Source organism: Gymnoscopelus microlampas (assembly GCF_963454915.1).
Source record: "Gymnoscopelus microlampas genome assembly, chromosome: 2".
NCBI lineage: Eukaryota > Metazoa > Chordata > Actinopteri > Myctophiformes > Myctophidae > Gymnoscopelus > Gymnoscopelus microlampas.
This window is the reverse complement of record NC_139939.1, coordinates 26,806,508-26,914,283: the sequence shown is the minus strand read 5'-3', so window position 1 is coordinate 26,914,283 and position 107,776 is coordinate 26,806,508. Positions and strand designations below refer to the sequence as shown.

Here is a 107,776-nt window from a genome sequence, read left to right as displayed (position 1 = left end):
ATTTGTCATATCTATCTCAAATTGCACATGGCAATTGACTATTAGCACATGAAGATCATAAGTAAGCCAGTTTTTCTCCCCAAATTTAAACTGTTTATTAGCATTTATCTTATGTGTAATCACTGGAGGTTCGGAGTTTGGCTATGGGGTCTGTTGTTAATGTTGTCACGGTTAAAGGAGAATTTTGGACTAAGTTTTTCTTACCTTTTCTATGACGTTATGATATCTTAGGATGAATGGTACAGTAGAACATTTTCATAACTCCATCCTGGGTTCACCACAGCTTAAAACGTGCACGGATAGGCCTTTTTTCTTTTTTTTTTTAAATATGTGATCCGCGCACGTTTTAAGCTGTGGTGAACCCAGGATGGAGTTATGAACATTTTCTACTGTACCATTCATCCTAAGATATCATAACATCATAGAAAAGGTAAGAAAAACTTAGTCCAAAATTCTCCTTTAAGCTCTGTTGTCATGGTTACAGCCCCACAGGCTATGGGATCTCTAGCCGCTGGCTACACTTGGCTTGCACACACACAGAGAACGGTAGAACAGGCACACGCTACAAACGTATAAAGGACTTTCAGCTTAGCTCAAACAGCGTCAATATCAACTTCTCATGGTTGTGGGTGCCAACTATTCCACGTTGGATTTCACACGCCAACAGGATGAAATCACCAGCTTTCCAAAACTTAAACTATATGCATACCGAGTCCGAGCGTATAACCAAAAACTCTGCATATAAATTAGATTGGCTGCGCCCATTACCAGGTATGGACTAGTTTTATATATTTGTCTCCGCCAGGCCAAAAGGCATGGCGAGAGTATGTTTTGCACCCTGTCCGTCCGTCCGTGTGTCCGTCCGTTTGTCCATCTGTCTGTGAGCAGCTAATCTCCAGCACTGTTGGCCCTGTTGCTGCGAAACTGAACACACACACTCCCTGGATGCCAATTCAGAACTTCTGCCCCAATTTTTTTTACATGGGCCTGTTATAGCGCCACCTGGAGGCCGATTTGTGCAAACCCATTTTTTAATATTACTCCTACAGATTACTCCTACAGATTTTATTTTATTCAAACATCACGCAAATTAGTACACCGTATCTCTATAGTCATGTGATCAACACGGATCTGTCTGATTTTCCATATTCCATCCTGATTGGCTAAGGTTGGCTTCCAAAGTTTGCAGGATTGGTCGTTTTGAACAAAATGCCGCAAATCATGAACGCAGCGTCCGATTGCAGTGAAACTTTGCACACACATTCGCACTACATTGAGGAAGACATGCCACGGTTGCCACCCTTTCCACATTGCCCTATTATAGCGCCACCAGCAGGTCTAATTTAACAAAAAAAGAAAATGGAACAAAATGCCTCAAATCATGAATGCAGTGTCCGACTGCCATCAAAGCCCTAAGAAGAATGGGCACCCTTTTCACATTGGCCTATTATAGCGCCACCAGGAGGCCACGACAACCTACCTGACCTGGCGGAGACCTGTGCTCCGAGGAGCACTTTTTCTAGTTTGATAATGTGTGCGTAATGGTATCTTTTTTAACATACCCTTGCAAAACATATTGCGAAACTTTTTAATCCATGTTCAGCCACAGGCAGGAGTTAAAAGGTATTAAGAACATTGGTACAGTCAGTAGGCTGCATCACCTGCATGCCATGACCGAGTATTGATGTGACTGATAACATTTGAAAAATACTGAATACTGTGGATTTATTGCTATCAAACAAAATGGAATAATGGAATGGAGTTATGGGTGCAGAGAACTGGATCGTATCCTTTTTTTTTCTTCTTTTTTTTTGTAATTGATTTTTTAACAAAAAAGAAAATATACACACACATACAGCTCAGGTCCTTAGATACATTATTTGCATTTTCACATGTTTTGGTCCATGGGGGTATGAACAGCATTCAGCGGATCTATAGATGTACATAGAATTGCAGATCATTTGTTTCGTACAACATTCACCAAGGTAATCGTCAGAGTTTTAGAGCAGTAGACAAATATTAAACTTAAACATGACAGTGACAATGACAATGACAATCAGTTGTCTTCATACCACCTTAAGCTTTATGCTCAACAAGTTCAGTGGTTTCTGCCAGATTCTAGAGAACAGGTGCGCTCTCTCATTAATACAGTATCTCAATTTCTCTAGAGTGGCAGCATCGGATATCAAAGATTTCCACAGCCAAATAGATGGAGATTAATCTCCAACCCACTTTGTCATTATTGCTTTCCTAGCTAACATTAGAAATAATTGAACTATTCCTTTATGCGCCTTCAAAGAATCTGGGATACTTCCTAATAAGCATGGGGATTGGGGGCCAACTGTTGTCCAATAACCCTGCTAATTTCTTTGCACATTGCCTTCCAGAATATTGAATTTGTATGCACTCCCATAGACCATAGAATCTAGTTCTATGGTCACATTATGTACAATATTATATTGCATCTCCCTGTATCTGTTACATATTGAGATTCTGGAAGGCAACAGCAGGATTCTTTCCCATATTTTATTGTCTATTCTTCATCTTTAGTGGAATATACTTATACTGAGTTTTCAACGATTCAAATGTTCCCATTATCGAAAAGATCATACACCGTTTTTATACCTACTCTCTGTTTTGAGACTGGGCCCTACACCCTCAGCTGATAGGTCTGGGTTATCCACCAAGGTTGAAAGCATATTTAAAGGGATAGTTTCTTTGAATATTTTTCCTTAATTTATTCCAAGTTTATTCTCAACTATATGCGGTAAACTGGATCGTTTCCTATAATCCTAGCAGCCTCAAAAACATACAAGTCACTGTAACCTTCTACCAGAAAGAATCTATTTACAGTACTATGTCTATGCTGATAATTTACACTAAAAGTATTTACAGGGTATACCAAAAACTCTCTCAACAAATACACAAAGACAACAAAGTGTGTCTTAAAAATGTTATTTATTGTATTGCTAATATTAAGCCAATGTTTCACAGGACATAACTCATTTCCCAGGTGGAGGTGGTGATGGCGGTGGTGGTGGGGGCCCTAGCCCCACAACCACCAATAGTACCAATATATCCATTTCTACAGAAGAAAGACAAAAACATAATTTAATACAACAATAAATGTATATAACTTTTGTATGTGATACAGCCATCCTTTGCATGCATATACTGCAGTCCATAGACTGACCTCACTTGAGCGCTCCTCAATGACATGATGATGGTGTGGAGCAGCCTTCAAAATCAAAGCAAACAGATTGTTACATAAATACAGCACCATTATGCTGTGAAATCCAAAAATGCCCTTTTTGTAATATCTGGTACATTGCATTGGCAAGTCTTACCAAGCAGCTGGAGAGAAGTGTCAGGAAGGCAGCAAGGGCAATAAAAATCACTCCAAATGATCCCATCCTGGTGATATAAATGAAGGAATCTCAATAAAACATGAAAATACAACACTAAAAGCAATTATTATACTCTGACTGGTATTTAAGGGTGATCATACCCTCTTGAATGGTATCGTGTTACTCAGTTTCCAAGTCTTGAATGAGCCGCTTGCTATTAAACGCTTATAGTCATCAATGCAAGACCAGCTTTCAATACGTCATATATACAGTGTCTTTCATCCAATCAAAGTTTGAATTCATGCGGTTTATATCTTTTGCAATGTAGGGTGTTATATAGTGAGTTGTCTGGTTGAAACTGCAACCTTGTAACACAAATATGCTTGAGAAGCTTATTGAACCTCATGGAGTTACAGAGAGCAATTAAACATTACTGTGCACAGACTATTATGGCTGTTATGGGTACAGAGCCACATAATTGTGCCCAGTCATTACAAAACAATGCATGCCACGTGTTATCTATGTCAATTTGTTTTTGTATGTGCACAGTGCATGTACTCTATCAGTATGTATGTAGGAAGTATAAACAAACATTACTTCATACCAGGAATTAAATGAAAATAACATAATAAAAGATGATCTATACAAAACACGTTGTTCATCTTAGGGAAAATATGGAATAAAGACATGTATCAGGAGTGAGTGAGTGTGAGTGTGAGTGTGAGTGTGAGTGTGAGTGTGTGTGTGTGTGTGTGTGTGTGTGTGTGTGTGTGTGTGTGTGTGTGTGTGTGTGTGTGTGTGTGTGTGTGTCTGTGTGTGTCTAGTCACATTCTAACTCGCTCCAGCAATTGGCTAGTCCTTCTGGTTCCTTTTCGGAACTGGGAAAGACTGCTTTCAGCTTTGGTGCACCTGAGTCTTGGAACCTCTTGCAACAAGAGCTTAAACTGAATACCCTAGCATATTGAACATTTTAGGAATTTATATAATAACCGTGCATTACCTGTATGCAACTGTTTTAACTGTTTTTTCTTGTCTTAGCTTATTGTCTGTCTGTCCTTATCAATATCTTTTTCCATATTTCCCTAAGATGAACATTGCGTTTTGAAAAGATCATCTTTTATTCTATCATAATGTCCAGCACCTCTGGGAGCTGGACATTATTAGACAGACAGACATACAGACAGAGAGAGAGATTTGCAGTCCATCTTTCACCACAGCAGATTATGTAATTACATAGACTAAGAACAGGGTTCTCTTCACACTGTTGTCTTCTTATGAGTTCTACTTCACGTCCTTCCTTCATCACCTCATGCTATTTGACATATGGGTCAAGGACCTTTTTTACACGTCCAAAGTTAAATTAATACTCCTGTATACAAAACACCAACAATAATTCTGACTACAACAATGTACTGTAGTTAAATGTGTGTGAATTACTTAATCACTGTAGACTGTAGAACAATGTAGAATTTCATTGATGATTGATGATAAAGATCACAAAAGAAAAGGTAAGAATGGAGGTCCTACTACTATGTATTAGAAACCATTTAACATTTTCAAAATGGGTGGGCACATTAAGATAAGTAACACTACCTTTTTGTTCTGGTCTATCCATCAGTAGTCAAGTCATTACTCTAGAAGTGTTGAGCATTAACAGTTTCACAAAACAATTTTACTGTCTTGATGCTAGATGTGATAATTGCAGTGTACACAGCAATAGGTTTAGATATGAGTAAAAAGAGGTGCAGTTTATCCACAAGTTTCCTAGGGCGTTGTGGGTATCACTTCCTGTCGATTTGATCAGGTATCAACGATCAAATTGACAGGAAGTGATGCCCTAAGAAACTTGTGGATAGCAACACAAAAGGCTACTCCTTTTAACAAGGTTCTTTTCATAACAGACCAACTCCCAGAAGTATTAAATGGCACTATGAAATGGCAGTTAACAATCTTAAATCTTAAATAAAATCCCAATATACCCTAGCAACCACCTAGTAGTCACTGTTTTACCCTAGCTACCACCTGTTTTACCCTAGAAACTAACTCTATTTATTAGAATACACACATTTATTTATGATTTTACATTTAATTTAACGCTGAGGATTTTACTATCCTTCGAGATCACATTAAAACTATTCACTCGTATCTCTCAATATAATTAGACTGAGACACCAACATTATTCTGACATGTTCTTTATTGTATTCACAATGTTAAACCACGGAGTATGTCGTTACAATCCATTACTTCATTGTGCTCCCCTCTATCGCCCTGGAGGAGGAACTACTGGTGGTACTACTGGAGCAACTGGAGGAAACAACAGGAGCATGCGTAGGATTGATTGCTGAAAGAGATAAAATAATATTGTGACAGTGAACTCCAGCAAAGATGTGATTCATAACAATATAATGTTATAAAATCATCCGCAAATACTGACCTCTTCGCTTGAACTTCGCTTCACAATGACATGACCAGTGTCACGATCAGCCTTTAAAAGTAGCAGAAAGATTGTTTTACAAATTAGCACAGTAGATATTTTACAGTTCCTGTACAGTTTATGTTTGTACTATATGGACAGTAATGATGTCTGGCAAGTCTTACCTCACAGCTGGACAGAAGTATGAAGAAGCATATAAGAGCAATGATCTTCACTCCAAATAACTGCATCTAAAAAATAAAATAATGAACAAAATATGAAAATGAACAAAGAAAACACAATAACACTAAACTAACAAAAACAAAGAATATAGTATGAGAAAAATAAATCTATTTATGCCCATACCTTCTTGACCATGGCAGTACTCTCCTTTCAAAGTCCTTGATTTCAGTCTGGTATAGTAATCAATACAAGTCCAATATTCGGTCCAGCATATTTATATTGACTTTCAGCCAATCACATTTCATATTGTGAATGGGGGTTATATTTTTTGCAATTGTATGTGTTACTGTATATAGCTTGTTGTCTGAGTGCAACATGTAGCTGTGGCTTAGCAAAACAAGCTTCAGAGCAGCTTATTAATCCATGTTCAGCCACAGAGAGGAGTTAAAAAGTATTAAGAGCATTGGTGTATGGTTGCATGCCATGACCAGCCGTGTGTCTTAATGTGACCGATAACATTTAAAAATAGTTTTGGAGGTGTTTCTCAAAATGATACTGGAATTATGTGGGTGCAAAGACCTGCATCATAATACCCTTTAGCACCAACAACAGTACAGTATAATACAGTTCTGTGATTGTTTATCATCACTAAGTCTAGACTTTGAAGTAGTTGTGAACATAATTAATATTGTACATTCTATGATAGTGTGTGGATAATGGTTTCTAAGGAGTTGAATAATATTGCCCATATAATTTTACTAAGTAAAACCAAATCGTTCACAACTATCAGCATATCATGATAAGAAACACAGTATGCCAACTTTGCATCAGTGCCTCAAAAATCAACAGACAACAAAATGCATTTCACGTGTTCTTTATTGTAGTTAGATATATCACTCCTTTAAGTAAAGTATCACACTTTACAATGTTGTGTTTCCTCTATCGCCCTGGAGGAGGTGCGGGTGGGGCCCACGCCCGGAGGTATGGGAGGGAGTAAAGCATGCGTAGGTAAGATGAGCCATAGCCATAGTAGCGCTACAAGAAAAAAGGCCATATCTTTGTAATAGCAGACCACAAAAAAAGATGCAGCTTTCAAAATATTTAAACCAATAAAATATTTAAGCCAACAACTAGACTGCACAGATCCATTACAAAATATTCACCTCGTAGCTCCCACCGGAACGCTTCTCAATGATATGATGACCATGGTCAAGATCAGCCTTTAAAAGCAAAGTAAAAGTAAAAAGAGAGAGAGAGAGAATAAACTTTCTGAGTACCCCTAGAGAAGTACCCCCAAGCACCCTGGGGCTACTAGTACCCCATTTGTGAAACACTGTGTTAGAAAATACTAACCTCATGGCTCGAACGCTTCTCAATGACATGATCATGGCTACGATCAGCCTTTAAAAGCAAGCAGAAAGAGTTTTCAATTACTCATTAAATAGATATTTACAGTTCCAAATGTACTTGTTGTGGTGCCTGGTACCATAAGTCTTACCACACAGCTGGACAGTAGTATGAAGAAGCCAACAAGTGCAATAATCTTCACCCCAAATAACTGCATCTAAAAAAAAGGGAATGACACAGTATTTATTAGTGTAATAATAATAATAATAATAATGTTGTAATCTATTTTTCTGTCTAATATGAAATGATACAGGATATAAACTACCCTTCCAATACTGTTCACACTTGGTCTGACTCTTTTATGCTTACTGTATATTAAACTATTTTTTATGATTTGATACCTTTTTTCTTATCTCACTGTACTGTATGTAACTTTTACAGAGCAAAGCACCAAGTCAAATTCCTTGTAATTGACCAAACTTTGCCAATAAACAGATTCCAACCCTGATTCTAAAAATGCAGTAATTATGCAAAATACAAAGGTATATGATAAAGGATAAAATAAATAATGCTCCTATATTAATTTACCTTGAAAGTGGTATTCCAATCCGTTTTCCAAATCAGTGTATTCAGAGTTGTGGTGTACTCAACAATGCAATTTAAATTTGTGCAGCAATCTGCACAGTATTTATAGTGTCTTTCAGCCAATCACATTTATTATTATTATTATCACATTATTATTGTATATATTTTGCAATTTTGTGTGTTATTGTATCTTCTATGTTTTAGTCTAACGTGTATCCTTGCGAAACAGACAGATAAGTGTCAGAGCAGATGTTTAATCCATGTTCAGCCACAGGCAGGAGTTAAAAAGTATTAAGAGCATTGGTGAACGGTTGCATTCTATGACCAGTCATGTGTCTTGTGACTGATGTGACTGATAACATATTAAAATACTGGTGGATTTATTGCTATCAACCAAAATTTGAATTATGGGTGCGGAGAACTGGATCATAACCTAGCAGCCTCAAATCCTTTAGGGCAGCGGTGGCCTAAAGGTTAGAGGAGGGCATTTGTGACCGAAATAAAGGTGCCCGGATAGGCAGGAAAAATGTGAGTGGGGAAGTGAACGGCCATCACTTAACCCTCCCCCAACACCGCTGAAGTGCCCTTGAGCAAGGCACTGAACCTCCAAATTCTCCATGGAGCTGCTCAGTGGCCAACAGTATGTGGTACTGGTCAGTTCCAAGGTTTTAATGTGTGTGTGTCTGTGTGAATCACATAATTTACCCTTTTATGATAACAAGAGGACATATTCCAGAGCATCTCTAAATAAAATGCAAAAGACAACAAAGTGCATCTTAAATGTTCTTTATTGTACTTGCTGATGTTATGACATTACTTGTGGAGAAGGGGGTGTAGGTGGAGATGGACGCACAGATGCAGAGGGTGGAGGTCCAGGTGGACATGGAGCTCTTTAACCAACGACTGGTGGTGGAGGAGGTGGTGGTGCGGGTCCAGAGGGTCGAGGTCTAAAGGGTCCACGACGTGGAGGTGGAGGTCCATAGGGTCCGGGTGGAGGTGGTGGAGGTCCATAGGGTCCGGGTGGAGGTCCATAGGGTCCGAATGGAGGGGGAGGTGGATATGGATATGGCCCAGGTGGAGGTGAAGACAATACACGGAACAAATCATTGACCTTTTCCTCGATTCTCCAGAGCATCATTTCCATGGCGTCACCGGTTCCATTCTACAGAAGAAAAACACAAACAACATGTAATACAACATTAAATGTGTATAATGTTGCATGTGATACAACCATCCTTTGCATGCATACAGTCCATACACTGACCTCTTGACTCTCCATGCCAGGATCGGGAGGAGGAAGAGGCACATAAGCCTTCAAAAGCAAAGCAAAGATATTGTTACATAAATGCAGTACCATTGTGTTGTGAATTCCAAAATGTCCTTATTGTAATGTCTGATACATTGCATTGGCCACATCTTACCAAGCAGCTGGAGAGAAGTACCAGGAAGACACCAAGGGCAATAGTCTTCACTCCAAATGCCCCCATCTACGAAAAGTGATTTTCATGAAATTAATTTCAATAACATATGAAAGTACTCAAGTTTTGTCATTTTCTTATTATATTTATATATATATATATATATATATATTGCCCCCTTTTTCTCCCCAATTTAGTTGTGAATTAATTCCTCCCCACACATTTCTGTGTTGCCACTGCTGTTGTACCCTTCCGGCTCACCTGCCAGTGAGAAGCCACCACCGGGAGCATCTCTGTACTTATTATACTGTACTGTTTCCCCAAAATTGGGTTTGGGACCCATTTGTGGGTCGCGGACCAATTTTTATGGGTCGTGAGTAAATATTATTTACTCGCAATAATATTTGCGAGTAAATAATATTTACTCGCAACCCATACAAATTGGTCTGTATAAAAATATTAAGTACAAGCTCACAACGTGTCGCATTGCGACGCGTTGTAAGCTTGTAGTTTGGCTATTTTCACTAGTTTGGGTCCCGGGGAGAGTTTGGGAAGCAGCTGCTCTAATGAATAACTCTCTTATCATACCTTCTTGAATCGTATGGTGTAGTTCAGTTCCCAAGTTCTTGAATCAGTCCTTGCTGTGATACAGTCGTCAGTGCAAGACATATTTTCATGATGTTATATATAGTGTTATTCAGCCAATCACAGTTATCATTAAGGAGGTTTGTATCTTTTGCAATGGTGGGTGTTATACTGTACTGTAGGCTATATTGAGTTGTCTTGGTGGAACTGTGACCTTGCAAAATATAATACAGGTTTGAGAAGCTTATTAAATCTCATGGAGTTACAGAGAGCAATTAAAATTTAAACTGACTGTTATGGTTGCATGCCTTGTGACTAATCAGATTTAGAAATTGTGTGGATATGTTGCCATAAAATCTACAATAAAAAAATATGGGTGTGCAGAGCTGCATAATAGTACCCAGCCATTTCAAAACAATGAAAGCCACTTGTGACTAAGCTTACAAACTACACCAATACTGTGTACTGTACAGTATGTACAGTACACAAGTATGTTTTGTATGTGTGTGCTCACACGCTCGTGTGTGTGTGAGAGTTAGCCTATATTTAAAATGATCCGACATTATCTGGAGTGGAGACGATATTGATTAAAATAAAAATATGTTTCCAAATGTATGGAGTGTCTTTGTCAACATATTTCTTGTTTTCTTAATAGTTGACGTGTTTCACATTTAATTTGCCACTTTAATGGCAAATTAAATGTTACGCTATGTAAAGCAATGACTACGCCACCCACACATATAGGAGTGAGGGATCCTTTAAACACATTAACCATATATAGATATATAGGACTGAACAAGGTAAAGTTCCCCAGGAAGGTACGGGTTCAGAATTAACAGAACCAGAGGCTGATGTATCAAATGTGTCAAGTTTATTCAACAGTTGGTATAAAAATAGTCAGGTTAAAATACAGAAAGGAAGAAAGAAAGCGGTTAGTATTAGAGTTCTGCAAAAGGGACTAAACTCAAGAGGCAAAGGGGCAATAAGGGTAAGGGCTTCGGGGCCTACTTGGGCCTCTAAACTAAATATACAGAAATTAAACAAATCAAATCCAAATAACGCAAAACCAAAATAAAATAAAGTAAATAAGTAACCAAAAGAAAATCAGCAAATAAGCAAATCAAAACAAACTACAAATAAGCAAAACCAAAATAAAATAAAGTAAATAAGTAACCAAAAGCAAATAAGCAAATCAAAACAAACTACAAATAAGCAAAACCAAAATCAAAATCATGCAATGCTACTTAATGGCCCAGTATAGCTCTGTCCTCAGTCAACCCTATTGCACTCAGTCTAAATAATATGTGTATATATATATGGCACGGTGGGAAAAACAGTGATGTTAGTTCAGCTCCTACAAAAATCAAATAATAAAGCATTAGACCAACCCTCCAACAATTCATCCCAATTCATCTATTCATTAGGCTCCTATAGCAAGATGACAAAATACAGCAAAATAACGAACATACCCAAATAGTCACTATGTGCTCATGGCTCCAATTGATAAAGGCCTGCACAGCCACAGGGTACTGCTGCTCAAAGGACCTGGAGGCTTCTGGAAGTACAGATATATTATTAGTATAATTAACAACAGGCCTAATATTGTCAGCCTATCTAAACTCTTATATATATACACTATTGTTACAATGAGTTACAAAAACCTTGTCATTTGTTTCAGAATTAGTCAGTACCCCTCATGCCTCCAGGTCTCTCTCACAAACACTCAAACCAGGCTTCTGGCTAGACAGGAGGCCACAAACCTGGCCACCCCTCTTTATGCACTTTCCTTAAAGGGCCAGTGCTACACTTGTTTTAAAAAAAACTCCAAATATAAAGTTGTACAAAAACAAACAAACCAAATTGTGAGCAGGTTATTAACATATTCAATCAGCACTGCTACAGTATGTTAAGTATAATGTTACTATAGCTGCAATTATCAAGAGAAAGCAGATACATACAGTAGGCCTACACTTGATATAACCATATATGTATAAAATCACTCACTATTTGCCCTCACTCTTTGCCCTCACACCCACACGCACACGCACACGCACACATACAGTATAGTATTGGTGCCGTTTGCAAGCTCTGGACAGACAGTCACAAGTGGATTGCATTGTTTTGAAATGGCTGGGCGCTATTATGCAGTTCTGCACTTAGTATACACCCATAGTATTTAATTGTAGATTTTATGGCAACATATCCACACAATTTCAAAATCCTATCAGTCACAAGGCATGCAACCATAACAGTCAGTTTACTCAGTAATTTGTAATTGCTCTTTGTAAGTCCATGAGATTTAATAAGCTGCTCAAACCTGTATTTGTTTTGCACGGTCACAGTTTTGCACAGTCACAGTTCCACACCCAGACAACTCAATACCACTATATATACCATCATGAAAATGTTTCTTGCATTGACGACTGTATCACAGCAAGGACTCATTCAAGGATTGGGAACTGAACAACATCACAATTCAAGAAGGTATGATGACCCTTAAGTACTAGTCAAGAGAGAAACATTGCTTTCATTCATTAGAGGGTGCTTAATAGAAGGTGCTACAGGGGTAAAAGTACCTGCTCACCTGCGCAGAGTATAGGGGTTTAAATCTACCACGAAGCATCCAGTTTGGCTGAGGGTCCATATAAATGCAATTGTTCGTGTTCGAGAAAAGTCGGGCGGGGAGGGTAATCTCTGTTGCTGCACATACTCCTACGGGCTGGGGCAGCACCTCTCTACAGGAAATGTTGAATAGGAGTTATAGGATGGAGGTGCAAAAAATATTGGCTACTCTTAAAAAACATAAACGAAATTAATAATAAACATAATAAAGAAACTTGAGTACTTTCATGTTTTATTGAGATGAATGAATACATTTATATCGCTGTTTGTAGATGGGGGCATTTGGAATGAAGACTGTTGCCCTTGGAGTCTTCCTGGCACTTCTCTCCAGCTGCTTGGTAAGTCCAATGCAATGTATCAGACATTACAATAAGGACATTTTGGAATTCATAACACAATGGTACTGCATTTATGTAACATTATCTTTGCTTTGCTTTTGAAGGCTATGTCTACTCCTCCTCCTACTCCTGATCCTGGCATGGAGAGTGAAGAGGTCAGTGTATGGACTGTATGCATGCAAAGGATGGTTAAATCACTGTCACATGCAACATACATTATATACATCTAATGTTGTATCATATGTTGTTTTTGTTTTTCTTCTGTAGAATGGAACCGGTGACGCAATGGAAATACTCTGGAGAATCGAAGAAAAGGTCAATGATATATTCCGTGTATTGTCTTCACCTCCACCTGGGCCTTTTCCATATCCACCTCCCCCTTCACCCGGACCCTATGGACCTCCACCACCTCCACCCGGACCCTATGGACCTCCTCCACCTCCACCCGGACCCTATGGACCTCCACCACCTCCACCCGGACCCTATGGACCTCCACCTCCACGTCGTGGACCCTTCAGACCTCGACCCAATAGACCTGGACCTCCAGCTACACCCTCTGCACCAATAGCTCCTCCACGACCAGTCGTTGGTTAAAGAGCTCCATGTCCTTAATCTATGTCCTTAATCTTAACATCAGCGAGTACAATAAAGAACATGTAAGATGCACTTTGTTGTCTTTTGCATTTTGTTTAGAGATTGTTTGGAATTATGTCCTCTGGCTGATATCATAAAAGTGTAAATGATGTGATTCACACAGACACACACATTAAAACCTTGTAACTGATGCAGTACAACCACATACAGTACTGTTGGCCACTGGGGGAGGGGTAAGTGATGGCCGTTCACTTCCCCACTCAGATTTTTCCTGCCTATCCGGGCACCTTTCTTTCGGTCACAAATACCCTCCTCTAACCTTTAGGCCACCGCTGCCCTAAAGGATTTGAGGCTGTTATGATCCAGTTCGCTGCACCCAAGCTCACCAGTTTTTTTTATATGTTATCAGTCACAAGACACATGACTGGTCATAGCATGGAACCGTTCACCAATGCTCTTAATACTTTTTAACTCCTGCCTGTGGCTGAACATGGATTAAAAAGATACTTTGACACTTATCTCTCTGTTTTGCAAGGATACACGTTAGACTAAAACATAGAAGATAGAATAACAGAATATAGCAACATATATACAATAATAATTGTGATTGGCTGAAAGACACTATAAATACTGTGCAAAATGCTGCACAAATTAAAATTGCATTGTTGAGTACACCACAACTCTGAATACACTGATTTGGAAAGCGGATTGGAATACCACTTTCAAGGTAAATTGCCATAAAAACATTATCTTTTATCCTATACCATATACATTTGTATTTGCATTTTTAGAATCAGTTTATTGACAAAGTTTGGTCACATACAAGGGATTTGACTTGGTGCTTTGCTCTTAGACACAGAGTTACATACAACACAGCGAGATAAGAGAAAATGTATCAAATCATATAAAAAAGAAACATCATATTATATTATTAATATTTAATTATTTAAAAATATATATATAAACAGTGTTGTGAACAGTATTGGAAGGGTAGTGCTGTATCATGTTATAGTGTTAATTAATAATAATAATAATAATAATTATTATTATTATTATTACCCTTATTATTACACTTATTATTATAATTTTATCAATAAATACTGTGTCATTCTCTTTTTTTAGATGCAGTTATTTGGAATGAAGATTCTTGCACTTGTTGGCTTCTTCATACTACTATCCAGCTGTGTGGTAAGACTTGGTAGACCTCACAACAAGGACATGTAAATATATTTTTAATGAGTTATTGAAAACTCTTTCTGCTTGCTTTTAAAGGCTGATCGTGGTCATGATCATGTCATTGAGAAGCGTTCAAGCCAAGAGGTCAGTATATCCTAATACAGTGTTTCACAAACTGCTACTGTAGACTATAGAACTATAGTAGCCCTGGGTACTTGGGGGTACTTCTAGGGGTACTCAGAAAGTGTATTCTCTCTCTCTCTCTCTCTCTCTCTCTCTCTCTCTCTCTCTCTCTCTCTCTCTCTCACTCTCTCCTGATAGTGGTTATGAACAATTTATTGCACATTGATAAAACCTGTTAAAGAGGTACCAGACATCACAACAAGGACATGTAAAATGTAAATATCAATTTAATGAATTATAAAAAAAAATATGCATGATTTTCAAGGCTGATCGTGACCATGGTCATCATGTCATTGAGAAGCGTTCCGGTGGGAGCTACGAGGTGAATATTTTGTAATGGATCTGTGCAGCCTGGTTGTTGGCTTAAATATTTTATTGGTTTAAATATTGTGAAATCTGCATCTTTTTTTGTGGTCTGCTATTACAAAGATATGGCCTTTTTTCTTGTAGCGCTACTATGGCTATGGCTCATCTTACCTACGCATGCTTTACTCCCTCCCATACCTCCGGGCGTGGGCCCCACCCGCACCTCCTCCAGGGCGATAGAGGAAACCCAACATTGTAAAGTGTGATACTTTACTTAAAGGAGTGATATATGTAACTACAATAAAGAACACGTGAAATGCATTTTGTTGTCTGTTGATTTTTGAGGCACTGATGCAAAGATGATTTGATATGCTGATAGAATGATTTGGTTTTGCTTAGTAAAATTATAATTGGCAATATTATTCAGCTCCTTTATCATTCAAACTATTATCCTCACACCATTATAGAATGTACAACATTAATTATGTTCACAACAATTTCAAAGTCTAGACTTTGTGATGATAAACAATCACAGAACTGTATCATACTGTACTGTACTTACTGTACTTTACTGTAAGTCTTTTCACCCACATGATTCCAGTATCATTTTGAACAACATATCCAAGCTATTTTTTAATGTTATTGTCACATTAAGACACACGGGACGGCTGGTCATGGCATGCAACCATACACCAATGCTCTTAATACTTTTTAACTCCTCTCTGTGGCTGAACATGGATTAATAAGCTGCTCTGAAGCTTGTTTTGCTAAGCCACAGCTACATGTTGCACTCAGTCAACAAGCTATATACAGTAACACACACAATTGCAAAAGATATAACCCCCATTAACAATATGAATTGTGATTGGCTGAAAGTCAATATAAATACTGGACCGAATATTGGTCTTGTATTGATTACTATACCAGACTGAAATCAAGGACTTTGAAAGGAGAGTACTGCCATGGTCAAGAAGGTATGGGCATACATAGATCTATTTTCTTAGTTTTTGTTATATTTAGTGTTATTGCGTTTTCTTTGTTCATTTATTTTTTTCTTTTCATTATTGTATTTTTAGATGCAGTTATTTGGAGTGAAGATTATTGCTCTTGTTGGCTTCCTCATACTTCTGTCCAGCTGTGAGGTAAGACATAATTACTGTGTATATACTAGTACAAACATGAACTGTACAGGAACTGTAAACTATCCACTGTACACATTTTTAAAACAATCTTTCTGCTACTTTTAAAGGCTGAGCGTGACACTGGTCATGTCATTGTGAAGCGAAGTTCAAGCGAAGAGGTCAGTATTTGCAATTGATTTTATAACATTATATTGTCATGAACCACATCTTTGCCTGTCATAATACTATCTCATCTCTTTCAGCAATCAATCCTACGCATGCTCTTGTTCCTTCGGCCTCCAGTAGTACCACCCGTAGTTCCTGCAGGGCGATAGAGGGGAGCACAATGAAGTCCTGGATTGTAAAGACATACTTCATGGTTTAACATTTGTGAATGCAATAAAGAACATGTCAGAATCATTTTGGTGTATGTCTAATTATATTGAGAGATACGAGTGAATAGTTTTATGTGAACAGTTTTAATGTGATCCTCAGTGTTAAATTAACAGTTTTGTGAGTTGGTTTCTAGGGTGAAACAGGTGGCAACTAGGGTAAAACAATGGTTACTATGGTATAATATGAGGTTGCTATTGTATATTGGGATTTGATTTGACTGTACATCTCAGCACAAGATTGTTAACTGCCATTTCATACTGCCATTTCGTACTTCTGAGAGTTGATCTGTTTTGAAAAGAAGCTTGTTATGAAGCAGTTGCCCATTGTGTTGGCAATCCTATAAATTGCCCCTCTATTTACTCATGACCTATTGCTATGTACACTGTATTTATCACATCTAGCATCTAGACAGCAAAATCATTTTATGAAGCTGCACTTCTAGAGTAATGACTAGACTACTGATGGATAGACCAGTAAAACAAGGTAGTGTTACTTATCTTAAAGTTCCCACCTATTTTGAAATGTTAAAATGGTTTCCATCCAAATGTGACTAAATGGGTACTATCAATAATAATACATTTGGATAAACCAAAGTGTTACTAAGCCACTCTATTTGAGGGGAGAGACCCTGAGCCAACATGCATTTACTCTGTTACTGACTGTAACCAAAAATCCCCACACAAGTTCAGAATCAGAATCAAACTTTATTGTCACATCACATTACAAGTAATATGGGTGAAAAGCTTAATTGTGCAGGCCCATTAATGCAGGTAAAATATATAAAGAGAATAGAAGTACAGTATAGTGCATGTAAGAAAAAGTGACTAATGTGAATAATAATTTACGAGACATAAGTGCATCTATAAAGGAGAGTCCTATTAAAACATAAAACATAGATCAGATCAGTCTGTGCATTAAAACACAGTTGAGTTCAGTGCACATTGGCCACAGGCTTATAGCTACTATTCAGCAGTCTATTTGTTGCTGGATAAAAACTATTCAAGAGTCTGGTGGTGCTGTTCCCGATGCGCCTGTGTCGTTTGCCTGGCCTTGGGTCCCACAGTGGCTTGATCAGACCATGGCTGGGGTGGTAAATGTCCCTGATAATACTTCCGGCCTTGGCCACACATCGTCTCTCGTATATGCCCTGGAGAATGGGAAGCTCACCACCCACGATGCGTTTGCGCCACTCTCTGTAGTGCCTTGCGTTCAGCTGTGGTACAGTTTCCAAACCAGGCGGTGGTGCCACTCGTCAGGATACTCTCGAAAGTGTTGCTGTAGAACGCTCTGAGGATGCGGGGGCTCACTCTGAACTCCTTCAGACGCCGGAGGCAGTAGAGCCTTTGTTGGGCCTTTTTCAAGACCTGTGTGGTATGCGTGGCCCACTTGAGGTTCCTCGAAATGTGTATTCCGAGGAACTTGAAGTCATCGACCTGTTCCACTGCAACACCATTGATGTGAACAGGTGGATGCTCTCTCTCCGACCTCCTAAAGTCCACGATGAGCTCCTTAGTCTTATCGATGTTAAGAGCAAGGTTGTTTTCCTCCACTGTATCAGTGTTCCAACCTCTGCTCTGTAGGCCGTCTCGTCGTCATTATCAATCAGGCCCATCCCAGTCGTGTCATCCGCGTAATTGATGATGACGTTGGAGCTGTGTGTGGCTGCACAGTCGTAGGTGTACAGGGAGTAGAGGAGAGGGCTCAGTACACAGCCCTGGGGGCTAGGTATTGTATTTGACAGTAGAGAGACGGACAGGCTTTTGTATGAACAATCACTGACAGATTTATTTAAACAGCACTATTAAAAAGCAAACAAATGACATTGTGTGTCTGTACCAGCATTAATTGACCGGGGGGGGGGGGCAATAATGACACTTCAGGAAAAATGACACTGCAAACTGTTATTCTTTTTTTTTTTAAATCCAATAATAAAGTTGTACAAAAACAAACAAACCAAATTATGTGAGCATGTTATTAACATATTCAATCAGCACTGTTACAGTAGGTTAAGTCTCATGTTAGTACACTTGATATAACCATTATGTATAAAATCATTCTTTGCCCTCACACGCACGCACGCACACACACACGCACACACACACGCACGCACGCGCGCACACACCATACATATTGTAAATGTACACATACAATATAGTATTGGTGCCATCCAGTGGTGTGTTCTACACTATATACGAGTGTGACCTGCAGAAAATGTTTGTAGCCAAGCGTAGCCCTCTACTAACCATTTCATCCATTGAAAATGCGCTAGCGTATCTCCACGACCACTCGCATGTCGTGCAGGGAATGATTATCGTATCCCTCCGAAAAAACCTAGAACACACCACTGGTGCCGTCACAAGTGGATTGCATTGTTTTGAAATGGCTGGGCGCCATTATGCAGTTCCGCACTAAAACATATCCACAATTTCAAAATCTTATCAGTCACAAGGCGTGCAACCAACAGTAAGTTTACTCAGTAATTTTTAATTGCTCTTTGTAACTCCATGAGATTTAATAAGCTGCTCAAACCTGTATTTGTTTTGCAGTTCTACCCACACCCAGACAACTCAATATACAAGTAGAACACCCAAGATTGCTAAATACATAACCTCTTTAATGATAACTGTGATTGGCTAAATAACACTATATATACCATCATGAAAATGTGTCTTGCATTGACGATTGTATCACAGCAAGGACTCATTCAAGGACTTGGGAACTGAACAACATCACAGGATTCAAGAAGGTATGATCACCCTTAAGTACCAGTCAAGAGACATTGCTTTCATTCATTAGAGGGTGCTCAATAGAAGGCTGCAGCATGGCTAAAAGTACCTGCTCACCTGCGCTGAGTATAGGGGTTTAAATCTACCACGAAGCATCCAGTTTCGCTGAACGTCCATATAAATGCAATTGGCCGTGTTCGGGGAGGAAAGTCGGGAGGGGGGTAATCTTTGCTGCACATACTCCTACGGGCTGGGGCAGCACCTCTACAGGGAATGTTGAATAGGAGTTATAGGACGGAGGTGCAAAATGTATTGGCTACTCTTAAATATATGAATACAAATAATAATAATAAATATAATAAAGAAACTTGAGTAATTTCATGTTTTATTGAGATGAATGAGTGAATTTATATCGCTGTTTGTAGATGGGGGCATTTGGAATGAAGACTGTTGCCCTTGGAGTCTTCCTGGCACTTCTCTCCGGCTGCTTGGTAAGTCCAATGCAATGTATCAGACATTACAATAAGGACATTTTGGAATTCATAACACAATGGTACTGCATTTATGTAACAATATCTTTGCTTTGCTTTTGAAGGCTATGTCTCCTCCTCCTCCTCCTACTCCTGATCCTGGCATGGAGAGTGAAGAGGTCAGTGTATGGACTGTATACATGCAAAGGATGGTTGTATCACATGCACAAGTTAAATACATTTATAGTTGTACATTATGTTGTTTTTCTTTTTCTTCTGTAGGTTGACTACGGTGACGCCATGGAAATGCTCTGGAGAATCGTAGAAAAGGTCTATGATTTATTCCGTGTATTGGCTCCACCTAAAACTGGTGGTCCTTTTCCATATCCACCTCCTCCTCCACCCGGACCCTATGGACCTCCACCACCTCCACCGGGACCCTATGGACCCTATGGACCTCCACCACCTCCACCCGGACCCTATGGACCTCCACCTCCACGTCGTGGACCCTTCAGACCTCGACCCTCTGGACCCGCACCACCACCTCCTCCACCACCAGTCGTTGGTTAAAGAGCTCCATGTCCACCTGGACCTCCACCTTCTCCCTCTGCATCTGTGCGTCCATCTCCACCTACAACCCCTTCTTCATGAGTAATGAAACATTACTTAATATAACATCAGCAAGTACAATAAAGAACAAGATGCACTTTGTTGTCTTTTGCATTTTGTTTAGGGATTGTTTGGAACCATGTCCTCTTGTTGATATCATAAATGATGTGATTCACACAGACACACACATTAAAACCTGAGAACTGATGCAGTACAACCACATAAAGTACTGTTGGCCACTGGGGGAGGGGTAAGTGATGGCCGTTCACTTCCCCACTCAGATTTTTACTGCCTGTCCGGGCACCTTTCGGCCCTCCTCTAACCTTTAGGCCACCACTGCCTGAAAGGATTTGAGGCTGCTAGCTATGATCCAGTTCTCCGCACCCATAATTTCATTAATTTTGGTTGATAGCAATAAATCCACCGGTATTGTAATATGTTCAGTCACATCAGTCACAAGACACATGACTGGTCATAGCATGCAACCCAATGCTCTTAATACTTTTTAACTCCTGCCTGTGGCTGAACATGGATTAAAAAGCTACTTTGACACTTATCTGTCTGTTTTGCAAGGATACATGTTAGACTAAAACATAGAAGATACAATAACACAAAAAATAGCAACATATTTACAATAATAATTGTGATTGGCTGAAAGACACTATAAGTACTGTACAGAATGCGCTGCACAAATCAAAATTGCATTGTTGAGTACACCACACCTCTGAATACACTGATTTGGAAAACGGATTGGAATACCACTTTCAAGGTAAAATAATATAGAAACATTATTTTTTTATCCTATATCATATTCATTTGTATTTTGCATAGTTACTGCATTTTTAGAATCAGAGTTGGAATCTGTTTATTGGCAAATTTTGATCACATACAAGGAATTTTACTTGGTGCTTTGCTCTTAGACACAGAATTACATACAGTACAGCGAGATAAGAGAAAAGGTAACAAATCATATTAAACAAACATTTTTAATATAAGCATAAAAGAGTTAGACCAAGTGTGAACAGAATTGGAAGGATAGTGTATATCCTGTATCAATTCATATTGTAGACAGAAATATGGATCACATTATTATGATTATTATTATCATTATTATTATATTAATAAATACTGCATCGTTCTCTTTTTTTTTAGATGCAGTTATTTGGAGAATATTCTTGCACTTGTTGGCTTCTTCATACTACTATCCAGCTGTGTGGTAAGACTTATGGTACCAGAACAAGGACATTTGGAACTGTAAATATCTATTTAATGAGTTATTGAAAACTTTTTCTGCTTCTTTTAAAGGCTGATCGTGGCCATGATCATGTCATTGAGAAGCGTTCGAGCCATGAGGTCAGTATTTTCTAATACGCTGTTTAACAAATGGGGTAATAGTAGCCCTAGGGTGCTTGGGGGTACTTCTATACTCAGAAAGTGCATACTCTCTCTCTCTCTCTCTCTCTCTCTCTCTCTCTCTGTCTCTCTCTCTCGTGAAATTGGGCACACACACACTCCCCGGATGCGAGAGCAAAATCTGTTTTAAAGAGGTACCAGACATCACAACAAGGTTGTGATGTAAACTGTAAATATAAATTTTCTGAATTATTAAAAAACTGTTCTGCATGCTTTTAAAGGCTGATCGTGACCATGGTCATCATGTCATTGAGAAGCGTTCCGGTGGGAGCTACGAGGTGAATATTTTGTAATGGATCTGTGCAGTCTAGTTGTTGGCTTAAATATCTTATTGTTTTAAATAGTTTGAAAGCTGCATCTTCTTTGTGTGTCTTGCATTGACGATTGTATCACAGCAAGGACTCATTCAAGGACTTGGGAACTGAACAACATCACAGGATTCAAGAAGGTATGATCACCCTTAAGTACCAGTCAAGAGACATTGCTTTCATTCATTAGAGGGTGCTCAATAGAAGGCTGCAGCATGGCTAAAAGTACCTGCTCACCTGCGCTGAGTATAGGGGTTTAAATCTACCACGAAGCATCCAGTTTCGCTGAACGTCCATATAAATGCAATTGGCCGTGTTCGGGGAGGAAAGTCGGGAGGGGGGTAATCTTTGCTGCACATACTCCTACGGGCTGGGGCAGCACCTCTACAGGGAATGTTGAATAGGAGTTATAGGACGGAGGTGCAAAATGTATTGGCTACTCTTAAATATATGAATACAAATAATAATAATAAATATAATAAAGAAACTTGAGTAATTTCATGTTTTATTGAGATGAATGAGTGAATTTATATCGCTGTTTGTAGATGGGGGCATTTGGAATGAAGACTGTTGCCCTTGGAGTCTTCCTGGCACTTCTCTCCGGCTGCTTGGTAAGTCCAATGCAATGTATCAGACATTACAATAAGGACATTTTGGAATTCATAACACAATGGTACTGCATTTATGTAACAATATCTTTGCTTTGCTTTTGAAGGCTATGTCTCCTCCTCCTCCTCCTACTCCTGATCCTGGCATGGAGAGTGAAGAGGTCAGTGTATGGACTGTATACATGCAAAGGATGGTTGTATCACATGCACAAGTTAAATACATTTATAGTTGTACATTATGTTGTTTTTCTTTTTCTTCTGTAGGTTGACTACGGTGACGCCATGGAAATGCTCTGGAGAATCGTAGAAAAGGTCTATGATTTATTCCGTGTATTGGCTCCACCTAAAACTGGTGGTCCTTTTCCATATCCACCTCCTCCTCCACCCGGACCCTATGGACCTCCACCACCTCCACCGGGACCCTATGGACCCTATGGACCTCCACCACCTCCACCCGGACCCTATGGACCTCCACCTCCACGTCGTGGACCCTTCAGACCTCGACCCTCTGGACCCGCACCACCACCTCCTCCACCACCAGTCGTTGGTTAAAGAGCTCCATGTCCACCTGGACCTCCACCTTCTCCCTCTGCATCTGTGCGTCCATCTCCACCTACAACCCCTTCTTCATGAGTAATGAAACATTACTTAATATAACATCAGCAAGTACAATAAAGAACAAGATGCACTTTGTTGTCTTTTGCATTTTGTTTAGGGATTGTTTGGAACCATGTCCTCTTGTTGATATCATAAATGATGTGATTCACACAGACACACACATTAAAACCTGAGAACTGATGCAGTACAACCACATAAAGTACTGTTGGCCACTGGGGGAGGGGTAAGTGATGGCCGTTCACTTCCCCACTCAGATTTTTACTGCCTGTCCGGGCACCTTTCGGCCCTCCTCTAACCTTTAGGCCACCACTGCCTGAAAGGATTTGAGGCTGCTAGCTATGATCCAGTTCTCCGCACCCATAATTTCATTAATTTTGGTTGATAGCAATAAATCCACCGGTATTGTAATATGTTCAGTCACATCAGTCACAAGACACATGACTGGTCATAGCATGCAACCCAATGCTCTTAATACTTTTTAACTCCTGCCTGTGGCTGAACATGGATTAAAAAGCTACTTTGACACTTATCTGTCTGTTTTGCAAGGATACATGTTAGACTAAAACATAGAAGATACAATAACACAAAAAATAGCAACATATTTACAATAATAATTGTGATTGGCTGAAAGACACTATAAGTACTGTACAGAATGCGCTGCACAAATCAAAATTGCATTGTTGAGTACACCACACCTCTGAATACACTGATTTGGAAAACGGATTGGAATACCACTTTCAAGGTAAAATAATATAGAAACATTATTTTTTTATCCTATATCATATTCATTTGTATTTTGCATAGTTACTGCATTTTTAGAATCAGAGTTGGAATCTGTTTATTGGCAAATTTTGATCACATACAAGGAATTTTACTTGGTGCTTTGCTCTTAGACACAGAATTACATACAGTACAGCGAGATAAGAGAAAAGGTAACAAATCATATTAAACAAACATTTTTAATATAAGCATAAAAGAGTTAGACCAAGTGTGAACAGAATTGGAAGGATAGTGTATATCCTGTATCAATTCATATTGTAGACAGAAATATGGATCACATTATTATGATTATTATTATCATTATTATTATATTAATAAATACTGCATCGTTCTCTTTTTTTTTAGATGCAGTTATTTGGAGAATATTCTTGCACTTGTTGGCTTCTTCATACTACTATCCAGCTGTGTGGTAAGACTTATGGTACCAGAACAAGGACATTTGGAACTGTAAATATCTATTTAATGAGTTATTGAAAACTTTTTCTGCTTCTTTTAAAGGCTGATCGTGGCCATGATCATGTCATTGAGAAGCGTTCGAGCCATGAGGTCAGTATTTTCTAATACGCTGTTTAACAAATGGGGTAATAGTAGCCCTAGGGTGCTTGGGGGTACTTCTATACTCAGAAAGTGCATACTCTCTCTCTCTCTCTCTCTCTCTCTCTCTCTCTCTCTCTCTGTCTCTCTCTCTCGTGAAATTGGGCACACACACACTCCCCGGATGCGAGAGCAAAATCTGTTTTAAAGAGGTACCAGACATCACAACAAGGTTGTGATGTAAACTGTAAATATAAATTTTCTGAATTATTAAAAAACTGTTCTGCATGCTTTTAAAGGCTGATCGTGACCATGGTCATCATGTCATTGAGAAGCGTTCCGGTGGGAGCTACGAGGTGAATATTTTGTAATGGATCTGTGCAGTCTAGTTGTTGGCTTAAATATCTTATTGTTTTAAATAGTTTGAAAGCTGCATCTTCTTTTGTGATCTGCTATTACAAAAACATGGCCTTTTTTCTTGTAGCGCTACTATGGCTATGGCTCATCTTACCTACGCATGCTTTACTCCCTCCCATACCTCCGGGCGTGGGCCCCACCCGCACCTCCTCCAGGGCGATAGAGGAAACACAACATTGTAAAGTGTGATACTTTACTTAAAGGAGTGATATATGTAACTACAATAAAGAACACGTGAAATACATTTTGTTGTCTGTTGATTTTTGAGGCACTGATGCAAAGTTGGCTTGATATGCTGATAGTTGTGAACGATTTGGTTTTACTATTACTATTATAATGGGCAATATTATTCAGCTCCTTAGAAACTATTATCCACACACTATAATGTACAACATTAATTATGTTCACAACTATTTCCAGGTCTAGACTTGGTGATGATAAACAATCACAGAACTGTATTATACAGTACTGTACTGTGCTGTTTGTTTTTGGTGATGCAGGTCTTTGCACCCACAAAATTCCAGTGTCATTTTGAACAACATATCCAATTTATTTTTAAATGTTATTGTCACATTAAGACACACGGCTGGTCATGGCATGCAACCATACACCAATGCTCTTAATACTTTTTAACTCCTCTCTGTGGCTGAACATGGATTAATAAGCTACTCTGAAGCTTGTTTTGCTAAGCCACAGCTACATGTTGCACTTAGACAACAAGCTATATACAGTAACACATACAATTGCAAAATATATAAACCCCATTAATAATAAGAATTGTGATTGGCTGAAAGTCAATATAAATACTGGACCGAATATTGGACTTGTATTGATTACTATACCAGACTGAAATCAAGGACTTTGAAAGGAGAGTACTGCGATGGTCAAGAAGGTATGGGCATACATAGATCTATTTTTCTCATACTATATGCTTAGTTTTTGTCATGTTTAGTGTTATTGCGTTTTCTTTGTTCATTATTATATATTGTATTTTTAGATGCAGTTATTTGGAGTGAAGATTATTGCTCTTGTTGGCTTCCTCATACTTCTGTCCAGCTGTGAGGTAAGACTTACCAGACATTATTGTACATAGTACAAACATGAACTGTACAGGAACTGTAAACTATCCATGTACTCATTTTTAAAACAATCTTTCTACTTTTAAAGGCTGATCGGGACACTGGTCATGTCATTGTGAAGCGAAGTTCAAGCGAAGAGGTCAGTATTTGCAGATGATTTTATAACATATGGTTATGAATCACATCTTTGCTGGAGTTTGCTGTCATAATATTATCTTATCTCTTTCAGCAATCAATCCTACGCATGCTCTTGTTCCTTCGGCCTCCAGTAGTACCACCAGTAGTTCCTCCTCCAGGGCGATAGAGGGGAGCACAATGAAGTAATGGATTGTAAAGACATACTTCATGGTTTAATATTTGTGAATGCAATAAAGAATATGTCAGAATCATTTTGGTGTCTGTCTAATTATGTTGAGAGATAGGAGTGAATAGTTGTAATGTGAAAAGATTTAATGTGATCCTCAGTGTTAAATTAAGTTTTGTGAGTTGGTTTCTAGGGTGAAACAGTTGGCAGCTAGGGTAAAACAGTGGTTACTATGGTATAATATGAGGTTGCTAGGGTATATTGGGATTTGATTTGACTGTACATCTCAGCACAAGATTGTTGACTGCCATTTTATTCTTCTAAGAGTTGGTCTGTTTTGAAAAGAAGCTTGTTATGAAGCAAGCAGTAGCCCATTGTGTTAGAAATCCTATAAACTGCCCCCTATTTACTCATAACCTATACTAGAATTATCCCATAGCATTCAGACAGAAAAAATCATTTGATGAAGCTGTTAATGCACTTCTAGAGTAATGACTATACTGATGGATAGACCAGTAAAACAAGGTAGTGTTACTTATCTTAATGTTCCCACCTTTTTTTTTTAAATGTTAACATTGTTTCTAACCAAATGTGACTAAATGGATACTATTAATAATAATAATTTTGAATAAACCAAAGTGTGACTACGTCACTCTTTAAGGGGCGAGACCCTGAACCAACATGCATTTACTCTGTTACTGAGAGTAACAGTTGTAACCAAAAATCCCCACACAAGTTAAAGGTAGGATAAGTGATTTTCTTTGGTTAAAATAAGTGTTAAATAGCTCTATATTCTGATAGTACTCATTGCTATAGAGTGTTTGTTCAGTAAAATTAGTCTCCTTGTCTCTCCAGCTCTTTATAAAACAGAAAATGCATTTTCGTTTCAGTTTCAGTTTAATTTCCAATTTTATCCAATCAAAGTTATGTCTGGGGACCACCAGGGTCCTTAAGGGGGTTCCAGGGGGTCCCCACTAAAATGTGTTAATAGCATCACTATCAGTTTAACCACTTTAACCTTATTTTATGCTTAAGCTATACAAAAATGGCTGATCTAAAAGCTGATAACGTGTTGCAATGCGACGCGTTGTAAGCTTGTGGATCTGCTTTTTAAAAAGTTTTTCTTATAAATCCTGTAATAAATAATCATTATTAAAAATTCTATTCACTAATAACTTTCATCAGATCAGATCCGATCTACAAGAACAATTCAATTTTTGCAATTTGTTTTCGTGATAAAATAAGGATTGAAATTAAACCTGATCCTGGAACCTGTACCGGAACACACACACACACACAGTTTACTTGTTTGAAAGAATAAAATAGGACTAAAGTTGTTCCAAATCTGTGCCCCCTTCTCCAATTTGTTCTGTAGCATCTGCACCTTCTGCAAACAGACATGGCGTACAGCAAAGGAAGCATAAACGAGGATGCAGTTGATGCTGCTCTCCTCCAGAGGTTGTCAGATAGCCGTGGCATGAGGAGATAGACAGACCAGACCATAGTGCCTTTGCTAACTACCTGCCCATGTTTATTCAGCAGCTTCTTCAACATGATACCCAGAGATTAGGCAGTTTATGCAGTTATACACATACACATACACACACACACACGCGCGAGCGCATGCACGCACGCACGCTCACACACACTGTTTGCTGTATGTCATCTACTCTGTATTGTATTCCTTCTCGCTAATCTCACCTTCCTGTCTCTGTTCACTGTAAGTATAGTTAGTACTGCACAACAATACTTGACACGTGTGTGTCAGAGAGAGGGAGAGAGACTTTACCCATTCTTTACAATTTGAGTATACAAAATGGAGTAAATTAATTCCCAGTAGTTATAATACAAAACATTACAATCAAGCCATGTTCTTGTTCACTTGCTGTTTATTGGCACACAGTGAATACAAATGTACAAAAAGAATTGAGGTGTATTTTCCTCGTTGGAAGTTTCCCATCTCATTTCCCAAGTGGGGGGACGATGGGAGGTACGATAGGAGGTCGTATCAGCAACATTTGCATCATCATATTCATATCCTGCTTGGGACAAAGAATATAGTGATAGTATAGTCCATAAAGACAGTTATAATTATCTGTGTGGTGAGTGAGATTATCAGAGCTGTATACTGACCTCGTCACTGCTGCTGGATCGTTTAACACGCTCATGCACCTCCCCTGCCTTTGGAAATCAATAAAGTCATGTTATACACTGAACCAATGTAGCTGAACTTGTGCTGCTCTGGGCCCAGGTTCAGCCTTTTCCAATACTATAATTACAGGACATACCATGACACATAATCTGGTGACCTACCGGGAAGGAGGAACACAGTGCTATGAAGCACAGGACCAGGATGAGCCGTTTCATAGCTGAAAGAAGAAAAAGCACAAAAACAAAATTGTGTATAAGTTTTAGTAGAAGCAGTTTAGATGAATTATTGCTACTTATGAAATTGAACAGTGTCTCCTGTGAAGAAAAGTATACCTTGAGTTTAAAAATAACAATCACGCAAGTAATTACAGTCACGATGACCATCTGATTGTGAATCTTGTACTGGTCCATCATATGTGCATGTGAGCTTTATAAAGAATATTCCAATCATGCAATCAGGTGTCAATGCTATTGTCATTTTAATTGTATCCCTAATTGTGGTAATGTGATGAAATAATATAATAGATAGGTGGTCCTGTCCACAATAAATGGCCAACACCCAGGTCTAATCTCATGGTGTTGCTAAACAGCTGATGGCTGTTGAAACTCCACATGATTCATTGGAAGTTCAATGGTGCCTATTGTATTTTTATTCTCACACATACTGTAGTAGTCTTCATATCACTTAAATGTTTAGAATAGACATTAACCTGATATTCAGAAATGGGTTAAGATTACAGGAGGAACTAAAAGTGAATCTATTATCTTGCCATATTATCTATACATTCATTTCTATCTAGATTATATTGATAATATGAGTTATCACTTTTGTTGTTATCATGGTAAACCATAAAGCTTGGCTATGACTAATGTAAAATAAATGTGCATTTATACATTTTGACTGTTTCAACAGGCACAAACCTGTCGTTCAGTATAGGAACATACAGCTCTGTACTGTATGTGAAACTGAAGGGCATGTCACTCTAACCCCAATACACAGCAGAGGGACCCAAATCTTACAAAGTTTACAAATTATTCCTTCAACAATTTACAAAACAAAATTCATCATTTAGCATTGGACAACAAAATCAAGTGTTGTGTCAATACTATGTTAATTGGCTGAAAGTCTGAGTTGAATGTTATTTTGATTACATTTTGTTCTTGTTAATAAAGTATTAGTAGTCTCTGCCAGGCCGAAAGGCATGGCGAGAGAGTATGTTTTGCACCCTGTCTGTCTGACCGTCCGTGTGTCCGCCCGTCTGTGAACAGCTAATCTCCGAGTGTCACGGTTTGAGTCAGGGCAGATTGTAGGACCCAAGTGCAGGAGAGACAAGAGGCAGAACTGGTCGGTTTAACGGGTTTATTAACTCAAAAGGTATTAATACAGGCAAGGGACTGAACTCACAATGTAACAGCACGCAACATAATACAATGAACAACAAACACAGGCAGCAAACACAGGCATTAAATAGACAGGGAAATAATAAGCCACAGGTGAACTCAACAGACAATCAACACTGGGATAGGCTGAGGGACTAAGAGGACACAGGAGGAGAACATGACTAATCAACAGGGAGGTGAGACAAGACAGGTAACAATAACTAAGCAGAACAGGAAACAAGACTACAAAATAAGGTACAGAACAAACGCAGGGCAACAACAACAGAGTAACAGAATAACAAGACTAGGTACAGAACAGAACAAAGGCCTAATAAGTCCAAGACCTTATAAGGGCAGGAAGGTCTAAATAATAAAGTCAGAGTCCGCGGCCCGAGGAGCGGACCGTGACAGGCCTAAAGAACAGGCCTAAAGTGTCCACGACCATATAAGGGCAATGAGTCCACGGCCCGCGGAGCGGACCATGACACCGAGACTCCGGCACCGTTGGCTTTATTGCAGCAAAACTGCACACACACGGATGCCAATTCAGAACCTCTGCCCCAAATTTTTCACATGAGCCTGTTATAGCGCTACCAGGAGGCCGCTTTTTGCAAAACACATTTTCTGACAGTACTCTTACAAATTTTGGCCAAATGTCATGCAAAATGGTACACACTCTATAGTAATTAAACAAAGCAGGTCTTTCAGATTTTTCAGATTCCATTCTGATTGGCTAAGAATGGCTTCCAAAGTTTGCAGGAGTGCTCCGTTTTGAACAAAATGCCTCAAATCATGAACACAGTGTGCAATTTCTGTGAAATGTTGCACGTACATTCCCACTAGGCCGAGGAAGAAATGCCACTTGAAAATGTTCAAATCAGCCTCATGGTGGCGCTATAACAGGCCGATTCGTATTTTTGCACCGATCTGTGTAAAACTAAACTGTATGTGCACTCCCTAGAGGCCAAGGAAAAACCTTTGCCCTGCATTTTTCACATCTGCCTTTTATAGCGCCACCAGGAGGCCGACTTATGTAAAACACATTTTTGGATATTACTACTTCAGATTTTATCAAAATTTCACGCAAATCGGTACACATGATCTCTATAGTCATAGATTGGTGAAGCAATAGGAAGCGGCGTTGGAATCCAGCGCCTGGGTTTGGATCCGCCCTTCAAGACCATCGATCGGGCTCGTTCTCTCAGTCTAGGTGTCAAAGCTATTATTTTAATTGTATTCTAAAGGTGGTAATATGATGAAATAACATAATGTATAGGTGGTCCTGTCCACAATCAAAGAAATAGGTCTAATCTCATGGTGCTGTAAAACAGTGGATGGATGTCGACACTCCAGGTGATTCATGGGCAGTACAATGGTGACTGATGGTGATTTTTATATTTTTTATCATTGTCGTATCACTTGCAGATGTTCAAAAAACACAGTAACTTATCAGAATTGTGTTAGGATTACAGTAGGAACACGGTGCGCCATTGTGTCATCTACAACATACAGTAAATAAGGCTATAGTCCTTCCCACAGATGGCCCATGTTCAAATCCACCTGCATGTCATCTCCTTTGTACAAAGTATAGTTAGCACTGCACAACAATACCTGTGTGTGTCAAAGAGAGAGACTTTACCCATTCTTTACACTTTATGGGTAAACAAAATGGAGTAAAATAAATTATGCCAATCCCAGTAGTTAGTTATAATACAAAACATTACACTGACTCAAGCCATTTTCTTGTTCACCTGCTGTTTATTGGTTTAATTTCAAACAGTGAATACAAAGTATATATACAATAAAACATTGAGGTGTATTTTCCTCATTGGAAGTTTCCCATCTCATTTCCCAAGTGGGGGGACGATGGGAGGTACGATAGGAGGTCGTATCAGCAACATTTGCATCATCATCATCATATCCTGCTTGGGACAAAGAATATAGTGATAGTATAGTCCATAAAGACAGTTATGATTATTATCTGTGTGGTGAGTGAGATTATCAGAGCTGTATACTGACCTCGTCACTGCTGCTGGATCGTTTAACACGCTCATGCACCTCCCCTGCCTTTGGAAATCAATAAAGTCATGTTATAAACTGTACCAATGTAGCTGAACTTGTGCTGCTCTGGGCCCAGGTTCAGCCTTTTCCAATCCTATAATTACAGGACATACCATGACACATAATCTGGTGACCTACCGGGAAGGAGGAACACAGTGTTATGAAGCACAGGACCAGGATGAGCCGTTTCATAGCTGAAAGAAGAAAAAGCATTAATTTGTCATAACAAAAAAATAAGTTTTAGTAGAAACAGTTTAGATGAATTATTGCTACTTTTGAAATTGAACAGTGCATCTCCTGTGAAGAAAAGTATACCTTGACTTTAAGAACAACAATCACGCAAGTAATAACAGTCACGAGGACCATCTGATTGTGAATCTTGTACTGGTCCATCATATGTGCATGTGAGCTTTATAAAGAATATTCCAATCATGCAATCAGGTGTCAATGCTATTGTCATTTTAATTGTATCCCTAATTGTGGTAATATGATGAAATAATATAATAGATAGGTGGTCCTGTCCACAATAAATGGCCAACACCCAGGTCTAATCTCATGGTGTTGCGAAACAGTGGATGGCTGTTGAAACTCCACATGATTCATTGGAAGGTCAATGGTACGGTACCAACGGTGTATTTTTATTTTCACACTTAGTACTCTTCATATCACTTAAATGTTTAGAATACACATTAACCTGATAATCAGAATTGGGTTAAGATTACAGGAGGAACTAAAAGTTACCCTAGATAATCAATTATCTTGCCATATTGTCTATACATTCATTTCTATCTTAATTTATAACGAGTTATGGATCACTTTTGTTTGATATTATCATGGTAGACCATAAAGCTTGGCTATGTATAATGTAAAATAAATGTACATTTATTAATTTTGACTATATTTTCAGGATATTCATTTAACTTAATTTAAATGCAATTGTACAAATTGTCTTCACTTCAGATGTTGACTATCTAAATAATAATCCAAAACAGTACATTCACTGCTTGTTGATTTAATTTTACACCCTGAAAATAAATTATATGAAGAATACAAAATGCCATTGTATTACCCCAAATTGGAAGTTCTCATTCCCTAAATGGAGAAGGAGGTATTTTTTATAAGAGGTCATATCATGATCATTTGGCATATTTTGCGGAGCACATATGGGTATAGAACTACTGTATGTGCACATAGGGTAAGTACAGTTGTAGTTATTATCTGTGTGGTGTGTGAGGTAATCAGAACTGTAATAACTTCTTCCATGCTGTCTGGGTGTTTATCTTGTTCCTTATCCTCTGCTACCTTTGGAAATCAATGATTTCATGTTATTAAGTTTATAAATGAAATTATTGTTTTCCAAATCAAAAATAGGCATAGAGTACGTGGAGGCCAGTCTATGATGTCAGTACTATGATATATCAGGCACACAAAAGATCTGACAAGAATACAAATAAATCAGGCCAAAAGGAAATGCTACCGTAGCCGTCACCTTGTGTGATAGTCCTTAAAATGAATGGATTCAATCTCCGCAGCGACACCATCATATTGGTTTGCATGCCACAGCAGCTTTCTCATGCTGCAAACTCGACTAGAGTTTATTTAACTCCGTTGAACTTAAGTGTACAAATTTAACCAAATGGACCCGTTCCATTTGTTCATTCTAGTTGAATCAACACTGAGGATTTTACAGTGTAGGCTGCAATAAAACTGCAACGTCAGAATATTGAGGAGAAAGGATGCAATTACCAATTGTGTGGGGTTTAACAGAAATGTAATATAACAAGTAGCCTAGTGTAACTAACTAGTTACTCTTGACAAGGAGTAATACGTAAACATAGACAGACAAACACACCCACAACTGTAATGTTATATTCCATCATACAATCAGAGGTCAAAGCTATTGTCAATTTGATTGTATCCTAATGGTGGAATATGATGAAATAACATAATTGATAGGTGGCCCTGTCCACAATCAAAGACCAACACCCAGGTCTGATGTCATGGTCTTGGGAACAGTGGACGGATGCTGAAACTCCACATGATTCATAGCAGCAATGGTGGCTTTTATTTTCCATTGGAACTTCAGCTAGCATATTAACTCACACGTCTTCGTCTTCATTTCACTTACAGTAGATATTTAAAATAGCCTACACTAGGTGGTGTTTTTTCTTGTTAAATAGTTCTATGTTTCAACAGCAATCATTGCTATAGTGTTGGTTCAGTAACAGGGTCTCTCCAGGGCTTTAATAAACAGAAAATACATTTTCAGGTGGGGATAGCAATTTTATCCAATCAGGAGATAGATCTCATACTGCATAAAGTATAAGGAAGTTCAATTGGAAATGTTGAAATGAAAATATGGACAGGCAAAATTGGAACTAGACCATTATAAAAACTGGAGTTTATAAATGATCTTTGGGGTTCCTTCTCCAGATAGGATCAAATTTATCTTGATCTGATTCCCTGACCTTATTTTTTGTTCTGCTTATTAAAGAGCTGGAGAGATGAACCCTTTACTGATCACTCTGCATTAATGATTACTATCAAAGTATAGAGCTTTAATTGTAAAGAAATCTTAAAGGGCTATAGTTTACCCCAAAAAAATAAGTTTTCCTATTGATTAATCACCCCTTGGAGACTTTTTTGTCGCATTCCTAAGCCAATAATTTGATGACCGGCGGACCGGTAGGCAGCTGTTCCGGTAGGAGACACAAAGAGTCTCTTTGTGTCTCCTACCGGAACCGCTGACGGTCATCAAATGATTGGCTTAGGAATGTGACAAAAACAAAAAAATATCCATGAATGCAAGTCTCCATGGGGTGACTAATCGATAGAAAAAGTCATTTTGGGGGTAAACAATCCCTTTAATCCCACTGGCATGTCCTGCCACTCCCTTGTCTGGTTTGACAATATGTATCAACCATACTGCATTTCTCTCCTCAAATAAATAATTAAATAAACGAGATGGAAAACAGTAAATTATCTTGATAAGTTTGAAAGCACTGATTATCAAGTATACCCATCCTTATTGCACTGACATTTTATTGTTATATTTTTTCTATTTTGTTTGAACTTATTCTTATTTGCTATTCTCTTATCTTTTTAAAAACTCATTTAATTGTATTCAAATGTCCATTAAAATGTGTTTCTTTTGCACCGTCTTGATACCCTTAATGTGTTGTTGCCTTGTTATTGCAATAGGCTACACAAATAAACGTGTCATACCTGGCCTTATTAGGTGGAGATGAACGATTTCATAATATTAAGTATTTACATTTTCTGCAAGACTGCATTTTAATGAGATGACAAAATAGGCAAAAACGTAATGACACACTTAATAGCCATATAAATTGAGTTAAAAAAAATCCTAAAGAAATCCATAAAATCCAATAAAGTACAAAGCTCAATGTTCTTGTTCATTTGCTGTTTATTGATTTAATTTCACACACTGAAGACAAACAAAGTACAAAAAAAACATGTAATTGTATTTTCCCACGTTGGAAGTTTCCCATCTCATTTCCCAGGAGGAGGTGGAGGAGGTACAGGAGGAGGTACAGGAGGAGGTGGAGGAGGTACAGGAGGAGGTACAGGAGGAGGTACAGGCGGAGGTACAGGAGGTACAACAGGAGGTACAACAGGAGGTACAACAGGAGGTACAAACGGCGGTATGAAAGGAGGACGTATAGGAGGCCGCAGCAGCATCATCATCATCATATTTTGCTGAGAACATAGGATATGGGACACATAGGACATGAGTACAGTCATACAATCATTATCTGCGTGGTGTGTGAGAATATGAGACCTGAGTACTGACCTCGTCACTGCTAGAGCGTTTGAATCGTTCATGCTCCTCCCCTGCCTTTGGAAATCAACAATATCATGTTATAAACTGTATCAATGCAGCCAACGTCGTGTAGCTGACATCAACTAAATGTGCTGCTCTGAGCCCATATTCAACCTTTTCCAAACCTATAATTAGAGAACATACTACGACACAAAACGTGGTGACTTACCGGGAAGGAGGAACACAGTGCTATGAAGCACAATACGAGGACAAGCCGCTTCATAGCTGAAACAGGAAAAGCATTTATTTGTCATAACAAAACAAAACCTCTGTATATGTTTTAGTTGCAAAGTTTTAGATTGTTTTTTTTTCTCCTGTGAAGAAAGGTATATAGGCCTACCTTGAGTACAAGAACAGCGATCACACAAGTATACCAGTCACGGTGAACATCTGATGGTGACTATTGTACTGGTCCATCATATGTGCATGTGAGCTTTATAAAGAATATTCCAATCATGCAATCAGATGTCAAAGCTATTGTCATTTTAATTATGTATTCTAATGGTGGTAATATGGTGAAATCAAATAATTGGTGGTCCTGTCCACAATCAAAGACCAAGACCCAGGTCTAATCTCATGGTGTTGGGAAACAGTGTTTGGGTGTTGAAATTCCAAAATGATTCATGGGCAGTGCAATGGTGACCCTTGGAACATCAGCGAGCAAATTAACCCACATCTTCATATATTTTCAGCATCTACTGTATATGGCCTGTCCATCCATATCCAATATATATATATATATATATCATATATTTTGTTGATCTCAAATAAATATGTATTGACTCATATTTCTTCCTCATAACAGATTTATTTAAAAAATGTCATTCATTACAAATCATTTTCACTTCATATGTTGACTGTAGATATCAGTCATATGTGTAGACAAGGACCCATAGGAAACAAGAGAGAAGGTTAACAAGGAACGATCTTTCAAATAATAATACAACTTAGTCATTTGTCAACTAAGTCAAAAGAGGACTGAGGTAAAAGACCATACAGCAAGCACACTGGCCAAACATTATTTAACCACTTAAGTCCTATGTTATATACTTCATGGCACATTGGTGTTGCACAGTGAAAATAACTCATGTACAAGCTCACAACGGGTGAACTTTTAGATCTGTTATTTTTGCTACTTTGGATCATTGTTCAACATGTTTAAAGCTGGGGCCGGAGTTGGGGCTGGAGCTGGAGTTGGGGCTGCTGGAGCTGGAGTTGGGGCTGCTGGAGTTGGGAACAGAGTTGGGTACAGCTGGCGAAGAAGTGCCAGCTGTTGTGCTGGGGTCAACCGAGGTAGGAGACTGAAAAGTCCGGCCATCTACAAAAGCAAGAACATTTTAAAATCACAAATTGTACGTAGATGAATGAATGACACTAATTACAACCATGTCACGTAATGATGTTAACAAATGGAATTGTGATGTTGGAAGATCTTTTTCCACAAACCTCACTGGAGTTTGAGTCCGATCTTGCAACTCGCTGGTGCTCATCTTCGACCTACAGAAAACACATGTAACAAACGTGCACCTTCAGTGTTGGTTTGGTGATACTGTATGTATGTGGAAGAAGAGTATAGACTTTTTATCATTTAATACTCACAGGAAAAGCCAAAGCAAGGCTCAGGAGGCAGCCAAACAAGATTATTATCTTCATCATGATTTCAGCTGTAAAGTGAAAAGAACAAATTCTAATGTTGTCGTAGTAAATGGTATTTCTATTGTATTTCATGCAATTCATGCATATAATGTAGTTTTCATAGTACTTTAAAATATTAAAATATAAAAAACATACCCGATTAACATAATTACCATGATTCTTAATTATAAAAACATTAATCAATACTCATACTGAAAAAGTTGTTACCTTGTAGTCTTGTCTAATTTCAGCTGTTTGTCAAGACTCAAGACAGCACCGATGTTGTTGAAATCAAGTCATGAGCACTTCTTTATATAGTGTTTTTGCCTCTGTCGTCATCTCATTAAAATGCAGTCTTGCAGAAAATGTAAATACTTAATATTATGAAATCGTTCATCTCCACCTAATAAGGCAAGGTAAGACACGTTTATTTGTGTAGCGCATTGCAATAACAAGGCAATTCAAAGTGCTTTACATAAAACACTAAGGGCATCAAGACGGTGCAAAAGAAACACATTCTAAGAAACACATTCTAAGAAACACATTCTAACAAATAAAAAAAAGAAAACACACAATTATAGTGCAATAAGGATGGATGTAGGCTACTTGATAATCAGCGCTTTCAAACTTATCAAGATAGTTTATTGTTTTCCATCCCGTTTAATTTATTTGAGGAAAGAAATGCAGTATTGTTGATACATTTGTCTTAAATTCACTGCAGCAAGTGTTGTGCACAGAAACAGTCCATGTACTCCTCAGCCGTCCATATTGCCAAATCAGACAAGGGAGTGGCAAGACATGCCTTTAAATGGGATTAAGATGAACAAATTGAACAATTTATTGGCTTAAGCAGGTTACACACAACACCTACATGTCTCCTTGTTTTAGCAAATTGTTTACTTCCTGTTGCCTCATGTTATTTTCATAAGTTGCATGAACGTTTCATTCAAATTCCTAAAAAGTAATTGGTGGAAGTTTTAATGTTTGCATTGTTCTCTAATGCATCGTGGTCAAGACAATCTTCGTATTAGAAAACTCTTACAGCAGGGTTCAAGGTAATTGAAAAAGAAAATAAATGAGTGTGTGTGTGTGTGTGTGTGTGTGTGTGTGTGTGTGTGTGTGTGTGTGCGTGCGTGCGTGCGTGCGTGCGTGCGTGCGTGCGCGCGTGCGTGTAATAATGCCATATAATGCCAACGCCAAAAACGTGAATCAGGGTGGAGTTTTGAGGTGTCTTCAAGGATGTTGCAATGCACAATGTCTGATATAAGTACCAATACCCGGGCACTTAGACAACACAAAGGTACAATCTCTGTACAGGTAAGTCTGAGATGGAAATGAAAGGTTCAGGGTATTTCATGTCGGTTTTAGGCTATGAACCAGCAAAAAAACATATTTACAATTAAAGTCCAAATTATATTTGTACAGGATCCCAAGGAGCAATGGAGCTCCTTTGTATAGTGGCCTTACTCCTGTCATCAGTATCGGCTCGTGTGAGTATTAAGAACAACATGATTGTAGTAGGATCTGAGAATGAAAATGTGTTGGTTCAACACCTTAAACTCACTTACTTGTTTTGTTTTACAGCCAGACCAGCGATGGCCAGGGCAGGGCAGACCATTTCCTCCTAATGGTGGACAAGGCCAGGGACGACCATTTCCCCCCGGACCAGGAATGGACAGACCATTTCCTCCTAATGGTGGGCAAGGCCAGGGGAGACCATTTCCCCCCGGACCAGGAATGGACAGACCATTTCCCCCTAATGGTGGACAAGGCCAGGGACGACCATTTCCCCCCGGACCAGGAATGGGCAGACCATTTCCCCCTAATGGTGGGCAAGGCCAGGGACGACCATTTCCCCCTAATGGTGGGCAAGGCCAGGGCAGACCATTTCCCCCTAATGGTGGACAAGGCCAGGGACGACCATTTCCCCCCGGACCAGGAATGGACAGACCATTTCCCCCTAATGGTGGGCAAGGCCAGGGACGACCATTTCCCCCCGGACCAGGAGAGGGCAGACCATTTCCCCCCGGACCAGGAGAGGGCAGACCATTTCCCCCCGGATCAGGAGAGGACAGACCATGTCCCGCTGGACCTGGGCAGGACAGACCATTTCCCCCTGGACCAGGAGAGGACAGACCATTTCCACCTGGACCAGGAGAGGACAGACCATTTCCCCCTGGACCAGGAGAGGACAGACCATTTCCCCCTGGACCAGGAGAGGACAGACCATTTCCCCCTGGACCAGGAGAGGACAGACCATTCCCCCCTAATGGTGGACCAGGACAGGACAGACCATTTCCCCCTAATGGTGGACCAGACTTTGACTTTATGGTAATATGACACAAATCATACATTTCCAGGACTGCTATTTACTGTATCAGGAATTCATACTGTCCCAGGAATTCATAGTGTCACTATTGTTAAAGCCCAATGACAGATGTTATGTGTGTGTCCCAGCCACAGTGGGATGGTCCTTTCACAAGCTGCCTGTGCAGGCAACCCTGACAGCCCAATATGGGTTGCATAGTGTGTTTGTTCACCATAGTAACCGTTAGGTGGATAACTGACAAATCTTTTGTGTGTGTTTTCCACCTCAGCCTGGAGGACCTCCTAATCGGGGTGACGAGGTATGTTCTGTTCATCATCAATATGTCCCGTTTAAATTGACATCCCTGTTGATAAATGTGTTCAGCAGTTGACTTGTAGGTCAGACTTCAAACCAAGGTTGTTGTAATTCTGTATTTTTCATTAGTTTTTATTTTTATTTTTGACATTTTGTTTTCAATTTCAGTTTAGTTTTCATTTGTTATTAAAGTGGGTTTACTAGTTTAGTTTAGTTGTAAGTTTTTGAAAAGGTTTAGTTGTAGTCTACTTCAGTGTGTACGTTTTATTTGTCCATACTTCAGGATGCTGATTTTGGGTTCATGCCAGATGGGCCTGGAGCCTTTCCTGGTCAGGGGCGTGGTCCTGGAGGAAGGGGGGGACGTGGAGGTCCACCAAGAGGGGGGAGGCCTATGGGGAGGCTCGGTGGAAGGGTAAGTCAGCTAACACAGACAGTAAAGTCCTTAGTGGAAAATGTATGAGATTGTACAAATGCCTCAGAAAGTGTATAATTTAAATGTCCATTTGCAGAGTTAAATTAAACATGAAGATTTTGCTGTGTACAAAGCCAACAGAAAAAGCATGTTGATTTAAAACAATTTAATAATACAATATACAAGGAAAGCTCATTAACTGTGTGTCTCGCCACATTCTTCAGGCTGCTCGATTTCCTCTGGCGCTCCCTGATGGAGAGGATGCAGCTCTGTTTGAAGGCATCTTCTTTGGAGGGAAGCCAATGCACCCTGAGATGGTGGTAGGCTGCTGAAAGCACTATTGCATTCTGGCCAAATATGTTGCTTATTTTGAACAATACAATGTTTAATAGAATATAAACTATATATACATTGTTGTTGTTTTTCTTGTTACAGAACGACAATGAGTTCATCCCTATATTCAAGGTATGGCCTACTTTACATAATATCTGCAAGGTGAAACATGGTGACTGTTGGTTACAATTAACCAAAAAGTCTGATTGTTATATGATCAATTGCTTTTCAGGCGGACAATGTGACATTTCAGGTAAAGTCATGAAAACAATCTAGTTATATAACAGTACATGAGATTAGTAAATATTTACAACATATTCAACAAACTGATTTTCCTCCATAGAATGTTACTGGTCTACCCCTGAAAGAGGTATACAAAAATATATTTTATATAAATAATTTGTTTTTTTAAGTGTATGCTGTAAACCACGTGCAGATGAGAAGGTTTATGTCTGTAATGTATCTTACAGGGTGAGAATATATTTCTGCTGCCAAAGGTTAGTAACGTATTTGAGCATGCAATACTGTAATTCAGTGGTTCTCAACATTTTCAGGCTGTGAACCCCCAAAATAATCATATTTGAACTGGGGACCCCCACCCTGATAATCACTTGGAATGTAGTAGTTGAGGCATTCCATTTAGTTTGACAAGGATACACAGATAAATATTGTGAAAATAGCCGATCTACAAGCTCACAACGCCTCACGTTGCGAGGCGTTGTGAGCTTGGAGATCGTCTATTTTCACAATTTTAGCCTCTTTTTTATATTATTTGACAACTTGGCCTATGTTTGATCTGTTTTTATAGTATAGTTTGTTGATTACTTTTGATGCAGCAATGTCTTCTTTTTCCCCCTCTTTTTTTGAGGCATTAACAGGTCTTGAAAGTCTGTAAATTGTCACTTCACTGTCATCTGGGGACCCCCCTGGGTCTCCCGACCCACACGTTGAGAACCACTGCTGTAATATCATAGCTGCGGCACTGTGGCAACAGACTTTAAATGCTATCTACACCATAGTTAACTGACAATCCTTTAATATCAGGCTACAGGCGGACGCCACGGACCACCTCCACCAAAGGTAGTAAACAACCTCCACCCTGCTTGCCTCACTGCAGTGATTACATTACACTCAGCATCGTGTCACCGCCCAGATGTTACAGTGTTTAATTTCTGTTTAATTTCTTTCTTTGCTTCAGCAGGGAGGACCTCAGATGGATGGACCTCAGACAATGGGGGTATGTGATCATATTAATAAAAAAACACATTTAACAAAATGTTTGTTAGCAAATGAAAAAGAAAATGTTTCTCTTTATGTGTGATACTTTGGTTTTCCTCATGGACAGCGCCCTCGTGGACCGCAGGTAACCCTCATTAATTTGGTTTGATTTTGCAACTCATGGTATAAGTTAAATATATACACGTAGGCTAATTGTTTGTTTCATTTGTCTTATTCAATTTCAGCCCTATTTGAAGCTCATCTACAACCCTGCAGCCACGGTAATGACTTTACATAATACTGTATGTAGGTGGTGATAGTTTAACATTTTCACATACATTTTGGTTTTATGAGATCTGACATTTTAACTGTTGCATATTTATCTCTTTCCTCTTATAGAATAAAATCTCCTTTGAATACGGAATCTTGCAGCCTGTAAGTAAACAAGAGGTGTGTGTGTGTGTGTGTGTGTGTGTGTGTGTGTGTGTGTGTGTGTGTGTGTGTGTGTGTGTGTGTGTGTGTGTGTGGAAAGTTCCTTCTTGAAAATAAAAAAACCTTTTTTTCCTGTACCTTTTTTCAAAAGCTGCCAGTTGGTAAGTGTATTTATAATACTTTTTGTTATAGTAATTTAGTGTACAGCCTATTCTTTATTTACTTTGGATAAACCTACAAGCCTACAAATCTACAATGTATGAGCTTGTAGAATCTTTAGCCATTAACCAAATAACCATACAGTGGGTCATCATCTGAATTGTGTACTTACATCACTATATATGACCATTTCATTTTCAGGCTAAACCGAAAGTTACAAAGAGCCAGCTATTCAGCTAACATGAAGCCTATTCACGGTAAGGACAGAATCATCAACGAGTAAATGTAACTATTATTTTCAATTATGTCATCTGTCATGTCAGCTCAATTAAATGTTTTGTTTCCAAATTTTTAGGAAGGAGACAACAACAAAACTCAATTCCCAGCATAAAATTACTTCCTATACAAGACATTTGTAAAGTGTTCATTTAACTTTCAGAGTGTACAGATTTAACCAAATTGACCTAAGGATCCATTTGGTTACATTTTACACTCTCTGAGTTGCAAGTTGATACATTAACACTATGAGGATGTTTCCTGTAAGTCAGTCTCATTTTACTGTAATGTTATTGTGCATCAAAATAAAATAAAAATCTTGACACATTAAATTTGACAAAATTCTTTATTAGGCAACCGGTACAACAGATGAGAAGATTCCTGTAAAATACATTATATTGTTTAGTTAAATGGATAAGCATGGACTCAAGAATCTTGTACAAAACAACAAAATGGCTGTTACACCTAATCACCTTGTTTTTATTTCCCAGATGAGATCTATGGCTCAAACAGGAATGGGAAGTTGGGACGACCCTGGGGAAAGAATAAGATGATCAATTCATAATCAGTTTGTTGTTGTTGTTTAGTTCATGTTTAGTTCATGTAAAAAATGTGAGTTGGGTTTGAAAGGGTGTTGACATTATATATAAGGCAGTGGTTCTCAAAGTGGGGTTCAGGAACCCCCAGGGGTCCTTGAGGGGGTTCCTGGGGGTCCCCAGCAAAATGTGTTAATATAGCATCAGCTTAACCACTTTAACCCTGTTTTATAGTCAGGCTATTCGAAAATAGCTGTGAGCTTGTAGATCGGCTATTTTAAAAAATGGTCTTGAAAGTCTGAAAAAGTCTGAAAAATGAACAATTTGGAATAATTTTGAAAATGTTTTTACAACATAAATCTTCTCTTATGGGGTCTATACTCTATACAACACCTTTTCAGATGGGGGTCCGTGCCCAAATAGATATCAATTTAGGGGTCCTTGACATGAAAAAGTTTGAGAACCACTGATATAGGGTACTACCGTACCTCATCAACTCCGGGACCAGATGCATCACCACGGGGATCAGGAGGAGTCGTAGACGTCTCTTGTGTAAATGATGGTCTTGTCTGTCACAGAAACATGATTTTATAAACAATACATAAACTAGGTCCAATTCCTTGGTCTACACCAGTGTTTCTTAAAGGCCAGGGACTCTCAGGGTTGTTGGAGGGGTTACAAATGGACCATTACAGACCTGTAACTCTGAGAGAGTACAAATGGACACATAAGAGTCCATTGGGATCCATTTGTACTCTCTCAGAGTTATGAGGGTCCTTGAAATTTAAAAAGAACCACTGGTCCAGGCTATTGTTGTGTAATATTATGAAAAGATAATGAATTGTACTCACTCCTCTGGGCTGTAGAGCCTGCTGAAAAAGAAGGATACAGTGCATTTTTAAATATGTTTGAAAAGTGCAACCAGTTTATCAACATAGTCATACATACAGGGACTGAGGTGATCCTTTAGTTTAGAGGATTTTCTTCTTTTTCTTTCTCACCTGCAGAGGGAGCTGTGGCCTCATGGTAGTCCTCTCTACCAGGTTGAGTTGGGGTGGGAATGTGTTGGGCTGGAAAGTGTTGGGCTGGAATGTGTTGGGCTGATATGTGTTGGGCTGGATCACCTGACGGTTGTTGTTGTTTGGCTGCTGCCGTGCCACATTCCTCTGCTGGGGGTAGCCATATGGTGGCAGGAAATAGGGGTAGCCCTATGGAGCATGGGAAACCAAGGTTGAATGCGTGGTAAGTATCTGAATGAAGATTCAGACATTTCCAGGACAGTAATCAATAATTGTGTTTGTAGTGTCTTTACAACACCTGCATTCGAGGCTGCTGTGGGAATCCATAAGGATACTGGAAAGGTCCCCCCTGAAAGATATTTAATCGCATTAAAGGGAAAGTACACAACATTAGGCCACTAAATGTTTTTACACCTCTTTAACTGTTGCATAAGGTTTGCTATTTCCCCATCATGTATATGAGGGAGTAATCATGTTATTAACCTTGCAACATAATAACAAAAAATATCTTTATGCCGTTTAAACCTAGCATCCCTATTTTGGGCATGTCATTATAGGCAAACATTGTATAAAAATAATAATAATAATTAGTCTAGGACCGAAAATAGCCAATCTACAAGCTCATAAAGCTTCACAATGTGAAGCATTGTAAGCTTGTAGATCAGCAATCTTTGCAGCGCAACAAATTAAGTATAAATCAGGTGTAGCTGGTTACCGTTGACACTTTGTTTTCGTTGATAACTTCTGGAGAATTGTTAAAATGGAAATGAATGCAATAATCACTTGAATAATCAGTTATAATAATCAGATCTATAATCTGCCATATACATGTGGCTTACCTGTGGGTTTTGTACCTGCTGTTGGACAGTGTTGGGGTCTTGTGGCCCAAATTGCTCCTGGCCATTGGGGAAAAGGACAGTTCCCTGATTGGGGAACTGATTAGGGAACTGATTGGGGAACTGATTGGGGAACTGATTGGGGAACTGATTGGGGTTAAATGGGCTCATCATTTGAGGATTAAAGTTCACCAACTGGGGATTGAGTAGCTGCACATCAGGCTGTTGTAGCTGCACAAACTGCCCGAGTCCCTAAGAAGGAAAGATGTGTTTATTTTTTTGCATGAAGCACCCAATATTTTAAAGATTTAATTTGTTTTGACTAAAACACTTTATTTGAAAATGTAAACATTGTAGCTTATAAAAATAGGTCAAATAGATGTTGAGCTTTAAAATGGTTTGTCCGAGCATGGGCTTTTGGAACAGACCTGTGTTTGTCCAAGTGTTGCCAGAGTTAGTCCATTCAGTCTTATGAGCTGTAAGCACATAGAAACAGGAAGGGTCACTTTTCAAAGTTAACAATTAGTAGTAGTAATAGTACTAGTACTATCCTTGAACATAAATCAGTGTCAAGAAAGCTTAAGTTGCATTTGAGACTTTTTACCTCATTGCTGTTACTTGCAAGTATTCCAATCTGCACCTATGAAAGCATTGTCGAAGAAATGAATGCTTCTTGTTTCATAAGTATCACACAACAGTATTGCATGCCTAAAATAATAGACTTTCAACTAAATAAAATGTGTTGCGAAGAACACTGTCATCCAACAAAGTATAAATGAGGCTTTTCAAGCTGATGTGATGTGGAGACTTACTGGAATGGAGGAGCTTGTCCCAAAAAGAAACACCAAAGCAAGGACTGTCTGCAGCTTCATGATCTCCTATAGCACCAGTTCAAAACAAAAACGTGTTGATAAAAACTATTAATTTGTTTCCCCCTTCATATAGAATGTCACATAATCTCTGTCTGTAGAGACAAATGTGTAATATCTCCCTCTGTATCAAGCGATCATCTTACCGTATTCTGGTTTGTTTCAGTGCGCCTTTCCTGTGCACTGTGTCGATAGCCCTTTTAAATTCTCCCATTTTGAGCTGTTATACTCCACCACCAATCCATGCAGACAGTGTGTGGTCAATGTGACACACATCATTCTCATTGCATCAGTCTCAACAGACTCAGACAGTCATGACACAAGATGTGTAGATGTGTTATTAAGAGTAAGTCATGTCTCTAAATGTCATGACATAGCATCATGCCCTGAAACTAATGCACAGTATCATGTCTGTAAATTGAATTAAATGTTATATTCTGTTTGTTGGCTATGCACAGTGTCGTTATAAAATCAGTGGCTTTTACTGTTTACATTAGCTTTCATTTAAATTGTCTCTTTACTAGGCCAGGATACAAGAATGTTTAGTTAAGAACCCCATTGCGTAACACAATAAACTGTTGATATAGTCTGTTATACTAAGTTTGTGTTGAATTGTAGACCGTTTAATAACACACCAAGGAGGATTCACAAGCATGTAGTCAGACAAACCTGTCATAATTTGACATCATGTTTAGATTGCTGCTGGTGTCTGGCCTGTTTTGATTTATGTTTATGATATACAGCAAAGAAAGTGACAAGGCCATAGAGATATGTGCAGATATATTAAGCCTTTTTTTGTGTGTTGTTGTTGTTGTTGTTGTTGTCGTTTTTACATTCCTGCAGAGGAAGGCTACACATTCTGTCAGTAAACGTGAACCTGTGACAATATTAAATAGACAAACCATATTAAGACTGCCATGAGAAGGACAGATTCATGTTGTCCACAATCACAACACCAGAGGGAGCTCCACAGCTCTAACAAGGGATTCAATTTGTTCTACTGCTATGCCCCAAAAATGTGGAATACCCTATCAACAGTCATAAAATAATGTGAACTCTCCTTCAGAACCACTTACAGGTTGCTGCAATTCGGAACTGGCCCCTGATATCTACTCGTTAATATGATGTTTTTGCATAGTAGTGTATATGTGTCTGTCATTAAATGTCTCAATGAATTGAGTACAAAGGACCCAAATGGAAACAAGCCATTGTGCTTTCTTGGGTTTAAAATCCTCGTAACATACCTTGTATTGAACTGTACTTCCCTGTGCTTGTCTTTGCACAACTGTTAATAAAGTATTGAATCAATCATGTTGAACTTTAGCTTGCTTATTCATTTTTACATTTGAATCCTCTAGATGGCAGCAGAGCTCTGACATAGAGTTCAATATTTGGTTGTCCTCTTCTTTTTTCTGACATCAAACAACTCCTTTAATATTGTGTAGAAAGCATTTTATTGTAAAGAAATAAGATCATGCAATGATTCATCTAAGATCTATGTGGTTTATGTAAATCTTACAAAAATGTCAACAAAGAGCAGCAGTCAGATTTCACACAATTTCAATAGCCATCATTACATGGACAAATGCTAGTATGGAAGGAGATTGGCCTGTACTAAAATCATCATCACATATCACCAGTGATGGCCATTTTAATTATCTTCATGATGACTGCCACCACCACCAGTACAGGGAGTAGTTGTGGGCGTTACAGTCGGGACTGGAATCTGAGGGATTAAAGAGGTCATAATGATCATGACATTTGCATACTGTACCATTCATAAAAAAAAGAAGAGTATTTTCTTTGACAATTAGATAATGTTACCTGAGTATCCACAGTGGTCTTAGCACTTGCAGGTTTTGCCTGTTTCATTACTTCACGCTAGAAATTAGAACAATCATTAGGCCTAGTCATAACTGTAGTTTTGAGACACAGATAAACACACACACACACACACACACACACACACACACACACACACACACACACACACACACACACACACACACACACACACACACACACACACACACACACTTACGTACGTATGTATGTAATGTCTATATACATGTATACATACATATATATACATGTATATAGACATTACATACATACGTACGTACAGTATGTATGTAATGTCTATATACATGTATACATACATATATATACATGTATACGTGTATATAAACATGTGTTATGTGTTTTTGATACTATACCTTGAATCGTTGGCCAGGCTGGCCAGGCTGTTGCATTCCACCGGGTCCTCCCTAATCATCAAAGGGTGTCAAGTAAAGGAATTAATGTCGATACTATGCTTACATTTTGCATTACAAATTGGTTTCCTAATGCAGTGCAGAGTGGATGTATACTGCATTTAGTTTAGTTTGGGTGTACTTTAGGGGTTCTGTTATCCTGCTAGTTGACCTTTATTATAATATCTATCACCCTTTCTTGGTGTAAAACACCTTAGCACCTGCTTTGTTTCACTTGAATTAATAAATACCTGTGTTAGCGCTAGCTACAAGATACAGACAAAATACTATTACAAAACATCAACATTGTGGACTATTACCATGAATTGCTGTTGGTAGGGATTCATTCCACCCCCTGCTTGCATGTATGCGAACTGTCCAAAAACAAAAAAATAGGATATATCATTATATTTATGTCGGGTATTCAAATCCCAGAAAGAATATTGAATGTGTTGTTTTATTTAAAAAAATGTATAGTAATGTTTGAAGTCATACTAACAGGGTTGCCTGCAGGTGCAGCGGGTGCCATTTGTTGAGGAGCCATGGCGTACATAGGGTATTGTTGAGGAAACTTTGCAAGAGAGAATGAGTACATTGTTATTCTCCATGTAATACCACATCTCCATTAGCACTTATGGCATAGCAGGGTCTCATGAGACGAGACCCTCTGTCTCAAATGCAATGGGAAATATTTTGACAGAATATCATTTTACTTTAACCACTTCGCAATGTGATGCAATTTGAGCTTATACATCTGCTAGTTTCAAAGGTTCTACAATTTTGCCTATAATGACTTCCCAAAATAGGGACGCCAGGTTGAAAGTAGCTTAGTGGAGCTGAAAAATTAGGATTTGACTGACTAACCGGAGCAAACTGGGGTGCCCCCATGGCCCCCATTCCCCCCATGCCACCACGCATGGCACGAGCATTCGCGCCTCCCATTGGGTTGGCTCCTCCATTTTGCTGTGCTTGCATAGCGGCCAACATTCTCGCTGCCTGTTCCAAAAAGGAAAAGAAGGAATATTTTAAATTCACGATAGAACTGTTCAGTTTGTATTTACTTAAATATTTGAGACTCATTTGATAATCAATGCAGTTTAGCAAATATTTATTTCTCACCTTGCCAGCATTGACCTAAATAAATAAGAGTTGAAAGTAATGAGTTTCAGAGACCAATTTCACACTTAAAATTGTACTAACAGTGATAGTGATAGTGATAGTGTGTGTGTGTGTGTGTGTGTGTGTGTGTGTGTGTGTGTGTGTGTGTGTGTGTGTGTGTGTGTGTGTGTGTGTGTGTGTGTGTGTGTGTGTGTGTGTGTGTGTGTGTGTGTGTGTGTGTGTGTGTGTGTGTGTATTTCATATTGTTACACTGATGTACAATTTATGAAATAACAGCGTTTAATATTTTGTATATACATGTTTGCTAAAAGAAGAGCTGTCTTAGTATTTTACCTTTGGTTTGATACACTGCTAAAATTGGCTGAATCATATACTCACATAAACAATAGTGGATAGAAATGTTGTGAGGAGAAGAAGCTTCATTTTGACGTTTGAAACCTGCCAAAATAAAAACCATTGGTTTGACCCAAAGTGTCGTTTGATTTCTTAAAAACAAAAATATCCATTATATGAAAGATACCTACTGCATTACTTGATGAAGTTGCGAAGTGCAATTACACAATGAGACATAATTATAGTTCCATACCTTAGAAATATTATGATGTTCTTGCTTCGGGTGATTTATGACGAGAACGACTACTGCCCTCCGAAATTAGAACACCTTATATTGGACCTAGAGATTATCAGGAGCCAATTAGAGACATGATTTAAGCCCACATGCTATATTTGTCACTTATATGTCATGGTAGGTTCTCTTTTCATGAAGATACAAAGAAATATAGAGTAGAATGTGTTGCAGGTGTTAGGTGACTCCATCTCTCATTCAACCATCTCGCATTGTTCCATATCTTGCTGGGTGAGACCACAAACAATAACAAAATGATTCAGTGACTTGTCAAAGGTTTCCCAAGGGTACTGCTTGGAGAACAGTATGAAACACCTAAATGCTGAGGACTGTGGTTGATGAGAGTATCAGGTGCTTTTGTTTCCCAACAGTGAAGCTTCAAACGAAGGCCCATGCATCATTTTTTACCTTGTAATTAACCACTTGAACCCTGGCGTCCCTATTCAGGGAAGATTATGGGTGAAAACAGCCGGTCTACAAGCTCACAACATGTCGCGTTGCTACACGTTGTGAGCTTGTATGTAGATCTGCTATTTTCGGTGAAGAGATTTGGTGTAGAGGGAAAAAAGGAGCAGACCTACTGTAGTACACTCCTGGGGACCCCGGTCAACAAAGAGTTTAAAGGTAGGGTAAGTGATTTTCTTTGGTTAAAATAAGTGTTAATTAGTGCTATATTCTGATAGTAGGCCTACTCATTGCTACAGAGTGTTTGTTCAGTAACAGGAGTCTCCATGTCTCTCCACCTCTTAAACAGAAAATGCATTTGTAGTTCAGTTTCAGTTTAATTTCCAATGTTATCCAAACAGGATAGAGAACTCAGTCAGGATATAGATTAAACAAGTGGTGACAATAAGAAATGAGCAGACAAAATAGGAACTGGAACACTATAAAAAATGAAGCTGATAAATAGGTACTTTCTTCTGATTGGCTGAGATTTTGTCACCTACCTGAAAATGTATTTTCTGTTTATTAAAGAGCTGGAGAGACGGGGAGACTCCTGTTACTGAACAAACACTCTATAGCAATAATTACTATCAAAATATAGTGCTTTAACCTTTTAACAAAAAAACGTTTTGTTTTAACCAAAAAATATCACTTACCCTACCTTTAAGTGGTTAATGGCAACATAATGTTTAGGTTATCAGAACCAGATCAGGTATTTCCTCAGGACAGTGGAAATCTTAATATACATTTCTGAATTCCAGCATCCGCATAATTACCTTTGATTCCATTATGGCAGTATTATGTATGAGACTTAATTGAATAGTAACACCATATTTCTTACTAATTTTAAAATACAACCTTGTGTTAGAATGACTTGAGCTTTTATCTAACCCTTTCATGTAGGTATATAAAAAGTAGGAATTGAACAAAAATCCTCAAAAGGTAGCACATTAAAATGTTCAAATAATTGGAGAACAAAGTACTCACATTTCCATTTTTTATTGGCACACACCAACGCTTACGCGTTTCGGCTATGAACCTTCATTAGAGCGTTTGTTTATTGTGTGCCAATAAAAAAAAAGAAAATGTGAGTACTTTGTCCTTGATCTACAAGCTCACTACAAGCTTTTTTCAATTCCTACTTTTTATATGTATACTGGATTTTGGGTCTAGCACTCCACTGAGAAACCCCATTGTTGATGCGCAACCTATTTTTCTTATTTAGTTATCTTTCATGTAGGTATTAGGATCAGATTTGGATACACACTGTAGCATAACTCAAGAAGTTGCTGCATGACGTCCCACTTCCTGGTGTTCCAGAAAATGTAAATGGGTCTTGCTTACACAAAAATTCAAACATAGCATTCCAACAATAACTACAGCGAAAGGAACAAATCCCACTTTCAGCCTGTAAAAGATATTCATTTTACTAATATGCTGGAACAAAGTTACCGTCCCCATGACTTAGCACATATTCTCAAGATATGAGTGGAGCCATTACATATCCCCTGTGTGGTTGTCTGGGTATGATGTAACGTATTAAGGTCGTCTAGGACAGCTTTGTGTTGCTGACAGAGCACCCACAGCATCCCAGGTAAACACCCTCTGTGGAAGTCTGGGACTTTGCATTAATTATACCTTGCCAGGTGGTGGAGGTGGTTTCAGACTCATAGTCTTCCTGTTTGCAGTCTCATGTCGTGACAAATGACTTTCCTGATGACTCTCTCTAAATAGAACTGCTCTGTCCTGGAATTGTATTGTTTTGTTTTTGTTTCTTTGTAAAAAAAATGTTTTATATACAGTATATCTGTGGTCAGATGGATGAGCCGTGTGCATTTTCAGAGCATGTTATTTTAATGATAAATAAAACCTTTTTTTGGGGGGTGGGGGGTGGCTTGTTTTGCCAATTATTTGGGGCCCACTTGCAATATCCTCACGGCCCACCTTGAGAATCAAAGATCTACACAATGTTGGACCTTGACATGCACTCATTTGGTGTAAACACTGGGCTCCTCTTTCCTGGGTCATATGGAGTGTTTGGCAGGAGGATCAAATTATTGTTGAATTGTTGGGCGCTTCAAGTCTTCTATGAAGAAGTGGGGCCTAACGGACAGTGCGGCATGCGAGTGTGGCGAGCCTGAACAGACTGCCGAGCACATTATCACCGGCTGCCCCCTATACAGCCCACCCTCAGAAGCTGGTCTTTTCGACTTAGGACCAGAGACGAGGGCGTGGCTGCAGGACACTGAGTTGGCCATCTGATGATATACGAAAGAAGAAGTTGAATTGTTACCACTGTTTAAACATCTCTGTGCAAACATAAAACCAATGCGTAAAATGCTCCATGCAATTTGTAATTTCTTGTTTTGAAAGGTGCAATACAAATAGTGTGTTGCCTTGTACCAACTGTACTTAATCCCTTCTTAGATTAGTTTAAGGAGTAATCCTGATATAGAAATGTAATATTGTATGTTGATTAGATTTCTCTAGTTGCAGTTAAGTTAACAAATCATATACTTATTAGTAAGAGAAAGAGGGTATTGTTCAGTGTATTGCTAATATAGTCTAGCCAATTGCTTCATTCACAGCAGCCTAGAAATATTCCACAGAAACAGCTAATTGCTTGTTGCTTGAAAGTGTTAAAGATCTGATTAAAGTGTTAAAGTGTTAAAGAAGAGATGTTGTCAGGTTTTTGGCTCACATCAAATGTCAATCTTTTCAACGGTTTCCATTTGTCTCTCTGAATATAATCGATGTCAATGTCAATGAATTGTTTGATGTGGGAATAAAAAATCAAATAATTGAAGAGTATCTTTGATTCATTTTTGTAATTATTGTTATTCAATAGACAGGTAAAACACATTTGTAGGAAGATCAGGGCAGTTTGACAAGGGACTTGCATAAAACTGCACAACTATACATGCAACGATTACTCGCACTTGTCACATTGCATCATCGTCACAAACCTCTCCAACCACATTAAAACCTATAATTTCTATGCAGGGAGGCAAATCATGGACCACAAACCAATAAGGTGGCACCATTGTGATATTTTAAGAAATTTCAACCATTGAAAATGACATGACTTTTATGCTGTTTTTTAAATGTTTATATAATCAACTACATGAGCTTCCACCAATGGTGATTGTCTCTTAAGGTACCAGACCACATTTGGTCAGACTTTCTTTACGGGAAAGGGGGGAAAACTCAGGAATTTTCTATCCACTGATCTAAAACTAAAGATTATAATAGAGGGCTTATATTCTGGCTAAAATCAAAACAGCAGTGCTCACATGAATTGTGAGCACTGCTATCATGTCATATGTCATATGACAATATGACATATGATATGTCATATTGTCTTATAGCTCATGTATGTATTGAATTCTAGTTATAATGCTTTTCCTCTGTGTCTTAAACTCTTAATTGTACACTAAATTAGTAGTGTGGACAGGGTTTGAGAATGGCATGAATTGGCAAGCAATGCATCTGCTTTGTCCAACTAAGTTTCTAAATCTGTGTCCCTTTGTACAACTTACTTATATCACAAGGGCCTTCCCCTCTCTCTCTCCCGGCTGGGGTAATTATAGTATTAATAATAATAACTTGTTATTGTTATTATTATCATTACTATTATTATTCCACCCAGATATCAAGGATTGTATTTTGCGCATCCATTAAATATAAAAAGAACAATTTCACAATGGACAAAATAAATCAGTTTTATACTTTATTCATTATTTGTTACAATTACATTGACTCATGAAGGTAAAATTCTACTTTGAAACATGAACAACCAGTTAAGACATCAGATCAGGATGTAAGAGGGAGTCATGTATCATTGACATGTTGTTTGAGAGCATTAAGTGCTCATCTGCTCGGCTTCTCCTCCGGCTCCAGAACATTCCTCCTCCTTCTCTCCAGCAGTCGTCAGTGGTTTCCCAGTAGGCTGTGTTCTTCTGAGGCGCGCCGCCAGTGAACGCTTGATTCTGACTCTCACAGTTTCCTGCCCAGCCAGCTGCTGCTGGTTGTTCGCTCCATTCAGTGGAATCAGCTGCACTTGTTGTCCAGAAAACAGAAATGGATTCTGAGGGCTTCCTATTGCATTTGTCTGTGGCAGAATGGTTAGTAATGGGAACCCACCATTGGCGGACTGACCCAACTGCAATGGTAACACTGACCCGCCATTGGTAGACTGAGCCAACTGTCCCTGTTGCTGTGGAATAACATTGGCTCCTCCTGCTTGCGCCACAAAAATTGTCCCACCCTGTTGAAGTGATCCACCAGGAATCACCTGCTGCACGGCAGGCTGCTCAATGGGGGCCCCAAATGGTTGAATGATAAATGACCCGCCAGCTTGCACTACCTTTGCTAAAAAGACTTGACCATTCTGTTGAGCCCCGTTTTGACCCGCATGGTTGGCATTGTTACCAGCTGCTCCGGCAGCGGCACCGGCAGTGGCAGCATTATTTGCTGCAGCTTTGGCAGCAGCCTCAGCACTCTCTGAAGACCCACCTTCAGCCACGAATGCCAAGGTCTGAAAGACAATCCAGAGTATGCAAAACATTCTGTTTTTGCTCAGTGACACAGGAGTCAGTTGAAATCTGACATTCCTCCTTCATTCTTTGCTTATATAGAGAAACTCTGCTTCCATGTTCACCCAGAGAGCTCCAATCAGAGTCAAGTGCTTGATCTCAACACAGGTCACTGTAATCATCTTGACCATGTTGGCTTGCTATTTTCTGCTTCCTTACACCATACAGAGGTCCATTATTCAGGATTATCTGGCAAACCAGTAACCGATACCCAGGAGTCAGTGGCTAGAATTCTCATCACCTAGGTTTGTAGGGTGCCGATGTCACCTCTTGATGTAATGGTCACTAAAGTAAAATCACCATCTAAATAAAAGTTTGGTCTTAGGGCTCTCTGGTGTTTCCCAGTGCAGGTTTTATCTAGTTGTAAAGAATCACAAAATAAATGGAGCAGGTATCATTATAAACTGCTAACAATGTAATATTCTGTGTGAAGACTATGAGGTCCATTGTGGTCCAAAAAGCTTTAATTAGAACTGTTATGAAGCATCAAACATGTGAACAGTGACAAACATTTACACCACTCACCACCACTTGAACAACTGGTAAACAGGACAGTGTTTTTACATTCGCTAGAATAACAACTCTACAAGGATATTAACTTTTCTATTTAAGCTTGACTTTAAAAGTGGAAAGACATTCTGTCCTAAAGCATTCTAATATACTTTTCACATTTATTTTCTGCCCCTTGAAAATGTTTTTTCTCTGCCATAATGATCTCTTGTAAACATTTCCCCTTTTTGGAATGCATTCAGAAAACAGTTTTGTATAAAACTACAAATAGCTATAGTATGGGAGATGTGTCCCTCATCCGTGTATCACTATGTGGTAGGAAGTACAATGATTCTCTTTTATTTGTACTTTTCAGAGTGCCTTTTGACATAGTTGAAATGTGCAGAACTGCCTCCTTTCTGCTTCTATCATTTGTTGGAGCAGTATTCCACAGTAGATGAGGTAGAGAGTTGGAATCAGAACAGTAGGTTGACATCCATGTCCTCTGTAGAGACAATAAATAAGAGGGATTGAAGGGGTCATCTGAACTCAGCACATTTTGTCAAACATTTAACCACTTAAGCCATATTTTCTACTTGGTTCCACAATAATGTTGTGCAGTGAAGTGAGCTGATCTACAAGCTCCCAACGGGTCACAGTGGGTGCGATGCATTGTGACCGTTGTAAAATCTTTGTGAAAGTGTGTGAAAGTCTTTGTTAACATTTTCTCCTATAATAACAATAGGGGCCCCAGGGTTAAAGTGGTTAAACAAATTCGACATTGTCACTGGAGAGACATACAGTATCACCAATTGTTACAAAGTAGTCTACAGTATAGTGGTGGGCAGATGGGGGTATAATTAAAATATACAGAACAAAACATTTGTTATTGTTTTAGTTTGACTTTTTATTAGTTGTTTACTTACTTACTATCTTAACTGACATCAGATATTTTGTTTTTTCAAGCTAGATCAATCTCTGACTATCTTTCAAAACCCAAATAGTATTAAGGGCCATGCACACTAAGTAGTATAAATATAAGTATGACTCTACCATCCACTTGAGTTAGAACGATTTTTAAAACAATATCTAACTATATAAATGCCGACCAACTTCCGCACCCTCGGTGTCCACACCCCACAGCTCTGTTATCGACTAAACAACGCACCGCCAGACCACATCTCGCCAACTGACTCGCCACGGCGGCCGCGCTGAATTTACGCCTCGCGTAGGGGACATCTCACTGCTGACTACACCTTCTCCACCGCGCAACATAATTAATTCTACTCACCAAATGTCGGACAAAACGGAAGGGGAGCCAGCTTCGTACCGTTTACCGTGCGCACGACCTCATCACCACAACAGCACGCAGCCGCTGCGGGGTTTTTTTTCCTTTTTTTCCAAACTTATTTTTTGGTCACCATTTTCTCCAGGCACCATTTCTGGTGTAACGTCGGGTGTTTCTTTTCACCAGCCAATCACCTTTCACGTTGCCACGTCCGTTGCCACGTCGCGCTGACGTACGCTAAACAAGCGCTGCCGTGCGCACAATGCAAACGAGCCCAAAGGCGCGCAAAAATAAGCCGACCATTGCTTAGACACAAAGTCAGACCTGGCAACGCAGCCTACGCCAATCATGTGTGAGACATCTACAAGCTATGGGGCAGAGACGCCACCGTATCTTAGCAACAACTACAGCGCTCACTCTCATTGGTCGTGTCACGCTAACACCAGTCTCCAGACAATGGCATCGCAGACAGCTTGCTGTTACTGCTGTAGCCATCACAGGCAGTTGCAGCACGACGGACAGGGCGCTGTGATAGCTGCCATGTCGCTAACGCTAACCTGGTTGTCATGCCTGCAGCGGCTGTGCAATCACTTTGTCAACAATGCACGTTCGTGTGGTGAATGTCTATATTGCTGCTCAGTTCGTCCATTGTACATGGTGTATGTTTGTGTGTGTCTTCTGGAGAACTATGTAGCTCCACAGCAACTACAGTAACTAACGTAATGGCAGGACCGCCCCCTGCAACGCATGTTAGGCTGCATTATGGTCATGTAGTAATTTCAGATAATTTCGCTCCGATTACAGCAGTGTTTATCAACCCTTTCACGCCGCCCCCCCCCCCCCCCCCAAATACACGTACTTGATCTGGGACCCCCCCATTCTGTTTGACTCCGTTCCACAAGTAAATATTGTGAAAATAGCCGATCTACAAGCTCGAAACGCCTCACGTTGACAGGCTTTGTAAGCTTGGAGATCGGCTATTTTCTACATGATTGCCTCTTTCTTACATTCTTTGCCAATGTGCCCCATGTTTTCATAGCATAGTTTATTGACTACTTCTGTTGCAGAAATGGCCATTTCCTTTACTTTCGGTTTTTGATTGTCTCCGCCAGGCCGAAAGGCATGGCGCAAGACTATGTTTCACCCCCTGTCCGTCCGTCTGTGATAGCTAATCTCTCACATCGTTGACTTGCTCGCAGCAAAATAACAGCCCGATGTGGAGAGTCAGTGAGAGCTGGATAAACGACGTAAAATGTGTCAAAAGGAGTCTGTACGGCTGTCGATAAATGAACACATGACGTCGCTGGGAGAGGAGATATTCTGTCTTTTGGACAAACAGCAGCGTGGTGCTGATGTTTGTTGTGTGAAGCAGCTTAATGTCAGAGTGTTTGTGTTGGAGCGCCTCAGTGCGGCTGCAGAGTTCATGTGCAACCTCTTCCAGAGAGACACAGAGACACTAGAAACTCTGCTGGGGAAAAAAAACACTGCTGGGCATTGACTTTCCTATGGACATTGATCTACACACTGCAGGTATATCTGCTACACACACAACATCAAACTACACACTGCAGGTATGATGCAGCGTTTGCATTACAGCCAGCATGCCAGCGTAGTTCCCATATGGTTTCAAGGTGGGCTAAACCATATGGACCCCATGTCAGCAATGTCAGCGGCATCCACTTCAGTCCCAACTGCGATGCCCATGCAGGCTATAAGTAGCTTCTACCTGGCCCTTAGGTGGGCCCCAACTAGCCATGTTTATGTGGGACCAAGGCGGGTCCTAACTGGGTTTGCCCATGCAGGCTTTAACTGGGTTCTACCTGTGCCCTAGGTGTACCCTAACCAACCACAGTGCAGTGCCCATCGCTCCAATTGTTGTGACGTCAGGGCTCTCAATACTGCACATTGGTGGAGGAGGAGGGGCCGCAGGGCGACCGCACACATCGCTGAACCAATGGTAGCCCACGGATGTTTCCTCTGTGGATTTACAATCTGCCCCTCTATGCCACATATCATCCGCACTACAGGGTCTTCACTGACCGAGCCACGGCCCCACTGACCCTCATGACGCTACGCCACTTAAACGTGCGGCAGCATGCGCTGGGTTGCCAAGTTTGCACAGCCTGCGCCAGAAACAAGCAACCACCTTCATGAAAAAAAAAAAAACACCGAAATGGTCCGCAATGTTCCAGGGGTGTCCCCGCGCGTCCCAACACTCCACAGGGGGTCAGTGGACCATCAGGGGGTCCGCGGACCCCCTGTGGACCCCCTGAAACATAACAAATATTATTTCTTCAAATTTTTTCCTTTTTCAAAAAAACTTTTCCACAGTTTCACTCCGGCGATTTGGGTCCCCCAATATACACACGGCCACGCTGGGCCCCGTGCGCGGCTGGGGTTGAGGGGGGCGTAGCCCCCCGAAACTCTAGTATTTATATATATGTATTGTTGTTATATATTGTTATAGTGCTTGCTTGGTGTAGACAATCCTAATTAAGTGGTACCCTCTTTTCACAACATTTCACATATGGCTTGGTCCCATTTTGACATCCTTACCATCCTTGATACCAAAGCACTGAGTCCACTCCTTGAAGGACACTTGCTTGTCCTTGTCAGCGTCGCACTCCTGGAAGAAGCGGGAGGTGCAGTGTTCCATCGGCACCAGAGGGACCCTGAGCGGGGCAAGCTCTGAATGGGACAGGAACCTGCATGACAGAGACATTAATGAGCGTGTGAGTGTGGACGGTGATTTGAATACTTTCAAATCACCTTCCACACTCAAACGCTCATACCTCACAAATGTTACAATTTATTAAATTCTCTTTCAAATATAAATACATGGCATACTGTAAGTATAGGGAAACCATGTCTAAAGTGTACCTGTCGGGAGGGTGCTGGTCTATCTGGGCAAATTGCCAGTGCACAGGGTAGATGTACATGTTGTAGTTCTTCTCAAAGTCCTGTGCGAGGAGCTCCAGAGTGTGGTCACCAGCATGAAGACGCCTCTCACTCTCATAGATCTTTCTTACCTTCAGGTGTGGAATATATAGGCTCATGCCATTAATGGTTGATGGTCTACACAGAGCAGGTTAAACCCATATTTGATCAAACTGAAATCTGCTATGAATAAGGTTTCAGTCTGATTGGTTAAAGACAATGTTACATAAAAAAGACAGTAGTACTAAGTAGTAAGAAGTACTACAATGTGATCCTTAAAGGCCCAATCCGGGATTGTTTGATCCTCTAAATTAGGGTTATATTCACAGACATTCTTGGTGTTTGTTTGTAGAAGGAAAATATGCTATCTGGGATTTGTTAGCCAATTATAAAACAAAATGTCTCTTTTACTCCAATATTTACAAACATTACCAACATGTATATTATACTCCATAAGCAAATACAGCAAATTCAGTTTAAATCATCTTATATAGTGTGTACTGTATCTTACTCTGACACGTTGTTTGGAGGTGAGGAAGCCAGGGGTCATGGAATCATGTTCATAGAGCTGCAGAAGTACATTCTTCAACCAGTCCCTCATACGCAGAGGGAACTGGATCAGCTCAGTGTCCAGACATGGGGCTATGACTGTGGAAGGAGAAGAGAAAACATATTGTGTGCGTGTGTGTGCGCGTACGTGCACGCGTGCGTGTGTGCGTGCGTGTGTGCGCAACTGCCCATACAAAACATAAGTAGGCCAGGTGGGGGATGAAAGAATGAGTCCATGACAAGATGAAAAATTATCTGCACACTCTGCAAAACATTGTACATATCACATAGTACAGCATACTGTGAGTGCGTGCGTGCGTGCGTGCGTGCGTGCGTATAATATACACTATATAAATGTGTATTATATATAAACAAACCAGACCTTTTTTCCTACATGCTCACAACATATCCCCTTGCAACACGCATTTTGGGGGGGGAAATTTATATTTTGGAAATAAAGTTTTGTGTTTAATTTTATCAAAATTATTTTTGACAAAATATCGGTCATGACATTGGCATCAGGGCCCAAAAATCTAGCATCAGTCGTGCTGACCACGTGCGACTAAGTATAAATCAGGCATTACATTTGCATGGCCCAGTGTAGTCCAGGTGAAGTCTGTGGCCTTTCTTGGTTCCTTCCAGGTTGCATTTAGTTGCAAAGAGCTCGCACGAAGTGTCATATGTGTTGTTGTCCGTCCCGCAGACCTGTAACAGTGGAACATTGCGAAAATAAAAATACCACACAATAAATGTACTGTGTACAGATTTCCATTATGACAGTCATTAAGTGAATTTGTATACGTACGTTATCAAATTCATTCACGCTAGGGGGGCATTCTGATGGCTGTCGACACACACAGGAAGGCTTGTTGTTTTCATCTAGTTTACAGGTCTTTCCACGTTTACAGCGGAAGTTGTCACAAGGGTCTAGAAGAAAAGGTAAAAATATATATATATGTACAGTATTAGTATATCATAATATAACCATGGCTTGTACAGCATAATTGTCTCCGCCTGGCCCAAAGGCATGGCCGAGACTATGTTTTGCACACATTCTCACTAGGCCAAGGAAGAATTGCCACTTTAAAATGTTCAAATCAGCCTCATGGTGGCGCTATAACAGGCCGATTCGTGTTTTATTTTTACCTGTAACTGCACCGATTTGTGTAAAACTTTGTATGCGCACTCCCTAGAGGCCAAGGAAAAACCTTTGCCCTGCATTTTTCACATCTGCCTTTTATAGCACCACCAGGAGGCTGACTTATGTAAAACACATTTTTGGATATTACTCCTTCAGATTTTATCCAAATTTCACGCAAATCAGTACACATGATCTCTATAGTCATGTGATCAAGACGGATCCATTAGATTTTTCATATTCCATCCTAATTGGCTAAGATTGACATCTAAAGTTTGCAGGAGTGGCCCGTTTTCAACAAAATGCCGCAAATCATGAACGCAGAGTCCGATTGCGGTGAAACTTCGCACTACGTTAAGGAACAAATGGCACCCTTTCAACATTGCCCTATTATAGTGCCACCAGGAGGTCGATTTTTGCAAAACTTTTTTTTTTATACTACTCCTACAAATGTTGTCTAAACATTCCAGCCTGATTGGCGAATTCCGAACATAGTCTAGCCCACTCTAGACTACCTGACCTGAAGGTCAGGTAGGATGTTCATACAATGGATTCTGTGCACAACCAATAACTATGCTGTTTTCAATGGGATGAGGGTATATAAGCGGGATGAGAGTATTTAAGCAGTGCACAGCAGCCCCTACATTCCATCAGCATTTAGGTTTGTACAGTGCCTAAATTCAACCTGATCTCTTTCATAGATTCCTTAAGCCTGCACGGTTGTGTTTAGGGATTGACGGTGAAGCAGAGTGTCACTGTTCACATGGGATTTCTAGCTTAAATGATCCAGTCAGCAGATTCCCCAGGGAGATTGCCGGGTCACTGAGGAGGTTTTCGTGGTTGTTATCATGGTGGGGAACATGGCTGCTACTGCAACTGCTGACTTGACAAGACACTAACCAGCAGGGGCTTCTGGGCGATGTATGCCTCCAACAAGAGAGGGTCTGGCGCTGGGATAGAGATCCACCGTTGCTCTAATTTGAACTGGATTCATGCCCACTAAAGTAGCCTGGAATTACAGACAGGGAATCACAGGGTCAGAAGGGTGGATAAAACAACATACTGTAGGAAAGATGTAAGATAATGAAAAGTCAAATCAGTGAAGGTACATCCAACTGTGATACTAAAGCATTAGTAATACTGCCTGTCTGTCCATTAACAGCATTGGAAGAAGTAACAGTTTAAACTATGTGTACAGTACCCATTTTCCTGCCCTTCTCCTCTTAGCCTTGTGGACAGTGTTGTCAATGTTGCTGCCCTCAGCGTCCTCTTGAATCCGTCCACGTCCATGTTGGCCCTCATCTCTCTGCATAGGGTGCTTCCTCACCCTTTGGTTCTTCTTATGTTTTCTTTTCTTTCCTTTGGCGTGGCTGGCACTGTCATTATTGCCGTTCTCTTCTTTCGCCACGTCCTCCTTTCCAGCAAGCCGTGCCCCTCCAAGCTCCACGCTGCTCTTTGGCTCCTGGAAGTCAGATTCTGACTTGGTTTCGGCCGGGGAACCTTCGCCCTTGTCGTTGCCCTGATCGGCTACTTCTTCAACACTTTCGGATGCTTCGGTGTTTTGAAAGTCTTGTTCATAGTCATCGGCGGCTGCAGCTGCAGCTTTCTCACTGGTCAGTTCATCCTCCTCTTTAACATCTGCAGCATCTGTCTTTGAGAGAAGGCGGGCGTCATCAGCTTGGGGTTCTGTCTGAAGAGGCTGTGAACTGTCGCTATCAGCAGCGTAGTCGAGGTCAGCAGGGATCTCAGACCCTGTGCTGCCATCGGTCTCCTCCACCCCTGACTCTTCTGCTATGTTGACAGAGTCTCCCTCACTTGCCTCGACTGACTTCACCTCTTCCCTAACCTCCCTTTCTTCTTTCTCCATTTCTTTCTCATTCTCTTCCTTCATCTCCTCCTCCACCTCATCTGACAGCTTTGCATCTTCCTCTTCAGAGGTCTCTTCCACGTCTCTCTCCTCCTGATCGGCCGCCTCACTCTCGATTATGTCACCAGCCTCCTCGGACTGTGTCTTTCCCTCATCTGCCCTCTCTCCTCCCTCCTCCGACTCTTCATCCTCTACCGACTCTTCTTCCTCTACCGACTCTTCGGCCTCTTCTGACTCTTTCAACTCTTCTTTAAGGAGATCTACCAGTTCTTCCTCACTCAGTAAGACTGGGGTGCTTTTGTCATTCCTTTCAGACCCCTCCAAAACAGCATCCGCCTTGTCAGTGTGAGCATTAGCATTGTCCTCCGAGCTCATTTCCTCATCCTCATGCTCCTGGCTGCTGGCCTCAAATGTGATGAAGGTCGGCAACACCTGTCCCTCATTGGCCTCCTCTGGGAGCACATCCTTAACCAGGAGAGAGGACAGGCATTTGTTTAATACATCTACAATTACACATGAACTCCGATGTGATGCATTTTAAACAAATGAGTGTTTCACTGTACCTTCTCATTGGCTGTGTCTGAGGCCTTGTGTTTGCCATGTGGTTTACTTTTTACCTGGGTATAAGTAGAAAAATCCTTTATATATACTGTAATGAGAAATTGCAAACATTTTCTCTCATTATACACATTTTACTTGACAAAACATAAAGAAAAATGTATTACTTACAGACAAAGCAAATGTTGATGCCAATAACCAAATAAATACGATGTTGGCCCTCATACCTGTGACATTAACATTAAAATGTTGATAACAGAACAAAAGTGTAATCATATTGCATAAGTAAGTGGTAAAATGATATAATATGAAGATAATGATATAACTTTAAACACATGAAGGACTCCAGGAAACAGAGTACACATTCATTAGTGTAGCACCAGTCACTGGTAAAGAAAACAACAAACTTCTAAACATCTTTGGTTCTCAAAGTGGGGTCCAGGGACCCCCAGGGGTCCTTGGAGGGGTTCCAGGGGGCCCCCAGCAAAATTAGTTAATACAGCATCACAATCATTTTAAGCACTTTATCCATTTATACGTTTTATTATTTATACGCCATGCTGTGAGCTTGTACATCTGCTATTTTTGAAAAGTCCTGAGAAATGTTTGGAAACTTTTGAACTTTTAAACATAAATATTCTCTTCTGGGGGCGTCCCTGGCACAAAACCTTTACAGATGGGGGTCCGCGGCCAAATACATATCAATTTGGGGGTCCTTGGCATGACACAGTTTGAGAACCACTGATCTAACTGGTCACAAACAAGATGTGAACTTGACACACATTTCAAAGTGGAAGCAGTTAAGTGCATCTGTATGCTGCTAACACAGTCATGACCAGGAGGGCCGTGGGATTATCCTGCCCTGTTGCCACGGTTACATGCCGATGAGACTTGCCCCTCTCTCAAAAGTCACATTCAGAACCGGCAGGCTAAAGTCAACACTAGAGGCTACCAGACTGGAAAAAGTTGACTAAGTCCACAACGTTTTTGTCTCACTGGATGGAGACAAAGCCCACATTACTGGACCCGTCCAGCCGGACAATAGACCATGTGGATCCCGAAGGGGTGTATATGCAAGGGGTGGGGAATGAGAATGCCTCCCCAAACAATAATCACTACAACTTGATTGCACTGACCATTCTATTCATATTTATTATATTTATTTCTTATAATTAACGTTAATTTCACCATTAACATGTTACCAAAAATAATACATTTGATGAACTGGACACATTATATATTGAGATTAAAATTGGTATTTTGCAACCATCAATATATTGTGTTCTATTCAGTATAAAACATTTTTACAATCTTCATTGACACGCCTTTAATGTGTCAAATGCAGCGATATTAGGGAGTATGCAATATATGAAGTATATTTACAGCACTTTGTTATGCGTACTGAAATAATGCTGATATAAAAGGCAATATGGATCAATAGAGCAATGTTTACATTACAAAATAAGTTATAATTATACATATTGTACTGTAATTGTTATTATGACACAAACCACTCAGATTCCAATACATACTACTAAAATACTAAAAGGAATGTCAAGAACACATATTTGGTCATCAAGTACTGTCCTTTCAAAATAAGCTTAAAAGTCTCGTGATAAAAACTTTACCTGAGGTCGGGAGTTGCAACAGAACTGAGAATCCCACAGAAATATCAATACATGTACGTGTTCTAGATGAGAAGATGTCCTTTCTTATTCAAGACAGCACACACACTGTCCACACACTAGCATGCTGGACACACACACACACACACACACACACACACACACACACACACACACACACACACACACACACACACACACACACGAGGTCTGTTGTATCAACAGCTTTCCTGGGATATGGGAGGGTCCCTGTTCACAGAGAGACAGGGGGTGCCTCTCTAACCAATATCATTAAATAAACAATGACAAACAATTTATTAACAAAATTAACAAAAGTTATATAAAGTTAAATATAAACACTTATGTATAAACAGCATACTGTATTCGGTATACACGTGTTGGGTATACATAATATATACATGTATACGCACACACACACACACACACACACACACACACACACACACACACACACACAAAACTGAAAACTGAAAACATGATTTGTCTAATTGAAATTATGTTTGGCTTATTTTTGCCACTAGATGTCAGTCTATGACAAGTCTCCTTTTCAGTTATGACTTCTGAAGCCATCTGCGCTTGTGTGCCTCCATGACCCTGGGGTCTATACCGGCAGGGGTCATACCCCTGGCAGGTTCAACCAAGCCAGGCAGGTTTCAGAGTAGAGGTCAGACAAAAGGTAACACCTGATATGATAGATAGATAGATGTTCTATGCATTTCGGGGGGGGGGAATCCGGAATCCGGCCGCGCATAATTTACTTGAGTAAAAGTACAAAAGTATTGGCATTAAAATGTACTTAAAATACCAAAAGTAAATGTACTTATGCAGAATGTCCCATTTCAAGTTTTCAAATGCATAGAAATCTTTTGAATTTAGCAGATCTACAAGCTCACAATGCATTGTGAGTTTGTAGATGGGCTATTTTCAAATGGCCAAAATGTATACAGAGCTGAAGTGGTTAATGTATGTTTTGTAAGTAATAATAATCAAAATCTAAAAGTAACTAGTAACTAAAGTTTTCAAATAAATGTAGTGGAGTAAAAAAAAAAAAAAGCACACAATCAACAACTTGCACAGTACATAGACCAAAGCATACATAAATAAGAAATACAATGACATGTAGAAATGTGATGAGTGTCCATCAAACACAACGGCAACATCACAGCGATATCAAAACAGAGTACCTCATTGGCCGCTTATTGTGGAAAAGAGGTTCTTCGTTCTTTGGTTTGTTAAAGTCCTTAGAATGTCTTTTTGACCGTTTGTCCTTGGTTTCAGACGTCTTAAATAACTTTAGCAGCGCGATATCACAATAAACTGCATGTTAACAGAGCATAGTCGACCAGGTTTGTTTGCACCACCTGTCAGCAATGACATGCAATCATGCATCAATCAATAATGGTCCGATGTGTAGCTATGGTTCTGGTTTTCAATTTACATTAAATTAAATTAAATGTTACATTGCCAACTCTCACATCTACATACACGTTCAGATTTCAAATATAGAGTGCTTAACCAAGTGCCACGGATGTTACAAGGTGATCCGTACCACGATAAACTTACTGTATTTCCCTTATTGTTCAATAAAAAGTATTTTAATCCGATTGCCGCCCATTTTCTCCAAATTTCGTCCGTTGCTTTCAACTATGCGACACTAATGGTTGGGAGGTGTATTGCACTGATATATTACTAAAACAAAGAAATAAAATGGCTGGCGATGGCATTAAAATGCTTTTTATTGAACAATACGGGAGATACGGGTACTTATCGTGGTACGGATCGCCTTGTAACATCCGTGGCACTTGGGTAAGCACTTTATTTTTGAAACTTGAACGTTTATGTACATGTGAGAGTTGCCAATGTAAAAGAAAATAAAAAAACAGGAACTCTGGGCTCCATGACTGTCATGGTATGACAGTATTTCAGGGCTAGTCTTGTATAGTGCTACTGACAGACAGGGAACTTTTGTTCCACCCCAGAAAGTTTAATCACATCATGTTCTACATTTTTAACCTTACATGAAATCAGTTATGACCCAAAATATTTATTTATATCATGAAATTAGAAATTATACCTCATGAACTTAATGACCATTAATTTTAGTATTTTTACTAAATTTTACCAGATGTCAGTGAAGTGACAATTTAAGGACTTTAAAGACCTTTTTAATACCCCCAAAAAAGTAAGAGAGAAAGGAAAAACGCTATAACTGCATCAAAAATAATCAACAAACTATAAAAAATTGTCTAACATTAAAGTTAGGGTAAGTGATTTGCTTTTGTTAAAATAAGTGTAAAATAGCTCTATATTCTGATAGCACTCATTGCTATAGACTCTATAGCAATGAGTGCTATCAGAATAGAGTGTTTGTTCAGTAAAAGGAGTCTCCCATGTCTCTCCAGCTCTTTATTAAACAGAAAATACATTTCCAGTGCTCTCTCCTGATTGGCTTAAATTGTGTCACCTACCTGAAAATGTACTATATTCTGTTTACTAAAGAGCTGGAGAGACCCCTGTGACCAAACAAACGCTCTGTAGCAATAATTACTATCAGAATATAGTAGGCCTACTTTAACCTTTTTAACAAAACAAAACAAAAAATACCCAAAAATATCACTTACCCTACCTTTAATTGGCCAAATTGTCAAATAATATAAGAAAGAGGCAAACATTTTCAAAACAGCCGATCTTCAAGCTCACAACGCCTCAATCTATATTTATAGATTTATAGAGTAGCGCAAACCTTTATTCTCACTGATCACTGATGTTTTAGTTTTAGTTTTGTGCCACTAGAGGGCAGCCTGTACCACTGGCGTATGGTGAATTCTAACTACGTTGACCGGGCCAGAATCTTAACCCCCCCCACAATGGCTGATAAGTCTATTGAGAATTACAGAGCCATTACGGGTGGAAAACAGAACGCTCGTCCCAAAACACACTGCCCTTTTTTTTTTCGCGGACAGAGGCCGCCGGTTTAGACGGAAGGCAGGGTGTTTCAGGACGACGGTTCTTCTTCTATTACATTTCTGAATGGAGAGGTGCTCCTCTCTGCGCAATGGAGAACCATTTTGGCGGCGAAACTGGTTTTCCTACACAGGGGCAAGCATGGGTTCACACAGACCGGGCCATGGCCTCGTTGGCCCCAATGAGCGTACGCCTATGGCCTGTACCTATCTACCACAGACAAATGCGTTGCTTTACTATCTAAGGGCGGAGCTTACTGGTCAAAGTGATACATGTGTTCCTCATGAATCAAGGCACAAGTGTAAGCACGTTTCACGACTTTCGGCCAAACGAGGCATGACTTATGCCTGTTTAAAGTTTGCATGTTCAAAAAATTGCTATAGCGCCCCCCTTAGGCCAATTGGAGTAAGATTGGTTTCAGTGATATTTGCAATGTTACTGCAAAGTTTCAAACAAATGTGAGTCTACATGTGTGTGTTAGGCGCAGATGAATAATTGTCATAAAACTGCAATAGTTAAAACCTATCTCCTCCTGGGATTTTTGAGCAATCTGCACGAAACGTTTTACACATGAAACTTTGGACCTCTGCCGACAAAACGTTAGTAGCGGATTTTCCATAAGTGATAGAATGAAGCTTTTAAGAGCCAATGACTGTTTTTCATATAATTCAAAATGGTGGTAGATCTAAAGGTCAGAGGTCAAAAGTCAGAGTATGAAAGTTGTTCATCATGAGTAGATGCATGTGTGTATCAAAGTTTTATTGCTGTAGGTCAAACAGGGCATGAGTTGTACTTGTACCTGTTCAAAGTTGGCATTTTCAATTGAGTGCTATAGCGCCACCTTTTGACGAAAGGTTGTGAGAATTATTTCTTGATAGTTTTTCATGACCATCTACTACCATATGGCCGAGTTTCGTAAAAAGTGACAGCACGGTTCAGCCAGAACTGCGAAAAGTGGCAGAATCGGAAGAATAATGCAAATCTTAAAGGCATTGTAGGGAACATTAAGCCTAAATTTAAAAAATATTTATATATATATTTTTTGCATTTTTTCCCCTCTATCAGACACTATATAATGATGCTGGGGTGTTTTGAAACACAGTACTCTTTCTGAAAACCCTATTTTCCCTCATTGTTATTGTTTGTGCAGTTCGTTTCCCGGCCACCAGGGGGTGATGCCTCCATAGACTTCCATAGACTTCCTTACGTACCGGACAAATATAACAACAACAACAACAATAGGGAAAATAGGGTTTTCAGAAAGAGGCCTGTGTTTCAGTGCAGGAAAACACCCCAGCATCATTATATAGTGGCTGATAGAGGGGGAAAAATGCAAAAAATATATATATAAATATTTTTTAAATTTAGGCTTAATGTTCCCTACAATGCCTTTAAATCAGGGCCTGCTGCCATGTTGGCAGGCTGGCCCCGTAACAAGTGAAATTGGAAGTGATGAAACAAAACAAAATTGCAGACAAAATTGGAATTAGAAAACTATCAAATTGAAGCTGATAAATGGGTATACTCTCCCTTAATTGGACAAAATTGGCAACCCACCTGAAAATGTATTTTTTGTTTGCTAAAAAGCTGGAGAGACGGGTAGACCGCTGTTACTGAACAAACACTCTATAGCAATTACTATCAGAATATAGAGCTCAAACTAAAATATATATATACATCCCCCATCTTTAAAACATTACAACTACAATTCTTTGTTTTGATTGCACAATAAACAAGAAAGTTATATAGTACACAACCTCTAAGGTTATCATGTCCCAATGATTATATTAACGGTAACTGATGTTATTACAACACAGATATCGAAAAATCACTTTGTTATCTTATATAGGTTGTGAGACTAGTGATCCGATCTAACAGTCAATTGGACAGAGTCAGCAATATACTGTACACATTAGAATCCTCTACTACTACTGTACATCTTAGACTACAGTAACCTTTGGACAAAAGAGCAGACATTTTTACCCAACATCAATCATCTCTAGCCTCACTCCTCCCTGTTTTAAACCAGCATGATGTTACAATGGCTGGTAGCTGTGGTTTCTTGAACAGCTCCAGACTGGCATACATTTGGTCTAATTACATGTTCCGTTTTCATACTTGTAATTAACAACGCTATAGTGAGGTCAAACAAGGAATTCCACAGACTTATTTTAGACTTGCCCAAATATGGACATCCAGGAAACAAGCTCAAACATTTGGGAGGGGTAAAGCAGCACATGACTTCTACTCTCTAATCTAATAGGAACCTAATATACAAGGACTTGAACATGAAGCATATGGATCCCTAATATATTGCAAAAGTTGTGCTTTGGTTGAATTAAAGAAAGCAATGCTTGTGTCAGGTATTGGTTTGCATGCAACCTTAACTCAGGGTATATTTTGGTGTTCTCCCCTGTACCTAAAGTAAACAACAAATGAGGATCTGCCTTTGAGCATAGGAATTAACTGCTGGGAATGCTTAAGAGGTGCTGCAATATGGAAAACAAACATTGTGGGTGCTACCGCAGTGAAGGGGGAAATCTTTGCATGAAGCCTGGGTAAAACTATAGAGATTCTGCTGTATGACCAGAGGTGAAAAACCGTATGAAGCAAAACACAAAGATTATACCACAAGATTTTAGTTACTTGTCCGTGTAATATTTTGTGCCAGGGACCCTCATAACGTTTGTGGATTATTCCAGATTCTGGATTATTCCCAATTGTATATACAGTATGGTATAAAATATGGTCAAAATGGTTGAACTGATTTTGATGCAACATTAACACATTTTGTTGGGTACCCCCTGGAACCCACTCAAGGGCCCTGGGGGTCCCCAGACCCCACTTTGAGAACCACTGACTTACAGTACTAGTTCTTGCTTTACAGGGTATGTACTGTCTAAAATGCTTGTAGACTATAAAGCTGCAGCCATTCCGCCGGATGTAAGCATATACCCTTATCTAACCCTTATCCCTACCCTCCTTTCCTACATCCTCTTTGAGTGGGTGAAATTGTTTTTTCAACCAGCCACAAACCCTATGGTTAAGCATGCTAAATTATATTTCATTTAAGACAGAGAGGGGGTGGAGCAAAAGTAGCTACCGAATAAAACAACTGTATATGGGTGTTTGCATGTGGTTGTGTGTGTGTGTGTGTGTGTGTGTGTGTGTGTGTGTGTGTGTGTGTGTGTGTGTGTGTGTGTGTGTGTGTGTGTGTGTGTGTGTGTGTGTGTGTGTGTGTGTGTGTGTGTGTGTGTGTGTTTGCAATTGTCATGTCGGAGTGTGTGCTTTTTATTTAGCTTCCAGAACAAACACACCTTCACATCAACATGGGGCTAGACCTCAGAGGAAATGATGCAACTGCCTTCATTAAGGTTAGATATATAGTCCTCTCTAGTTCCTACCACACATCCACAGATCCTGCCCTCATCGTCTCAGCAGCGAGCTTCTATGCATGGGATAGTATAGGAACATTGTACTCCAGTTTGCTGCAATACACTACACAAGGACACCTCACACTGTTCATATTCTACCTCTGCAGAAGAAAAGGTAATTGATCACTCATTGATTACTTGTAACACAATACTGCTTGTGCTTATACGTGTGTTATTAAAACATAATGCAATATGCAACATGCACTAAATTCTATATGGCATTATTCTGGTAGTTTTTCAAAAAATGCTATTGTTAAAGGTAGAGTAAGACATATTGTTTTGTCTTACAACTAGTGTTACATAGCTCTACTATCTGATAGTATAGTCATTGCTATGGAGTGTTTGTTTAGAAAAAGGAGTATCCCTGTCTGTCCAGCTCTTTAGTAAACAGAAAATGCATTTCCGTTAGGATACCAATTGTATCCAATCAGGAGAGAGAACTCACAGGATACAGATTAAGTAAGTGATATTGAAAGTGATGACACAAAGAAATATGCTGACAAAATTGGAACTGGAACACTATAACATTGAAGCTGATAAATGGGTACTCTTTCCTGATTGGCTGAAATTGGCAACCCACCTGAAAATGTATTATCTAGAGCTGGAGAGACGGGGAGACCTCTTTTACTGAGCAAACACTCCATAGCAATGATTACTCTCAGAATATGTACTTATAGTGTACCTTTTAACAATTTATTTTAACCAAAAAAATATCACTTATACCCTGGCCTACCTTTAACCTTGACATTGTTATTCATATTTATACTGTATATGCAAAATGTGTGTTACATATTTATTTATACAGGTACAATATTAACATGTTCTTATGTGTCATTACAGAATGAAAGTTGCTATAATAACATTCTGCCTGATTGGAGCAGTTTTTGCCAATCCAGTAAGTAAATTAAAATGGGAATTAAAATGTCTGCTTAAAACTATTAAATGCCAACAACACCATGAAATGTAACTGATGCAGCAACATTTCTATGAGGATTACACTGACTCTTCACTCAATAGCATGCCGTGATGGAGTCCTTTTATGATGTGACTGTCATGTTTGATTATGACCATATGTGTAAGAACCAGGCTGGAGTGTTGTTCAAATGCTTTTAGTATGACAACAGCTTTTACCATTGCTGCCTTAAAAATGCTCAAACAGCCAATAATAAAAACAATCAATTGTATCGACCATGAATATTTGTAGATCAAATCCATGTCAGAGAACACAACACAAGCCATCACTGAGCCTAAATCATTACATGATATCTTCATACTAGTTATAGTTTCCTCCCTTCTGACAATAGTCTCTCTTTCTTTTCTGACAGATCTTGTACAATGTAATTTTGGAACAAAACGGGCATGAAACAAACACGGTAAGTGTTTTGAGAAATACAATAATTGTATAGTTTTTTGAAGAGTGATTGTGCCGTTAGACAGTAGACAGTATGGAAACTGTAAACACAAATCATTTGGTTGCAATCAAGCTGTCTGCCACCTACACAGTCCTATTTAAGGAGAAATGCTGACTTTTGGAGTGGGAACACGTATGTGCACCAAACCTCAACCTAGCATTTGCATGTCTCTGACTTTGTTTACTACAAAGTCGATGCTTACAGAACAATAGACTGCCTGGGCAAGGGTTGACATGACTGGATTGTAAAATGGATGTGGTGGTTGTTTATGTTTCCAATTGCAGGGTATAATTAAGAGCACTATGGTTTATGTTGCCATTCTTTTTTCAGACGCTGAGTGTGTCTTCTTCGCAATCATCTGAAAGTGACACCTCAGAACTTCAGGTAGGATGCCACAACTACAAGTGTAAAAGTGTAACATGCATGCTGTGAGTTACCAGAACACTGGAATGTCCTTCGGCATCAATAAAGCATCTAATTATCTATCTAGGTAAAAGACAGTTTTGTGGTACATAGAAGATTTACAGAATATTTCTAGTATTTGTAGGGGTAATTTCATGGATGCCTATTCTTGTTTGTGTTGTAGAGTTCTGAAGAAAATACCTCAAACCAAGTAAGTGCATTTGGTTTCTCAATCACATGCTATCTCTGGAGATATTATGTGACACCTTGTATTCTAACAACGTGGTTGAGGTCTTATCAAATGTTTTTGTTTTGCAGAGTTCCAAGTCAGAATCCTTAGAGTCCACATCAGAGGATACGGTGGGTGATCATAATAGCAGCTCTGGCTACAATATTTTAAAAAGATTCCCCATTTTCTTTTTCTTTTCTTTTTTTAAAACACGTTGTGAGCTTGTAGATGCTAGATGTGCTATTTTTGCTATTTGTTTTTTTTTACAAAATATATAGGATTAAAGTGGTTAACTTCATTATTGAAAAATAACAACTTGTGTCATTTTCTAAAACTGTGTCTCTTCCTGCTCCAAACAGACCTCAGAGGAGATTGACAGCCAGTCACTTGAGGAGGGGGTAAGACTTTTCATCAAACCAATCACAAAAACAGCCATAGTGTGCAATTTATTTTCGATTATTGTTTATACCTTGATTATTGTTGGTTATTGTGTATGCCTATTTACCAACTTTTTAAATGTATAATAATCTTGATTTCAACTTACTGACTGTGATTCCCTCTCTATTTCCCCAGACGGACTCTCATGGTGAAACTAGAGATAACAGTCTGGGCAGTGAGGAGAATGTTCGAAGGGTGGGTATAGCACTCATATGGTTTAAAAACATACTATATTCAGGTGGTGTCATATGTGATCAGTACATAAAATAAATAGGGGAAAAAAACGTTAATGTAATTTAACACTGGTGGCAGCTAAAACAAGGTGTCATTTTTGTCCATGTTCATTTATGTCCAATATTCTACATTACAGCAGGGCTGGATTCATGTGTATGCGAATGTCATCAAGGTCCTGAGCACTGAGGACAACAGCAGCACAGAGATCCAGAGTCAGACAGTTCACCTGGAAAACAAGCCATCCCAGAAGCCTCCCTCTCACAACTCCTCCATCACTCTTGGAAGGGCAGGCAACACTCTAGCCGAGAGCAACAACACTCTGTCGTTGGTTGAGAGCCAGACCAAAGACAGTGGGGAAACCAGTGACAGTGCAGACAGCAGTGACTCTTCTGACATTACAGACACCACAAAGAGCAGTGAAAGTTCCAGTAGCGAAAGCAATGACACCAGTGAAACCAGCGAAGATACCAGCGAGAGTTCAGAGAGTAACGCCAGTGACAGTATAGAACTCAACCAGATCAAATCTAAAGACTGCTTGGAGGGTAGTGACAGCACTGCCTGTGAAAGTGAAGAATATTTTTTCCAGGGCATAGGAGATGATGGCCATCACCCAGCTGATCATCTCATGCCTGATGAAGACCATAGGGAATTAAGTTTACGGAGATGATATAATTAAATATTAATACAAAATGCAGCAACCTACTGTCTTACACCTACACTAGCCCCATCTGTGATCACACTCATTGCCTACTGTAGATTGGACAGCGGTGGGGCCGTGGGGAGGTGAGAGGTCACAGATGGCAGATGGGGCTACAGACACTTAGCCCTGAATCACAAGATGGTCATCTGTCATGACCGTCTTGAATGATCCTCAAAATAGTGTTTGTCCGTACATCTACATAAACGTTCAGAAGTGCTACCCCATGGCAATGGTTACAATTATGTACGGTTCCTTGGAAGTACCCTTATATTCTGTATTATTCAATAAAAAGCATTTTAATCCGATCGGTGGCCATTTTTTTCATATACTTTCAATTACGCGACCCTATCGGTTGGGAGGTGTATTGCGCACTGATACATTATAACTCTATGAGAAAATAGCCACCAATCGGATTAACATGCTTTTTATTGAACAAAGCGGAAAATACGGGTACTTCTAAGGAGCCGTACATAATTATGTACATAATTATAACATCCGTGGCCATGGAGTAAGCACTTTATATTTGAAATGTGAACGTTTATGTAGACATAGCTGTAGTATACAACCCTCGTAGACGTATTTATGATTCTGACGTTTTCAATCTACGGGAGTTGTAGGGTTCACGCCCCATGGAGACTTGGACTTTCTGCACTATGCCCCGCAAAGTACTCCAAACGTGTACAAATTGAAAATAAAGGTGTTTACCCCAAAGCCCCAAATGTTAACTACTTCTACGCGGTAGTAGTTTAATGTAATAATCCATATATTTCAATAAAGAAGTGTTTTAATGCCGTCTGTGGCCGATTCTGTCGGAAGTTCCCAATGGGCGGTAGTGACGGGTAGTGAGGGGGCGCATCCGGTGAAACCCGGAATTACACTAAATGTAAACAGGAAGTAAACGAGGGTGAAAAAATGGCGTTCGGCCACAGACGGCATTAAAACACTTCTTTATGGAAAGATATGGATTATTACATTAAACTACTACCGCGTAGAAGTAGTTAACATTTGGGGCTTTGGGGTAAGCACCTTTATTTTCAATTTGTACACGTTTGGAGTACTTTGCGAGGCATAGTGCAGACAGTCCAGGTCTCCATGGGGCGTGAACCCTACAACTCTCGTAGATTGAAAACGTCAGAATCATAAATACGTCTACGAGGGTTGTATACTACAGCTAATGTAGACGTACGGACCAAAAGGGAGAAAGTGCAAACACTATTTTGAAGATCATCCAAGACTGTCATATAATATATGACAGTCTTGTATCGAGGCTACACCTACCTACGCACACATACACCACACTACTGTACTTTCTGTCACAACCATGCTTTTATATAACCTCCCTCACAGCTTCAAGATGATACTCGGCCAGTGTTTTAACTACTTATTGCTCTTTGATTGTTGTTGATTCGGCTTAGTGCTCGTTCGTTGTGCAATGTGCATGTTTTCACTTTACGTTAACTGTGTGTTGTTGTTGTTGTTTTTTTTACTGTTGGTCTTGTTTGTAAGCTCCTTTTGATAAGTTAAATAAATAAGATGACTAGATTCTTAACGAATACTGTCTACTTTCATACACGTTTCTTTGAAATAAGAAAATAATGTCTATCGTGGACAGTCGGGCCGTTTAGCTCAGTTGGTTAGAGCGTGGTGCTAATAACGCCAAGGTCGCGGGTTCGATCCCCGTAATGGCCACTCGTTTTTTCCATCGCTGATAAAAAATATAATTGCAATGCTGTTCATTTAGTAATCTTGTTCTCGTGAGCACGTGCTGCAGAAGTATTTCTATACCAGGTTGTTTTTCATCCAAAATCTTTGCCCTGAAACATGACCATCGTCCATGGCTACCAATATATTTAATTCTTGTTCATGGAAAATACTTCCACTAGATGGCGACACTGACACAATAAAACAGAAACTGAGTGCAAAGTAATAGCAGTTGCTGAATTGAGTGTTTTAGGTTACACTTTAGTAGGCCTATTAGAAGAAGTTTATAGTCAGGATCGTCTGTGTATGTGTAGCCTATTACATGACCGGAATCACGGCATGTTGTATTTTCAACAGACAGTGTACTGTAGACCCTACCCATCAATGTCTAACCAATAATTTGAAACCCTTGCTAACACTATTAGAATTTTGGCCACTTCCCAGGACCAGGTCACATGTGCTTTCATATGAATATGCTGGTAGCAAGGACTTCCAGGGAATTATGCATCCCAAGAGTCTCAAAAAGGGGTTCAGCTAATTTCTTTCTTGGTGTAAAATTAGATATGTGTTGTTTATAGGCAGATCTGATAACAAGATTGTGGTGCATTCATTTGAATCAGGTCTCAAATATTTCTTTCCCTTTAATTTACTTTTTATTTAGAAATGAATTAGTCTTATAACAAAACAGACTTTTGAGAGTGGTAACTGTGTGTAAACTTTTCTTTTTTTTAAACAAAACAAGCCATTGTTAATTAGTAATAGTGTAAACATTCTCAACCATGTTTATATATAAAGAAAAAAAAGAAAACATTAACATCTTCAGCCATTAGCATGACATGCATAGTCATACCCATCACTGTCAAAATATGAAAATGAAAATACTAACTATGGTGAAATGTTTAGCCATCTGACTCTGGAACATTACAGCCTTTATACAGAAAATGCTGTATAAGTACAAAGGGGAGAAAATAAACATTAATGACACATCTGACTCTAAGGCAGACTCTTCATAGTTAAGGTGTGTGAATATCTGAGGCAAGGTATTTTGTTGATGTAAAGCCTTATTTATTATACTGTACTTAGTTGCGTGAAACCTGCCCACAACTAAGTATAACTCTCAGGCTTAACATTCTTACATAGGCAAGTGAGATTTCAGATGTTCCTTCAGACTAGGTATTGTGGGGAGTTCTTTGTGGCACATGTGACAGCGGAGAGGTAGTTTCAACGATTCACTGATCCCTTCTTTGACAGTGATCCTTCCATTTGTTTCCAGCATCACAATGACATCTGTGAATGAAATAACCAATGTAATTTTCATCTGCAAAACAGCAAACAACTAATTAAGAACAAAAGTTAAATAAAAATTCCACACCTTGAGAATCTATGAAATAGTCTGTTGTGAAGGAATTCCAGTGCTTCTTGTTCTTTAAACAAGGAGAGTCGAAGTCTTGGCTGATTACATGTAGGTGTACATGACTGTAAAGAATCATAAATAGGACATTATAGACCAATTATTTGTTTACCAACATTGAGACTGGATGCACAGGTGATTGTTTCATGCAATCAATTCACAACCTGTTGTTTCGGGGTGCGCTGGTTTCAGCACACCCCAACCCCCTCTTGTGTGTTGACTAGTGAGGCGCGTCCTAGCGAGACCTGACAGAATGGGTTGGACCATGCGTACACTGGTAAAATATATTGGCATTGTGTGTCGACTCGAGGATAGAGCATGCCAGGATTGTCCAGGTCTATTTGTTTGCACTACATGCACTGTAGTGCATGTTTGCATTGTGTGTATGTATGTATATCTCTCTCTCTCACACACACACACACACACACACACACACACACACACACACACACACACACAGTGTTTGCACAGTGGGTAAAGAGAAGTCCTGCGCGCTTCAGCCAGCAGAAGGTAGAAGGGCTTGCATCAGAGAAAATAATAATACCTGGGCACTTTCAGGAGAAACTACCCAAATATAATGGGTGATATAGGCTTTAGAATTTTTAGGGTATATTAATAAAACATGTGCAGACCAGTCGAGTGCTCCAGTACATTGTGTTTGTGTAGTCTCTCTGTGCCCAGTATTATTATTTTCTCTAGAGTTTGCACAGTGTTTGCATTACATGCACTGTAGTGCATGTTTGCATTGTGTGTTCTATCATTTGTTATATGCATTTGTTGTGGAATTTCTGTGGCCTATTGATGGAGACTTTTCTGTTGTTGCACAAAAGTCAACAAACAAAAACAAGTCAAATACATTTCTGATTGTTCTGGTGGGGTATATTTCTGGATTTGCAGATCAAAATGTAGTACAAGAGGTACTGTACCACTGCAATAACTCAGAACTGGTCATTCATTTTGATTCACAATTACAGCATTAAACTACATTTGAAATGAATGCAACAAGGACCAAAGAAGAGTTAACTTAACTATACTGTGCCACTCAAAAAATTAACCCTTACCTCATACTGGGGATGGCATGATAGCCTGTGCGGAATCGTAACACGCTGGCATCTGGGCACTGTTGAATCATTCTGTCAGAAATTTTCTGCATGTGCCTCAAAAGATCACAATGCTCGCTTCGCACAGCTTTGAGACTTGGAATGGACTCCCAGGGGAGGACCAGCCAGTGGTAGCGGGCTTTGGGGTATTTGTCTTTTATCACCACAATTCTTTCATCTTTAAAAACCTAAAAGGTAGGAATGGCAATTCATTTAGCCATAATTTCAAGAAGAAAGTCAAGAATAGAAAAGTCTGTACCATCTTGTGATAAATTTGGTTACTTTTTCCACATTTGGGACTCTATACCAATCAGGCTTAAACAGAAACACTACCTGCATTTCAGGGTCTTGCATTGAGGCCTTCAGACCCTGACTCCAATGTCCAGATGTTTCCTGCAATACATGCAAATCGAGACATTATTTTATTTGTAATATTATATACACAATACACTATTCATTCTAGTCCTTGACTGTAGTCACATCACAACAAAAAGTATCCAATCTTCATGGTGAGTTTGGCTTACATTGGCTGCAGATCCTTTATGGCTGGCTGAAGAGACAGTTATTTCTTGTCTAGCCATTTTATGACTTGGTTCCTCTCTATGATGCTCTCCCTTCTCTGCAACAGGCTCACGTGGTCTTTTGATGTGCTGGCCACCTCCAGTAGGGTCCTCTTTGAATTGTACAGTGTATGGGTACTGCTGATAGACAACGTGGAGCTGCTGGCCAGGCTTCATTCTCAACTCCTTATCTTTACCCACCACCTCAGAGTCTACAGAGGTAGGGTTTGACCCCAGCTTTGAAATAAGAAGGTAAACATGGTAAATAACTGATGCAGGCCTTTCCATTTGTCAATAAGGTGAACAGGTGCTTGCATTATGGACAGTTGCGTGAGTACAGATAAAATGGCTAAAAAGCAAGAAAATAAAAAATAATTTCAACTTTACACCTGACCACACACCAAATCAACAATATTACATAGAAGTCGCCATTATTCTCACTTAAACTTTGGTATTCTTGGTGTGAGAACACTGTGGTAGTTTCAGTCATATGTGTCATTCTTACCTGTTTAACTCTGACATACCCCTTGTTGCAATCTGCTTTCAACTCAACTAGTAGAGAAGGGATAACATTTGCACATGTTAACTACATTTAGTTTTAGCCTGTTTGTTTATTTTACAACTAGCAATTGCTGTATTTTACTATTAGCGTTACGGTTTACTTGCAAACAAAGCAGCAGCTAACTAATCTAATAAGTAGCCATAGTCATTCGAGCAGAAGAAGCACAGTACCTTGTTGTCTAGAGCATTTCTTGTCTTTAATAGTAGTCTCTGGACCCCGGCCCAAGACCACTGCTTTAAGATGTGGAAGTGGAATGGGTTTATGATTTCCTTCCTTGCTGACAAGCCAACAAACAGGCATGTTTTCATCCTTTACTTGACCATACAGTGATATCACACACAATCTACTGCTGACACGTTTAGTTTGTTGCCGCTTGCTGGCGCGTGAAGTAAACGTCATTGACTTGCGCGCAAGGTCAGAATGAAAGGATTCGTCAGTGACGTCATCGTCATCAAGACTCACGCAAAGAAGTCAAGTAATGCCATTACTTGACTTCTTTGCGTGAGTAATGGTCAGATTTTTATGTCAGATTGCAAAGCATTCCAAAAACCAAGGATTGCGTCGTGTATAAATTATGAGCCGGTTGCCGTATAGGCCTACTCCAGTACCCCAATGGAAACAAGCCATTAGCCATATATTGCTTTCTTGGGTTTTAATCCTTTTAGCAGACCTGTTCTTTCTGTGATTTCTTTTTTTGCAAACTGTTAATAACGTATTCAATCAATCAATCAATCAATTCATCAGTGGTTCTCAAGGAGTCTGACCCCCAATTGGCCCAACTGAATATAGCTATATTTGGCTGCGGACCCCCGGGCCCTATCTGAGAAGATTTTGTCAGAAACCCCAGGCACAAAGGGTTATTAAAAAAATGATTGAAATATATTCCAAATGTTTCACATTTTTCAAGATTTGTTTTGGAAAATAGCCGATCACCAAGCTCAACTTGGATGTACTTGGATGGGTTAAAGTGGTTTAACTGATATTGATTGATTGAACATTTTATTAGGCAGAAATGTAAAAACAGCACAAGCACAGTTAAAACACTCTGTCTAAAAGGTCCGTCCAAAAAGTCCTTGTGGTCTTGTTTCCATTGAGGTCCTTAATAATGATAACTACTTTTGCCAACAGGGCCCTGTTGGATCCGCCTCAAGGCTAGGGCAGTGGTTCTCAACCTTTTCAGGCCGTGAAACCCCCAATATAATCATATTTGAACTGGGCACCCCCCACCCTGACAAGGACTTAGAATGTAGGGTAGGCATTCAATTTCGTTTGACTCGGTTCAACTGGGTACCCCCCACCCTGACAAGGACTTAGAATGTAGGGTAGGCATTCAATTTCGTTTGAGTCTCTACACCTATGCCCTCTTTGCCAAAAATAGCCAATCTACAAGCCCACAACGAGCTTGTAGATCTGCTATTTTTGGCTAAAGTTCTCCTCAGAAAAGGGATGCTAGGGTTCAAGTGGTTAATGTAAAAAATATATAAATAGCCTATATATCACACAAAGATTTGGCGGACCCCTGTAGTAACTCTGAAGACCCCCTAGGGGTCCTGCACCCCCTGTTGAAGACCCCTGCTATAGTTGGTTGATTACTTTGGATTACTGGACTTTGGATACTTTGGTCTTTTTCTTTTCTTTCTTCCTTCCTTTTTTTTATATTAAAAAGGTCTTAAAAGTCCTTAAATTGTCACTTCACTGTCATCTGTGGACTCACCCCCCCCAAAAAAGAAATCATGTGGGGACCCCCCTAGGTTCCCGACCCCCAGTTTGGGAACCATTGCCCTGGGCCTAGGGGGTCCCCGGGCCCAACTTTGAGAAACACGAGTCCGGCGCCCGTCATTCCTCTAAATGACGTCGGTGTCTTGTCCTTTTTTCTGTGTTCTCGTTTCTAGTCAGTCGGAGTCACAAAGTTCGAAGGTTGAGACACAGGCGACAGAAGGTGAGCTGAGCGTACAGAGTGCATCATCTGTGACTGAACTCCTGGCCTTTTCTCTTAACTTCTCCACATTGGAAATCCTTTATTTGAACAGGTATGAATTCACCGACACCTATCTATAACTGTATTATGTAAATAGTATGATGTTGGTGTAGTTTAACTTGAGGGTTCAACTTGGTTTAGCCCCGAACTATACGTTATTATTAGGCCTGGTGAACAGCGTTAGTTGGCCTAGCTTAGCATGGTGCTAACAGTGCCTTATGCTAGTCTGTTGTTATGCTAACAGCAGTGGTTTGGTTTTCAACCCTTTTCATATCACGCCATCACGGTCCATTATTTATTGGGCATTTGAGCCGCGGACCACCATTTGATGAGATTTAGACTCTCGGACCTAAGACTATAGAATATTTTGTTATCGTTGGATGAGATGTTGTCCTCAATTCCATGTTGTATTAATGTTGGTGGCAGGAGAGATGACAGGCACACGTTGATCAAAAGGAATGTAATCCTATTACATTACCTAATTGTGTAGACTTAGCAGTAGTATTTCAGATGTTTAACAATGTAACCATTGAGAGCGTAAAATGAAACCAAATGGACCCGCAATTGGTTTGGTTTCATTTTTACGCTCTCACGAGTTAAAGTTCTATTAAGGGTCCATTTGGTTACCAACTCTCCATCATTTAGCTGGGGACCACCTGGAATCCCTTTCAAGACCACTGGTTGAGAATAGAATAGAATAGAATAGAATAGAATAGGCTTTTATCCACCACTGCTAACAGTCTTCAGTGTTGTGTTTACTTAAAGTGTCTCTAGAACACACTGCTTGACCTACCCGTGAGAAACAGTCATTGTAGCTATAATAATAATAATACAACGATTCTGTTGTGGCATCGACCGTTGTTCTTTTTAGCATGACACTTTGGAGAACGTATGCTAGTCCTTCATGTACATCTGCTCACGGGATGTTTAGAGTTTGCTTGGCCTTGTTTAGCCTTGGATCAAGACTATCATAGATGTATTTGATCGAGTCTAACTTTTGCTTTCGTATCTATGATGGATAAGAAAGTAAAAGTCATACTCGGTCAAATGCATATATGATAGTATTTCTTGATCCAAGGCTACTTTGCCTTAGTTGATTGATTTGAATATTTTATTAGACAGAAATGCAAACAGCAGAGTACAGTCAAACACTTAGTCTAAAAGGATAACTCAAAAAAGTCCAGTGAACTTGTTTCCATTGAGGTCCTAGTTCAAACTATGTTGAATGGAGGGTATAATTGGTGAACTACTGACATGATCATGTCAGTAGTCCACCAATAATACCACTACCCAGCTGTTTTATTGAAGTGTGACACAGCATTAGGAAAGGGGTGGCTAGAATAAACACTGTGGGAATTACACCACAAAACACATACAGTACATATTTAGAACTTTAAAAAGTCTATAAGTAGCCTTGGGAGGAAAGGAGTTTGTGATTTAAAAAATCCTGTGTGTTAACCCATTTAGACCTGAGGCCGATTCTAAAATGCCTTCTAAATCCTGACCTAAGTTTTCTGAAAAACTTCAAATATTTATTCAAAAATTACAACAAATGTTGCTATATACTGTACATAGCAACAAGAACCCCAAAAGGGGTTCCCGTCCTGAAATATATAGTTACAAATAGGGGTTCCCACCCAAAATGGGTTAATTTAACTCTGTGTAAATGGAACATATGGTCCCGTCATCGCTCTTATTTTTCTCCTGTTCAAATCTCCTGACAATAGAAATCATTGTAACTGGAGGAAACGATTGGATGTAGGACCAGTGTGTCTTCAAGGTTCACTTTATTTGTCCCATGGGAGAACTTTGAGTAAAAGTCAATGCTGCAGTACATAGATACAGACTGAGACATAGACAGTGTCTTGACAGTACGGGGTCCAGACCTCGGCATGTGTGTTATCAGCAGGGCCGGTTAATCAATTTAATCTGACATGTTTCGGTGGATAAAGTGTTAGTCCTAGGACACACAATAAGTCCTAGACCAATTATTGTTATTAGTAAATGCCTGTGTTATACTGTCCTCAAGTGTTCATTAATTTGTTTGCAACTCAGAGATTGTACAAATATAATATAGGTGCATTTAGTTAAATGAACATTGAGAATTGTGTTGTGTTCTGGAATGTGTTTTATAGCCTAAGCCTTTATAGCCTAAAATACAATTGTTTCCCGTTTGATTAAATTGTTTTGTTTTTATTTACTCTCTCAGGTTAATCCTCCAAGAAAACCATGGTTAAGGAAACAGGGTTTTATGATGTGTTGGGTGTGAAGCCTAGTGTCACACCCGATGAGCTGAAAAAGTCCTATCGAAAACTGGCCTTGAAATACCACCCTGACAAGAATCCTACAGAGGGCGAGAGGGTAATTTGTTATTTATTACCATAAGTTGACATTTATGCCGAACACGTATGCTCTACACACAACTCTAAATACTTTACTCTGTCAATTTGGAAGAATAATTCTTGAAATTTTATCCAGAATGGAATAAAAATTGCATACCTTTTTTGTTTGTAAGCAAGTAGGAGTACAAAGTGAACAGTACTATTCATGAATGTATTGTTTACATTTTGTTACACAAAAAGTCAAGGTATATTCTTTCTGAGAGACTAGATGTTTCCATGGCAGTTTTTCCATGAGTTATATTTTGTGAACACAAATATTTTTTTATTTATTTCTGTGCAGTTCAAGCAGATATCTCAAGCATATGAGGTATTGTCAGACGCGCAGAAGAGAAAAGTGTATGACCGAGGAGGCGAGAAGGCAATAAAGGAAGGTGGAACTAGTGGTGGTGGCGGGGGCTGTGGTGGGAGTTTTGCATCGCCCATGGACATCTTTGACATGTTTTTTGGAGGAGGTGGCCAAAGAGCTAAGCTAAGAGGTATGCTAGGTCTCGCTTGGTCTAAATCATAGTATGAATCAAAAATGTACAACGCGTTGTTGTTGATAGTGTGTTTGAGATGCAACCATGTTAACCCTATCTTGAGAGTTGCATTGTTTTAGCATATTTTCTTAGAATTGTCTTCTGTAGAATTGAATTCTAATGTTCTTTTCCATTTCCAGGAAAGAATATTGTTCATCAGCTTTCAGTGTCTTTGGATGATCTTTATAATGGAGCTACAAGAAAACTTTCTGTCCAGAAGAATACGCTTTGTGAAAAATGTGATGGTAAGTCATATCCTATACCAGTGGTCCTCAAAGTGGGGTGCAGGGATCCTTGAGGGGGTTCCACGGGCTACCAAGTAATGAGGAACCGTTTAATTTCACACTTATTTCACTGGCTAGAAGTTTGCCCAATGACAAAATGAACATTCAGCTCATAGGTTTCACACTCCACTGTTATCTCCCCAACCGACTGTATAGACAGTTGTAGAATTCTGTACTAAATCTAAACCAACAACCCCCCTTATGGGGGTTTCTGTCACTACATCCTTTCAAATGGGGACCTAATGCATTCAATTTGGGGTCCTTGGCATGAAAATGTTTGAGAACCACAGTCCTATACAATCTTATTTTCATGTGGAAATGTTCTTTGTAGGGCTGTCAAATAAATAATCAAACCTCTAATAATCATCGATGCACAATCGATTGTAAAACAATCAAATCTGATTAGTAGTATAAGTAGCCATAGTAGCGCACGCTGACAGTCTTTGATACACCGCTGTGTAATCTGCTGTACGTTAAGTGCATGCATGGCCATGGCAGCCTCTCGACCATCTACACAAGCCAAAACACACTCTACATTCATGACCGAAAAACAGTGGCATGTTCCTGGCTATTCAAGCGACATGATTAGTCTGGTGTGAATGCACCTTAAAAAAAGATTAATTGACTTTGGATAGGTAGGCAACTACAAACTATTGGCAGTGTGACCCATTATTTTACCATGCTGAAGTTCTACTTGAATGTTGGCAGACATTAAATAAATATTAGTTAATGTTTTCCTTTTGTACGCTTGAGCCTCACAATCCCTCTTGTGTAAACAACTGTACTGAGCAGTTCTGACTTAAAATTGTTCCATTGATCCAAGCAGAAACACAATCATCGGTTGATTGATTCTTGAATATTAAAATAAACATGCTCTGAAAATGCACACGGCCCACCAGCATTTCTTTTTTCCTTTGTTAGGTCGTGGGAGTCGGAAGGGAGCTGCAGAGATGTGCATGCCCTGCCAAGGTACAGGTGTGCAGGTTCGCTGGCACCAGATTACAGCAGGAATGGCTCAGCAGGTGAGCACTGTGTGTCATAGCTGCCAGGGCCAAGGACAGCGCATTAGCCACAAGGACCGTTGTAAAGGCTGCGGTGGAGCCAAAATTCTGCGACGTAACAAAATCTTGGAGGTCCACATTGAACAAGGTGGGAGTGTTGGAATTAATGTTTATTTTGTGCTGCTTAAACAATTTACAGACCACATGTTTGTATAATACTGCATCATCTTAGAGGTAACAGAAAAACAACATATTTGGCATATTGACTTGATTTGCACAGGAATGAGAGATGGCCAGAAAATAGTTTTCCATGGTGAAGGAGACCAAGAACCAGGACTGGAACCTGGCGATATTATCATTGTCCTGGACCAAAGAGAACATCCATGTTTCACCAGGTAACATTAGGACCAAACATCTTCAATTACAGTCATAATGTATTGTAATAGATTTTTCAACTGCATTTTCTCAATCCTTGAAGTGTGTATTTTAAGATTATAACAGGTACCACGCTCAAATAATGTCTAATAACTTCAGTAAAATGTGTATTATTAAAATTAAATCATATCTTGGCTCCATTTCAATATAGCAAAAAAATGGCAAAACGATTACATCTATATATTTGTCTTTTTTACTAATACTTGATAGTTTGTTTAGTGTGTGTGTGTGTGTGTGTGTGTGTGTGTGTGTGTGTGTGTGTGTGTGTGTGTGTGTGTGTGTGTGTGTGTGTGTGTGTGTGTGTGTGTGTGTGTGTGTGTGTGTGTGTGTGTGTGTGTGTGTGTGTGTGTGTGTGTGTGTGTGTGTGTGTGTGTGTGTGTGTGTGTGTGTGTGTGTGTGTGCGCGCGTGCGTGCACACTGCATTCCCAGTAGGCTATGAAGGCTTATGTTTTGGCTCCTAGAATTTCCAAGAGAGAACTTTCAACTATCAGGCTCAAGGTTTGGTCCAGGAGGCAGACACCCTAAGTTTAAGAGCAGGCTTAAAACTTTCTTTCCATTTGGGGAACAATAGCACCATCATCACCGCGCAAGCCAGTGCGGTGCCATGTTTGATTACCTCATTAACAAATGACCTGACCTGCCTGGTGAAACATGTTTCCAATTTAGGCATTTAGCAGATTCTCTTAATTTTTCCGAAATTTAAATAAACTAATAGTGAAGATAGCAGTTCTGTTATGCATTGTGAGTTTGTAGATCTTCTATTTTCTTTTCTTTTTTAAATGGGGCTTAAGTGTCGAAATGTCTCTGAGCAAGACACGTGAGTAAGACGCGTAACCCCTAACTGCTCCCCCCTCCGTGCTCCTCTGTGGGCAGCACAAAAAGGTATGGAATGCCCTTCCACAGGTTTTGAGAGCTGCAGGACATTTTTAAGAATCACTTAAAAACACTACTGTTTAAACAAGCATTTGTGGAATGTCTTAGATGTTTAGTTTTTTGATGTTTTTGTTTTTAATCATTTCGTGCTGTCTTTATTTCTTTATTTTTTTATATGTAAAGGACTTTGTGAGTTCTCTCTGTGAGAAGTGCCATACAAATGTACATACATACTTCACCACACTACACATTCATAAGAGGTGTTGAACATGTTTCACCAGGCAGGTCATGTCATTTGTTAATGAGGTATTGGTAATCAAACGTGGCACTGCACTGGCTATGACGACATTAGAGCTATGGATCACGATGGTACTGTTGTTCCCCAAATGGAAGGAACGTTTTAAGGCTGCTCTTAAACTTAGGGTGTCTGCCACCTGGACCAAACCTCGACAACCTTTTTTCAGCCTCCCAAGGATTATGAGAAAATAGTAGGCAAGAAAACAAACCACAAATATTTAGATAAAAGAGGAATTTAGATCTGAACATTTTCTGTCATTTTATGACAGAAAATGAGGCAAAGTAGGATTGAATCTTAATAATACCAATTTTAATGAATTCCTTCAGTGGAAAATGTGTTCATTTGTATGTTGTATACTTCCAAAGATTGTCTATATGCTATCGTTTCCATTTGAGGGTTTGGGTTGAGGATATGTGTAATAAAGGGTTCAAATGAACCCCATGGGCCGACTGCTGGCCTAGCGGTCCAGGCGCATACCACATATCATACTATAATTCTAGTAACCTCTGTATGTCCGTCTGACTGTAGTGGTGAGTGTAGTGGTGTCACTACCCGGTTCTCCTCACTGGCTGGAGAAATTGCTCTGATTTTGCACACAGCTTGCTCTGATTTTGCACACAGCCATTGACCATTACCATCTGAACTTAACACTTGGGGTGCCAGAGGTTTATAAAAAAAATGTACGTTGAGTGCCAGGATTTTTAACCATTTTTTAGGAGCCGAGATACAGGCTTTTGAAGTCATAAGTTAACCAGGAAGTGGATTGTAGTCTAAATCTTCAAAAAATATTTTTTTTCAAAAACCGTATATATACGGTTTTGGCACTCCATGGTTGTATTCCCAAAACCGTATATATACGGTTTTGGCACCCAATGTGTTAACTGTGAAGCCCGTTTTTCAATTTCATCAAATCTCAGCTTCTTATTAGCGTTTATGTGTCAAACAATGTCGCCTCCCGGGTTGCCAGATCATGTGCGCATATCCCCCCACGGATGCGTCGACCGGGTATGGTCTAGTGCTGATAATCCAGCTTGACAGCGTGTCGCAGGTTCGGCTCCCGATCCCGATGACCTTTGCTGTGTGTCACCCCCATCTCTCTCCCCATTTCCTGTCAGCCCACTATCTTATCAATAAAGGCAGAAAAAGCCCCAACAACATCTTTTAAAAAAAATAATGAACCCCCTGGGACATTATTTCAGCCTGTTACCTGGAAAAATCTTAAAATACACACTTCAAGGATTAAGAAAAAATAGGTGGCGAGAAAAAAATCACCTTATGCGCGTAGACCCCACTTTCCATCTAGATTAAGTTGCAAGAGAAAGTTATGATACGCTATGATTGCATTTAACTTCAATTGGTAACATGCAGTATTTTAATGAGTTTTCTATGGTAGTAAATTGATATTTTCAGTTTCTTACCCAGTGTTATGAGCAACATCTTATTTATTCAATATGTCAAGTCCAAACCTCTAGCAAAAGGTACTCTTGGGACATGACCACAAAGGATGCATTTTAGCAGAAGAGGTGTCTTTTTGTAATTTATATCAGAAGCTTTTAGCCTGCTGCTTTTGCATAGCTGGTTGCTCTATGCAACTTGCATTTGTGAGTCCTGAATTAAGAAAAAACAGACATGGTCTAATAACGGCTGGCTCCCATGTAGATCTCGGACCTCATCTGGCCAGTCAATGACGTCATTCGTCTGACATATTTATGCCTTAAGACTCCATATTTGGCCAAGTTTTCAGCCCAATCCACCGCTTTTCGATTCCAAATGACATGTGAACGTTGAAAAATGCATGGAAATACGTTCTTGGCCTACTAGCAGCATGCACAAGGAATTTGGTGCTGATCAGTCCAGCTGTTTGCGATATTAGCCCTAGACAAACACTGAGAGACCGAACCATTAGGGACTTCTTGCCTCCTACTGAGTCGTGGCATAAAAATAAATTCAAAGCGGTGAAGCACCCCACGTCATTGCCGTTTTTACAGTATGGCTCTATAGGAGTGCAGCCACCTAGGCTAATCTCGCAAACCACTGGACTGGATCAGGCTGAAACATGGCCCAAATATGCATTCAAACATCCTAGACCTACTGTAGATGACTGAGCTCCACATGGAAGCCTCAAGCCACACTGTTATTAAACCCTGCCTTGATTCCTACTATCCGATTGGTTGAGAGACTAGAGTAACGTATAGTATAGTGGTAGCATTAGCAGCACAAATAAATGTTAACTAGCTCAAATTGATTGACATGTGATTCTGCGGTTGCCATGCAACAACGAGGTGAATACGTACCCAGCTGCGGTGTACACTGTACCAAAAAATCACTGTGGTGCCGGTTGCATTTTGCAGCCTGCATAATGCATCAGGTGATTTTTGCCCTTGTTTAACTCTGGCCGTCTTGTTGCCACCAGGCAAGGAGAGAATCTATTCATGACCATGGAGTTGCAGCTGGTTGAGTCTTTGTGTGGTTTCCAGAAGGCTGTTCCCACACTGGACAATAGAACCCTCCTTATCACATCCCATCCAGGTAAACCAGTCTGTCTGGAAGCCCTATACATTCAATTCAATTTTGTTATTTTCCTTTTGAGCTGACAATCTTATGGCTGACACTCGTATCCTAATTTTACACTTGGAAAATTGGCAGGTGTACTTTGTGGGATTTGATTAGTGGGTTAAGAGGGTAAAGGAACATTGGTCTCAAAATGTGGTCATAATGCAAAAAGCATAAATTGCACAGTTTAGTGTGAACATTTTGATGTATCGTATATATCTAGTCCAACATCTTTGGGCGTAGTGAGTTTACAAACATTTGTCAAAATTCTTAGGATTTCATCTGGCTCCACTGTAGCTAAATGGCATTTCCCCATTTAAACTAATGGGATTTCCTTGGCGATTAAAAGTTTAATATCTCAAAAAGTACAAAAGAAGTTTCTATCTAGAAGTATGAAGGACTTGTTAGTTGCCAAAAAATGTGCAGAATAAATAAATAAATAATAGTGAGAATAACTTAAGTGTGCTCGCCCACAATAATTGTTAAAGTGCAGCCACAAGTTGGTAAAATTATGAAAGCAGTACAGTAAGAGTACAACAGCAGTGCAACATCAACTGAAAAACCCAAATATCATCTGATAAATTACATGGTATCAGATAATCATAGACTGACATACTTGCAATTGCCAGCATTTTAGGCAGTATCGGCGGCTTTCCCCATACTGGTATCGGTATCGGAACAACTCTTAATTGTTATTGTGAAGCAGTTTTTATTATAGTATTAAGTATTTCAAAAGATATGCTTAATACTAGACTGGTAGCGAAAGGGCTTTGGTGAGACTACAAGTGGAGGGTGGAGTTCCCTTATGTGTCTGTCCTTATTGTGCACACTGCCAGTAGGCCAAGGAAGACAATATCTGAATATTTTATTATATCTTGTGATATTTATTGTGAATGTTTTTCACATTTTGTGAATTCATAATATCAGATCCACAATACATAACGATAATAACCAGTGGTCATTATCTAGGTATAATAGGCCTATGGCAATGTCTCTTTAATTGAGAAACTGAAACCATTTTGTTTCCTAAAGGGCAATTAATCAAGCCTGGAGACAAGAAGTGTGTCCCGGATGAAGGGATGCCCATGCACCGCAGGACATTTGAGAAGGGACGTCTTATCGTTGAGTTTAAGGTATGGCTTGTACTTTTCTTCGTTTCCTCGCACAAACAAAATGTTCTGTTGACATAATACATCAAAATGTGCACCATTATGCCATTATCCTATTTAACTTATGTTTGGTTATAACCCCAGGTGGTGTTTCCACAAGCCAATTTCCTCCCCAAGCACAAGCTGAAAGACTTGGAGAGGTACCTTCCAGAAAAGTTGGAGGCAGATCAGCCAGAGAGCATGGATGATGACCTCTACATCTATTCCGAACTAGAGGACTGTGATTTTGAAAAGAGAAAAAGACACCACCGCAACTACACAACCACTATGGAAGAAGATGACTTTGCCACTGCCGGTGGTGTCCAGTGCCAAACGTCTTAAACGGAACCCGGCCTATTGCTTTTTTCCCTAACCTTGATCCCCAATCTTTGTATCAATGCACCCTTTTGACAGTTTTGTGCACTTTTTCTTTCTTTCAATTATTTTAAAATGTTAATTTCTAATCTTGTGGTCTTATAAGTTGGATATATGGGACTGTGATTGAAGCAAGTTCTACCTGGTTGTTTGTGTTGTACTGTTATTGTTTGTGGACTGAAAGGATCCTGTTAAAGTTCCTGCACAGGGATTTAGATTTACTCATGGGACTCATTGAAATATGTTTGTTGCGTTAACTCTATATTAGATTTCTTTCTTCTTTTTTTGTTCTTTTCATCAACTAGCTCAAGGACCACTGATTTTGTGGCTTTCAGAGAGTAATGTTTGCCTAATCAAACACTGTTTCAGACATTTACCTTTTTTAAATGATGCCATAAAAAGCTGTTTGACTGAGTGAGCCCGAAATCCGGTCTAGATGAGGACAAATGGCTCATTTCATTATTCACTAAGATAGTGACAGACTGTGTTCAGTGCCGGGTGTATTTTATGTGCAGAGTGACTGAACATAAGGGCTATATCTAAATAATGGCACATGTGAAAAAAAGATGTGATGACAGTTAATTCATTCCAAGCTACTTGAGATTATTTTGTTCAAAGTAATTTACTTGTATGTAACATTTTGACCTTAGAGAAATCACGGCCATGTATGACTGTATTAATGTCTTGCATAGCTAACGGTACATACACAATATGCTTTGTTATATTGCCTTATTCAGATTTGGAAGATATTCTAAATAAACATGGGAGGTTGAGAATTGTTGCAGAGCCACAATGCAATCATACAATTGAAGAATTACAGTAGGCTTATCTGTTTTTTGTCAAAACTTGCAGTAGCCTTGCTATTTGTCTTTCATAAGGCACTATTTTCAAAGAATTTACAGATCTATGTGCTTATTGGTGACTGGATCTGGTTACTGCCTTGAACATTTTTCCCTCCAGTTTACCGATGTACTGGTATGTTTGCTGTTTGCCATATTTTGCCCCAGTTGACTATAAATATGATTAAATCACAGTATGCATGTTACAAAAACTACACATGTTATAACAATATTACTTTACAGCCAATATGTTTGGCTTTGGGAGCCACATCTGGGATAAAACAAAACAAATCTGATGTAGCTTCTTAACCTTGGTTAATTAATCTGGTTGGAAAAACAAAAACCTTACTGCGCAGACAGTACCTCAATAGCATAACGGCTTATCCATAACATAACTCAAGAGCTGCTCATGGTTCAGTTTTGTTTGTTCAATTAACATTTGACTTGGGCTGTTTTAAAATGTCCAAAGGGAGGCCTCGTCATATATTTCCAGAATTATTCTTGCAAACAGTGTTAAAGGATTTCAGAGCAAGTCAGCAGCATTCTAATGTAAAGAAGAAAAAATATTATAAAGTGTCTTAATAATTCTGTATGTATATTAGGACCAATCATTTACTTGTTTATTATATGGTCATAATTTATAATTAAAGCCTGAGTCTGTAGATCAAAGTTGCAATGTTTTCCTTTTCCACACTTGACACTCACATATTCCCACACATTCAGTAAAACAGACTATATCCGGCAAAAGCCACACTAGCAAACAATTGCTACTGTATGTAACATTTCACTAGATGAGGATGACCACATGACCACATAATGTAGCTGCAGTGAGAACCAGGGTGGACATTTTGAGTGAGACCGTCCATGTTATCACTCAGATGTCAATGTGCTTGTTAACGATGTACAGATTTGAATTACGTTACGTATAACATAATTCAGTGATTCACATTGACACATTCATTCACACATTTAACTTTTTTTTGTTTGTATGCATCAATGTGGCCTAAAAGTAAAAATAAAGACAATGTTATTAACTGTTTAAAGATTGACATGAAATGTGTATACAGTATACAAGATGGACAAATAAATAAATATTGGGAGACAATTCCTTGCAGGCATACTAACCCTACAGATGCACAACTACACCAATTCATAAAAATAAATGAGTATCTCAACACAACAAACCAATGCAGTGAGTTAATTAAGTGCATACACCGTTAATATAAATCTGCTGTTGGATACCGAGAGTGTAACTGGAGTACCAATGATTTGACTAGTCAACAAAAACATGCATATCTGCCAGACATACTGATATTTAGACTGTTCTGGTGGGGCATGCAGGAACCATACATAACACAGCTAGGATTACATCTGTATCCGTAAATCAATATTACCGTTAGAAAAGTATTACAAACCAATATCTACACTGTGTGCCTGACGTTGTTTAGGTCCAAACATGGCAGTTTTATCATAAATATTTAATATTTAATATAACAGTTCACCGCTGTCATGCATTTCCATGTCTACTGATAGAAAAGAATGAAAACACATTCAAACTTAAGACAATTATATGTGCAGAAGCCTAAGGTTTCCACAACCTCAGGAGTCCATCCTCACTGTATGTGACAAGCAGGTTCTCATGTGGGTGGTGATCGACGCCAATTACTTCTTTCTCATGAACCTGTGGGTGTAACAGATCAAACATCAGCAGGTAGCTGCATTGCGACTAATGGGTTGCATTAGTCGCTGCCTGTTACAACATTTTTGGACTGAGCAGCAGCCTAACACAGTGGTTCCCAAACACTGGTTCGGGACGCATTTTTAACGGGTTCTTCTATATTTCTTTCAAAAGATTTTCAAAAACAATTAAAAAAAAAAAAAAGTTTCAGAAAGTAACAAAATCAAACACTTTCTGTTTCTTTTTGCAGAAAGAATTTCAGATATTTTTGTAATGAAATAGTGAAAATAACAGATCTACAAGCTCACAAGACCTACTTACTCCTTGTAGAACGGTAAATGTCAATGATTAATTTCTAATCGATTCCTGGTAAGTTTGGACACTGTGGAGACGACAAATGTATCTTTTCGGTCTCAACTGAAAAAGTTTGGGAACCACTGGTCTAACTTAATGTTTTTTGGGGTGTTTTTTTTTTTTTTTTTTTTTTTACAGTGACAGGCCAGTAGAATAAAAATAACGTGAACATTTCACATGAGTGAATACACTCTTCCTGTAGCCTCTGCTAATGAGCAAAGATACTGGAAATAGTGCTTACAGTTAGAGTTTTCTCCAGCCTCCCCGTCTCCAAACTGAAGCAGTAGAGCACTAAATCCTCTCCCACACAATAGATCCACTCCCCACGTGGCGAGAGGGTGCAGCACACAAAGTCTGCCCTTTCTTTTCTTCCTGAACTAAAGGCCTTCACAGTCTGAGGGGAAATGGAATCAGAGCATTTAAGCAAAACAGAATGATCAGAGGTGAAACAAATTAGTTAAACTTAAAATGCAATGACACATATGACTTTAATGGTTTTGGGTTCTGCAACGTTCATTTTCATTAATTTGAATGTTAATATAACATTCATATTTTAAAAGATAATAATTGTGATGGACCAAGGGTCCTGGACCGTTTGAGCCAGGTCGTGACATAATGTAAAATAAATGTCATGGTATTTCTTCTGTACAACTTTGAAAAACAAACATGCTCTGAAAATGCACACGGCCCACCCATTAGACCAATGAAATGGACTCTTAGATTTTATTGTCCCCGGTTTGTCCCCGTCCCCATCTCAATTGACAACGTAACATTTTTGCAGGTTTTCATTTACTTTTAATTAATTAAGCAGCACTTCTTTTGCCAGGGACCCCCATAAGATTTGTGTTGTTAAGATTTTTCAAGATTATTCCAAATTATACACTTTTTCATTTTACAATTTTTCAAAGATAGCAGCTCTTAGAAGCTCAGTTGTTGGCTTGTAGATCGGCAATTTTTGAATAGCTGATTTATAAAATGGGGTTAAAGTGGTTAAAGTGGACCCAACTTTGAGAACCACTACATTTAGCAGACAGCAGTCGGAATGCTCACCTGACCCTGCATGTTCATGATGACTACTGTGTTGGAGTGGTTACACACCACAAAGTGCTCTGGGTGTTGGGGGAGAGGAATCACATTGTTGACAGGGATGTCTGAGGTGCCTGCCACGTATCTGAAAGAGTGCATGCACTCTGTGGTCTTCACGTCCCAGATCTAGAGTGTTCACATGTAATGTTTTAACACAATGTGACGCAATAGAAATCAAGCCTAACTTTACTCGTTGTTGCTCAACAAAAAATAACAGATTTTCAACTGAAATCATAATTGTTTTCAGTTGAAAATCGGTTTGTTATTATCAGTTATCAGTTTTGTATAAATCATATAAATTAGGCTTCACACTGCAGTGTATGAGAGGACAGAATAATGATCCAGCAAGGAGACTAAACTGTACTAAAAACATTGTAATGATTAATCAGTCTGCATACCTTTACTGTGCCATCAGATGATGCGCTGATGATGTGTGTGTCATCACGAGTGAAAGATGCATCGTTCACAAAAGAAGAGTGGCCGCTCAACTCCTTGAGTGTTTTACCTGACCTCAGTTCATGGATTCTGAAATAATAGGGTTGATATATTAACAGCTGTCTCTGCAGAAATATCAGAAATAACTACAATGCTGAAACAACAAAACAGCAGCTATATATATGTGTGTGTGTGTGTGTGTGTGTGTGTGTGTGTGTGTGTGTGTGTGTGTGTGTGTGTGTGTGTGTGTGTGTGTGTGTGTGTGTGTGTGTGTGTGTGTGTGTGTGTGTGTGTGTGTGTGTGTGCGTGCGTGCGTGCGTGTGTGTGTGTTAAATACACCAGTTGCTGAGCAGCTGAGGGATTTTTTTGTGTTAGGAGTGAATGGATGTAGATTGGCTAAACTGAGCTGAACTGTGACAAAAATGGCTAATGCTCATTAATTCACTCCCTCTCTGGTACTGTATGATGAAATAGCATCCAGGCACACTGCAGTCTAGCATCTCGTGGAACTGCAAGTGGAGGCACATGTTGCAGGCAGCTTTGTCCCTGATCCACATGGTGCATCAGTTCCTCCCACACAGCCCATGTGCTGTCCTCATTCGACATGATGCAGAAATAGAAATTCAAGACTCCTCAGCAGTGAGCATGTGCTGTCTCTGTGTTTACCTCATGTCACAGTGTGAAAGAGAGGATTACTCCTTTGTGCACTTGCTGTACATGAGTGCACACAGTAAAATCCTGAGTGTTTCCGGGCCCATTTGGTTACATTTGTGCACGCTCAGAGTTACAAATGGATATGAGGACTGGATGAGGATGAGGATTTTTACTGTTCAGGAATGCATGTGAGCAAAATGTGATGTCAGGCCTCTAGTAATCATTTGTAAAAGGAAAATGGATGTGAGTGCACCATGTGCAGTATGACACACATGCCGATTTTGCAGGTAGTTTTCCTGTACAGGCTTAAAACTACGTGGCAATCAGTTTACACACTTAGACTCAAAGGACCACAATGTAAATAAGCTCTCTATCTTTGTGTATCCTTTTGACAGATGTGTACAAATATACATTCATGCATTTGCATTTTGTCAATTCTTTCAATACTGTATTCTGCCTTTTCTATGTTTTATAAATCTTAGGTTTTCACCTTGTTTGACATTTTTTTTCCCCCAAAACAACACAGTAAAATTATATATTATAATGTATATATCATTTATCCATGTGTAACTCAGGGGGTAGACAAAACTCTAACCAATTGGGTACATTTGTTTACATTTGTACAATTAAAGCTGCAATCCATTACTTTTGTTGTGAATAAAAAACATTATTTTAACCAGTGTATGATAAGAGTACATTAATACAATATAACTAACACAACTAGTTCCTGCGGTCGGGTAGGACACCTACTGGTTCTTAAGAGGTATTGTATGAAACTCAAGCCAAGTCTGAGAGTATCATCAGGGACAGACATCACCCCAGACACAGCCTGTTCACACCACTGCTGCACCCTCAACCTGGCAAGCGATACTGGAGTATCAAGAGCCATAAGAGTTTTTATCTAGCAACTGTTGGGCTGGTTAAAAAAACCTAAGCCTGTCACATGTGCTTAATCGATTTGCACTATACTGAATGCACTACATGTGATTTAGGACTTCTTTTAAATTACATGATGCTGATTTTAACATGCTGCTCTTTTCAGGCTTTTTGTGCTCATTTTATTTTCCATTCTTTACCTCTAATAATTGTTTTACTCCTTGAACTGCAAACGTGAAAGCGTTTCACCTCATTTTACCTGTAATTGTGTTGTGACAATAAAGTTGATTGATTGATTCATTCTAACGTAAATAACTTGTCTTCTAAAACCTGTTCTGTTATAGCTCAACTGCAAAAGAAATATAATTTGCTGCTCACACAGGGGGCCCAGGGTAGAATCCTGAGCACTAGGACAAAAATCTCACCCTGTGTGAAGGAAGCGGTGCCTTTGGTGAGTGGCCTCCTGGTGGCGCTATAATAGGGCGGGCGGGGCTTCAGCAATTAATGCTCGTCCCTATTGGTGGTCTAAGGCCACATACCAAATTTGGACTTGGTGGCATGCTGCAAACTGGAGTTATAGCTGTTTAAAGCCAGTGGCCTCCTGGTGGCGCTATAATAGGGTGGGGCGGGGCTTCAGCAGTCAATGCTCGTCCCTATTGGTGGTCTAAGTCCACATACCAAATTTGGACTTGCTGGCATGCTGCGAACTGGAGTTATAGCTGTTTAAAGCCCGTGCTCAAACGGACATCCGGGCTCAAACGGACATAACGGACAAACGGACATACGGACGGACATAGTCAAGTGTAGAGCGGCTGGCACCGCTAAAAAAGTGACAGATCGCGGCTTTAAATGAACACTCAGGATCTTTACAGTGCATCCATAGTCGGAATACTCATGTCCTGCTGGGAGAAACACAATCCTGATTTAATGTACATAATGGAATGTCCATGATGAAAGCATGGCACTATGACAGTACATCCCACCTGATGGTCTGGTCAAAGGAGGCACTGAGGATCTGACTGCTGTCCTTGGAGAAGCCCAGACATGTGACCCCTTTGGTGTGTGCGTGCTCGAACCTGCGGAGACATAGACCACTCTGGATCTTCCATACCTATACCTCATAAACCACCACACGCACGCATGCACGCACACACACGCACACGCACACACATACACACACACGCATAGATTAGAGAATGAAAAAGTCCCCATCATAACAATAAAATATCCCAACGACGATGAGGTAACTCATTAGCTTGGCACCACTTGCAGGCACTGCCATGTGTATCATGAACCCTTTTTATATTGTTTTTACAGTGTTAATTGTTAACACATTTGAAACAAGTATTGACAAGATAACATTAACACTTTTCACACACAACAAAGATAAAGAGATACTTTCATTTGTCACTTCAAGATAAAAATACCAAGAATGTCAAAATGACCTTAACATAACAACAGTTTTGTAAAGGCAGCGGTTCTCAACCTATGTGGGCAGCGAGGGTATTGCAAGTGGGCTCCCAAATAATTGGCAAACACCAAGAAAAAAATGTTTTCATTGTGATAAAGTTAAATAACAACTTAAATTATGCTACGTTGGTTCCATCGATCCAAGCCGGAACACAATCGATTGATTGATTATTAAAATAAACTGTCTCTGAAAATGCACACAGCCCACCCATCTGAACACTTAACACGGCAGCCTATCAGTTGCCGTGTTAAGTGGTCATATGGGTGGGCCGAGAACACTTACAAGTGAAGTGGATACCTGTAGACTAAGATACTCTTTCACCAGGTGTATGGATGGAAGGACAGGAGTCGAGGTGGATCCTCAATGTCAGTTTATTTGCGTGCAGTCAGGTTACAAACAGCATAGCAGAATGGGGTCAGTGCTCACAAGCTCATCTCCGTTCAAATCTGTCTAATTATATTTTTACTCAGTATTTATAAACTTTTTATCTGACGCAGTCCCTTTGGGCGGGCCCCCTCCTCCCTCATCCATGTCTGGCCATTTCTCAATCTATTAGGCACATAACAACATCTTCCATGTAAACTACCTCTTTTCCGAGAATTTAAGAGTTCGCTCTGACATGATATTAATTCTGAGAACTACCCTTGATTCAGATAAATACGATTTTTATACTTGCTATCCCCCTCTTATGGGTCCTTCTATGGCTCTCTTCCCGGGGTTTTCCCAGAAATGGACTTCAGACCCTTGCCCTAGTAGTGCTGAATATTTGCTGAACTCAGAGTAGATATTTCACCATACTCTTCATGCATAAATACTTGTATTCAATATCCTGCTCTAGAGGCCTTCTAACCCCTATCCTTTTCTCTAGTTTTACATAGGATCTCACCCCTGCATAGGGGGTTTCTCTTCTACATACAGTAGGATCTCGCCACTACAGCTTTCTACCACAACACAATGTTTTCAAGTGGGCCCTGATCCAGAAAAGGTTTAGAAGCACTGTTGTAAGGTGAAGAATGTGAAATGAAAAGACCTTTATTTTGCCATTCTGAGCCCCAGAGGCCAGAAGCTCTGTATCCTGGCTGAAGGACATGCACAGCACGGCTTCATCCATCATCATGAAGCTGTCTTGGGCCTGGTATTTTACATCCTAAGTCAGCCATGCATACACCACATCACAACAAAGACAACAGCATGTACACACACACACCCAAAAAACATGATTAATCATATTAGTTATAGTTATACATATAGTTACTGTATGTACGTATATCTCTCTATCTACAATATCTATATATCGGTGTATATATATATATATATATATATACACACAAGAATGTGCCTCTACATATTGTCTCTATGCATATTATGTACTTTATAATACATCATATACAATCATACAATCTGTCTTAGCAACATTTGGAGAAACTATGGTCAAATACTTACCTAACAAATACTTACCTTACTAATCTTACCAGTGGCGAAGTTCCAGACTTCAATAAACCCATCGACTGATCCAGTGATTAAGTACTTGCCATCAGGAGAGAAACGGGCACATTCCACATGTGACCGTTGTCCAAACTACAAAACAACATCACACACGCACACACACGCACACACACACACACACACACACACACACACACACACACACACACACACACACACACACACACACACACACACACACACACACACACACACACACACACGTTACTCTTGAACATTCCTTTATCTTCCAGAAGACTGATGCCTTGTTGTTTCATGGTTACCAGTTGAACAACATACAACCAGCTGAATAAGAATAAAAAAAAGAATAAACAATAATAGCTTTATTTGAATCAACCTTCCATTCAAATGATGTAGCTCAATGAGCTTCAAATTTAAGAGATTAAAAACCTAGGAAAGATTAAAAGGAAGCAAACAGGAAAGATCAATTGCATTAAAAGAAAGGGGGAAACTAAAATGGTAATAAAGAAAACAGCTAAAAATAACTAAGTAAAGCACATAATCAATAAGAAAGTTAAGTGGAAATTTAAATGGAAATAAAATGGTGCTATAGAAGGAATAAGCTATGTTAAAAAAAAAGATGATAAAGATGTCAAAACAGCCCCCTCTCTAATCTATTTAGTTATGGTGTTTTATAATTTGGGAGCATAATAATTATCGAAAGCTGCATCTCCAGTTTTGTTTTGAGTCGGGTTATGCAATATGCATGTCTGGCAATCCTGCAGTAGAGGATCAAAGGGCTTGCGGAGGTACATAAAACATCAAGGAGTCAGTGATTTTATCTTTTAAAGACTTCCTCCCTTTTCACTCTGGAGCCAATGTGATTTCTGTCTTATTCTCATTTATTTTTAGAATGCTATTACTCATACACTTATTGATCGCAGACAGACAGGCGTTCAGGGAGCTTAAGGCATCTGCATCATTTGGTTTGATGGTACATTATTGTGTATCATCAGCATAGGAGAGGCTAACATTATGTCCTCAAATCACCTAGCAGAAGCATAGGTTAATGGAGCAGAGGACTGATCGGCAGAACACATATTTGCCTTGCTTGCTTTACATTCATTTTACAAACACATTTTACTTGACTTAAATCATCGTTCCACATAGATTTCTGCCATCCTAACTCTTACGAGTAGTGGCCACTGCCCCAGGGCACTGGCAGAAGTACTGTATGTCCCTCGCATGCATGTCTTTTGGTGTGGGAGGAAAGACTTTGCCTGCCGTTTTGGCTGGCAGTGCTCAGTTTCTCCCTTGGACAGAAAATAGCAAGGTCAAGTCCTTCATGCAGATCCATCTGGATGCAAGTGAGTAAAGAACAGATAGCAAGTGCCTTCAGGTAAAAAAAAAAGCAATTATCTTTATCTGTGGGTGCACATATGCTCGTGTGTATGCACAAGCGTGTGTGTGTGTGTGTGTGTGTGTGTGTGTGTGTGTGTGTGTGTGTGTGTGTGTGTGTGTGTGTGTGTGTTTACAGTATGTGTGTGCGTGCGTGTACAATACGTTGAGTGGTGCTACATTATTCCAAGCTTGTGCTGTCTACTGTACCTTTATGTGGCGGTAGAGGTGCGTTGGAAAGCTCTCCTCCTCGTGTCTCTCTGCAGTCTTGCTTCCTGATATGACAATGGTCATATCTGGAGACAGGTTATCGTGTTCTTGATGGATTTTCAGAGACTGAGAAGCCAGGGGAGAAATTAGTAACAAAAAAAGATGTGCAACTTCATTGCAATTTTAGAAAATTATTTACAAGACACTATGTACATTAATTAAAAAACATGAAAGGACTGGTGTCTTTGTTCGACTCTCAGATGGTGAGACAGAGCAACAACCCTTGTATGGTTTCATCATTACTCCCAGTGGTTCTCAAACGTTTTCATGTCAAGGACCACCAAATTAATATGTATTTGGCCACAGACCTCCATCTGAAAATATTTAGTGCCAGCAGGGACCCCCATACAAGATTTGTGTTGTTAAAATGTTTCCGAAATATTACAACGTGTAACATCTCAACACGTTGTGAGCTTGCAGATACGCTATTTTCAAATAGGGTGAAAGTGGTTTAACTGATTTTGATGCTATATTAACTCATTTGGCCCCTTTGGGTGCCTGGACCCCACTTTGAGAGCAAGTGCTCTAATCAATGTGAGCATTTGGAATAGATAGAAATACAGGGCCACTCACACCAACTTCTCCCAGAAGCCCCATGAGACGTGAAGGTGGCACCACACTGACCTCCATCACCAGCGATTGGGCTATAGCCCTTCGGCGCTTCACTTTACTGCTACCCTTTGGGTAAGCCTGTAATGAGAGGCAGAGTTAAGCCTAATCTGTACTTTGTCGTGTCACTATCCACAAATAAGCAAGTTTTGAAACGGAGTGACACCGTCATGCATCTTAGTGTAAATTAGGCTTATACAGTACAGCAAGGCACCCCTTCTACAAATCATTCCATGTCAAAGTTGCAGCAGCTCATGGGTCTCACCTCACACGGATCAAAGTAGGAACGCGTTGACAGGTGCTGTAAGTGGTGGTATCTCTCCGGTTGGGTCTGCTTCAGCATGATCATGGGGTCTGTTTGTCGAAGGAGGGACTGCGCTGCATCAACCTCCCTCATTTCGATGAGCTCCAGTACAACCTATCACAGAGATCCATGGATGCCTTTTTTAACCCGACCTGCTACTCACACTGTAGCTACATGACAATGCTTATCCACATTAACCCTGGTGTCCCTATTTTGGGCAGTATTTTCTTTAATAAATCAATATTTTTCAAAAGTATTTTAAAACATTTTTTTACATAGTGAAAAAAGCAGATCTACAAGCTCACGACGCGTTGCAATGCTACATGTTGTCAGCTTGTAGTTTGGCTATTGTCTCAATTTATCGTACAACAAATTATATATTAAGTGGTTAAAATCCGAGCACCATTATGAAAACACCGCCCATCTCACCTGCTCATAAAGGTCAATAAGTATGTTGTCAGGAAGTTTTAGAGACTTGATAGCCAACAGGACTGAGTCCCAGTGGCCTCTGTTGATATCTGCAACGAAGCTGTCGATGCTGTCCACCGTGTGGAGTGTTACTGTGGTCTCCTCCTCCAAGGTGCTCAGTGTCCGGTTGAGGTTGTTCTCTTTCAAATACTGCATGATCAGACGGAGCACACTAGAAGCAAAAAAAGCCCCCAAATAAACAAATAATAAATACATATAAAGGGAAGGTGATTGCTGACAGTGAATACCAGACCGGACATTCTTTTGGTATTATCTTAATCTCCCCCAAAGCCTGTAGGGGCCAGTCCCTTTCTACAGAATACTCATTAAAACAAAAGCCTCAATTCATGACCTATTTATTGCGTAGCTCAATTTTCAGAGTGACTTATAAACAATAGAAAAGGGTGGTTTGGCCCAGGGTCCTCGGCATATACTGCCACCTTGAGGATTTTGTTCAGACATTGATAGATAACAAGCTGTGGCCCAGTGAACAACTACAGGTACTGTATATGGTCTTTGCCATGCATGGGTATAGGTTCTAGTGGTGACATGGGGTTGCAGTTGTAAATGCATTTGCTAACTTGTTTCAAACTGCCCAGTGATGATATTAAGACTTATCTCTGGTATATGAGCCAAAGGTTTTGGGGTAGATTCATTTCATTTTAACCTCTCTATAGAGATCCACCACTAATTAAGCACCATTCTAACTGCAACAATAAAGGTTATGCCCCTATTCTGCAATATAGGCTAGTTAACTAAGCAAGTCAAACAATGGATCATGCTTCTTGGCCTGGGATGCAATTCACAATTAAGTTTGACTTCAGGACTAATTACTCTTTGGAACAATCATTATATTGGAACTGACTGTGTTTTCTGCAAAAGTTGCATGGAATATTTGTCAGCATCAGCTATACCATTAGTTATGGACCATGCTGTTTTTTTAACAGATCAACGTTGTGAATTGACATGTTTACGGAAGACCACTCAAACATTCATAAAATAATAATAATAATAATAATGAATGATAATCTATTTCCACGTGCGGCCATGATAAAGTAGTCTAAAGCAGAGGAATGACAGTGTTCGTCTGACTCCGGACAAAATTAATCACCATATACGAGGAAAGGGCACAATGGAAACAATTCGTAGTAGGCTATGTTCGTATAGTAGGCTATTTTGCTATTTTAATTCGCTTTCCCCCGATAGTGCAAAAGACATAATAAAAACACAAACACAGGGGAATGTATGTATACCACCGATAATGACGATCGGCAACAACACATAGACCATTATAAATGTACACTTTTAACCACTTAAACCCCATATGGGTAACCGGGGTCCCTAGGGCTCAATACTAGTGTATTTTCTGTTTTCTGTTATTGTGGGGAAAGCTTTCACTGAAAACAGCCGATCAAAAAGCTCACAAAGCAACGTGTTGTGTTGTGAGCTTGTCGATCTGCTATTTTCAACTAAAGCTTTCCCCACAATACGGATGCTGGGGTTTAAGTGGCTAAAAAACTAAAACATATATAATCGATCAATCACTTACTCTGCAGATTCCATTTCCAAAGCCATGGTTACTGTATGTGTGTCTTGTAGTCTGTCTGGTGCTCTGTCTCTGTCCTCGCTAGAGCCACGTGAAAGCTATTTATTGAGGACCACCCCACTACACGTGGGTTTGTATGTTGCAGTGGGCTCATCATCCCGAGCCTGTTGTCTGCATTCCGACCCTATACAGTCTATGATTCCGACACATAAAGTCTGACAAACACATAGCCACCTGCAGTGGTGGAAAGCAACTAAGTACATGTACTCAAGTAGGCCTACCGTAATAAGTACAGTTTTGAGGTATTTTTGACTTTACTGGAGTAGGCTATTTCCAATTGTCAGTGCTTTTACTCCGCTACCTTTTTGTTACTTTTTAGATTATTATTAGTATTACAAAACAAAACATGCATTAGGCCTACCCACTTCAGCCCTATATACTGTACATTTCGGTCATTTGAAAAAATGGGAATATGGGATATTGAAATGGGACATTCTGCATAAAGAGTACTTTCTACTTTTGGTACTTTAAGTACATTTTGATACCAATACTTTTGTACTTTTGTAAGTAGATTTTTAATTCCGGACTCATACTTGTAACAGAGTATTTCTACATTGCAGTATTGATACTTTACTCAAGTAAGAAATGTGAGTACTTTTGCATGGCATTTTATGAGCACATTGGCTGCCGCAGACACTGCAGGATACGAAAGATAATCAGCACCACGGACAGTTCCCTGTCTTGAAGCGTGCAATCGTGCATGTCAGTCAGTTAGAGAGCAGTGGTTCTCAACCTGTGGGTCGGGACCCCCAGGGGGGTCCCCACATGATGGGGGGGTCCCCAGATGACAGTGAAGTGACTATTTAAGGACTTTTAAGACCTTTTTAATACCTCAAAAACAAAAGAGAGAAAAAAAGACCATTACTGCATCAAAAGTAGCCTAATCAACAAACTATACTATAAAAAATGGTCAAACATTGGCCAAATTGTCAGATAATATGAGAAAGACGCAAACATGTTGACATTAGCCGATCTACAAGCTCACAACACCCGGCATTGTGAGCTTGTAGATCTGCAATTTTCACAATATTTATCTGTGGAACAGAGTCAAACTAAATGTAATGTCTGGCTCAACTCCTACATTCCAAGTGCTTGTCAGGGTGGGGGTCCCCAGTTCAAATATGTTTTGTTTTTTTTGGAGGGGGGGGGGGGCGTCACAGCCTGAAAAGGTTGAGAACCACTGAGAGCTCAGCCAACATTGTTATTCAAGTAGCTCTTAATTATGGCTAATGCTGCTGCTAAGATATTTTCGTAACCTGTAATTATTTTCCATATGACATCACAAAATGGCATACACATTGCTACTATCAGGTTACCGTCTGTGACCAGTCATTTGTTAACAGAATGCACAATATTGTCTATCATTGCAATGTCAGTAGGCCTATATCCCGTTTGCATCATTACTGGTGGCAGCTTATAAGGGCAAGGCAAGAGAGCATTATGTCGGTATAAAAAGCTATACATTTGTACGTGTATATACGTGTATGTAACATAAAAA

The 107,776-nt window shown here is 39.5% G+C and overlaps 13 protein-coding genes and 6 long non-coding RNA genes across 27 annotated transcripts; 9 read left to right on the top strand and 10 right to left on the bottom strand.

Annotated features, from left to right (window-relative positions):
• Nucleotides 1–2,939: 2,939 nt before the first annotated feature.
• On the bottom strand, nucleotides 2,940–3,493 carry LOC311052933. Its single transcript, XR_014601577.1, has 3 exons — nucleotides 3,348–3,493; nucleotides 3,194–3,238; nucleotides 2,940–3,085 (listed from the first exon to the last, which is right to left on the bottom strand). It is a non-coding gene; the product is annotated as an uncharacterized lncRNA (long non-coding RNA).
• Nucleotides 3,494–8,646: 5,153 nt separating this feature from the next.
• Nucleotides 8,647–9,963, bottom strand: LOC311052874 (uncharacterized protein; the record flags this gene model as incomplete). Its single annotated transcript, XM_084068121.1, has 4 exons — nucleotides 8,647–9,038; nucleotides 9,141–9,188; nucleotides 9,298–9,363; nucleotides 9,883–9,963. 4 exons carry the CDS (start codon nucleotides 9,961–9,963, stop codon nucleotides 8,769–8,771), a joined length of 465 nt encoding a protein of 154 aa, XP_083924247.1. The 3' UTR covers nucleotides 8,647–8,768.
• Nucleotides 9,964–12,282: 2,319 nt separating this feature from the next.
• LOC311052877 (uncharacterized protein) lies at nucleotides 12,283–13,505 on the top strand. The gene is made up of 4 exons (XM_084068126.1): nucleotides 12,283–12,363; nucleotides 12,774–12,839; nucleotides 12,944–12,994; nucleotides 13,107–13,505. Exons 2-4 carry the CDS (start codon nucleotides 12,774–12,776, stop codon nucleotides 13,431–13,433), a joined length of 444 nt encoding a protein of 147 aa, XP_083924252.1. The 5' UTR covers nucleotides 12,283–12,363; the 3' UTR covers nucleotides 13,434–13,505.
• A 2,339-nt stretch (nucleotides 13,506–15,844) lies between these two features.
• Nucleotides 15,845–16,639, top strand: LOC311052956. The gene is made up of 4 exons (XR_014601582.1): nucleotides 15,845–16,072; nucleotides 16,175–16,240; nucleotides 16,348–16,398; nucleotides 16,483–16,639. It is a non-coding gene; the product is annotated as an uncharacterized lncRNA (long non-coding RNA).
• Nucleotides 16,640–19,258: 2,619 nt separating this feature from the next.
• LOC311052891 (uncharacterized protein) lies at nucleotides 19,259–20,517 on the top strand. The gene is made up of 4 exons (XM_084068189.1): nucleotides 19,259–19,361; nucleotides 19,767–19,832; nucleotides 19,937–19,990; nucleotides 20,094–20,517. The coding sequence occupies exons 2-4, from the start codon at nucleotides 19,767–19,769 to the stop codon at nucleotides 20,379–20,381; spliced, it is 408 nt and encodes a 135-aa protein (XP_083924315.1). The 5' UTR covers nucleotides 19,259–19,361; the 3' UTR covers nucleotides 20,382–20,517.
• Nucleotides 20,518–22,205: 1,688 nt separating this feature from the next.
• Nucleotides 22,206–23,437, top strand: LOC311052890 (uncharacterized protein). The gene is made up of 4 exons (XM_084068188.1): nucleotides 22,206–22,281; nucleotides 22,687–22,752; nucleotides 22,857–22,910; nucleotides 23,014–23,437. Exons 2-4 carry the CDS (start codon nucleotides 22,687–22,689, stop codon nucleotides 23,299–23,301), a joined length of 408 nt encoding a protein of 135 aa, XP_083924314.1. The 5' UTR covers nucleotides 22,206–22,281; the 3' UTR covers nucleotides 23,302–23,437.
• A 1,153-nt stretch (nucleotides 23,438–24,590) lies between these two features.
• On the top strand, nucleotides 24,591–25,460 carry LOC311052963. Its single transcript, XR_014601583.1, has 3 exons — nucleotides 24,591–24,693; nucleotides 24,981–25,037; nucleotides 25,166–25,460. It is a non-coding gene; the product is annotated as an uncharacterized lncRNA (long non-coding RNA).
• Nucleotides 25,461–25,759: 299 nt separating this feature from the next.
• On the top strand, nucleotides 25,760–26,560 carry LOC311052929. Its single transcript, XR_014601576.1, has 4 exons — nucleotides 25,760–25,990; nucleotides 26,096–26,161; nucleotides 26,266–26,316; nucleotides 26,407–26,560. It is a non-coding gene; the product is annotated as an uncharacterized lncRNA (long non-coding RNA).
• A 1,841-nt stretch (nucleotides 26,561–28,401) lies between these two features.
• LOC311052971 lies at nucleotides 28,402–29,025 on the bottom strand. The gene is made up of 4 exons (XR_014601587.1): nucleotides 28,966–29,025; nucleotides 28,795–28,850; nucleotides 28,615–28,662; nucleotides 28,402–28,520 (listed from the first exon to the last, which is right to left on the bottom strand). It is a non-coding gene; the product is annotated as an uncharacterized lncRNA (long non-coding RNA).
• Nucleotides 29,026–31,766: 2,741 nt separating this feature from the next.
• Nucleotides 31,767–32,448, bottom strand: LOC311052947. Of its 2 annotated transcripts, none has more exons than XR_014601580.1 (4): nucleotides 32,389–32,448; nucleotides 32,212–32,267; nucleotides 32,032–32,079; nucleotides 31,767–31,937 (listed from the first exon to the last, which is right to left on the bottom strand). It is a non-coding gene; the product is annotated as an uncharacterized lncRNA (long non-coding RNA). The 2 variants fall into 2 exon arrangements; XR_014601581.1 differs by having other exon boundaries at nucleotides 31,767–31,934.
• A 3,034-nt stretch (nucleotides 32,449–35,482) lies between these two features.
• LOC311052897 (uncharacterized protein) lies at nucleotides 35,483–36,319 on the bottom strand. Its single transcript, XM_084068196.1, has 4 exons — nucleotides 36,258–36,319; nucleotides 36,087–36,142; nucleotides 35,888–35,932; nucleotides 35,483–35,793 (listed from the first exon to the last, which is right to left on the bottom strand). The coding sequence occupies exons 2-4, from the start codon at nucleotides 36,138–36,140 to the stop codon at nucleotides 35,587–35,589; spliced, it is 306 nt and encodes a 101-aa protein (XP_083924322.1). The 5' UTR covers nucleotides 36,141–36,142; nucleotides 36,258–36,319; the 3' UTR covers nucleotides 35,483–35,586.
• A 2,542-nt stretch (nucleotides 36,320–38,861) lies between these two features.
• Nucleotides 38,862–43,337, top strand: LOC311052685 (uncharacterized protein). Of its 5 annotated transcripts, none has more exons than XM_084067782.1 (16): nucleotides 38,862–39,042; nucleotides 39,137–39,883; nucleotides 40,150–40,179; nucleotides 40,459–40,587; nucleotides 40,812–40,907; nucleotides 41,023–41,052; nucleotides 41,153–41,173; nucleotides 41,264–41,290; nucleotides 41,391–41,417; nucleotides 41,965–42,000; nucleotides 42,122–42,157; nucleotides 42,266–42,283; nucleotides 42,384–42,419; nucleotides 42,538–42,573; nucleotides 42,931–42,986; nucleotides 43,085–43,337. In XM_084067782.1, exons 1-15 carry the CDS (start codon nucleotides 38,992–38,994, stop codon nucleotides 42,967–42,969), a joined length of 1,359 nt encoding a protein of 452 aa, XP_083923908.1. In that variant the 5' UTR covers nucleotides 38,862–38,991; the 3' UTR covers nucleotides 42,970–42,986; nucleotides 43,085–43,337. The 5 variants fall into 5 exon arrangements, 4 of the variants coding, with proteins under 4 accessions (XP_083923908.1, XP_083923910.1, XP_083923907.1 ...); XR_014601543.1 differs by having other exon boundaries at nucleotides 38,863–39,042; nucleotides 42,119–42,157; nucleotides 42,538–42,598; XM_084067781.1 differs by having other exon boundaries at nucleotides 38,863–39,042; nucleotides 42,119–42,157.
• Nucleotides 43,333–46,504, bottom strand: odam (odontogenic, ameloblast associated). 2 transcript variants are annotated; one of them, XM_084067939.1, is made up of 11 exons: nucleotides 46,412–46,504; nucleotides 46,209–46,274; nucleotides 46,001–46,036; nucleotides 45,825–45,872; nucleotides 45,400–45,648; nucleotides 44,859–44,909; nucleotides 44,543–44,749; nucleotides 44,393–44,410; nucleotides 44,030–44,110; nucleotides 43,479–43,539; nucleotides 43,333–43,386 (listed from the first exon to the last, which is right to left on the bottom strand). In XM_084067939.1, exons 2-10 carry the CDS (start codon nucleotides 46,266–46,268, stop codon nucleotides 43,504–43,506), a joined length of 786 nt encoding a protein of 261 aa, XP_083924065.1. In that variant the 5' UTR covers nucleotides 46,269–46,274; nucleotides 46,412–46,504; the 3' UTR covers nucleotides 43,333–43,386; nucleotides 43,479–43,503. The 2 variants fall into 2 exon arrangements, with proteins under 2 accessions (XP_083924065.1, XP_083924064.1); XM_084067938.1 differs by having other exon boundaries at nucleotides 44,393–44,413; nucleotides 46,412–46,502.
• Nucleotides 46,505–47,695: 1,191 nt separating this feature from the next.
• LOC311052866 (uncharacterized protein) lies at nucleotides 47,696–50,282 on the bottom strand. The gene is made up of 9 exons (XM_084068099.1): nucleotides 50,223–50,282; nucleotides 50,015–50,074; nucleotides 49,637–49,651; nucleotides 49,382–49,513; nucleotides 49,017–49,088; nucleotides 48,838–48,891; nucleotides 48,482–48,532; nucleotides 48,090–48,146; nucleotides 47,696–47,991 (listed from the first exon to the last, which is right to left on the bottom strand). Exons 2-9 carry the CDS (start codon nucleotides 50,057–50,059, stop codon nucleotides 47,917–47,919), a joined length of 501 nt encoding a protein of 166 aa, XP_083924225.1. The 5' UTR covers nucleotides 50,060–50,074; nucleotides 50,223–50,282; the 3' UTR covers nucleotides 47,696–47,916.
• A 5,929-nt stretch (nucleotides 50,283–56,211) lies between these two features.
• On the bottom strand, nucleotides 56,212–64,351 carry sparcl1 (SPARC-like 1; the record flags this gene model as incomplete). Its single annotated transcript, XM_084070645.1, has 10 exons — nucleotides 56,212–56,294; nucleotides 59,634–59,782; nucleotides 59,958–60,106; nucleotides 60,526–60,662; nucleotides 61,148–61,268; nucleotides 61,369–61,490; nucleotides 62,602–62,710; nucleotides 62,903–64,033; nucleotides 64,132–64,185; nucleotides 64,298–64,351. The coding sequence occupies 10 exons, from the start codon at nucleotides 64,349–64,351 to the stop codon at nucleotides 56,266–56,268; spliced, it is 2,055 nt and encodes a 684-aa protein (XP_083926771.1). The 3' UTR covers nucleotides 56,212–56,265.
• A 7,801-nt stretch (nucleotides 64,352–72,152) lies between these two features.
• On the top strand, nucleotides 72,153–77,132 carry scpp1 (secretory calcium-binding phosphoprotein 1). Of its 3 annotated transcripts, none has more exons than XM_084067885.1 (9): nucleotides 72,153–72,285; nucleotides 73,011–73,065; nucleotides 73,496–73,543; nucleotides 73,913–73,966; nucleotides 74,169–74,195; nucleotides 74,303–74,344; nucleotides 74,573–74,611; nucleotides 74,787–74,846; nucleotides 75,025–77,132. In XM_084067885.1, the coding sequence occupies exons 2-9, from the start codon at nucleotides 73,012–73,014 to the stop codon at nucleotides 75,550–75,552; spliced, it is 852 nt and encodes a 283-aa protein (XP_083924011.1). In that variant the 5' UTR covers nucleotides 72,153–72,285; nucleotide 73,011; the 3' UTR covers nucleotides 75,553–77,132. The 3 variants fall into 3 exon arrangements, with proteins under 3 accessions (XP_083924011.1, XP_083924010.1, XP_083924012.1); XM_084067884.1 differs by having other exon boundaries at nucleotides 75,022–77,132; XM_084067886.1 differs by lacking the exon at nucleotides 73,496–73,543 and having other exon boundaries at nucleotides 75,022–77,132.
• Nucleotides 77,133–77,902: 770 nt separating this feature from the next.
• On the bottom strand, nucleotides 77,903–81,287 carry aptx (aprataxin). Its single transcript, XM_084067879.1, has 7 exons — nucleotides 81,090–81,287; nucleotides 80,863–80,909; nucleotides 80,322–80,594; nucleotides 80,131–80,190; nucleotides 79,759–79,985; nucleotides 78,659–78,762; nucleotides 77,903–78,573 (listed from the first exon to the last, which is right to left on the bottom strand). The coding sequence occupies exons 1-7, from the start codon at nucleotides 81,217–81,219 to the stop codon at nucleotides 78,419–78,421; spliced, it is 996 nt and encodes a 331-aa protein (XP_083924005.1). The 5' UTR covers nucleotides 81,220–81,287; the 3' UTR covers nucleotides 77,903–78,418.
• A 1,550-nt stretch (nucleotides 81,288–82,837) lies between these two features.
• Nucleotides 82,838–93,838, top strand: dnaja1 (DnaJ heat shock protein family (Hsp40) member A1). The gene is made up of 9 exons (XM_084067827.1): nucleotides 82,838–82,949; nucleotides 85,107–85,258; nucleotides 85,580–85,775; nucleotides 85,958–86,062; nucleotides 87,023–87,250; nucleotides 87,383–87,497; nucleotides 91,122–91,237; nucleotides 92,294–92,394; nucleotides 92,515–93,838. The coding sequence occupies exons 2-9, from the start codon at nucleotides 85,127–85,129 to the stop codon at nucleotides 92,749–92,751; spliced, it is 1,230 nt and encodes a 409-aa protein (XP_083923953.1). The 5' UTR covers nucleotides 82,838–82,949; nucleotides 85,107–85,126; the 3' UTR covers nucleotides 92,752–93,838.
• Nucleotides 93,839–94,699: 861 nt separating this feature from the next.
• Nucleotides 94,700–106,280, bottom strand: LOC311052914 (WD40 repeat-containing protein SMU1-like). The gene is made up of 12 exons (XM_084068218.1): nucleotides 106,222–106,280; nucleotides 104,634–104,844; nucleotides 104,166–104,318; nucleotides 103,865–103,981; nucleotides 103,232–103,357; nucleotides 101,636–101,755; nucleotides 101,208–101,324; nucleotides 99,690–99,817; nucleotides 97,140–97,266; nucleotides 96,706–96,867; nucleotides 95,897–96,049; nucleotides 94,700–95,304 (listed from the first exon to the last, which is right to left on the bottom strand). The coding sequence occupies exons 1-12, from the start codon at nucleotides 106,245–106,247 to the stop codon at nucleotides 95,206–95,208; spliced, it is 1,539 nt and encodes a 512-aa protein (XP_083924344.1). The 5' UTR covers nucleotides 106,248–106,280; the 3' UTR covers nucleotides 94,700–95,205.
• Between the last annotated feature and the right edge of the window lie 1,496 nt (nucleotides 106,281–107,776).

Bases quoted from the DNA above. Each gene is read 5' to 3' on its own strand.
- LOC311052891 (XM_084068189.1), top strand. From the start codon at position 19,767: ATGGGGGCATTTGGAATGAAGACTGTTGCCCTTGGAGTCTTCCTGGCA. The intron at 19,833-19,936 runs GTAAGTCCAATG...TTGCTTTTGAAG, and splicing joins CACTTCTCTCCGGCTGCTTG to GCTATGTCTCCTCCTCCTCC. The intron at 19,991-20,093 runs GTCAGTGTATGG...TTTCTTCTGTAG, and splicing joins CTGGCATGGAGAGTGAAGAG to GTTGACTACGGTGACGCCAT.
- LOC311052897 (XM_084068196.1), bottom strand. From the start codon at position 36,140: ATGAAGCGGCTTGTCCTCGTATTGTGCTTCATAGCACTGTGTTCCTCC. The intron at 35,933-36,086 runs GTAAGTCACCAC...TGATTTCCAAAG, and splicing joins CACTGTGTTCCTCCTTCCCG to GCAGGGGAGGAGCATGAACG. The intron at 35,794-35,887 runs GTCAGTACTCAG...CTATGTTCTCAG, and splicing joins AACGCTCTAGCAGTGACGAG to CAAAATATGATGATGATGAT.
- LOC311052914 (XM_084068218.1), bottom strand. From the start codon at position 106,247: ATGGCTTTGGAAATGGAATCTGCAGA. The intron at 103,982-104,165 runs GTGAGACCCATG...CTCTCATTACAG, and splicing joins CCTACTTTGATCCGTGTGAG to GCTTACCCAAAGGGTAGCAG. The intron at 96,050-96,705 runs GTGAGCATTCCG...ATTTCCCCTCAG, and splicing joins TCATGAACATGCAGGGTCAG to ACTGTGAAGGCCTTTAGTTC.
- LOC311052685 (XM_084067781.1), top strand. From the start codon at position 38,992: ATGGAGCTCCTTTGTATAGTGGCCTTACTCCTGTCATCAGTATCGGCT. The intron at 40,588-40,811 runs GTAAGTCAGCTA...CACATTCTTCAG, and splicing joins TGGGGAGGCTCGGTGGAAGG to GCTGCTCGATTTCCTCTGGC. The intron at 42,574-42,930 runs GTAAGTAAACAA...TTTCATTTTCAG, and splicing joins AATACGGAATCTTGCAGCCT to GCTAAACCGAAAGTTACAAA.
- aptx (XM_084067879.1), bottom strand. From the start codon at position 81,219: ATGCCTGTTTGTTGGCTTGTCAGCAAGGAAGGAAATCATAAACCCATT. The intron at 80,191-80,321 runs GTAAGCCAAACT...CATGTATTGCAG, and splicing joins ATAAAGGATCTGCAGCCAAT to GAAACATCTGGACATTGGAG. The intron at 79,986-80,130 runs GTAGTGTTTCTG...CCTACCTTTTAG, and splicing joins TGCAAGACCCTGAAATGCAG to GTTTTTAAAGATGAAAGAAT.
- LOC311052890 (XM_084068188.1), top strand. From the start codon at position 22,687: ATGGGGGCATTTGGAATGAAGACTGTTGCCCTTGGAGTCTTCCTGGCA. The intron at 22,753-22,856 runs GTAAGTCCAATG...TTGCTTTTGAAG, and splicing joins CACTTCTCTCCGGCTGCTTG to GCTATGTCTCCTCCTCCTCC. The intron at 22,911-23,013 runs GTCAGTGTATGG...TTTCTTCTGTAG, and splicing joins CTGGCATGGAGAGTGAAGAG to GTTGACTACGGTGACGCCAT.
- scpp1 (XM_084067884.1), top strand. From the start codon at position 73,012: ATGAAAGTTGCTATAATAACATTCTGCCTGATTGGAGCAGTTTTTGCC. The intron at 73,066-73,495 runs GTAAGTAAATTA...CTTTTCTGACAG, and splicing joins GAGCAGTTTTTGCCAATCCA to ATCTTGTACAATGTAATTTT. The intron at 73,967-74,168 runs GTAGGATGCCAC...TTTGTGTTGTAG, and splicing joins GTGACACCTCAGAACTTCAG to AGTTCTGAAGAAAATACCTC.
- LOC311052877 (XM_084068126.1), top strand. From the start codon at position 12,774: ATGGGGGCATTTGGAATGAAGACTGTTGCCCTTGGAGTCTTCCTGGCA. The intron at 12,840-12,943 runs GTAAGTCCAATG...TTGCTTTTGAAG, and splicing joins CACTTCTCTCCAGCTGCTTG to GCTATGTCTACTCCTCCTCC. The intron at 12,995-13,106 runs GTCAGTGTATGG...TTTCTTCTGTAG, and splicing joins CTGGCATGGAGAGTGAAGAG to AATGGAACCGGTGACGCAAT.
- odam (XM_084067938.1), bottom strand. From the start codon at position 46,268: ATGAAGCTGCAGACAGTCCTTGCTTTGGTGTTTCTTTTTGGGACAAGC. The intron at 45,873-46,000 runs GTAAAAAGTCTC...ATGTGCTTACAG, and splicing joins TTGCAAGTAACAGCAATGAG to CTCATAAGACTGAATGGACT. The intron at 44,750-44,858 runs GTGTTGTAAAGA...CATGCTCCATAG, and splicing joins CACAGCAGCCTCGAATGCAG to GGCTACCCCTATTTCCTGCC.
- dnaja1 (XM_084067827.1), top strand. From the start codon at position 85,127: ATGGTTAAGGAAACAGGGTTTTATGATGTGTTGGGTGTGAAGCCTAGT. The intron at 85,259-85,579 runs GTAATTTGTTAT...ATTTCTGTGCAG, and splicing joins ATCCTACAGAGGGCGAGAGG to TTCAAGCAGATATCTCAAGC. The intron at 85,776-85,957 runs GTATGCTAGGTC...TTCCATTTCCAG, and splicing joins CCAAAGAGCTAAGCTAAGAG to GAAAGAATATTGTTCATCAG.
- LOC311052866 (XM_084068099.1), bottom strand. From the start codon at position 50,059: ATGAAGCTTCTTCTCCTCACAACATTTCTATCCACTATTGTTTAT. The intron at 49,089-49,381 runs GTTAGTCAGTCA...TCTCTTGCAAAG, and splicing joins GGGCACCCCAGTTTGCTCCG to TTTCCTCAACAATACCCTAT. The intron at 48,892-49,016 runs GTTAGTATGACT...GTTTTTGGACAG, and splicing joins CTGCACCTGCAGGCAACCCT to TTCGCATACATGCAAGCAGG.